Source organism: Nelumbo nucifera, chromosome 3 (assembly GCF_055504915.1).
Source record: "Nelumbo nucifera cultivar China Antique chromosome 3, China Antique-T2T, whole genome shotgun sequence".
In the NCBI taxonomy this organism is placed as follows: domain Eukaryota; kingdom Viridiplantae; phylum Streptophyta; class Magnoliopsida; order Proteales; family Nelumbonaceae; genus Nelumbo; species Nelumbo nucifera.
Window position 1 is genome coordinate 25,071,623 of NC_142651.1, and position 113,798 is coordinate 25,185,420.

The 113,798-nt window shown below is 38.8% G+C and overlaps 7 protein-coding genes across 16 annotated transcripts; 4 read left to right on the top strand and 3 right to left on the bottom strand.

Annotated features, from left to right (window-relative positions):
• Positions 1–3,386: 3,386 nt before the first annotated feature.
• On the top strand, positions 3,387–35,674 carry LOC104592071 (Protein phosphatase 2C family protein). Of its 5 annotated transcripts, none has more exons than XM_010251272.3 (12): positions 3,387–3,528; positions 3,954–4,475; positions 4,562–5,113; positions 5,896–6,004; positions 8,398–8,434; positions 21,367–21,411; positions 22,963–23,015; positions 24,781–24,942; positions 25,651–25,731; positions 27,767–27,856; positions 32,440–32,487; positions 35,145–35,674. In XM_010251272.3, exons 3-12 carry the CDS (start codon positions 4,692–4,694, stop codon positions 35,253–35,255), a joined length of 1,158 nt encoding a protein of 385 aa, XP_010249574.1. In that variant the 5' UTR covers positions 3,387–3,528; positions 3,954–4,475; positions 4,562–4,691; the 3' UTR covers positions 35,256–35,674. The 5 variants fall into 5 exon arrangements, with proteins under 5 accessions (XP_010249574.1, XP_088756814.1, XP_088756815.1 ...); XM_019199104.2 differs by having other exon boundaries at positions 3,408–3,528; positions 4,053–4,475; XM_088900688.1 differs by lacking the exon at positions 21,367–21,411.
• An 11,396-nt stretch (positions 35,675–47,070) lies between these two features.
• Positions 47,071–51,113, top strand: LOC104592197 (WAT1-related protein At3g18200). Its single transcript, XM_010251457.3, has 7 exons — positions 47,071–47,298; positions 47,396–47,458; positions 47,635–47,751; positions 47,845–48,094; positions 48,397–48,555; positions 48,664–48,815; positions 48,960–51,113. Exons 1-7 carry the CDS (start codon positions 47,105–47,107, stop codon positions 49,129–49,131), a joined length of 1,107 nt encoding a protein of 368 aa, XP_010249759.1. The 5' UTR covers positions 47,071–47,104; the 3' UTR covers positions 49,132–51,113.
• Positions 51,114–51,498: 385 nt separating this feature from the next.
• On the bottom strand, positions 51,499–63,358 carry GLA1 (Folylpolyglutamate synthetase family protein). 3 transcript variants are annotated; one of them, XM_088902050.1, is made up of 12 exons: positions 63,051–63,358; positions 62,822–62,939; positions 62,332–62,689; positions 61,471–61,568; positions 61,213–61,363; positions 59,626–59,688; positions 59,209–59,370; positions 56,515–56,706; positions 56,278–56,377; positions 55,784–55,924; positions 53,555–53,686; positions 51,499–52,016 (listed from the first exon to the last, which is right to left on the bottom strand). In XM_088902050.1, the coding sequence occupies exons 3-12, from the start codon at positions 62,614–62,616 to the stop codon at positions 51,664–51,666; spliced, it is 1,677 nt and encodes a 558-aa protein (XP_088758176.1). In that variant the 5' UTR covers positions 62,617–62,689; positions 62,822–62,939; positions 63,051–63,358; the 3' UTR covers positions 51,499–51,663. The 3 variants fall into 3 exon arrangements, with proteins under 3 accessions (XP_088758176.1, XP_010249972.1, XP_010249889.1); XM_010251670.3 differs by having other exon boundaries at positions 55,793–55,924; positions 62,822–62,946; positions 63,051–63,219; XM_010251587.3 differs by having other exon boundaries at positions 62,822–62,946; positions 63,051–63,219.
• A 2,334-nt stretch (positions 63,359–65,692) lies between these two features.
• Positions 65,693–68,694, bottom strand: LOC148801047 (uncharacterized). Its single transcript, XM_088900308.1, has 3 exons — positions 66,823–68,694; positions 65,999–66,694; positions 65,693–65,950 (listed from the first exon to the last, which is right to left on the bottom strand). Exons 1-3 carry the CDS (start codon positions 68,692–68,694, stop codon positions 65,693–65,695), a joined length of 2,826 nt encoding a protein of 941 aa, XP_088756434.1.
• Positions 68,695–83,986: 15,292 nt separating this feature from the next.
• On the top strand, positions 83,987–87,153 carry LOC104592399 (Ribosomal protein L3 family protein). Of its 4 annotated transcripts, XR_016084562.1 has the most exons (4): positions 83,988–84,682; positions 85,392–85,690; positions 86,664–86,715; positions 86,877–87,153. XR_016084562.1 is itself a non-coding variant. In XM_088902081.1 (3 exons), exons 1-2 carry the CDS (start codon positions 84,082–84,084, stop codon positions 85,679–85,681), a joined length of 891 nt encoding a protein of 296 aa, XP_088758207.1. In that variant the 5' UTR covers positions 83,988–84,081; the 3' UTR covers positions 85,682–85,690; positions 86,877–87,153. The 4 variants fall into 4 exon arrangements, 3 of the variants coding, with proteins under 3 accessions (XP_010250095.1, XP_088758207.1, XP_010250170.1); XM_088902081.1 differs by lacking the exon at positions 86,664–86,715; XM_010251868.3 differs by lacking the exons at positions 86,664–86,715; positions 86,877–87,153 and adding an exon at positions 85,817–85,897.
• Positions 87,154–88,018: 865 nt separating this feature from the next.
• Positions 88,019–91,428, bottom strand: LOC104592532 (WAT1-related protein At3g18200-like). Its single transcript, XM_010251990.3, has 7 exons — positions 91,118–91,428; positions 90,958–91,020; positions 90,724–90,840; positions 90,393–90,642; positions 89,135–89,293; positions 88,875–89,026; positions 88,019–88,773 (listed from the first exon to the last, which is right to left on the bottom strand). The coding sequence occupies exons 1-7, from the start codon at positions 91,279–91,281 to the stop codon at positions 88,608–88,610; spliced, it is 1,071 nt and encodes a 356-aa protein (XP_010250292.3). The 5' UTR covers positions 91,282–91,428; the 3' UTR covers positions 88,019–88,607.
• Positions 91,429–98,822: 7,394 nt separating this feature from the next.
• On the top strand, positions 98,823–107,377 carry LOC104592611 (fructose-bisphosphate aldolase 3, chloroplastic-like). The gene is made up of 6 exons (XM_010252076.3): positions 98,823–99,118; positions 104,312–104,581; positions 104,722–104,831; positions 105,155–105,245; positions 105,990–106,259; positions 106,780–107,377. Exons 1-6 carry the CDS (start codon positions 98,957–98,959, stop codon positions 107,056–107,058), a joined length of 1,182 nt encoding a protein of 393 aa, XP_010250378.1. The 5' UTR covers positions 98,823–98,956; the 3' UTR covers positions 107,059–107,377.
• The last annotated feature ends 6,421 nt before the right edge of the window (positions 107,378–113,798 follow it).

The following is a 113,798-nucleotide window of genomic DNA, read 5'->3' on the forward strand; positions in this document are numbered from 1 at the left end:
CCCAACTAGTTTAGGTCCATCGGGTCCGTCGAGTTGGACCCAACCCATTGACCACCCTACTTGTGTGCTCAGACAACACGTGTATCATATTATATCATCTTATTTATGGGCTATAATCAAATCAAATTCTGATCAAGTTAAGCAAAATCCAAACCTTTATATGATTATTAAAAATATACACCGAATCTATTCGGATTTGAATAAAATACTGTATTTTATTAAATACAATAATTAATAAAACATTGTTTATTTAATACAATACGGTTATTAATAAATACTACTAATTAAAATATTGTTAAATACTGGTAATTAACAATAAATAATGCCTAATAAATACTACTAATTAATATTAAATACTATTTAATAATAGGCATTGCTAATTAATAAATACCGTAATTAATGAATCATCACTAATTAAATTACTGTTATTTTTCCAAAAATTAATTAAAATTTACCTTTTTTTTCAAATTCCTTTTTCCCCTATACAATAATTTTCCTTTTGCAAGCCCTTGCAACACGCAGGGGCCCCTCTGCTAGTTATTATTATTATCATAAATTGCCACCTACAAAATATATCCACATTTGTTAATAAAAAAGGTAGGAATTGACGTAATTGCCATATCTATTACACACACACACACATATATATATATATATATATATATATATATATATATATATATATATATGCCTAAGTTAGTGTGGTTGAAAAACCCTGATTTTTAATACCAATTATATCCTTTAGTTATTTTGTTATTCCAACATGTCCCGATTCTAACACCTGTTTTTACAAACTCGATGCAAGTGAACAAATGTTCTCTATTTGCAACTTCATTCAACTTTTGTTATTTGGTGGGGGTAAGAAGCCATTGTTGACCATACACAAGAAAACCTTGTCTTTCTTCTCTTTGATTTGGAAATTCAACACTAAATTTTAGATTGGGTTTTATTCAATTCTCCAAGGTTTTCAACCTTGTAATGTCATTTATTCTTAGACAATGATTCATGCTATTTGATGGTTGCTTTAATAAATCAACATAAGTTTACCATAGTTTACTTTTCTTCTAACCATTAATAATAATTATTTTTATAGATTTTAGGTAACCACAAAAAAAGGGAAATTGGTTAAGAGTGGCATCTCCATCAATTCTATGTGAATTCAATGTTTCATTTGGATAAAATGTATTTGTATGTAATGATGTTGAATGCAATTTTATCATTGATTTGGTGCATGGATATTTCAATCTAATGCATGTGCAACCACCTTTATATGCATGTTATGAATTTAGATCTTAGGCCCCGTTTAGTTCACAAGAATAGGGGTCTAGAACCAGAATCAAAATGGACTATTCTGATTCCAACCCTTTGGTTGGGTGGAATCGAAATCACATTCCCATTCCTGTTGGAATGACATTCCTTGCCCCTCCCTTGGGAATGAAATCCCATTCTTGGTGATTTCAATTTTCATTCCCATTCATGTTTGAACCAAACTGACTATGGGAATAGACCATTCCGGTTCTGACTTTGAACCAAATGGACCCTTAGTGTTTTGTGAGGATGGTCTTTATCTCTGGTACTGTATAATTGTTTTAAGACTTAAATGGTATATAAACTTTCATACCAATGCACGGTCCATTTTACTAGTAATAATGTAAATGAATGAAGTGATGTGACACATATTGGGTATCTTGGGTTTGGCATAAATTATCCCATAATCAATTTCGGTTCAATACACTAGATGGAGTGGGGCCGGATCTAGTAGGCACGATATAGTGAGTCCGGGTCACCTGCCAAACAAAAGATATTCCAATCCTCTACCAACATGATTTTACATCACACATTTCATACCTAGACTTAATGTGCAGTGTTAGATCAAGTTGGTAGAGGGTTAGAATGTATTTTGTTGGCAGAAAATCTCAACTCCGAAATAGTAAGTATATACAATGAGCATTTGATCAATATTCTAACAACTATCAAAAAGTGGTTTATAGTCTTTTTCAAAGATAGGCTAGGGGCATTTTAAGGGACAGGTGTCAAAAAATTTTCTAAATACTTATTCAACGTGCTTACAAAGTTATTCCTACCTAATATGGACTGGATATGGAACAGGTTTCTAACTATGTTGAGACTTGATTGAGAGTCATTTGGGAACAAAAAGACTCCGGATCTCCCCCCCCCCCCAAACAGCTCCCCACAACGTCCCATAGCACATCCCATGTGTATTGGGAACATCTCCCGATGATAATACCAGGAATGGTGGTGTCATCATTGGGAGATATTCTCAAAACACGACGGGGATGCGTTGTGGGACGTTGTGGGGGGTTGATTCGGTCTCAACAAAAACCATTCGAATACATTTAGGACAAGTTGGATTTGTTGACCACAACATATTGCTAGTTAGCTACCTTCACCGAGCCGCACATCAGGATAACTTTGCATCACCGATATTTTCGATGTGCAGATTGGTGAGCATGGCTAGCAATGCATTGTAGGGGTGAGCAAAAAAAACCGAATTGATCGAAAACGAACCAAATAATCGATTAACCAAACTGGTCGGTTTGGTGTTTTTAAAAAATCGAAGGTGCCAGTTCAGTTTCGGTTCACCAATATAAAAAATCGGCAGTTAATCGAACCGACCGGTATACATGTTTTTCTATATATTTATGTATATTATATATATTTTATATATCATAAATTAATAAATATGCATTATATATTTATAATATATTATATATTATTTGTTATTTAAAATATAATATTATATATTTATAATTTTTTATTATATATTTTTTATAATAAATATTATAAAAACAAAAAAACCGAAAAACCAACAAACCAAACTGATTAATCAAACCGATCAACTAATTAACCGACTAGTTTCAATTTGTTCCGATTACTGATTTCCCAAAAACTGATGCTACATAAAAAACGATCACAGTTCGGTTACCCGAACCGTGAGCACCCTAATTATTGCATTGTGGTCAGCAGATTCGGATTCGTTTCTGTATGATGTTGGAACTAAGCGGAAAGAATTTCGTTGGAACGTGCGAGGAGATACGGACTCGCTGAGTGGGAATCGGAATCTGCTGCGTCGACAGCTATCGTATAACGGGCTACATAACTTGGCCTGTTACAACTGGATCTGCTTCTCACACAGGGCGCGCTCCGTAGTAAAAGGTTGATAGTTATAGTGGAGTCGGGATCTGCTCCTCACAAATGGGCGCCTCACAGGCACATCCACCATGCATGTAGGATGTGCGCGTGAGGAGTTTGTGAGGCGCCAGATGTAAGGGGCAGATCCGGTCTCGTTATAATGGGGTTATAACCATAGATATCACATCTGACGGAACAGAACCGAGACTCCATGACGTATCGATTGTATTCGACGCACCTGGAATTCCCGCTCTCCTTCCCCTAAATTGACCATTTGATCTATTCTTTTGAGCCCTCGAAGTCGAAGCACCAGAAACCGAAGCTTCCCCTCCTTTAGCTTCCATCTTCTAAGTATCTGATTATCTGAATGTAGAGGTTGGTCTGAATCGCTTCGTTCATTCATTTTTATTATTTTAGTGGTTTTCTGTTTTCTTTCAGCTTTAGCTCGTTTGGTTATCGTCTAATCTTTCCATACTGGTCTCGGTCATCATTTCTGAAGTTTTCCTCAATCTAATTTGAATTGTAGCAGACAATACGCACACATAACATCTGAACATTTATGACTACAAAAAGAGGAATTAAGATGATTTCCGGGGATGGTTTTTGGCTTATTTTTTTAGTGTAAAATATCGTACTCAGGAATATTTGGAATTCGATCTTATGATTCATCTTTATTTATATGTATTCCTGAACATCTCGTGTTAGATGTTAGTGCTCTTCAAAATTGTTTATTCTCGGAAACTGGTTAGTTTTTAATTTCTATAGTTGACGTTAAAATCCAAGGCCTTGTTTGTTTGCAGTGCTATTTAATTGCGTTGGTGTAAAAGTATGGGAATGCAAGTGGGTTCAGAGCAAATTCTGGGTTACTTTTGTTTTAGGATTCTTTGCGCTTGTTGCAGATGAAGTAAAAAGGAAGCGGAAGTTGCACTCCCATGCATTTGTACTAGTGTAAATGAATTCACACTGCAAACGAACGGAGCCTGAAGTACATATTGAGAATGGACGTTGGAGGGGAAAACCTCAATATGTAAGGGAGTGAAAACTTCGAAGGGGATGATGTCCCTCAAAGCAAGGTTGATTGCATTTCATGGAAAATTGTATGAATTAACATTGCTTCTGATGGCTGCTATGTGGATGGGTATGCCTTGGTGTGGTTTCGATGGTTGTACATATGAATGAGCATAGCTTCTGATTTTCCTCCCTTGGTTGTACAATAAGTTTTCAATTACCCCCACCAAAAAAGAAAAAAAAAACTAGAAAAGAGAAAGGATGGCAATACCTTCTTTGTGATCAGTATCCTTTAGAAAGGACTGTTGTACATTGTAAGTAACATTCATCCATCCTGCCTTTTCTGTCTGAAAATGGTCAGCCTCCTTTTCTCACGGCTCTATATTTTCATCCTTTCCAGGAACCCTTTTGTTGTCTTTTCTTGCAGTCACTTTTGCAATGAAAATTCATGATGTCATTGCAGAATCTCTAGTTACTTTCAGGAGGCTGATGTCTTGCAGTTGATAAGCACCACTTTTCAGTTGATCACAATGGATGAGAATTTAAGTGCCATGTCCCATCAAAAGCGTGAAGGCGACTTCAATGATGCAGATACGGTTGTGAAGAAGTCCAAAATCTGTGCCTTGAGCATAGAAGCTGTGGACAAGACAGAACAAATTGTAGATACTTCCTTAGCTGAAAACAATCAGCCGGTTTTATCTGAAGGTCAAAAAATTGACAATCGTGAACCCAAAGTATCAAAGGAAGGAGTAGGAGACAATCAACTGGGCAAGCAAAATGGTCCCTTGGAAGATAAGGTCTCATGTGATCCAGATTGTTCATTATCAGTGGTTAGTGAGTCGTTCTGCAAAATTGAAGCAGATGCTGCAGAGGATAAGGGTTCTAGGCACACTATGGAGGATGCATGGGTTGTACTGTCAGATGCAAGCTTAGAATTTCCTGGAAATTTAAGGTTTTCCTTTTATATTATTTGTTGTTGTTGTTTTTGTTTTTCTTCTCTTAGACATTATAAAATGGAAATTTTGTTTTCTAAAGTATTGAGCATGTTAGCTCTTGTACTACTACTCAATTTATAAGTTCCAAATGATCCTTAGTGTTGCCCCTTGTTCTCGATTCCTTCACCATTTGGTAACACTGAAGTGGCTGAACTGAATGATCCATTGTTTTGTCTTTTATTGAACAACTCATTAATGAGGCTGTAATCTCCTTAACGGCTGAATCTGAAGTTGTTTGACTGTCATACCATTTGAATATTTTATTATTTAGTTATTTTGCCCTCTAAAAGACAAAGCAATGAATTACTTAGTTCAGTTACTGTTATTAAACAGCCCCTTAGTTGGATGTGGTAACAAGTCTGTGTCGTGCTTGTCTTATCCTGACAGTCACAAGCTGGAATAAAGGAGGGTTGTGTCAGGTTGGCAGCCACATTAAAACTTTTTTGCTAGACTCTTATGAACATGGATCCTGAATTGTCATTTTTGTGCATGATGGAATGACAGAACAGGATTCTTGTAGCTGACCTAATATGGTTGGGGCAAAGCTTAGTTGAGTTTAGTTGAATATGTGGTAACAAGTCTGTTGAAATGATCAATCTGTATAAGACACTGGAATGAGCTCCCTGTAGCTGTCATAGCTTTGTGTTACTCTAGATGATTTCAACAACAGCCTCTGTTTTTTGCATTCTGAATTCAATCTTGTAATTTATCCTCTGGATTTATCTGTATTTATCGACAGATGTGCACATTTTGCAATTTATGATGGACATGGAGGTCGTTTGGCTGCTGAGTATGCACAGAATCATCTGCATAAAAATGTTCTTTCAGCGGGGTTACCACGTGAGTTGGTGTGTTTGCCTGGTCCAATTTTCTTAATGTTTTCTGAAATTGACAAGTAATTTCCAAATAAAAGTAAAATTACTATTTTATTTGATTGATATGGAATTTTATTAATATTGAAGAAGGAATGATATGCATACCAACAAGCATGTCCCTATTTGTTGGGCTAGTTGCTGCTACCCAACCTTCAATTGTCAGTTTGCATACATCATTGAGGTACAGTTCCTCAATACAATTGTGCCCTGTTGACCTCAAGTTTTTATAATGAGTCAGCCATGCTGTTGGCTGTTCTTTGTATCCATTATCCATTTGAAAGTTACTTCCAGCTCTCTTGACTATCGATTAATCTCTTTCATTACTTTCTGGCATTGCCAGGGCCCTTGATTGTAACTCCCTATCCAGCATATCATTGTTTTGGAGCCCCATTCCACTACTAAGTTTCTGATCCAAGAGTCTAAACCTCAATACTTGCAAAAAATAAAATTTCTTTCATGGTATTTCTTTGTTGTTCCTTGTTTATATTACCTTGCTGCAGTTGAGAACTCCAATAACTTGTTTAGCATATTAGTTGAAGCATACGATCTGCATGAAAAAAATTACTAAACAACAATTGTTGCCTCAATTTGGTCTTGCTTATATGTAACTGATTTTTCATCCCCAATTAATAAAAGTTTCTATTAGCAATAAAAGTAAATTGATTTTGACTATACTTGCAGGATGTACACATTTAGGAAATACAAATCCATAAAAAACATTTAGGAAATATGAAACTGAGTTCCATTGTCAAAAATCAGACATTACTGATAAAAAAAGATTGGACATCTTGCAGAATTAGGAACCGAAATTACATGAAGTTTCTGAAAATCAAATTTCTTAATACTTTCTAGTTTTTAAGAAGTTTATAAACTAGATGGCGTTCTTAGTCTAGGCTAAACAGTGTACCTGCAAAATTGGAAAATATCAAGAGAAAAAATTAGTGTTCTGCTGTTTGTCAATAAAAAGAATTATATACCAGGAGTTCCCTATTGAGAATAACAATCAATCCCAATACAGGTGGAAAATACATCCCTAGGTTTGTGTGTTGTACCAAATTGTCTTTCACCATTTTATCAACTTTTTATTGGTATTATCTCTTTATATGTTTTCATTGACTTTAACTATAGTTTCTGTTTGTATGCCAAAGGGAGGAATATATTACATGTCAATCTTTCTTGTTATTGAGATTGCTTGAATCTGGCTTACTTGAAGGGGTGATGGTGCTGATGGAGATGATTGGAATTGAAAATTGGGTGGAAATGACACAGAACGACATTTGGTGGGTCACAAAAAATATATAGACAACTTGCAATTTACCAAGGATTTTGAGAACTCTGGAACTTAGAGGTTCTCTTACCATAGTGAGGAAATGGTTAGAAGATTCTGATAGCAATTTTAGCATTAGAAATGAATCTGTTTGTGATAAATTTTACTCATAGGTTCTTCATACTCTGTTTTGCAAGATTATCAGCAACTGAGTTGGCAGATCTTGGGAACCAATAGAGTAAGAGGTTCATCATAGAAACCAAAAGATTCACTTCTCTAAAGGGTGATAGGCCTCCAAGGACCCAAAGATCCATCCAATATAATTTTGAGAGTCCCTTTGATGATAATGCTCTCATAATCCATGGAAAATGAGCTATTTGTACTGTTCTGATAGACCGATACATTTAATAGAAAATTTCAGTTACTGATAACAAAGTCCATGGAAAATGAGAATCCAAGACTTTGGAGAAAGAAGAGAAACTAATAACTCACAGAGTTACCAACTTCCACGGGTCCCCATTAAGTTAATAATACCTTGCTTTTGTTGCGTGTACTGGAGGCACCTCCAATCTGATAATGTTGGATGGGTTAATTGAATACTGTAGCTTCATGAGTGACTAGCTCTATTGCATGTCATTGGGTTACTGCTATTTTGAATGGGCCAATTGACTGTTTCATATTCAGAGTGGCTAGGTCTGTTGCATTTCATGGGGTATTGGGGTTTTGTTGTTATTTCTTTTAGAACACTGTTTCTCTATATTTCCTTTATCTACCTCTTTCTTGTTTACAAGAATTAAGTGTTGGTTTGTTGACTAGTTTCCCCCTCCGGTTGTCCTGATACTTTTTGTTTCATACATTTAACCGCTGATTATTGCTTACTGATAAAAAAACTGTTGATTATTGCTTACAGTACTTGTAACTCTAATTATGTTTTATTCTTTTTGTGCTGCACTTCCACTTTTGAGCAGTTCTTCATTAAGTGATCCTTTGTTTATTGATGTTTGTGTCTGCAATTTAGCCTTAAAACAATTTTGTCATGCATGTGCATTCCTAATTTCATTATTCATTTATACTGTTTCATGAATCATGGAAATGGCAGATGGACGTAAAATCTGCAAAAAAGGCTATCCTTGATGGTATGTTACAATCTTTCTATATTTCTTTATGCAAACAAATTTTCTTGAGCTTAAAACTGCTTAAATAAGTAACCTCATTGCTTGTTTGTTTTTGATCAGTAACATCTCCTTTTTGAGGTTTTTCGTAAGTTCATTTATATTAGATACAAATATTTTTAATATAATCCAATACTGATTAATTAGGAGATTCTGATATTTATATATTTCTGAAACTATCTCTTCCATTTTATTTGAAGTTTTAATCAATCAAATGCTGATTGCTTACGGAGAGAGATTTACAGATCACAAAATTAGCAATTTGAACTGATAAATGGATTGAGAGTAGCTAAATATGATGTCCAAAAAAGAAAAAAATAATACATAGTATGGAATAGAAGAGATATTTGGACATGTTGATTTCTGGTGCTGCATGATAGGCATCCTATTTCGCTTTCCCTTTTCTGTTTGACATAACATGCAATAAAAAAAGGCCATTACGCAATGTTGGTCCCTGCTATTTGGGGTCTTGGGAGGGGTGGATTGGGAATGGTCTCAACCTTTGGCATTTTCTTTTTTTGCACAAGGTGGTTGCCCTCTCCTTAACCCTCGTTCGCATGCATGTGAGCCCGAGATTTTACCATTACACCAAGTAATGGCCACTTCTCTCGTGTTATGCAATATGAATTAAAAAAAATCTTTTCCTAATACAAATCTCTAGGTTGGAAATTAAACATTTTTCATTTATTTATAACATTATCTGGAGTTATTCAGTGTATGATACATAGACAAGGAATTTCATTCTGTGTTTATATTATGTATATGAAAAAGGTTCCCTAATGGGTTTACATTAGAGCTTCCTTACATGACATACCCTTTTCTGCCATGTAGAGGGATCTTCTTGCAGATCCAGATAGTCTGTGAAATGGTGGACCCACTGGATTGGTCATGTATTTAATCTTGCCTTGATACTCAGACTTGTATTGGAGTTTCTCCCTACCATCAGTTGCTGTCCAATCTTAAAATATATTCATAAAACAGTGTTTCTCTTTTGGGCTCAAAAATTTTTCAATGAACCATGTCTGGGGAGAGGAACTTGTGGGGGAGGGAGACTCCTTTTGAGCTCTAATCTAACTTGCCACATGAAAGTTTCCTGGGTGGCTTAGATTTCACTAAGGCTATGTTTGGTTTGAAGGAAAAAGTGGGGAAAGGAAGGGAAAGGCAAGGAAACCTTTACAAACTTTGTATAGGTTTTCATTCCTTCCCCTTCCTTTCCCTACCTTTTCCTTCAAACCAAACATAACCTAAGTGATGGGACTAAGTAAACCTGCTCCCAAGCCAAATGTTTGTTAAGAAAGAAAACAAGAGGGTCCAAACATCTATACGGTTTCTACCGTAGAATAGCTGGGACAAAATCAGCATTTAGAGAACCATCTGATTTTAATACAATTACCTGGATGGCAGAGAAAACTCAGAAAAGTTTCTCTGTAAGTCAAATAGATGCTCTGCAAGCAATCCTTAGGTTAGATGGTTGAAAGTTGAAACTATCTGATTTTTCCTATTTGTGACATATTCAATATTTGGTCTTGATTGGGGGGCTCAGAACCATTGATGGACCAATGTTCCTATTACCAGTGATGCTTCATTGTTTTAGTTACATCTTCTGAATTTGGATGGAAGTCTCGATTCCCAATTCACTCTGAATTCTTAACAGCAAAGCCAAAGAACACCAACTATACTACTATGTTCACCCTCCCACAAGAAAAATGCCGAGTTAAATGTATCTTCAAAATACTGCTATTCCTTTTTCTATAAAAAACTGTCAGTAGAGTTGTCAATGGGTTGGATATGGTTCTGGGCAAGGTGGACCAGTCCTTAACTGATTATTAATCAGTTCTATAAGGTAGACCCAGAACCAAACTTTTTTTTTTTGGATCAGCAGAACCAAACCAATTCTTAATCATGATAATAGGGTCTGACCCAATTAAACTTGATATTCTATGATAATAACAACTTAGTACTTCATTTTTGATATTATATAACCTTAATAACAATGAAAGCAAATAATAAACTGTTTATACGTTGACAAAGCAAGTTTTTTAACAATAATTATCTTATATACTGTCTATGAAATTTACCCTTTAGACATAAAATATAATGAAAATTGGAAGAAAACCGGGGGACCTTTATATATTTTTGAGAAAACGTAAAGTATACTTGTATTAATCAACTGGTCCTTTGTACAACGAGAAACTGTACAAAAACTGCAACAAAAGGACCTCAGAAAAAGGCCATTCTCAAAAAAGTACAATCAGTTGTATCCTCTTTAAAACCTGTGTATAGACCTCAGCTTCCGAGGAGGCTTTCTGATCAAAAGTCCTGCTGTTCCTTTCAGCCCAATCTGCCCACAAAATAGCCAAAGGAATTGAGGACCAGCATAATTTCCCCTTCTTTGTCATTCCAGATATGTGCCAAGCCTCCAAGCATGTTCTAACCAAGGCTGGCATACTCCAGCTTACCTTTAAGTTCTTTTTTATTGATAAATGAGTAAGATTTTATTAAATCAGCAAATAAGAGTTACATGCAACCCATGGAAAGGCACGAGGTGTGACCTTTCCTTTAAGACTAGTTACAGAATTACAAGTACAAAAGAAATTACACAGAAGCCCAAAATAAAGTAGCCCAAAGAATCCCTTGTTTTGCAAGTGAATCAACCATTGAGTTTGCTGATCTGCTTACCGACTGAACTCTGATTGTCATATTCCTTGTTAGCCATTTTACCTTTTTGAGAAGATCTCTAAAACCCCAGATCACAGAGTCCAGATCCTTCAACCAACCCACTATCACCTGGGAGTCCCATTCGATAATCAGATGCTCTATGCCTAGCTGATTTGCGAGCTGGATTCCTTGTACAGCAGCAAGTAATTCGGCCCTTAAAGAGTCTCCCGCACCCGTAGGACCTGAGTGCAAAGATATAATGCTACTGTCTTTATTTCTCAGCACTCCTCCTATGCTAGAAGGTCCTGGATTACCTCGACTACTTCCATCAAAGTTCAGCTTAATAAACTCCTCCCCTGGTGGCATCCATTCAACCACATGTCTGTCCTTCCTGGTAGAAGTATTAGTCACTGCTAACCTGCTTCTCCATAGGTCATCGAAAGAGAATGCATCAAAGAGATTTAGAGTTTTCAGCCACTGAATTGCCCTTTCAGAATACATTCTTTAACTTCCGAAAAGCTCATTTCTTTTTCACAAAAAATTCTGGCGTTCCTTTCTTCCCAAACTGTCCACAACAAAGCTGCTCTTATGCACTTCCACGTAATTCTCCCTCTCTTTGTGTGCCATTCAAAAATAGATGGACTAAACAACAAGCTAGTATCAGATGGCAGGTTCCATCTACACTCAAACAACATAAAACTCCAATTCCATAAAGCTGTAGCAAAAAAGCAAGAGATCAGTAAGTGGTGACCGTCCTCATTTTGAGATTTACAAAGAACACACCGATTAGGGGAGAAGCTCCATTTTGGTCTCCTCTTTTGCAGGTTTTTCAAAGGTATTAATCTTACCATAATAAACTTCCCAACAAAAAACAACAATCTTTGGGGGAACGAGTCTAGCCCAGAATTTTTTAACTAGGAAATTCTGGGGTGTAGAAGAGGAGCAAGTGAAAAAGCCTTTCGGGTTAGGGGTCCAAATTCTTGTGTCAAGTTCTGAAACACATAGATTCGAGTGTAGAAGAGGAGCAAGTGAAAAAGCCTTTCGGGTTAGGGGTCCAAATTCTTGTTGAGGGGATCTAAACAAATAGACTCGAGTGAAGACAATAGTTCTGAAACACAAGCACTTTGATCATCATGTAACCCTCTATGGAAACCAAAATCCCAGTTTAGGGCCACAAAAGAAGTTGGGGAGGAAATAAAACTGGAAACCGACTCTTTCTTATAAAGGGAAAGAGTGTAAAGAGAGGGAAAAAGGTCTTCCAGAGGTTGGTTGCCTATCCAAATGTCTTCCCAAAAAAGAACATTGTTTCCAGAATTAACATCATACCTGGCCAAATTGAGAAAATGGGGAAGAATTCCGTGTATAGCCTTCCAGGGTGTTGCAAGAGTTGCCTGTCGAGATACCTTGGTATCCCAACCGTTCTACGAACAACCATGAATACTATTCACCACCTTGTGCCACAACCTCTCTCTCTCCAACGGCTATTTCCAAAGCCATTTCCCTAGTAGAGCTTCATTCTTAAGAACTAGGTTACCTAATCCTAATCCCCCTTCTTCCTTACTTCTGCTGACTATCTCCCACCTAATCAATTAATCCTTCTTCTCTTCCCTTGGCTCCCACAAGAAGTCCCTCATCACCTTTTCTAGCTTCTTAGCTTCCCTTGAGGGTATCCTGAACACCGAAAGAAAGTAAACCGGAAGACTGGCAAGTGTCACCCTAATCAAGGTCACTTTACCCCCTAACGAAAGGTAACTTTTCTTCCAAGAAGCCAACCTCTTTTCGAACTTTTTCAAGAAGCCAATCAGACGTGGAACACTCTAGACAACCTGCTACAACCTCTACCTCCCAAACTTCCAAATTGATTCCAATGACACAACTTTTGTCAAAGTTAATTGTCAGGTTTGAAGCAGACTCAAAGGATTTAATAAGATCTTTTAGGTTCCTCACTCTCCCCAAGTCTCCCCCTTCACAAAATGATAATATCATCAACAAACTGAAGAAGTGAAGATGAGTCACTGGGATATTATTCTTGCCTATCCCCCAACCACTAATCAGCCCTTCCCTATCTGCTTTAGAAATCATTCTACTGAACACATCTACCACAAGTGTGAACAAAAAGGGTGAAGGAGGATCTCCTTGCCTGAGCCCTTTACATGCTGGAAAAATCTTTGACCCCTCCATTAACTAGAACTGAAAATTGACAAGAGGTTATGCATCCACTCACCCACTTGCACCATCTATCCCCCAATCCACATTTTCTAAACACTTTTAATAGAAAATCCCAATCCATTGAGTCGTAGGCCTTCTCAATTTCTAGCTTACAAATAAAACCTTGATTGCCCGATCTCCTCATTTCCTCCACATATTCATTTGCTGTAAGGATGTGGTATATAATCTGCCTATCTTGTACAAAGGCTCCTTGGGCTTGAGCAATGAGAGACAGAAGGACATTTTTAATCCTTAAAGAAAGCACTTTTGCCACAATCTTATAGATGCTAGTCACCAAACTAATCAACTTGAAATCTTTAGGGTGTTTGGCATCTATTCTCTTTGGGATGAGAGCTAAGAAAGTGACGTTAACTCCGCGACTAATCACATGGTTGTTTTCAAACTCCCTAAACACCTCAAACAAATCTTCTTTGATAGTGTCCCAACGCTCTTGATAGAAAGCCATGGTAAAACCATCTGGTCCAGGAGCCTTTGACCTACCCATAGAGAAGACAACTTATCTTATCTCTTCCTCTTCAAAGTTTCTTTCCAGCCAACCCGCCTCAATGGCTGATAGACTTGGCCAATCTAGACCTTCCCACTCTCACTCGTCTCTCCAGGGGCCTACTCAAAATGGATTTGAAGTGAGTTGCAAAGCAGTTGGCTATATCCTCTTGGGACTCAATTTCCACTCCTTTGACCTCAATCTTGGCCACAAAATTTTTTTCTCCTTCTCCCATTGGCCGTAGTATGAAAGAACTTGGTATTCCCATCCCCTTCTTTGATCCATTTATGCCTAGATTTTGCCTCCAAGATATCTTCTTCCTCAACAAGACTTCTTCCAAATCTTTCTTCAACTTCCATCTCAATTCTCTTTCTTGTGCACTCATGGTCCTTTGATGTTCCTTTGAATCTAATCCTCAATTTGGGTTGACAATCTGGCTTTTAGCTCTTCTAATCTACCAAATTCCACCATGTTCCAATATTTTATTTTGGATCTCAGACTTTTTAATTTCTTGTGGAATCTAACCCCTTTCCATTTCACTCCCCTAATCTCTTCTCTCCACCACTCAACTTTATGCATAAAGTCCGGGTGTGTCAACTGCATGTTCTTGAACCTAAAGGGTTTAGGTCCAAGCCCAAAGGTCTCTTGGCCTAGCTCTATGGGACAATGATCTAAGGTAACTCTAGGTAGAGCTTTTGCCACCAAACCCCTCCAGTGTGCTTCCCAACTTTCATTGAAAAGGAATCTGTTTAGTTTTAAACAAGATGGATTCTCCTGGAAATTGGACCAAGTGAAGTTGGCCTGTAGCATAGGGAACTCCTTTAGATTACAACTATTGATAAATTCATTGAACCTCCTCATGCTAGTTGTGATAGATTGTTGGGGATTGTTTGACTCATTTAGAAACCTTATTACATTGAAATCTCCACCCCAGAACCAAGGGCCTTCCCATACTCCTTGAATTCCATAGAGCTCTTCCCATAGTTCATTCCGCTCTCTGTAATTATTCGGCCCATACACATCGGTTAACACCCATGTGAAACCATCTCCCACCATCCTGAACTTTAAGGATACAGAAAAATTACCTATCAGCTCCTCTAATGGTTCTACCACATCCTCTCTCCAGAGAGTAATTATCCCCCCAGAGGCTCCCCAAGAGGGAGTTAAGCACCAACTCACTCCTGTTGCTTTCCACATGCTTCTAACCCATCTTTTATCTAGATCTGCTAGTTTGGTTTCCTGTATCAATAAATTGTCGGGCCTTTCCTTCTTCAACAGATCTTTTTCTTGCACTTCCTAGACCCCTCACATTCCAGCTAATGGTCTTCATCAACTCGGTTGTAGAATGAGACTCTCCACACCATCCTTTTTCCTTCACTTTAGAGCCTTCCTCCTCTCTCCTCTTCCACTAAATTCTAAGTCCCCGTCTATGTCTGAAATTAGTCTTTCCACCTTGGACCTTTTCTTTTTCTTTTTGCTTTTGTTAATCGTTTCTTTTCCTGACATCACAGATTTACCTCTTCCTTTCTTCTCACAACAATTTCTCCCTAGGGGTTCTGTTTTTTTTTGGTGTTACCTCCAACAACTCCTCTGTCTGTTTATATTCTTCCAACAAAACACAAATTTTCTCCCAAATTCCCTCCACTTCCTCCACCTGTCTTTTTTTTAACAATGAAACTTCTTCCTCTGTTTCTAACCTCTTCCTTTCCACTTCTACTCCTTCACCTCCAGCTGTTCTCTCCAACTGTGATGCCAAGGTACCTGTTTTAGGTACAAAACTCCAATTAGTAACAAAACCTGAATGGACAAACATACCTGGCCTGATAGGAGAGGAATGGTCAAGAAGTTGTGTTGGGATATCAGTAATAGAATTCTGACCACAGTTCCTTCCCTCTGTTTTAAATTAATAATAAAACATAATGTATTATAACTTTAATATTTAAAAAATCAGAATAAATGTATTTCTATTTACTAGTGTGAAATAAATATATTAGAATTTATAATAAATCAGAACTAAAAATAAGAAAAGAAAATATCAGATAACCTTGTAAAAACATCAAAATGCATAATAAATCAGTAAATCGTCATTTACTAATGTGTTATTGATCTTAATTTCTTAGCTTTATATAATGGTTTGGAATAAGATAATAGTCTAGAAATATGTATTAATGCTTCTTTTATCGTTTTACAAAATATCTTTGCATATTTCCACATATTTCATAATATTTCCACAATGTCTCTAAGTTTTACAATATTTCCCCTCGACATTTCCGACATATGTCCTATATTTTGGTAAGCGACATTTCCATCGACATCGACATTTTAAACCTTGGTTCCAAATAGCTTTTGATGTGCACTTGGCACCAAGTAGTGGCCCCAAATAACTTGTGGGTAGAAGTCCTACTTTGCAGCCCAAAAGATCAGCCAACCTCTGAATGTTAGAAACTTCACCCACAGCAATCATTTCACTTTTTGCTAAGTTCGCCTTTAACCCAGAAACAATTTCAAACCAGAAAAGGAGATGCTTTAGATTAAACACTGTTCCTCCGAAACCTTGCAAAAAAATAGTGTCATCAGCATACTGAAAAACAGGAATGAAAGTACCATTTTGGCTCACTTCAAAACCCTCCCAACAGCTCCAACTCCACACCACCTTATCCACCAATTTGCTGAGGCCTTCTATTACTATTAAAAATAGGAGAGGGGATAAGGGATCCCCTTGTCTTAAACCTCTCAAACTTTTGAAATTGCCTCTAGCTACTCCATTAACAAGGACCGAGAATCTTGGAGTGGAGATGCAAACTTCTATCCAGTTTCTCTATTTTGAACCAGAGTGCATTCTATCCATCAAACAATCCAAAAAAGACCAATTAACATGGTCGTAAGCATTCTCTAAATCTATTTTACAGACCAAACCATTTCATCCATTTCTCTTTCTTGAATCAACTAACTCATTTGCTAGAGAACCACATCATGAATATGTTTGTTGTGAACAAAAGCTCCTTGGTATTTGGATATCAAGGAATCTATCACTTTCTTAACCGAGTGGCTAGAATCTTGGCCAAGATTTTGTACATACTTCCTGTATATATTATTAACTGTATAATTGGTTTGGGTCTTTTTTTTTGATAAGTGATAAGTGGAATTTCATTAAGATTAAGAAGGAACTATCAGCGGATACAGCATGGAAATTCCAAGTGGCATGAGCTGCACCTTCAAAAATAAAACAAAATTACAATTGAGCCCCAAATAAATTGTCCCTAAACAACCCGTGCTTAGCTAGAGAATCTGCCAGCCCATTAGCTGATCTCCTCTCCCGCTGAACTCTCACTGTTACGTTGGAGGTTAACCACTCGAATCTTCTCACCCCCCCTCCCCCAAAGAACCAGGCTACAATCTCTGACTCCTTCAGCCACCCAGTTACCAGTTTAGAGTCACCTTCTATCAGCAGATTCCCAAACTCCTCCCACTCCAATTGGGCCAGAAAATAATGCAACAAGCTGACCCTTTGCATTCCTAAAAACTCCTCCCACTCCAGAGGTTCCCAGATTACCAAAGCAACTGCCATCAAAGTTCAGCTTGATGAAGCCTTCTTCAGGGGGCTTCTAGTCTGCCATAGGCTTGTTCTTAACTGAGGAAGAATTAGCAACCCATCCCCAGTTTCTCCAAAGGTTATCAAAGGAGAAATGTGAGTGCAGATTCGAAGCTTTAACCCAGTTGATGGCCCTGTTCATAATGCAGTCCCAAACATTATCCACTTCCCTCTCTAAGTCATTAAAAATCCTATCATTTCTTTCCTCCCAAACTGTCCAAACCAGAGCAGCCCTAGCACATCTCCACAATACTCTCCCCCTTCTCTTAGGCCACCTGAAGGTAGATGGGTTGAATAGCCCAGCAATCTGCAGAGGCTTTGTCCACCTGCAACCAAAATGATCAAAGATCTTTCCTAAAATCCTACAACAAAAGGGCAGGGGATTAGTAGAGGGTAACAACTTTTTCCATTATCTTTGCAAAGAAACACCAGTTTGGTGAAATGCTAAGGTTAGGTCTTTTCTTTTGTAGGTTATCCAAGGTGTTTAACTTCCCAAGAGAGACTTCTCAACACAGGGCTCCCGCTTTAGGGGTAATGGGTTTGGGCTAGATTTCCTTGCAAAAAAGGGCTGAGGGTTAGGGATCAAGGTTCAAAGTATCGACACAGGCTGATACGCCGGTAGGGCGTATCGGTACTTTTTCTAAGGTTTTATTTATTTTTTTCGAAACCGGTTCAGAGGGGTCGGTTTAAGGCCCGACTATCCTCTGAACCAGCGTCTGACCTGATACAACCCCTGGAGGGGCGTATTGGGAAGCCATTGGCACGATACGTATTGGCCGATACGTATTGATACTTTGAACCTTGTTAGGGTCTTAGGGATAGAGCAAATGTAGGAGAAAAAAGAAGCACAGGAAAACCGAGTGGAGGGGTTAATATGAGTGTCAGGTAGAATGATCCATACAAACAACTTCAAGGGTTTTGAGAAGCAAAGCAACCTAAGGTCTCCACTAAAGCCCAAGTTCCAATTGATACTAGAAGAATGGGAGAAAGATACAAACCTCTGAATGGGTTCAGATTTAAAGAGGGATCAGGAATATAGGGAGGGAAAAAGGTCCTTGAGAGTGAAATTGCCGACCCAGATGTCCTCCTAGAATAACCCTAACTCTTTTTTTTTTTTGATCAGTAAAAGTAAATTTATTAATGAAAAGATATGAGAATTAGTACAGAGATTGGGTAGCCTCGGCTACCCCAAATGTCCAATAACATTCCACCCAATATTTGCCTTACAATCTTACAAAAGAGCCCAGAAACATTGTTCCCTGTAGCCCCTTGCTTTGCTAGCTGATCCGCAAGCCCATTTGCTACTCTTGGAGTCCACTGAACTATTAACTGGATGTCTTTTGTGATGTGCTTAATTTTCTTCATCTCATTTCTGAATATCCATGGAGTCTTTCCATCATGTTTTAGCCAGCTTATAATCACTTTGGAGTCGCCTTCAGCAACCAACTTTCTCACTCCTATTTCCCTGGCTTTTTGTATTCTGAAAACCATTGCTTTTAGTTCAGCTGTAATGGAGTCCTCCCACCCTATAGGGCTGGAAAAGAGCCCCACTACACTCCCTGTGTCATCTCTAATAACCCCATCAATTCCAGCAATGCCCGGGTACACACATCATACCTGATGAGGCTCAAGAAGTTGGGAAGAACCCCACTGATAGCCTTCCACGAAGGGTTCAATGTGGCTCATCGAGAAACACCAGCATCCCAACCATTACTTGCGCACCCATGAATACTTTCTACTACCTTATGCCAAAATCTCTCCCTCTCTAAAGGCCATCTCCACAACCATTTACCCAACAGTTCTACATTTCCTAAGATGCCTAATCCCAACCCCCCTTGTTCCTTACTTCGACAAACTACATCCCACCTCACCAAATGATCCTTTCTTCCTTTCCCCAGCTCCCATAAGAAATCCTTCAAAGTAGGACCTTTTTTTTTTTTTAAATATTTTGACCAGCTTGTATATGACCTTACCTGCTGAGGAACATCCTTCAAAGTTCTTGATAGAGAGATGAGAAACATCCTTCAATGTCCTTGATAAAAAAAGCTTTTTTTTTTTTTAATAATAAAAGAACCCTGCAAAGCCTGAAAGGGAAATAGAAATGCTGATCACATTTCCCTAATGAAAACGAAAGGTATGAAAAGATGGTCCACTGCTTCCTCATTTTCTTAACAAAGAAATGCATATTTGTCTAGGGCATGTGCCCCTATGGACGAAATGACAAGATGCTCTGTTATTAGAATTTTATAGATGGATGTTGTCCAAAGAAAAAAAAGGATATCCTACTTGTGAATTGGAAGGTGGTCTTCAAACCATCTCAGAGGGAAATACTTTAGGATGGAAAGCCGGAAAAAGATTTGACAGTGAACCTGCCATAGTGAGACAATTGTTCTTCACTAATGGCTCATTATCAAAGGTTTCCTGTCAAGTTATTGGCATGCCGGAAAGATAATTGAAACAGGATTATTAGTACCATTGTTAGTATAATATCAAACTAGAATTTCAAGAACATAATCACTACATGGATGTTGCAATCCTTGATAGTGATCCTAATCTGTTCCATTATGGGTTAGATGTCTCTTCATTAAATGGCTAAGCCATGCTTTTGGATGATTATTTTTATTGTTCTTTAAATGTTCTAGATGTTACTCATGCATTTGAAGTATTTTCCAAATCAGTGTTTTTTTTTTTTCCAAAAAAAATCCAAATCAGTATTGTCAAGTTCTTGTCTGGGTGCTCTACCAGGGTAAGGTGATTGACCTGTAACATGTTTTGTTTCACACTTGCCTGAGCTACTGGAGCTATAAAACAAGTAGGATTTCTCATAATCTCTTCCTAGGTGCCCAATTGGTGATGTCATTATGCTCTCCTGGATCACCAATGGGTCAACAGGTTTCATGTAACCTGCCAACCTTGCTAGTTGTAGTTCACAACTTCACATAAGGAAGTATTGCAGCAACATTTCCAACTTGGAATAAATTCTTTGAAATGAACAAAAGCTCCTAAATGTGTTTTGGTGACTAATTGTAGACATTGTCTTTTTTTATTATTATTTTTATTTTTGATGACAAGACACTCATCATATCTTTTTCTGATGGTAAAAAACCTAAAAAAATAGTAATATTTTTTAATTGGGAGGGGGAATTTTGATATTTTACTGGCTTGCAGCACATGGAGGTGTACTATATTGTGATGGAATTTAGAGTTTCTGCTAAATGTTATATCAACTGTCTTTTATGTATGAACGCACTTATGAACCTTGAGATGGCCAAATGCTGAGTTCTTTATCTTAGGGATTGGAAGAGCTTATCTTTAGTTCTTTACTTTGTTGTTCATCTCTACAAGTACCATTGATTCATATTAGCAAGATCTTATTAATTTGATTCGTTTGCCTTATGTAGAGCTTGATAGTTTACATGTTGGGTTTATTTGTATGACATTGCAACTTTTGAATTAGAACCCTCTTCTTTTTTTTTTTATTTTATTTTGATGAGTAACTGAAATTTTATGTTTTGTGGCAAAAGAATATTTGTATTTACAAATTGCCAAGCAGTTTGTTTTTGAATTAAACCCTCTTCCTTTTTTTTTCTTTATTTTGATGAGTAACTAGAATTTTATTTTTTTTCTGGGAAAAGAATATTTGTAATACCTTACCTTTAACCAAAATAGAAAATGTATTTACAAACTGCCAAGCAGCCTTATGTCCAGGTCACCATAGCTACCTGATTCTTGCATTTGTCACTTGATTTACAACTGTCCCCAGAATAGTTTAGTCCCATTAACCCCACTCTTAGCTAATGCATCTGATAGGCCATCTGCTAGAACCTTCTTTTTACCTATCAGCAGACGGAACCCTTGGCTTCATTCTTTTATATTAAAGTATTTTCTTCTGTGTCTTGGTGTTTATTGTTTGTTGATCCACTTAAACTTTAGGTTTTCGGAGAACTGATGAGTCTCTTCTTCAAGAAAGTTCTGCAGGTACTGTTACTATCACTTTTTTCCAAGGTAGTTACTTTTTGGATTGTTAAATGATCATTTATTCCAATTAGTCAATTTTTACATTGCACATTATCTTCTCTAAACATATCTGTTCTTGTACACTTCATTTGTGAGCAAAGTATCATTCTACTTTTTGTGAGCTAGATATATAATAAACATTTTAACACAACATTGGAGAAACCATGCTTTAATCTTGTATGAAGATCTCAATTGGCTGAAGTTATTTGTCATAGTAATTACTGTTAAAGGGAATCTGTTTGATCTACTGAACCTTAGAAAAGTTCCTCTTGTTATTTTAGGTACTATTCATGTAATGTGGGCTTAGCAGTTACTGGAATCATCAAGATTGGTTATATGGACTTTTATTTCAATTCATTTAGAAATATTTTGGGAATGGTACTTTCTGCTATTTTGGATACTAAGAATGATGTCCAATAAGTTATTGATTTCTCTTTTGATGTGGAGGGTAAGCATTTAAGTATGAAGAGGCAGGTGACAGGTCCACAGAAAAATAAAGAAATGGAAGTCACCACACCTCTGATTTCCATTACTTGGTTATTGGTTGTTTAATTTCTATTTTATTGGACATTCATCATTAAGCATTTGAACTTGCCACTGTCAAAGTGGTAAATTCATTACTGATGAGAAATCAGTTTTGGGGCATCTTTGTGGATCCTGTGATATGTAGCTTTTCATGAGCTCTTTTACTTGTAGTTTACATGCTGTGCTTCAGCTGTCATCTCCCTCAGATGGTCCTTCAAGATTAATTTTGGGGTGTTCTTGTTGGGGAATCTTGAAGGTTTGGACCATTAGGCATAAGGGTTAAGAGGTGGTTTCAGAGGCCATGGTGCAGGGAGATCATCTTGGTTTTCTCTGGTCCATTTGGTGACTTTGATTCCATTGGAGGAGAGATTCTGGCTTTGCTCCAGGATGTTTGGATGGAATTCTATTTTGGGCTTTGAGGGGGCAGGGGTGGAGGGGGGCTCTTATGTGGTTATTTGGTGGATTCTAGATGGAATTTACTGTTCATTGGTTGGAGAGTTGCCTTAAAGAGGCAAGAGCCTTGCTCTTAGAGGGAACATCTTGTTCAAACGAATCCCAAGGTCTGCCAACTCCATTGTTGACATTCTTGGTCTGCCAACTCTATTGCTGACAGTCTTGGTTGGGGAGTGGTTGGGAGGAGTGAGCTGGATGGAGGTATTGTATCCTCAGTTAGCATTATTAGTTATACATGACATTGTAGCCTTTTGGGGTCACTTTGTATGGGCTCCCTTCTTGAGGATGGTGATCTATATACCTGGATATCTGTACAAGGGTTCCATATTGTGTTGGATACTTCAATTTTTAGTATAGATTTCATATCTAATACTGTATCCAGTTGCATCCTTGCCATATCCAGCAACATTGATGGTGCTGCTTCTACTTTTCTATTCATCTTTGTGAAGTAAATTTATTGCTGCTGATAAAAAATGGACTTATCATTGGTTTTAATTAATCATTTCTTTTACCTTTTCATGTTAATCTTTTCAGGGGGGTGGCAAGATGGTGCTACAGCTGTGTGTGTTTGGGTTCTAGGACAAACAGTAAGTCTGCATCTATTCTTATTTGCACTATATATACTTGTATGGCCTTACCATACTAGTAAAATTGGTGTTAAGTTTTTATTTTTCTTTTTTTCTTGGTTGTATATAGAAGGTGATATGCTGTGTTATGGGGTTTTCTTTCTTTTTCCTATCCTTGTTTCCTTTTATTGTCAATTTATGTTATGAACCAGAAATGGAAGAAAAGTTAATATTCATTTGTATTTAAAGGCAAAAACTATGTCTGAGTATACAATAAAGAAAATGAGGGCTCACCCTAAAACAGAAAAAGTTATGAATGACAACAGTATTCCTGTCGTCTAAAAAGTTATAAATCAAATAACACAAACAGGAATGCTATGACCCATCTATTATAGGCATAAGGAAAAGTGATGATTCTAATCTCACTATTATCTAAAATAAAAGAAAATCACTGATGATATTTTTAACCTATTTTAATTCTGTAAATTAATGTTTGACACTCTTATGACAATTTTAAATCAGAAAATTACACCAAAAAACTATAGTTGACCAAAAGTACAAGAAGTCAAGAACACAAAATTATGCAACTGTTACCAATTTCTTCCCTGGGTTTCTTTTTTCATGTCAGCATCACCATATTTTTGTATGTACTCTCAAATGTTCCAACGTATAAAGTGGATATCATATGCTGTGGCATGGTGATTTCTTATCACCTCCTTTATGTACTCCTTTTTGTATTCTTAATAAAATTTTCTTTTTTGTTTTTTTTTATAAAAAAATGGATATGCTGTGAAATACATCAATGTAGCAACAAGTTTGGCACCATTATGAAACATATCATTCAGCTAAAAATTTCTTAGTAGGGAGTTGTTAGTTGTTACACCACCTCTAGACATTACTGTGATTCTTCGTTTTTCTATATCATTTTTCTTGTAGAGATTTTTATACTCATGCTTCAACCAGCTTTTGAGGTACCATTTTGTAATTGGTCTTTGCCACATTTCTTTGTTGTCAGTATTACAGTAATACATTTAAACAAGTATTTCCAATTTGTCATGTATGTGCTCCACTATGGTTAGGCCAATGATATCGAGGATATGTATGGTTAATTATTTCCAATTTGTCATGTATGTATGTATGTATGTATGTATGTTTTTTTGAGAATATAACTGCATGTATAGTTATTTTAGCTTATAATATATAAGGGCTATTGCCTAATTTTGGTCATAGTTATAGTCTTGGAAGAGGTGAACTGAATACAAACCTAATGTTCTGCATTTTCTTGCATAAGGTGGCTTCTCTCAGACCCGAACCTCCATATTTTTGATTATTAACTGAAACTCTATTAATTGAGAAGAAAGGATTATGTGCACATTGTTTTAGGGCTGCATAAACCACCACACCCTTACTCTTTGCCCTGATTGAACCTGCGGTTTAATATTTTACCATTGCACCAAGCAATGGCCCCTTCAGTTTATAATATATTGGATATAATTTGCAAGCCATTTTCTATATATTTACCCAAGTGAAAAGGTAATTACCTAGTTGCCCAGCTTCTTGCCTAGGTATTCTAGAGTACTCTAATACCTAGATTTTTGAGAACACTGCTTACCAAACTCATCCCGAAAATGGGAAAAAGAGCCGGAGAACATCCAAAAGTATTTATGTGACAAAACATACAAATATTTGTTAGTACATAGTGCCAATTTTTCTTATCCGATTTGTACCTTGTATTGCTTTTGCCCTATTTGTTATGAACTCTAACCTACAGATCCATGGTTACCAGGTTTTTATTGCTAATATTGGAGATGCAAAAGCAGTGGTAGCAAGATCACTTACTGCTGATACATTACAAAACCATTCAGACGGAGCAAGTCCATTGAAGGCTATTGTTTTGACAAGAGAACACAAAGCTATTTATCCACAGGAACGTGCTCGCATTCAGAAGGTTAAAATAGTCATATTTTTTTTGTTTTCATTTTCGTTTATATTTTCAACTATCAAACTTTTTCATGGAATTTTTTTCTTTGAATTGGTTGGTAGTAAAGTCATTTACATTGTTCTTAGGAGAAGTGCTCCGACACTTAACAAGGACCTTCCAATGTTAAATGGAATGGATAATGTTTAGATTCAATAACTAATCTATGCCAACATGATTAAAAAGAAAGTTCTTGGTCCAGCTTATGCTAAGAGTTACTTCCATACACAGCTAGAATTCAGAATCATTTGAGACTTCTGGTCTAAGCGTACTTTGTGATCTAGTGGCACAACAGCTGTCTGTCTTCACTGCCATTTTGCTTCTTTTTCTTCCAAGGTTTTCCTTCTATCTCTTATACATCTGGAAATATTAAACTCTTGACTGAGGATTCTTCATAAACCAACATTCTTATTACTTCACCAAGAAAATTAATTTTTCATCCAACTTTCACTGCAAGAAAGAAGGGTGAATTTTCCGTCCTTTCTCTCTGTCAATCATTCACAGATGGATGATTGGGTGGAAAGGTGCATTCTGTATAAACATTACTTTTTCCGTTTCAACATGCTTATGTCGTTTTGGTTTAGATAAGGTTGTTGTTTAAGCTCTTTTTCTCTTGTTTGAATCACTATGATTTGGCTTATCTGTTAAAGGCTGTTTCTGTGCTATTTGCTTTTATAGGCAGGTGGTTCTGTCAGCAATGGACGACTGCAGGGGCGCCTTGAAGTTTCTAGGGCTTTTGGAGATCGCCAGTTCAAGAAGGTTTTGTGTTCTTTCCTATCTTGATGGCCACATTTTTTTTCATGCAATACCATTTCTAAATCTGGTTAGTTTTGGATAAAAAGTCATGTTATGACACATAGGAGGAAAAAAAATCTCTACTGTTTATTTGAAAATAAACGACTTGAAGCCTTTTTTTTTTGTAAAGCTTAATTGAAGAGGGGAAATAAATTCAATGCCCATTTTCACTGTCGCACTTCTTTAGGTTTGGTTGGGTCATTCCTCTACTTTTGTTCCTCATAATGAATTGTAATTGTAGAAGGTTCTTATATACTCTAAGTTTTGAATATTTTGCTGGGAGGTGGCTCATAAGAAAATATATCTGTGAGATGTTACAAAATGAAGAGTGAGACATGGCTTCCCTCTCACCATGCTTGTCTATGCCTGGCAGAGGGAGACAGTGAATCATCTTTTCACCCATTCTTATATTTTGTCTCAAATCTGAAACCACTTTGGTACCCTGTCTGTTACTCGATTCCCTGGGTAACAGGATATGTAGCAATTCCTAAGGGGCTAAAAACTTTTAGTGCCAATGGTAAGGTTATGTGGAGATTTATCCTGCATGAGGTCAACTAGTAATATAGGAGAAAGGAGGGGGGGGGGGTATTTCATATATCCATGCAGTAATTGGTTAGATATCCAATGGGGTAGTCAATTGGGTGTAGACACTTGAGCTATTTAGAGGGATATGGTTAGCACAACAATGAGAGAATTAACCACAGTGATTAGATCTTCACCCCGCATACAGATAGTGTCTATTTGGACCCTTTCTAATGAGAGATAAAGTGAAGCTAAACTTTGGTTGATGTTCCGTCAGCAATCTAGGATCATCAAATTCAGGGATTGGAGTTCTTAGAACAGCTATTTGGGTTATTCTGGCACATTAATGTCTAGTCAGTACAGGGTATTTAGCAAAAGCCAAACTGTTATCATGGATAGACAGTGTGGTTGCTCTAGCACATTCTGGTTAGTCATTACATAGTATTTAGCAAAGGGCAAACTCTTAGCATTGGATAGACAGTCTCAGACTATCAGTATCCATAGAGGTTATCAGAGGATGGTAATTGAGGGAGACTCAGTGACTCACAGATCATGGTGGGTTGGATTGGATGAGGGATATAGACTATAGAGTCGAGCTTACCATAGAGACAATGTTACCAGATTAGATATGCTGGTCTTTGGCATCCAGAGTGAACCAGATCAGCCAATTCTCTAGCTGGCAGTCTCACATGAAGTGTCTTGAGAAGTTAACTTTATTTGCCTATATTTTTTTCCCCTGGTTGAGGGTATAATTTTTTTCATGTATTTCATACAGTATACCTAATTGAGGTCATGAATAGCCTCAGATTCCATTTTCTAGTGATCCTTGGGTTTTGTAATTGCATACTATAACTATATAATACATTAGTATAATATGTTTACACTCATGAGTAATAAATAGAAAACACCACAACCCTAAATTTTTCTGAGTATCACATTGTACCTCCTGTTATATTTGTATTTTGTAGTTAAAAACAGCTGGTGCAGGGTTCCCTCATGTGTCAGTAGATACACAAATGAACCTGTAATGAAATTTTGATTCATGTTTCTCTTCATTTGTCAACTGGCATGTGTATCTTTATAAGATGGCATGACTGCCATCTTTGTTGTACATAAGTTTCTGAATCTACATATTACAACATATTGAATATTGTTATACAAGGGAAGTATCTGTACTAGAGATATGGGTGCTATTGCAACCACAAGTTTTCATGCTTTTGGTTTTAAATTTTTAATACTATTGGCACGATTGACATCACTTGCATCCACTTATTACAACATATTAAATACTGTTATATGAGGGAAGGATCTGTGTTGCAGGCATGTGCTTTTTGCAATCACAGATTTTCATTCATTTTTTTTATTTATACTATAGGATATTAGCATGATTGACGCCAGTTTTGCATCTAAGTTTCTGAATCTGCTTCCTGTGTTATATTGGATATTGTTATATACAAGAGAGTGATCTGCATTGCAGGTGGGTGTTATTGCAACTCCAGATATTCACTCATTTGATATTACAGAAAGAGAACACTTCATTATTCTTGGATGCGATGGTCTGTGGGGGGTATGCTTTCTGCCAAATTTGTTAAGCCATATTCAAACATGTGATTACTTAATTTTTTTTTTGGAAAAAGGTAACGTAATATTTATTCAAAAACAGCACATACAAGCTGTGATCAGACCCAGAAAAGCAGACTGATCAACACAGCAATTACATACTCCACCAAGAACTAGAATGGAAAACAACAGACAAATTACAATTTCTAAACTCCTCAGAAACTGACACCCAAGAGATTAACTTGCCCACAGCTTTCTGAATTAAATCTTCTGGACTTAAGGCCTTATTACAGAAAAGCCTACTGTTCCTCTCAGACCAAATGGACCATAAGGAAGCACTAGGAATAGTCTTCCACACTAACTTCCTTTTCTTGTTAAGACCTTTGATGTTCCAGCAACACAGAAGCTCTTTTACCGATCTTGGCATAGTCCATCTTAAGTTCATGGAGCTGAAAAGTGGTTCCACAACTGAGAAGAGAACGGGCAGTGTGTGCACATATCGTCAGTAGATTCATAATTATTCCCACACAGGCTGCACGAAAGGTCCAAAATTTAAATGCCCCTTCTCACAAGGTTAGCTCTAGACAGACATTTGTTCAGAGCCATAATCCAGATCAGAAAGTTGGATTTAGATGGGCTAATAGGATTCCACACCTGAGAACATGGGAAATCAGTAGCACCCTTTCTACAAAGTTTGGAAGCCAAAGAATTGACAGAGAAAACACCATCTGGATTCCACTTCCAGTACCACTTATCTTCTGAGTAGAAATCGACCTTTTGATTCTGAAGAATAGTCAACATATTCGTTATCTCTTCAAGCTCCCAGTCAAAAAGATTCCTTCTAAAGGTAGGGGACCAAATAATTGAATCTCCAGACAAGCTGCAACACTCAGCAACAGAAGCCTCTTGGTTAGATGCACACTGAAAAAGGAGAGGAAAAGACTCAACAAGAGACCCATCCAAGCACCAAGGATCCTTCCAAAACTTGGTTCTACTACCATTGCCGACCTTAATTGAGATCCCATCAGCAAGAACAGAGAAGTTCTTCATTATCCCTTTCCATAGAGAGTTTCCCCAACTGGGAGGAGGATCCCTAGTTCTCCAGTTGCTCCACTCCACCCCATATTTACCGGCAATGAGAGATCTCCACCAAGCATCATTTTCAGCCGCAAACCTCCAAATCCATTTACAAATAGGGATGGCAATTTCCCCTATAAAACTGGGGCCCCACCCCACCCCGCCCCGAATGGGGCGGGTTTTCCCCGACCCTAAACAACGACAGGGTGAGGACGGGGAAAATAAATTTTCCTCGAACCGGGTACGGGGCAGGGGCGGGTTTTGTATATAATTCCCCAAACTTGCCCCGAACCTGAAGGTAAATTAGTATAATATGTCTAGGTTTAATTTTGATATTTAAAATATCTCTAAGTTTTCCCTAAATTTTTAAAATCCTAGGATCCCATAATTTTATTTTTGAATTATCCCTGAAGTATTATAATTCAATTCTAAAATACCCCCAAATTCCTATATCCTATTATAAATTGTCCATAAAATAGATATTTTTTAAGTAATTGCCTTGGAGCGGGGAAAATTCAGGGATTCCCCGTCCTCGATGGGGAATGGATGCCCCGTTGCCATTCCTACTTACAAAGAAGGGCAGAATTAAAAGTTTTCAACTTCCTTATGCCTAAACCACCTTCATCCTTAGGGAGACAGACTTGATCCCAACTAACAAGATGAATTTTTTTTCTCCTCTTCCCAACCCCTCCAGAGAAAATTCCTTTGAAGTTTTTCAAGCCTTCTTGCAACTTTATTTGGGATAGGGAAAAGGGAGAGAAAATAGGTAGGTAAATTGGATAATGTGCTCTTAATCAAAGTCACCCTACCCCTAAAAGAAAGATATTTTGCCTTCCAAGATGCCAATTTTCTCTCCATTCTTTCAATAACCGGGTCCCAACTTGAAGACAACCCACAACTCACCCCCAGAGGAAGATCCAAATATTTAACTGGAAGGGAATCAATCTGACAAGCCAAAATCTCTGCACAATCAACTAAGTTGGAAACCTGACCCACTGGAATGATTTGACTTTTATTCCAATTGACTTTAAGACCAAAGACCACCTTAAACCATGTTAAGATCCCAAGAACTAGGTCCACCTGAGAGGGAGAAGCATCCACAAAACATAATGTATCATTTGCAAATTGGAGAATGTTAACCTTCTCCCCCTCCGGAGCAATTGCAAAACCTTCCCATTCACCAAATTCAGCAGCCTTCTTACAAAATAGAGTGAGAATCTCCATTACACAGATAAAGAGTAATGGAGACAAGGGATCACCCTGTCTAAGACCCCTAGAACTATCAAAGAAGCCTGCAGACTGCCCATTAATCAAAACAGAAAATTTGGGAGAGGTGATACATACTTTAATCCAGTTCTTCCATTTCTGCCCAAAATTCATGTGCTGCAACACAAGATTATAACATCTCCAGTTGACATGATCATAAGCCTTTTCAATATCAAGTTTACAAATCAACCCTGGGGTACCCTCTCTTCTTCTTGAATGAGTCAACTCATTAGAAATAAGAACTAAATCAAGCATCTGTCTTCCCGGAACAAAGGCACTTTGATTGTTTGAGATAACACTACCTAAAACCCCTTTCATTCTCTCGGCATGGACTTTGGCTAAAATTTTATAGAAGCTATGCAGGAGACTGATCGACCTGAAATCTTTAATGTTCACTGCACCTTCAATCTTTGGAAAGGGTAATAAAAGTAGTGTTTAAACTCCTTTGCAATGAATCTCTCTCATAAAAGCCTTGGAAAACATTCAGAATATCTTGTTTCACAAAATCCCAGCATTTACTGTAGAAAAGATTGGTAAGACCATCTGGCCCCAGAGATTTATCATCAACCAACATCTTAATTGCTGCTTTTGTTTCCTCCTCCGTGAAGGGTCTTTCAATGAAGGTGGACTGAACTTCACTCAACTGTTTGAAGGGAAGGGACCTAGGAAATGGTCTGAAGATCCATGATTCTTTATAAAGATTTTTATAAAAACTGGTTGCCACTGTCTTCATTTCTGTCTCAGATTCCCCCACCCTTCCCTCCCCTTCCAACCTACTGATTACAGAAGCTATGGCTCTTGCATTTGCCATTTTATGGAAGAAATGTGTGTTTTTATCCCCCTCTTTTAGCCAAAAGCTCTTTGTCTCCATTTGATTTCCTCAGTCACGGCCAATTTATCATACTTCAACTTCGCCTGAGATCTTTTCAATTTGCACTCCTCTGATAGAGGACCCAATTCTTCTACTGAATCAATCTCCTTTACGGTACTCAAAAGAGCTTTCTTTTCCGTTTCTAAATTCATGCTTTTCTCCAATTTCCAGATTTTTAATCTTGCTTTAATGGCACCAAGTTTTTTTGCCAGAATGAATGAGTTGGTTCCCATTACCTGCAAATCTTTCCACACTGTCTTCAACAAGGGGATAAGGTTAACATCTTCAAACCAGGCATTCTCAAATTTAAATGGGTCTCTGGCTCTATCTCTGGAACCACAGACTAACTGAATTGGAATATGATATGAAACTGGCCTAGGAAGGGCAATCTGCTTAAAGTCAGAGAAGAGCTCTTCCCAATTAGAGGTAACCAAAAACCTATCCAGTCTCACAAGGGTGGGGATATCTTGATTATTGGTCCAAGTAAACTGACTACCATGGAGAGGTAAATCTATCAATTCAAACCTGTTGATGAAATCAGCAAACTGAGCCATTGCCCTAGATCTTCTCCCTCTGGAATTTTTCTCTTCAGCAGACAAAGTGACATTAAAATCACCACCAATAACCTAAGGATAAGGCAGATTTCTCCTCACCTCAGCCAGTTCCTCCCAGAACTCCTCCCAAAGATTTCGATCAGTAGGACCATATACATTTGTGACTTGACAAATATTTCCATATGCAAATTTAAGAACTAGGGAAACCGAAAAGTTTCCAATGTGAGAGGAGATCAAGCTACAAACAGAAGGATCCCACATACTCAACAGCCCCCTTGCACTCCCTACTGCCAATTTAGTCTTCCATTTGACCTCATCCTCCCCCCAGATGCTTCTAACTACTGCAGCTTCCACACTGTCCAGTTTGGTTTCTTGCAACAGAATAATCTTTGACCTCGACTTCTTCAGGGACTCACACAGTACAAGTCTTCTATCCGAACCCAAACCCCTTACATTCCAAGATAAAATTTTTATCTCCATTACAAATCACAGACACAAAGTACAAATTAACTTCTCAAACTCCGCCCCCCCCCCCACTGCTGCCTGCCTTGTCATTTAAACCCCATGTTAGCCTCATCATTTCTCTGCTTCTCTTGGAATTATTTCCCCCTTTCTTTGCTGCTACCTTCCCTCTCTCCAGGAGAATTCTTTGTTCAACTCCCTCCAGGAATTTGATTGTCTCCTCCTCCATCCCTCTATTGAAATCCCCAAATACTTACCCAAACCCAAAAGTTTTGACGATACCCAGGAAGAAGCACTAGAAATAACTGGAATTACTGTGATGAATCTTCTAATGATGTTAGAATTTGTTGCTCTGTACAGGTATTTGGACCAAGTGATGCTGTTGATTTTGTCCATAAATTGTTAAAGGTTGGTATATCTATGCATGCTCTATTTTGATTTTTTTAGGTAAATGTAAAGTATCGCATTAAGACTGTCAAAATGTACATCGTGTGACGTGTAGTGAGACCCTGCTCAATAAGTTACTGTGCAAGGGTAACTTTCACTCTGTACAAGGGTCCAACTATGATACTGGAAAAACTTGTAACCAATCAACTGGTATCATAAAAGTGGTAACCAATCATGTGTGAGATCTATCAAAATTCACCGGTGTGTGTGTGTGGGGGGGGGGTTGATTGGTCAAAACCCTTACTGTATCATGTCTTTCTGGCAGCATATTCCTTTATATGATTAGATACATAAAAAGTCTGAAACTCAAAAAAAGAAAAAAAAACAGAGTTGTTGGGAACATCTTTGAATTTACCTGCAAGGAAATTCTGCTCTGTAAGATCTTTAACACTATGCCTTTCTATTGCTTTGATTTTCAAAAATCCTTAAATTATCTGTGTCCATAAGGACCATACCGTAGTTAAAGGGATTATTCTCCCTACTATTTTCCCCTTTGTTGCTTAGTCCTTCCATTCTCTATTTTGTAAGGATTTCTTGGTAAAAATGTTTTCTTTGTTCTTGATCTTTAGTTTTTCTTTTATTTTTCTATGACTTCTATTATCAATAGAGCGGAAATCCTTAGTAATTGCTTCATTCTATAGCTTTTAACCAGAGATTTAGCTGCATTTAAATCAATGATACATTGATGCTAGTGATAGGATATGCTGAGGAAACAGGATACAAGTAATTAGTGAATGAGATATCACATCACTGTCATGGTATAACTGGGATATGGTGAGAAAATCTTAGGTATCATACAATACATGAATAAAAGTTTGATTGGTTCTTCTGTTAATCCAATAAAATATAATACATTTTAGAGCAATAATATTTCCACCACTGTTCCTAAACTAATAGTTATGTCATATACCGATGAATTTGTTCTCTATTTCTTCTTTTGCTTCTCAAGTGTTGGATTTTGCCCAATAACATTTTTTTTTCTTTTTTTGTTTTATTCCATTATTTGATTGTTTTTTCCTTCTTTTTCCTTTTTGAAAAGGTCAGCTGAAATAAGTTTAGTGTACTGTGACATACTGCTAAATATGTAATGATATTAATATAGTTTAACAACTTGGATTTCTATGTTCAAAATGTTGGTATTGGAGTATGTCTTGGTCATTTAGGAAATGAAGTCATATGGTGGAAGACAACACATGTCTTTGCTCTTTAATCTTGCTTAGGAGGTTGGCTATGATATTAAGATTGTAACAATTTAGGTTTTGATCTGGAGTTTGGCGAAATTACTATAGTGTTTAATGTTGTTGAGGTGAAAACAGAGCAGACCTTAAAGGTTCCTGACTCCGGCAACTTAGAAGAAGCCTAAGGGAGTACTCAAGTAGAACTTTGGGAGTTCATTTCTGCTGGATTTGGCACGGAAATCTTTTTCATGTAGTTTGGCAAGGAAATTTTGAGTCATGGGTACAGGACCCCTTACATGTAAGACCTATTGCTCATGCAATTTGGGATCCTCATTTTGGTCAACCGGCTGTGGAAGCCTTTACTCGAGGGGGTGCTCTCGGCCCAGTGAATATCGCTACATGTTAAAGTTTTACAAAAAAAAGAAAAAGAAAAAGGCAACTAGGTTTTGGTATTTATTCTGTGTACAGGTGGGATTTGTATTTGTTCAAGGACTTGATGTGATGTGGTTTGGGCCCATAGGAAGCTGTCTAGAATTTCTTGTGAAGTCTTAAAATGGATCTCAACCTTATTTTTACACTAAAGTTTGATTTCAAGATCCTGAATTTAGGTATTCATAAAAACTTATCCTTGCTGATGTCTTGGGAGTACTTATGGAAATCCTATGAGACGTTTCTTGCTGTTGATGTGGTACTTCACAAGAACAAACTATGCTTTTCTCTAATAATGAATACTTTGTTTTTACTAAGATAAACATTAATATTTCATCTATTTTATAGTACTAGCACTGTGTTGATAGTATTTTGTCCAACAGTAGATAACATGATACAACGATTGTCTGTGCTATCCTGTAAGCTTTCTGGTAGGTACATCTTTGGAATTGGGAAATCAGATTCCTGACACATTTGCCAACATATGCTTGTGCTGAAATAGAGCCTATGCTTTTCCTACATGGTGATGCATGAGGAACATAAATGTACTAGTTGTAAATCACACAAGTTTTTTACTGCATGAAATTGAGACTAGTTTTGCAGTTTAGCTTCATACAGAATATTGAATGCTAAAGCTGATAAAAAAAAAATACATTGAATGCTTAAGAAGGGCCAAAAACAGACTAATCCTCTAAACTGACATAATAAAGCCTAAGCTTTTTGTAGAACATATAGTGTAATGTTTTTAAGCTGCAAGTCTTTTAGTTGTTTCTACTGAGGGAAAATCTATGATACCGGAAAGACATGGTACCAGGAGCTTTGACCAATCAAAGTCCACCCGTGAATTTTGATAAATACCACCTGATTGGTTAATCTATTTATGATACCTGTCAGTTGGTCACAAAATTTTCATGTATCATATCTTTCCAATACCATAGTCGAACCTTTCTACTTAATAACTACATGAAGACTTTGAAGGTGCTCTTCCTAATTGTTGTAATGGTTTGGCAGGAGGGGTTACCTGTCACCACTGTGAGCCGTCGTCTTGTTAGAGAAGCCATCCGTGAGCGGCGGTGCAAGGACAATTGCACTGCAATCATCATTGTTTTCAGGCACAAGTGATTGGTACCACATCAATTCTATCATAGTGTTGAATTATCAGGTGCTGGTTTATCTGTGGAGTATGGTTTCTGTTCAGGGAAAGGGGTTGGTTCTGACATCTAACCACAGCTCCACTCTAGTCTGTACTAGTTTCACGAACAAATTTCTTAGGTGATTTATTATCCCGAGGTTGACTACTAAGGTGAGTTGATCAAGTTCACGCTCCAAGTTTATTTCAACATTGGCTATCTGAGAAAGTAATATCCGTTCTTAATTTTTTATTAAACAGTCATTAGTAGCAGGACAGTATGTAAAATGAATGTAACAATTTTCAAAACTCAATACTGTATTTTCTTGTTTAGGAAATCTTAGGAATTGGTAAATGGACTCTTAACTCTTCTGGGCTATGCTGTTTACATGGATTCAATCTTGAACAAAACTAATTTGCAAGTTCTATTGAAAGCAGTGGCTTTCTTTGTTTTGAGAAGCTTTTAAAAAAAGATGCTCATCTCTTGTTACATGTCTAAGTTGGAGAAGTGAAGCTTCTTATGAAATTACCAGGTGCTTCTTAGCTGCTGCAGGAACGGCTAATGGATTCTTCGTCCCCTTTTGCACAGGTTCTCACATAGGTTTATTGTTCTTGTATGACTCAGAACTGACTTATTCTCTGTGAAGTTGCTTCATTTAATATCTTGCTGTTCCGGGAGAATTTTAGCCTCAACTAGATTGTATCTTTTTGAGGGGATAGAAACTCATTAGATGGCTGAACTATCTTTTCCTCCCCACTTTAGCGGTCTTCTTTTTGAGCAGATTTTGCAAGGCCAATAGCCCTTGGCTCAGATGCCAAAGGCCACTTGCAGTTTTATCTGATTGTAAAATAAAGTTAGAATGCTTATTGCAGTAGCAACAAGGATTTGTACAAAGTAAAGAGATATCCAATAGAAACAGGGATCTGGATGAAGTAGAAGATACTGGTGGTGTTTGATAAAGCTGAACTGATCTCTGAAAAGCAAAAAAATCTAGTGTGGCTCTTGTGGGTGTGTGGCAAGGAAGATGCTGGGAGAATACATTACATGGTTTTTTCACTTTTTCTGTCATATTAAATTTTTTTAGGGTTGCTTTTAGAACAAAACATAAAACAATCTGTAGCAAGGGAGGAGACCACACCATTTCCAAGTGACAGGATTTGGACTAAAGCTGTACCTCTAAACTGGCCTTCTTTGTCTGGTCATTAGTGCTGGACAAGATCCTAACAAAGCAAAATCTAGTCAGAAGAGGGCTACAGGTGGCAGATTTGGATTGCCTCTATGCAATGGTAATGTGGAGTCTTCTGGTCACTTACTGATTCAATGAGAATTTACTCATTGGATCTGGTTAAGGATAGTAGGTGTGTTTGATGTAAAATGGTGCTTCCCAGCTAAAGTGAAGGGTCTCATTGATGCATGGCATCTAGAAGGTTTAAGTAGAGCTGGAAAGGTAGAATGGAGCATACTTCCTTCAGCAGTGTTATGGGCTGTATGGAGTGAAAGAAACAGGATACTGTTTAAAGGGATTCAGGCTTCAATGGAAGAAATCCTACGTAAAATTCTGGGGATGGCTCGTTCTTGGTTGGCAGTTCACCCTTTGTTTATAAATAGACATCCTAGTTCTTTCTTTTATTCAGATTTTCATTTTGTAAGGAAAAGTTGGTTGTTTTTTGGGTTTTGGGCTGTAGGGAGCAGATTGTATATCGTCTGTTCAGTTTCTCTTTGTGCAGGGGTTCTTTGTTGGTTTTTTGATTAATGAAATACTTTACATTACAGTTCAAGAAAAAAACATAAAACATATCTGTGTGGGTTGATAGATAGATGGAAGTCTGAACTGCTGCACCGAACAGTCTGGGATGTCTTAAGCCATTTTTTCAGACCTCAGACGTCCATTCAGTGGCTTATCAAAAAAAAAAGAAAAAAATGAAAAAACGTCCATGGTCCATTAAATGCAAACAAACGAGTCAGTGGAAGAAATCTTTGCTATTTGTAGGTTTAACAATTCTATTGCCTGAGGCATCCAATAGATCGTCAGGAAAAAAGACCGATGCCAATTTCAGTCGTGAAACTTGAATCTGATTCTGAAGACCAATCCAAGGCATATTCAATGTATCACAAATTAGATTCTTTTCCAGCTTCGTTAACCCTTGTACCATTTACTATTTTCACACCTTTTCTCTATATCTGATTTAATACGAATGTGTGGGCAAAAAATTGCTGGAATGCAATTTGTTTTACAGTTCTCATGTTTTGCACGGTTATTTTAAGCTTGATCACTTCAAACAGTATTAAGTAGTAACATTCTATTTCCTTTGGTGTTGGTGAAAAAACAGGCCTAATGTGTGTTAACTTATGATACATTCTTTTATTGTTTTGACCATCAAATCCATTGTTTCCGCCTTCTTTGTGTCACAACATTATTGGTTTGCATGTTATCAGTTAAGGATCTCACTGCCGTGTCATGTTATCAGGACTTAAACTGTTTCATCATTTGCTGATTTGTGAGGAATCAGTCTTACCAAATCGGTTTTTTGACACAATTTGGGTAATCAGCTGCCCTAAAAAATTGGATTTGCAAATTGATTCCTCCAATTAAACATCTTCGTAATTAGTGGGTTATGGGGTTAAGATAGCAGGGATGCATTGCAGATTTGAGCCCGTGGCACCTCATGGGTGGGGTAAGGTTCAAAATATCAATACACCCTGCTATGCCGGAAGGGGTGTTTTGGTACTTTAAAATTGTTTTTCTGTTCTTTTGGTTTTTTCTTCCAAAATTTCACAGGGGCCATTTTTATGTTGTTTAGTTATTAAAAAAGAGTTTTTAGAAATACCTTAAAATAGACACTCAATATTGATACTTTGAACCTTGGGGTGTGGTGCCAACTGATCACCTAGACTACATCTACATGGCCATTGGCCATTCAAGCTTCTATTCAGTTGGTTAATTTTATTCATATTGCACTTTAGACCTGGTTGTTAGATATGCAATTTCATTAGCACTGGTTCCCAAGTGTGGGAATGCAAATGAGTTAAGAGTGCAAATTCTGGTTTATTTTTCTATTAGATTTTATCTTATTTTGCTTGGTCTGAGGCAAAAAGCAAAATTAACCTGGAATTTGCACCCCCATGCATATGTACTAGTTCTATTGAATTTGCACTGCAGACAGACGAGTCCTTAACCATGATTTTATGTCCCCTGTACAGAACATAGTGGAGCATGATACACTACTTAAAATTTCCGACCCAGGAGATCTTTTTATGGCGAAAAGAAGGAAAACAAGCAAAATGTTAGGATCCAACTTAGAATGAAATGATTTTATTTTGGTTAACGTTTAAACTGCATGCATGCAGGTAAATTCACCATCCAAATAGAGCCAATGCTTCGCTAAGAACAGATAGAGACTTAAAAAGAATAGACGTAAATAAGGTCATTAGTGGTTTTGTAAGAAATGAGCCGAGCTGCATTTTTTCCTTTACCAGAAATAGCTCAGATCATTACATAACCTTGGATGGTTACAATTGAGTAATTGGAGTAACAATTGGATGCTTAATATCGTTGCACATTGGTAATGGGTCCCTAGAAAACCTAGTTAAGGATAGAGGTGTTCATAATATGGTCCAGACCGCCAAATTGAACCAAATCAAACTGAAGCTGGCAGTTTGATCTGGTCTGGTGTTAAAAACAGTCTAATCTGATCTCGGAAATTTTAAAAATTTCATTTGACAGTTTCAGTCTGATTTTTTGAATTCAAAATTCAAATCAGACCGTAAACTGAATTATTATATGTAATATTATATTATATTATTAAATAAATACTTATGTTGTATATAAGATTTGAACATATCACATAACTCTTTACATTATAAGATTAAATAAATATAATATGATTTCAAACCTGATTAACCATTAAATGCCTAATAATTAAAATTAGATAGCACTTGTTAAATCGAATTATATTTGTTATTTATGCAGGTATGTATGTTGTTTGGGCCTTTTAATTGGGTTAAGTCCAATAGAATAGACTAGACTGTGTTAGAAATCAGACTAGATGGTAATAAGACAGTGGTCTGATCTAGTTTTTACACTAAAATGGTTTGATCTCTTCTGAGAATTTCTCAAACCATTATTTTCTGGTTTGGTATAAGATTTTCTCCAAATCAGACTGGACTGGACTGGACTGTGAAGCAAAATAAACTACAACCCCAATTTAAAATAAACCAAAATGTTCAATTTCTCATTTATACTTCTATGCATTTGTACTAGTGCAAATGAAATTGCATTGCAAACAAACAAAGCCTCATGATTAGGATAAATTGAACCCGAATTCTATTTTCATCTTATCACACTTTGGCCTTAATATTATCCATCAAGTACACTTCTCATCTATTAAAACAAATAAATAAATAAAAAAATAAAAACCTTCAGTTCATTCATTAGTTTCTAATACTATCTGATGGTGCGCGATTTGATGTTCTCTAGTGGTTGACAACTTGGATGTCGAACTAGGTAGGTCGCTTGGTCGAGGTATAAAGAAAGAGAGAAAAGGTTAGAGTAACCGAGCTACTTTACCCAGTATGGGCACTCTGATGCTTAAGTTAGTGAATTGGAGTTTTCAGAAAGCTAGAAAGCTAGAGAGCTTGAGTGCTAAATTGTGTATACATTTCTTAGAAAATGGGGGCGCCTTTATATTGGCGTCGGTTGGCATGAGTTTCACGCATTGCGTCCGAGATCCTCAGGAGGACATGACTTACCGGTCGGAATTCCTCAGAGGTAGTTTCACATGCGGGCTAGGCTTCTGTGCCTTATCCGGTTGCCTCTTGAATGATCGGTGTAGGTGCTGACTTTCGGAGGACTTGGGAGTGATAAGATGCACGTAGAGGAGATCGGCGAGCACGTCTCGTAGGTCGCCACCTAGACCCCAGTTAGGTCATCCTTCGGGGGAGGTCGCTCCTCACACCTAGGTCCCTTGGACTAGTACTGACGAGGTACCATAGGTCGGCCTTGGATGAGGTGCCACTAGGCGCTTTCCCTAGGTGCTTCAGCTGTGTACGAAGTGTTCGAACTAGTTCCGGGGTGCACCTCCTTGACTTAGTGAGATCTGCAGCTGTTTGTGTGGCACTAAGGTGTCATGTGGCGTTCTTGTCATGCCACGTGTCACAATGTCATTGGAGGACCAAATCTCCCTTCATCAATTGCCCCTCAATCCCGAAACAAGGTCGGTTCAGCGAAGGGAGTAGCTCATTGTGGGTCCTTGGCCTGGAATGACTAGTTTAATCGGTTAGTAGGCATTGGTTTAGTTTGCTCCCCAAGTTTGAAGAGTCTAAGGGTTGAATGTAGCATTACGCAAGACTTCACCATCTTGATTATCGAGGCACAAGAGCGAACTCTTTTGCTCGAGGAAGAGCATAAAGGCCGACCTTAGTCACGAAGGCCATCTTCTCTTGGTTGATAAGATCCATCTAGATTTGGTTATAAATGCAGTATGCGTCCATGAAGCTCAATAGCTTAAACTCTGAGGTCGCATGTACTATGCAGTCTATCGTAGGGAGTGGGAAGCTATCCTTTGGGCAGACTCTATTGAGGTTAGTATAATTGATGCACATGCGCCACTTCTCGTTGGCCTTCTTCATAAGAACTAGATTGGAAATCCAACTCAGATATTCAACCTCCCTTACGAAGTCCGTCGCGAGGAGCTCCTTGACCTCCTCATCTATTATTCTCCACCTCTCCTGGGCGAAGTTCATTTTCCTTTGTTTTATCGGTCAGACTAAGGAATTTACATTCAGTCTATGGGTTATCACAGAGGGGTCTATGACAGGCATGTTGGCAATCGACCAAGCAAAAACATCTAGATTATTAATTAAAAAGCTTACCAATTCGGAGCGCAATGGTTCCTTGAGGCGTGCGCCAATCTGCACAGTCTTCGAGGGGTTGATACCTGAGACTGACACTAGGGCAGTGCCTTTCATCGAGAGAGCTCTTTCCTCATTGTTCTCCGGGGGCACCTCTAGGTTGACATTGACCTGCTTCCCTTTATGCTTCAATGTCGCAATGTAGCACTTCTGCGATTTGAGTTGGTCACCGCACACTACTCCTATCTCGTGGTCGGTTGGGAACTTCATGGCAAGGTAGTATGTCGATAACATTGCTTTGACAGCGTGCAATATTGGTCGGCTTAGAATGGCATTGTATGGTGATGCTGTTGCCAACACCAGAAAGTCGTGCCACAACCTTGTCTTGTTTGGCACGGTTCCTGCTGTCATGAATAGGTTGATCTGACCAAGAGCTCGGGTCACCCCGCTGTTGAAACCGACTAGGGGCACATCGGCTCGGGCCAGATCTTCCCTCCACAGTCCCATTTGCTTGAAAGCTCCAAGGAACAGGATGTCTGTCGAGCTGTCGGAATCAACAAGTACCCTTTTTACCTCGTAATCGTGGATCACGACCTTGACTACGAGGGCGTCATTATGAGGGTAATGGATCCCGCATGTATAGTCTTCATTGAAGTAGACCACTTCTTCTACTCTTTGTCGCTTTGGCGGGCTCTCCCCTTCATGGTTCGGCCCGTGAACTAATGTTGAACTAGCGGGGGCAGCGGAACTTGTCACCTCCGACTCTCCGGTGATCGTGTTAATTACGCTTTCTAGTGGGCTATCATATTGTTGCATTTGCAGATTGGTGCCGTTGCTGCACTGCATCAGCTTTTGGAGACGTTGGCCACCTACTCCTATGAGAGCCATAGGGGGCTCAACCTGTGGGGTTAGCTCCACAATCTATAGGTCATCAACCTGCATGGGAGCCTTGAAAGGCTTGACCTGTGAGGGCGACTCCATAGCCGCAGGAGCTGCAGAGGGCTCAACATGTAGAGGTGACCTCGCGATCAAGGCTGATAAGGCTTGTTCGGGATGGTCATTCTGATTCAGCTCCCTTACTAGGGTTCCTTTGATCTAGGCATTACTGCTATTGTCCCTGGTTGATGGAATTTTTTAATGCTTAGAGAACGGGTGATAACTTAGCTTTTGTGTAGCATGTTCCCATAGACGACACCAATTGATGGTGTGCGATCTAACACTCCCTGTTGACGGATAGCTCGGACACCACAATAGGTAGGTCGCTTGGTCGAGCTATAAAGAAAGAGAGAAAAGATCATAGTACCCGGGCAGCTTTACCTAGTGTGGGCACCCTGATGCTTAAATTAGCGAATTGGAGTTTTCAAAAAGCTAGAAAGCGAGAGAAAGTTAGAGAGCTTGAATGCTAAATTGCACGTGCCTTTCTTAGAAAATGGGGAGCCTTTATATAGGCTTCTGTACCTTATCCGGTTGCCTCCTAAACGATCGGTGTGGGTGCTGACTTCTGGAGGACCTGGGAGTGATAAGATGCACGTAGAGGAGATTGGCGAACACGTCTCGTAGGTCGCCACCTAGACCCAAGGTCCAAAATATCGATAGGGTTGTATCGGTAGTTTTCTTAGGTTTTACTTATTTTTTTCAAAACCGGTTCAAAGGGGTCGGTTTAAGGCCCAGCTACCCTCTGAACCAGTGGTTGACCCGATACAACCCCTAGAGGGGCGTATCGGGAAGCCATCGGCACGATACGTATCGACCGATACAGGCCGATACATATCGATACTTTGAACTTTGCGTGGACCCTAGTTAGGTCGATAAGTCCTTTGGGGGAGATCGCTCCTCATGCCGAGGTCCCTTGGACCTAGGGGTGATCATGGGCCAAACGCGGGCCAAGCTTTGCCTTCATAACAACGGGCTTAGTCTAGGCTTGGGACCGACCCGCATTATGAGCCTAAAAATATAAGCTCAAGCCCGGGTCGAGCTGGGCCAAGATCCTGGGCCTAATTATTGTATTTCAGTTCCAAAATTAAACAATTATACTTTTTTTCACTTATTGTCGTGGAGACTATAATAACCTGTAAGAAACTTTAAACTTAATATCGAGATAAAGCTTCTAACATATAGGAAATTAAATAATTATACCTTGTAATTTATAAATTTCAATTGGTCATTAGTATGCTGAAAATGATAATTTTAACAAAGCAATTATTCTATCAACAAAAAACCAACCTAGAACTTGTAATATCTATCAAAAAATAACCATCCATCATGTAATATCCACAAAAAAACTTTAAACATCTCTATAAGGGGCTCCATCTTCCATTCAACTCTTACAAATAAAAAGTGAAATAAAAAAGATATTAGCAAACTAAGAAAAAATAATTCAAATTAATGTAAAAAATGGTTTCAATTTTACCCAAAACTTTCAACCACTCTAAACTTTAGATTTAAAATTGGTGAGAGGGAGAGAGAGAGCTGAGAAAATTAGGGTTTATTATTTTTTATATTTCATTAAATACTAGATTAGAATTTGGTAAGATCTAAGACCGTAGGATTAAAATCTTTAATCTCCTACAAATCTCTATTAATCTCTGTTTAATATATAAAATATCAATTATCAAATATTTTTAAATAATATATATACATAAAGATGTATATATATTATTTATAAATATCTGGGTTGGACCTTAACAAAAGACTAGGCCCAAGCCCGGATTTTCTGGACCAGGCGGGACTGAAATAATCACCCCTACTTGAACCGGTACTGACGAGATACCACAAGTCACCCTGGACGAGGTGCCGCTAGCCGCTCTCCCTAGGTGCTCAAAGCCTCCTTGAATTAGTGAGATCGGTAGTTGTTCGTGTGGCGTTGAAGTATCATGCAACGTTCCTGTCATGCCATGTATCGCGATGTCATCGGAGGCAACTAAATAACTAATGATGAGACCAGTCTAGTGTAGACAATATAGCATTTCATCCAAATTTTCATTCAGCTCAACAACTTCAACCGCCAAACCCCTGATCATTAAATGTCTTATGTAGGTCAAGATTGGATGGTTGGGATTATTGTTTTATATGATTTTTGGGAATAATTTCCTAACAAAGTTGTTGCCAAATTATTGTCATATGTCGGCTGATCCTTCGAGTCCACAATCAGTTCTATGGCTTCCCCTTTTGAAAACATTAGCTTTGAGACAAACCCGTGTTTTGAAAATAATTACATTTTGCTCTGTCTCTCTCACACAGAGGGTATCTGTTTGTGAATAAATGATATATAAATAGTCATATACGAACAGGACTGATGGAATAATCTAAATGTTTCCAAATTGCAATTTTGTTAATTGTTAGTACATCTTCATGCACCAAGTTGTTGAAAGAAAGGTTCATGAACGAAGTTGGCCATGAACCATATGCACTCTTTATACAGGACTCCTGCCAGTCTATCTGATGTAACTCTAATCACGTCTTTCTTCTTCTAGTAGCCAACTTTTCCGCATTAAGTTATACAACTATACCCACCTCTAGTTCCTTTTCCCAATTGATCGTTATATATATATATATATATATATATATACGCATCTCGACATGAGCATTGATCTTCAGTCGGTGATGATGATGATAAGGTTCAAAACATTTATTAAATCAGAAAATAATTATGGGTCCATGAAGAGAGATAAATTGTCAAAAGGGTTTTTGATTTAATCACCATTTATTCGAAATTAAGTGGGGTTATGGGCTTATAGTTCATGACTTGTGTATCTGATGTCTACACTAAGGAGCGATTAGGGAATGATCTTAATTGAATATAAACTAGGGCATGTGGTATGTGGAAATAAAACAATTGCAATTTCTTAGGGTTAGATGAAGTGAGAAGGATATGATATTACCAGACAATGTAATCATGCAAATAATGTATTTCTCTCTACATGTGCCTTCAAAAGTTTAAGCCTTCTGGTTCACTTTAGAAAATCACAAACTGCCCAATTCATATGAAGGACCACATGCTATCTTGATTCCTTTTCTTCCATTCTGCTCCACCCATTCCCTACAACTAACATAATTTTAATTTCAGATGAACCACCTACTCTTAAATGGCTAATTTATTATTTCTGATCACAAGTCCCCGGCTTTTTAAATGACCCAGATGCCCTCATAAATTGGTGAGTACTAATGTTCATATATGAGTTTTATTTCTTTTTCTTTCTTTTTTTTTTCTTTCACCAGACTATTTCTCATTGTCCAGACCAGTTTTTTAGAAACTGAACTAGCCGAGCTGAGTAGGCCATCAGATTAGGTTAAATGGGACCATAAATCCCAGTTAATTTCATTTGGATATCAAATTAATGGTGTAGTTTTCTAGGCCATTCCAGCAGTTTTTTCAGGTTCAAATTGGCCGGTTAAGCAGATTTGGTTTGTGCAGATTTGTTTTAATGTATTGCTAAGTTGAATGCGTTTAAAACCAACCCGATGATTGAACCAGGGAAATCGGAAACTAGATAGGGTTAAGTTCTGGTCCTTCTGGACTTCTGGTTGGTTGTTTTTAAACAGTCTGACAGACAATCTAGGCCACTACTGAAACTGTTAAACAATGAATTACTTGCTAAAACCTAATATCACTTGCTTCATCCCAGAACCCAGATATAGTTCGTAATTATTTTATCTATATATGTGCTATGAATTGTGATATGAACTCTGGGCCACCAAATTTATTTCCTCATAGCTCCAAAATCAATCAGATAATCCTCACTATCTCATGAATCAATATATATGCCCTCTATTTTTCTTTCATTTCTTTCCATTGTCTCAGTTTCAAAGGGTCTCAAAAGAATACATAGCAGGTTGATGAGTTCAAATTAACTAGGCAAATCCCAAAAATAAGAAGGCTATATAATAGGTCATTTGAGGGATCTTTTTTTTTATACAAGGGAAAATTTTAGATTAATACCTTGTACTTTGGGTTTAGTGCTACTTTAGTCTCTGAACTTTAGAACATGACAATTTAGTACTAAAACTTCAAAACGTGCCAATCTAGTACCTGTCATGAACCAGTCTGTTAATCAGCTGTTAAGTGCCATTTGAAAAGACATAAATATCCTTCAAGTGTCATTTAATTCTCTTTATCAACCATCCAAACGTTGACAAAAAATGAACAGTCCCAAATCCTTGTTTCTTCTATTCAAGAAAGTTAGAATTACATCTTAGTGGACATTCTGGTGACCCCAACTTTCTTGAATAGAAGAGGCAAAGATTTTGGGTGGTTCATTTTTTGTCAACGTTTGAATGATTGATAAAGAGAATTATATGACACTTGAAGGGTATTTATGTCTTTTCAAATGGCACTTAACAAATGGTTAATGGCAGATACTAGATTAGCACTTATTAAAAATTTGAGTACTAAATTATCAAGTTTTAAAGTTTGGAGACCAAAATGGCACTAAACCCAAATTACAGCATATTATTAATCTAAAATTTTCCCTTTATATAAATATGTGACAAGGGACCCACATCACGAATTAAATAGAATGAAGGGATGGTGGGGACATAACTGATAATTAACCCCCATAACCAATAAATACAAAATATATATAGGGGGCTGGCCTTTCTCTAACGACCTGGCCAACATGCTCTAACTCAACCTTGTCTCCCGAACAAAATTCAATCGTCAAGTCAACGAGCAAATTGGAATAAAGATAAAACGAAGACAACAATCAAGTGATTGCATGCAGAGAAAGATTTACGTAAATGGCATAATGTATGTATAAATGCTTACGTTTATGCAAACACTTGTCAGGCTCTTGCCCACTGTATGACTCCACTCTACAAATATAATATTACAATTATCAGACCTTGCCCCCCTCATGCATCAATCCATACAAATTATTTGCAAATTTGTTCCTTCTCGCTTCTCCAACTATATAAATACGTTGCCTCTGCGACTGTAATCACTAAACAAATTAACTAAACAAACTGTGAAGGTGAAGTAGTAGAGGAAGAAATATGGGAAGAGAAAGTGCGAGCTCTGAGAAGATGAAGCTTCTCCTATCATTGCTCGCTCTTCAGTTTTGCTTTGCGGGTTTCCATATTGTTTCTAGGTTTGCACTCAACATGGGTGTCAGCAAAGTTGTTTACCCAGTTTATAGAAACATCATTGCACTGGTCTTATTGGGACCTTTTGCTTATTTCTTAGAGAAGTGAGTCCATTTTTTATGCTTTTTCATGCTCTAAAATATTTTATTTTTTTTTTGTTAATGGTGTTAAGATAGTAATATTGTTGATTGTGACATTCAGGAAAGAAAGACCGCCTCTTACTTTCTCATTGTTGGTTCAATTCTTCCTTCTTGCATTAGTCGGGTAAGTGGAATAAATTTGGCCTCTTTGATACTGCTAGAGTCTTCCACCTTGCTATCTGTCTTCATGTATTTTCTTTCTTTTTGTTTGTTCGAATGAGTTGTTATTAGTTAATTCATTGCTATTTTGTTGGGCAAGTGGAAACTGGTTCGTTTCTCATCTACTTTTTCTGCTTTCAGGATCACTGCTAATCAAGGCTTTTATTTCCTTGGTTTATATTACGCATCTCCAACTTTTGCATCTGCAATGCAGAACTCAGTTCCGGCAATTACTTTTGCCATGGCTTCAGTTATCAGGTAGTGGGTGCTCTTATACCAATCAATAATTTTATATTTTGTGATTGAAGATAGAATCTTCTCTCGACATCTCTCTCTCTCTCTCTCTGACAGGCTTGAGCAAGTTAATATTGCAAGGAGAGATGGGTTGGCAAAAGTGGTGGGAACCATTTTAAGTGTAGCAGGCGCCACCGTAATTACTCTCTACAAGGGTCCTCCCCTTCTGCACTTATCAGAGCACCCACTGGGAAATTCAATAGAAGAGAACACGTTTGTCGCTTCAAAGACTGTCCAGAACTGGACATTGGGTTGTCTTTACCTACTTGGGCACTGCTTATCGTGGTCTGGTTGGATGGTACTTCAGGTCAGCCACTAACTATCAATGTCCAGATCAAATTATTTAAGCTCCAGAATCTCAGGATTCATATAATAGGTAGTTGTATTTAGACAAAAATGTAGAGATATACTTTGACATGAAAAAATGGATGAACTCGGAATTCCCACTTGCATCTATTAAATCTACAGCTTAGCTTATCTTATTATCCCTGAACTCATCACCTTGTCTTCTTCTTTTCTTTAAGGTCTCAATATTTTTGTTGGGTAATGTTGGTTTTCTCTTCAATGATCATCTTCGCATCTTGACATTGAAATTTTGATCCTTTGCAGGCTCCAGTACTGAGAAAGTATCCGGCTAAGCTCTCACTAACTTCATTTACGTGCTTCTTCGGATTGATACAGTTCTTGGTAATAGCATCCCTTGTAGAAACAGACACTGATCGCTGGATAATCCATTCCAAGGAGGAGCTCTTAACCATCCTCTATGCTGTAATCCACTCAAGCTGATTTCTTCTTCATGAACTCATGTTTGCTAATTGTATTAAATTTTTATGATTTCATCATAATCCAACACATAGATCTTTCTTTTGTCCTTAGGGAGTTGTGTCATCCGGAATTGTCATTGCTCTTCAAACCTGGTGTATTCACAAAGGAGGACCTGTTTTCGTTGCTGTCTTCCAACCAGTGCAGACTGTCTTGGTCGCAATCATGGCATCCTTGATTCTTCGTGATCAATTATACTCTGGAGGGTATGTGACAAGAGAAAATTAATTACAAAAAAGAACTAATAATTTGCCAACACTGGTTGAGGTTGTAGAGATACTTCAAGCCTTTGAATGTACGTTCATCCAATTAATCTTCTATACTGTGATTTTTGTATTGTTGTTTTGCAGGATTATTGGGGCAATTCTCATCATGATTGGCCTGTACTCTGTTCTTTGGGGAAAAAACGAAGAGAAGAAAGTCATAGCACAAGAGAAGGAAGAGAGTCTGACAAAGCATCTCCTTCATGATGTGGAAGAGGCACTTAATAAAGAAGGTAAAATTGAAACTGGCCTTCCATGACAAACCCATTTCCCAACAGCCAATAGACAGTGATCAGCTGGGAGACAAGCCAAGATCTACGAAGAAGAAATTGTGTCCAATTGGTCTTAGATGAGCTCTGCAACTATGTAAATTTCCTTTTTTTTTCTTTATTTAGTATTAATATAGTACAGGTTGGCTTCTGCCTAAGTGCATTGAAGAGGCGCATCTCAATGAAGTTAGTTTTTAAGGTCCAGTGTGGTCCTATATGGCCAAGCTACATGAAGGATATGTATATTACTATTCCTGCTAATTAATTCCCTAGATCCACAGAAGGTATGGAGTTTGCCTAAAAACAATATTAGACCAAACAGCTAAGCCTTTGAAATCTGACTGGGTTACTTAAATTCAAGCATCATTGACGGATATTCTAATTTCTAACTGTCCCAATTAAATATGGTTGTCTGAGAAATTCAGAAAATTTTCATGGTTTTGATGTATTATAAATACTGTGCAGTTCTAGTAAAAAAAATTGGCTCCTTGAACTCGGAAATCAGGGAAGAGCCTTCTCCCTCTGTTGGGTTGGCTTGGTTTTGGCTTTTAGGGATTGGATCTATTCAAAAGCTTGATTGAACAAGAACAAGAACCTGGCAATTTTTTTAAATCAGGATCGAATGCTCCAAGTAAGTCGTTAGACACATGTTAATTGAGTAAACAATTGCTCTTGGTCAACCATCTGATCAATCAGATTAAACCACCCCAGATCCTTTCTGGGTATGGTTCTTGTAATTATAGAATATTCTATATAGTAGTTATGGTTAATATTTAAGCAGCACGAATAAGGGCGGCAAGGACCATCTGAAACTTCAACCAGTCTCCAAATAAAACTCCATCAACACCTTGCAAGAGTACACAGGTTTAACTCTCTCTCAATATGTAGTTAGTGACCGAGCTTTCTTCCTTCACAGAAAAGCCTAGGTTTCTTGTTCATGTGATCTCCGACCCGTTCCAAAGGGATATAACAATGGTCTCATTAGTGGTCAAAACTACAAATTTTCCACATAGAAAACCTGATTTAGATGTTGAACTGCTACAGTTTTTTAATTCCATAAGGAGTTTAGGACCCGTAATTTAAAGGATTTAGACCTACGCCTACCATTAAGTGGGTCCAACCATGTGTACATTAATTGGGACAAAAATCGGCTTTAGGCATAATTATATCATTGTGTTTGTTCCTCTCTCATATTTTTATATTAAAGCGGCTGGTATGCGCTGACATGACGCCACCACCAGCAGTTTAACCATGTGAAATGGGTCTCCTAGACAAATGAGACACCCAACTCTTATTATTCTTTTGTAAGCCTTGCTCTTTCTTAATGAGTTGTTGAAATTTAACTAAACAGAGGGATGCCAATGGGTCGGAATTCGGTATGAATTTGACTTAACCTGAATCCGACCCGACCGGACTAAATTAAATAGTGGTGAACCAGACCTGTCCTCTAGACATAAAGGATCTTAACTGATTCTGACCTGACACCATCTTGAACAGAACTCCAAATAATACCCCACATTGGCCTATTCTTAGTGTAGGGCTATGCCTATATTTATAATATCTGTCACCTGTTGTGCATTCATAGAGGTTTATGACAAATATAAATTATAGAACTGCTGAACTGCAGAATCTAATAGATTGTGGCGCCATGTCCCATAATATGAGGCATCTTAGTGGTCAAACCATCGAAGTAAAGAGGTTTGTTGGGCTATTTTAACCACACAAACAACTGTTTGTGAACTAACATCGTGATTATTTCGACTTGGCAGACCTAATGAGCATTGTGACATGACTAAAATCACATGTACAGAACAGGACAAGGAAGCAGAAGTTGATATTATCCAGAAGGTCCAAATATCCAAACTTGAAACACGAAATCTTTATCATACTTCATTTGGTTGGTCATATTCTAAATTCTTTCTTTCAGTTCAATCCCTCGGTTACCATTGCAATGTAACAGTAATACGTTTAATCCAGCAAATCCCCCCTCAATCCCCCCCCCCCCCCCGAGGGAAAATAACAAGTACTCAATCAGGATAAAAGTATGATCTCCTAAATCAGCATTTGTCCACCATTTTTTTCACAACCCTTGTTATTAGCAATGCTAACTATTGAACTTAGGCTAGAGGTTGATATATGAAAATAGTTCATGAGCTTAGCAGTTAGTATTGTCCAAATCAACGACTTTGAGGATCATGTAGACAATATAGGATATAATGATTCGTTTCCACCAGAAATATATATATATATATATATATATATATTCTTTTATTATTCCAAGTATAGAAAAATGTCATTCCTCCCTATCTAGATGCAACACACTAGCCATAGTGGATGGAAAGGACTACACATTTGTGGCCCTTGAAAAGATGTAAGTGCTGCAGTCTATCATTTTTTTTTAAATTTAGTTGTATAAATAAACTTTTATTAAAGAGCCAAAAAACAACAGTCTACTAATTTATAGACTACATTACATTGCCCATCAGCAGTACGGAAATGAATTAATATAGCAGGATGCAAATTCATCCATGGAGATGAGCTAATACCGATGATACAATATGCAAAGAGCCAGTTACTACTATGATACCTGGTCGATTCCCCTTTCTCCCTTTGAGAATCCCATTAGCAGTCTTCAAGGAGTCCTCTATGGAATCACCTATAGCCAATATAGTCTTTTGTTTCCATGCCCCTGCAGAGCAATCTGGTTCATCCTCAACAAATTTTGAATAGCTTCCAATTCCAATATCTGAAAATCCAATGCCCAGTTCCATGAACGCTTGGATCCATGTCTCTTTTAATAAAGAAGCTGAGGTCATCCTAGATTTGGCTCCAGCAATTTTCACTTGCGTAAGAATGACAGCTTCTGGTTGCATACCTTACGTTTAGAAAGACAAAATTTAGTCTTCTGTTCAAAAATAAATAGGACATGCTTCAGAAGAAAATGCAATGAGCATTGACCACAAGATGAATTGAATGTTGTGTTGTAATAAGATGTAAAAACTACAACATTCAACTTCTACTTGTATGATAAAAATTCTGTGCCAACAAAGAAAGAAACTCAGAACAGCATCAACTGTTTCATCAAGAATCAATGTTCAAGACCTATATTTCTCAAAAGTTCTAGTGTCTAAGTGCTCAAATCAGTCCTTAAAGCACATAATCTTGACAAAAGGCAAATTTAAAGTTGGCCATAATCTACAAAAGAAAACCTCCTAGGAGATTTTTCAACAGCAAAGTTATCAGTATCAAATAACTATTGGCTATCTTATAAATATATATTTTTTAAAATACTGATTTTTCCTCCTCACAAGGATAGGAATGGCAATTTCGTGGGAATTTTTGGGTACCCGACCCATTATCATCATCATCCGTGCCTTATCCCAACTATATGGGGCAGGCTACATGAATCCTGTTTCACCAATCCATTCTATTTAAATCCATATCCACTATTAAACTGTTAGTGCTTAAATTATTTCTTACTACTTCTACCCATGTCCTTTTTGGTCTATCCCAAGCTCTTCTAGCCCCTCCAATGTGTATCAAATTACATTTTCTAATTGGTACAATTGGTCTTCTATGCATGTGCCCAAACCAACTTAGTCTACTCTCTCTCTCTCTCTCTCATTTTACCACCTATTGGAGCTACTCCTAGGTTCCTACAAATAACTTCATTCCTAATCCTATCCTTTCTAGTTTTTCCATTCATCTATCTTAGCATTTGCATTTCTACCACACTCATTTTCTGGACATGTTTTTATCGACTGCCCAACACTCTGTTCCATACAACATAGCTGGCCTTACAATTGTTTTATAGAATTTTCTGTTTAATCTAAGTGGTACTCGCCTATCACATAAAATTGGGAGGAAAAGTTATATGTGTTTGGGACCAAGGGTGCTTAGGTGGATTTGGGAACGGGAATGGAAATTTTCGCGGGTACTCTATCAGTTGCCATCCCTACTCAGGGAGGAAGGATTTTTTTTTTTTGGGGGGGGGGGGAGGGAGGGGGGTAGTAGGGAGGAAAGGAAAACTTTATCCATAAAAAAAGGAGTAAAGAAAACTTAATTGTATTAGGTTAGCTCAATTGTATGATTATAGCCCTTCATATATCTTCAACAGAACCAATTTAAGTGTTGATCCTGATTCCTACTTGCCTCCCAATCTTCCATGTATATGAACAAATTTGTTCTTAGAGATAGTTGAAACATTCAAAGTCAGGAATTGCACGGTTAAATATTATGGTTTAAGTTTTCTATATGGCTACATGGTTTCTTATTTCTGTTATTCTAGTTGCCTGATTTCATATGGAAGGGAAAATGTTTAAAGTTGCCAATAAATCACCACTACCCAGAATGGAATCTATGATATCTAAATAGAACAAAATATATAGAAAAAATATAAAAGGGTGGCAACACCTGTAAGAAATTCTCTTGCAAAAGCTAAATGGTCTTTGTCACTTGCCATTGCTACCACAAGAACCGCTGGTGCATCTGGATATGTCATCTGAATGGTGTCTGCCAAACTTTTAGCAGATTCTTTCGTATGAGCTGCCAACAAAAAATAAAGTATCAAGCAGGACCACAAAGCAAAGTCTAGAAGAAACATCATGATCATGCAAGGGAGAAAAGTAATTAGGATACCAATGTCAAATATCAAATCAGATGACTTAACTATAAAAATAATCTAAGGTATTATGTTTGTGCCTTGAATTCTTTGTGGCGACCCGCTTCATGAATCCGCTTATGGACCCGACCCATATTCATCTTATAGATCCGAACTGACTACGAAGAGTCATGTATTTCGGGGGTTTTCTCTCTTGTATACAAAGGTCTGAGTCTCGTGAGAGAAGAGTGAGACATTGGGTGTATTTGGGGCTTAGGGTTTTCTGTGAGAGCACAACTCTGTATTTCTTCTCCATTACCTACTACATAGTGGATTTCTGTTCCTCCTTCACCCGTGGACGTAGGCTATAAGCCGAACCATGTAAATCTGTGTGTTCTCTGTGCTTGTTTTCTCTTTATCTCTGTTTTATTTTCATTTGAGTGCCATTTTGAATCTGTTTTCTTGGGTTTTTCTGCAACATAAGGTTTTCTACTATTTTTTGCAAGGGCCTAAAATCCAGGACTAACAATTTAGTTGGTTCATTAGTTCAGTGGCAGGCTAAGCCAGCCAACTGAATAATATCAGCAAACCATAAAATAAGCACTAGCCAAAAAATAGTTCCAGTTGTGACTTACTTTTCATGCTCTTCTTTTTGGGCTCCTACTCCCTCGGGTATCTTTTCATGCTCTTCTTTTTTCAAGGAATTAACCCATTCCCATTCGGCCCTTGATTTTCCTTTCCCGGTTTCGGAAGTTTGAGGTAGACAAATTCCTCCTAGAGTAGGTGCCTTTTGCTGGGAAGCAATCCTAGGAAAGTGTAACACTTGTGACTTACTCCAAAAGAAAAGGCCAAGTTGGTGTTTATCCCTGCATTGGTGTATCTTATGTAAGAAGAATGGTGAGAGTTGTTATCACTTATTAGTTTCCTGTCTTTTTGTATCAGAAATCTGGTGTTGGTTTTTCTCTCTTTTTGGTTACAGGTGGCCCACCCCCCCAAGTGTGCAAAGCTTGTTTAACTCTACTCCAGTGAGGGGTTTAAAAATGAGAGGTAAGATCTTGTGGAGATGTGTAAGAGCAGCTGTATGCTGGACAGTGGGAGGAAAGAAATCAACAAACTTTCCAGGAAAAAGAAAAGAACAAAGAAGCCATCATTGATTTAATCTATGTTAGGGTGGTTCATTGGGTCAAGTCTATGAAGCTATTTGAAGGGTTCTCAGCAGGAGATATCATTAGAAATTGGAAAGAAGTAGCCTGGTCCGCTCAGTTGATTAATTCCCCTGTTCCAACTTGGTCTCCTCCAACTTTGGGGTTCACTAAATTGAATTTTGATGGCAGAAGTGAAGGAAACCCAGGCCCTTCAGGTATAGGTGGAGTGTTCAGGGATGAAGAAGGTCGAATTATGGCCATGTTTTCAGGGCCTATAGGTTGGGGGTTCTCTGAGAGCTGAAATTTCAGCAGTATTAGGAGGAATAAAAAGAGCCAAACAGCTGAATATTAGGAAGCTTCTGGTGGAGGGTGATTCTAGATTGGTTATTAACTGGCTACAAAAGGAAGATGTTAGTTTGTGGAAGTTCTCTAATGAAAAAAGGAAAATTTACCAGCTCACTCAAGACATGCAAATTCAGTTTTAGTGGTCCAAGAGGAGTGCCAATTCTTTTGCAGACTATTTAGCCAAACAAGGGGTGGGAAGAGCTAGTTTCTTTTGGGCTGTGTTGTAATGTGATGTTTTACTTTTAGGGTGGGGTAAGAGTTTTTACCCCCTTTCCTGTTGTATCTTTTCCATCTTCTTTTATTAATAAAAGTTTCTGTTATTGATAAAAAAAATAGTTCCAGTTTGGTGAGTTTAGATGGTAAGCCAGATGGTTTAACAAGTTTTTAACTGTGCAATTAAAACCAATTCTGTTGTACATTAAGGGTCTGGGGTCTTGCACAAAAGTTTTAGTACTCATATAGGTAAATGGATTAATTGACAACCAGATAGTAACAAGCTAGGCATCAAATATTGGATAGTTTTGGACAATAGAAACAAGAAAAGAAAAATACTAAGTAGACCTCCATCAAGCAATATTGTAGCTCCATATATCCCAAGTGACTCAGATTCCTTGGACGCTAGAAATTGGCTTCTTCCAGGCAAAAATGTATGCTGTAAACCAGCATGAATCGATTCATCAGATATTCTCCACCCTAGAGCATACAGAGATGTGTTAGAACATGGTAGACTCAAGTATGTAAAACTCAAATTAACTATAACTTCAACTGATTCATTCCTCCTTGCATGTTAATGGCAACTAACTAGGTTATAAGGAGAGAATGTAAGAGGAGGATCCCCTTATATCTCCATGGACAGACAAAAAAAAAAGGAAGGCTAAGTGCCAAGGGCCTATTTCTCCTGCAGATCCAAATCCTTACCAAACAAGTTAAATCAGTGACCTTACTTTAGAAACAGAGAACTTTTTACTGGAACATAAAAGGCTTAATACAAACATGAAATTGTAAAAAAAAAAATACAAAAATAAAAAACAGATGAAAGTCCTGACCTTGATTACGCAGACAAAGTGCTGCACAAGTGGCAGTAACAGCATTCTGAAGTTGGTGAGTTCCAAGCATGTGTAGTCTCACATCATATAATTCAATAAACTGGATGAAAAGATTTATGACACTCTTAAACACTCTTAAGAAAAGACTAGACCCTAAATGGGTGGTGATATTCATGGCGAAAACTTCAATATCATGGCAAGTTAAGCTACCAATAAAATAATGCTTCAAGCACATACCAATTGCATATCCTTCTCAATTTGAACAACTATGTCACATAATTGACAAGGCTTTTCTTTGTTTATTTCAAAGCCTTTTATTCTGCTTAGATTTCCAGGATCAAATGCTGACACAACAGGTGAATCCATTGAAGATGCTTTATCACGAAGAATGCATTCGATGTGAGGGTTGAAAGGTCCACCTAGCACTAACTGAAAAGTTTAAACACCTAGCAATAGTCAATATAAATATTACACAATGAAGGAGATAAGAACATTGTAACATGATAATGACATATTGTGAGAGGGAAAATAAGAGACAAGTAGAATTTATGTGACTCTGAAACATATTTCCATGCATTAGGAATGATAAACATGGAATCTATCAGTGTACGAGGGGCTGTTCTAAATGAGTTGTATGATAGAATGGTCTCCTCCTTCAATGAGGCTATTAAACTTAATTTTGATGGGTGCTGTTTGGGAAATCCAGGGGATTCTGGTGTAGGGGTGTGTGGTTAGGGATGTTAAAGGCAACATTATTCTCAGCTATTCAGGGTCGGTTGGGCAAGGGAACTCCTTCAGAAGGCAGAATGGTACTTGAGTTTTTGGGCTCAGGCTTCTCCACAGTTCAAAGGGCTTAGTTTCGTATACCTTCGGTCCAATGAGGGGTGTGGCTTAAATTCTTTTTGGCTTTCTCTTGAGTATATATCTCTATACTCTTTTGTAAAGCAGGGTTTTTTTGCCCTTTTTACCACACATTAATAGAAATACAATTACACCATTTATCAAAAAAGAGCTGAGTTATTGGCTCTAATTCAAGGCCTAAAGCTTTTGAATATGCAAGGGATTGAGAAATGAGGAAGTGGAAGGGAATTGTCAAACCATTATCTGCTGGATGAAATCACAAGACCAAAGTCCTTGGAAAATCAGACCTCTAGTGAGACTGGCTCAAGCCCTAAGTGGATCTTTGAATTCCTCATTCAACTGGGTGCGTAGGAGTGCTAAAGTCTTGGCAGATTCTCTGGCAAGAGCTGGGATGGGGAGAGATGTTCTTGAATGGGTTTGCCCAGGGCTGGGCTGTAATCTGTAAGGGATGAATGTTTACTTTCAGTTTTTCCTTTTTCTTCTGATGTATGAGCCCCTATGGGGTGATCAATTATTCTATCCTTAATGAAACTTACTGTTAATTATCAAAAAAATGGAAAAGATTCTATGGTGAGGTCAGGTAGATATATCAGGATAACTTACCAATAACAAAGTTTACATATGGAACAGATGATGTGGTGGGAAATGACCATACCATATGTAGGTATACCCTGGAGGATACAACCCATGCATCATATACAAACAAGATTGGTAAATATTAACTTTACTTTCGCTTATTCCTGTTGATATATATCAAGAGGCCATTCTCAAATCCATGGTTCCATATCCAATCAACATCTAGTTATGAGCCCCCAAGGTTTGAATGTGACCCAGATCTAATTCAGTTCAAACACAGTAAAATGGATTGGGATTGAACCTTTTTCCATTAGATATGACCATCATACATGTTATCTTCACCTGATCTGGGATGTTTCTCATTTTCTCTATATCTATATGTATAACCATTTAAAATATGAAATGGATCAAATGGTTAGGATTATCTGAATGAGAAAATCTGCTTGGTATGATCCATTCATAATGTATGAATTTGCTGTATTCATGCATACTGCAATGCTTTCTTTTTTCTTTTTTCTTTTGTATATTTTCCTAAAAGAGGGGTGTTTTTTTTGAAATAATTTCCAATTTTTTTTAATAAGAAAACAAGAACAACATTGCTGAAAGCCGAATTATGTTTTTGCAAATATGGCAATTTCATAAAGTAATGGAAACCAACACAACCACATTGCCAGACACCCCCATAAAAGAGCAATGTGTCACTCCATGTATCCGGTCACACAAATAAATAAACAAGAACGTTAACATTTTTGAAGAGTTAAATATGAACAAAATTGCAAGCCTAACATAATCAGAAACTTGAGAGCCATGTTTTAAAATGCAACGGCATTCCACTATCTAGAGGCGTGAGGCGTAGTTCAGAATGTAAGGGGCATAAGCCTCCTTAAGAGGAGGGGGGGGGGGATGAGGAGAAAGAAGAGGAAGGTTGATCTCATTTTTTTTTATTTTTAATAAAAATCTTTTATATTAAGAAATATTGAAGATGCATAGCACTAGTTGAAAGGGGGGTCTTGTCGAAGCGGAGGTGAGCAAGCCGGAGCAGGGCTGGGGGGCAGCCCGGGGGCTTAGCCCCGGCCTACTTTCTTTCCCCTTATCTTTTCTTTCCTTCCCTTCCTTTTCCTTTTCTTTTCTTTCTTTTTCTCCGTTTTTTTCTTCTCTTTCTTTCTTTTTCTTTTCCTTCCCTTCCCTTTCTTTTCTTTTCCTTTCCTTTTTTTCTTTCTTTTTTCTTTTCTTTTTCTGTCTTTTTACATGAGGTGTGCACGAGGCGTACACCTCTAGCATGCCTCATGAAAAAAGCTAATGAGGCATACGCCTCAGAGGTGTCAACGACTTTGGTATACGCCTTAGGGCATTTTGGGGGCATCTTGCCTGGAGGCGCGCCTCTAGGTATACACCTCCCATGCCTTTTAAAACACTGCTTGAGAGTCCCAACATTTTAAGTAGGATGAAATTCAAATGAATGTGTTAAAGATATAATTGGTGAGACCACTTAACTGGGCAGCCATGTTTGATGATTCCTGATTTTGCCATTGCAATGCTTTCTAATGAACCTCCAAGTGCAGCTAAATGTTCTTCTCCAATTGTTGTTATAATGGCTGCAGCAAGCCCAGAGGAACAAAATACATTTGTTGCATCTCGTGCTCCCCCTAACCCAGCCTGTGGCAGAGAAAATAGTTTGTAAAAAGTTAAGCATTCCTTACTACAGTGTTGATTCACAGGTTGTTTTCACAAAGAAATAATCATTAGTGTAATGTCATGGTTAATGTATCATATGTATACTTAAAGCAAGGACATCACAAGTTCACAACAAGAGGGTCACACGATGAATCACAAGTCAAAGAGATGAAGCAAAGTTACTTGTATGAAGGAAGTATATCACACAGGGTAGGCAGGAGCATGAAAGTACTTAACCTCAACAACTGCAATATCAACTTTCTCTTGAGCAAATAGAGTAAATGCCAGAGCAGTGAAAACCTGCAAATTCTCTATAAGTAAGTGCAATGCAAGTAAAACAAATAATAGAATATATGAAAACTGTAAGGGGGCAATAAAAACATGCATAACAAAAGAAAAGGGAAAGGTCAAAAGAAAAGTATCTTGTTCTAAGTTAATTAATAAAATTTGCATGTTGCTGATAAAAAAAAAAAAAAGTCTCTTATTCTAACCAATGTTACATGGACACTTAAACGGATACTGTGCCCCATGTCAAATACATGTGGATGCCAACACCAACACGACACTTGAGGGGACTCACTCTTTTCTTTTTCACATCCGTAATATGTGACTAAAGAAACTCAAACTCTTATGGTAGATTTTTGGCATGAACTATAAACTTGTAATGTATGATATATTTGCATTTATTTATGCATCTATATTTGTTTTTCTATTTTTAACAATTATCCCTCATTATTTATATAATATAAATATATATTAAGAATGTAACTTGAAACAAAAGTGTAGCAGTCAAATCTCTATATTCTTTTTGGTGTGTGTGTGTGTGTGTGTGTTTGAGCTTGCCAAGTTTGATACTCTGTCACTATGTCAGATTCTCACACTGTATTGGTACCCATGTGACAAGATCTAACCAAATGAATGAATGTCAAAAGAGGAGACAGATAAAAGTTTTTAGTTAGCTTGAATCAGAAATAAGCCTTATGGATGAATCTGAACCAAGTCCATGGCTCCATGCTTGTCTGAAATGAGATAATACAGAATGGTAAAAAACTATTAACATGGTTGATTAGCTTAGTTCCATTCAATAAAGTATTTGAAAACCTAGGCTGTTAAGTTGTTTAGCAGAACCTATTTTTTGGGATTCTTTATGCAACCTTATTTGCTCTTGTATAACCTGTCTCTCAACTCTAAAATGAGAATGACAATTTTAGCTTGTGTTCATTTGTGTTTGTTTTATGTTTGGTCTATAACAATTAAATTTTAATTTTTTCCAACGTATAGTTATAGGCTCAAATCACCCATAGAGGCCATTTTGAGTAGTGTAGCACCATACTTATAACACCCTCCCCCCAAATTTGGTGGTAGTGGGATTCAAATCCCCTTCTCTGCTGGAACAAACCAGCTACATACCAACTGAGCCACCCCTCAGTTGGCAATTAAATTAAATTTTATTAAATAGATGTAAAAGAATAAAGATGATATTGTACAAGTGGCAATATGCCCAGTTCCCTTGATATTGGCCTAGCCCTTTCTAGCCACTTCTCTCATTTACTTATACAAAGTTCCATCTTGGGGAATCATTTTCTAATACAGCTGAGTATATTGAATGTTCTCTGTTGTCTCTTAGCAATAAAAAATACAGTATAGATGATGTATATGTTTCCACATCTCATAATTGATGAAACACTTCCTGAAACTGCTGGGGGAGGTAAGTCATTCAGCTTTGTTAGTATGAATTTCTCCCTTTTATCAAACAATACACAAAGACAAAATGACATGGAAATTTGACACTGATATACATTATTGTCTCTCACCAATCAATACCTCAAAATGGCTGATGGATCCATTTTCTAGCTCCATTGATTGGTCTAGAATCTCTTTAGCCCAATGGAAAACACTATTCAATGCCTTTGCTGAGACTGGGTCACTTTTTCTACCAACTGAAATGCGCTCCCTGATACTCCACAGATGTGGGCTGTATAAAGAATGAAAAATCTATGGTTTACATTATGAAAAAAGAATTACGATTTTCCTTTATAAGAAACTATATAAATTAAATGCACAATACCATTACTATCATACCTAGTATAACAACCAACAGAATATCCTTCTTCCCGTAACATGTTGGAAAGGAATGCAGCAGTTGATCCTTTTCCCTTAGTTCCAGCAATGTGCACAGCCTAACAATAATACATACTTGTGACTTATATATATATATATATATATCCATATCAATATACAAAAAGCTACAATAATGCATATATGGTTAATTTAGAAACACCATCATTAAAACCATGGACGTAAACTTTATAGAGAAGGAAACAGTAAACTACAACTGCAGACCTACAGGACAAAGGCTGGTTCAATTGGTTTTTCTGCAAAGTAAAAGCTCGAAAATTAGTAATAATGTTAAAGAGAATAGCGCTTGGAAATAATAAGATGTTCACTTATATTTCAAGGTCACAATTTAGTTTAAATGACCCATTTCATGGATAGATGATCATTACAACCAACTTAATTGCATTGTTATTTCTTTCTTCTCTTTTCCCTTCAACTAACTAATTGAGCTTCATACAACTGGTCAAACTTATTGGTAGAAATAGTAGAGTCAAGCATTAAGCATATGAACCTAGAGGATTACGTATCCCATAGCCAGTCATCATCTATAATTGATTCAGGGTCCAGCCCTTCATGAGAAAATGTTGTTTTCCAGAAGAAAATTATCTCAGTTCACCATAATTCAATGACTCAGTTGAACGGGGCAATTCATGTTACAAGGTTTCCAATGTTGCTCATTAGACATGAGACTAAGGCACAAGCTTAGATGCAAGTAGTTCAATGTAATCGTAATATTTACTTGCTTGGTTTGGTACTTCCCTCTCAACCAGAGTTCTAGTTAAAAATTCAAATTTATCAGAGGAAACATTAAACCAGAAGACACACCTTGAATTTGGACTGAGGATTTCCTAGTCGTTCCATCAACCGGTTCATTCTCCCGAGATCAAACCCGTCTTCTGAATCAGTTCCCGCCCCTTTGGGCACGCCAGATTTCTCATAATTTTTTAGGTTCTCCAAGTAATCTAAGAATTCCTTCAACTCCAAATCCTCAGAGTAGGTAGAAACCCCTCGCCTGAACCCCAATTTCTTCCATGCTCCAGTAGTCGCAGAAATTAGAGCTTTTCTTCTTGTAAAGTCGCTGCACCGATGGATAGCACTGAAAATTTTCATCTTCTTCTCTTTTTGCTTTAAAAATTCTCTCTTTACCAAAATTACGATGATGCTTTCTCCCAATCAATGGTTCCTGTTGGTTGGCACATTTTTCTAGTTAGTATTTAAACTAGCATACTTAGCATAGGTTCAATGAAAGAAGAGAAACTAGAATTTGATAGTGGTATGAACTACTGAATTCCACTTAAAGTTTTAGAATTTGTACCTTTCAGGCATTTCATCGAACATGTTATCCGCGTGTGGCACGTATCCAACCGACGGAAGACATGTCAAAGTGATAGAAGGCATCCTCAAACGTCGAGGACTCTGAAAGGAGAAATCCACTGTTCCCTACATAAGATCAGGTTTATTAATCAGATTCAGATTCTTGCTCAATTAACGGATATACGAATAGAATTCGAATTTAAATGAGATTAATACAATCTATTTACAACCTTTCAAATCCATGTGAATTTGGCTGAGTAATGAGTACGAGGTTACTTGTAAAAACAAGGGTAAATTACAGAGATTACTACTCCTTCCCGGGCAGTGGCAATCACCACTGAACTTTCATTTGCGACAAAGATTCCTAAACTTTGAAATTTAAATAAAAACCCCCTCCCTTTGAAGCTGGGTGCGGCAGAAGTTAATTTACTAAACTACCGATTTGAAAATTTTATCCCGATAAGTATCCTGTACTTTATGTTAAGTGTCAATTTAGTACTTGAGCTTTAAAACATAACAATATAGTTCATTTTGCGACGATTTAATACATAACGTTAACTCACCATTAAATATACACAAATGTCTTTTCAGTGTCATCTAATTTTCTTTATCAATCTTCTGTTAATAGGTGATACCATGAGTTCCTAAGCCTGTTCCCTTAGTCATGTCTATTAGCCCATCCTTTCCAACATTAACCACCTTTTAGTCAAGCACTCATTCCAGTTTCAAATGGAATGAAATGTAAATACTGGCCCCTTACATCCATTGAATTCCATCCGTTCTTGCCTGAATGTCACGGGGCTAATCGACGGGGCCCCGTGCGGCGCTCGATTGGGGTCGAGAAAGCCTATAAATGCAAGCAACAACACACAAAAGGAAACAAGAGTGCACACAAATTAGACAAAAGGCAACTTGTATTGCATTACTCAGTGGTAAGCACAAGCACACAGTACAGTGTCGAGGGGATCTCATGCTTAACCTTTACACGCTTACGAGCTCACTCGACTACCTACCTCCCCTCAAAGAGTACGTTAAGCTTTTGGGGGAGTGACAAAAGGATACATCAAAATACTGTAAATGCATACTACTATTTACATAATTGCCATTGGCATACCCCCCTTACAAAAAGAGTACAAGGACCCAACCCAAGACACTTAGATGGCGTGCTGATGGCGTGCCGATGGTGGCTGAACCGTCACAGTCTCCCCCATTCAATTTAATCTTCATCCTCGAAGATTCTTCCTCAGGTACTCGTCCAGCTTCACTGCGAACGGAAGGAGGTCTTCTGCAAGCTCCCAGGTGTCTTCTTCTACAGGTCCCTTCCACTTCACCAGGTACTCCCATTCTGATGTTTGGGAGGATTGGGACAACCTATGGTTGAGGATGGAGTCAAGGGATCAGTTCTTGGATGGTTGGTAGGATGGGTGTGGGCGTTGACTTTGGTTTCGGGAGGTGTCTTGGTTGTCGGCATGGTAGGGTTTAAGTTGGCTTACATGAAAGACAGGGTGTACTTTTAGCCATGAAGGTAATTTGAGTCTGTAGGCTGAAGCTCCTACTTTGACTAGGATTTCACAGGGTCCCTCATATTTTCTCACAAGCCCGGGGTGAACTCTTCGAAAGAACCTAAGGCAATGGGTATGGAGTTTTACTAAGGCCAGGTCACCTACTTGGAAGTTCTTGGGTCGTCTACCCAAATCGGCCCATTTCTTCATTCTTCTAGAGGCTTTCTCAAGGGAGGCTCGAGTGATGTCAAGGCATTCTTTCCATTCCCTGGTGAAAGTGAAGGCTCGAGGGCTTCTTCCTTGATGGTCGTTGACGATGCTGTGCGGACATCTTGGTAGTTGGCCGGTGATGACTTCAAAAGGACTTTGATTGGTGGAGGAGCTCTTCTGTGTGTTGACGGAGAACTGTGCAATGTCCAGCAATCGAACCCAATTCTTCTGTGTAGCTGATACAAAATGGCGGAGGTACTCTTCAAGGAGGGAGTTCATTCTCTCTGTCTGCCCATCTGACTCTGGATGGCTGCTGCTGGAGAAGTTCAAGTTCGAGCCAAGAAGCTTGAATAGCTCTGTCCAGAAAGCACTAGTGAATCGGGGATCCCGATCACTAACAATGTTTTATGGGACTCCCCAATATTTCACCACGTGCTTGAAGAAAAGGTATGCCGTGTCTTCAGCTGAAAGGTGCTTTGGTGCTGGGGTGAAAGTGGCATACTTGGAAAATCTATCAACAACAACAATGATGGATGTATAGTCTCCCACTTTAGGAAGACCGCTGATGAAGTCCATGGAAACACTCTCCCAAGGTTGTGAGGGAGTTGGAAGAGGTTGTAGGAGTCCAAGAGGCTTGGCACGCTTGGGCTTATCTTGCTGGAAAATCAAGCATGTCCTTGTGTATTCTCGAACATCTTGCTCCATATGAGGCCAATAGTAGGCATGTTGTAGAAGTGCCAAGGTACGCTGCCACCCAGGATGTCCTGCCCATAAGCTGTCATGACATTCACGTAGGAGAGTCTTCCTCAAGTCTTCAACTCTCGGTACAAATATCCGCCTTCCCTTTGACAAAAGAAGGCCTTCTTCAACCCAAAACCGCCTAGTCTTCCCTTCATGAGCCGCTGTCAATAGGCTTTGAGCAATGGGGTCCTTCTGGAGTCCTTCCTTGATGAGCTTAATGAGGTCCAGTCTGATTTGGCTTTGAGAGGGACCTTCACCTGTGGACAGTGCTGCAAGCTCGGCCTTCCTGCTAAGTGCATCAGCAACCCTGTTCATCAGCCCTGGCTTGTACTCTGGAGTCATGTCAAACTCCGCTAAGAAATCTTGCCATCGAGCTTGCTTAGGGCTCAGCTTCTTCTGAGACTGAAAGTAACTAGTAGCTATGTTGTCAGTCTTGACCACGAACTTGGAGCCAAGCAGGTAGTGTCGCCATGTGTGGAGGCAGCGATGGCTGTCATCTCCTTCTCTTGCACAGTGTACCTCCTCTCTGTATCATTCAATTTGCTGCTTTCAAAGGCGATGGGATGTCCTTCTTGCATCAAGACCCCGCCAATAGCAAAATCAGAAGCATCTATGTGTAGCTCATACGGCTTGCTTGGATCAGGCAAGTCGAGGGCAGGTTCTGTTGAGACAGCTCTCTTCAAATCATCAAAAGCTATTTGGCAACATTCACTCCAGGTTCACACATTAGTCTTCTTCAGTAAGTTGGTGAGGGCAGTGGCTTGTGCTGAGAATCCAGAGATAAATCTTCGATAGTAGTTCACGAGGCCAAGGAAGGAGCGAAGTTCAGTGACCCTAGTGGGCGGTGCCCAATCTTGAATGGCCTTGACTTTAGCTGGATCCATACTGATTGTGCCTGCTCGGATTATATGTCCGAGGAAAGCCACCTCTTCTGTGGCGAAAGAACATTTCTCCTTCTTAACAAATAGGTTGCTGTCCCGCAAGACCTGGAAAACAGTGCGGAGGTGGTCAACATGTTCCTCCAAGGTTCTACTGTAGATTACAATATCATCAATATACACAACAACAAATTGGTCTAGGTTGGGATGAAATATTCTGTTCATCAATGTACAAAAGGTGGTTGGAGCATTGGTGAGTCCAACAGGCATGACACGAAATTCAAAGGACCCATAACGGGTAACACAAGTTGTTTTGTGTTCATCTCCTTCGGCTATACGCACTTGATAGTACCTCGACCCCAGGTCTAGCTTGGTGAAGTACTTGGCCCTGCTGAGCTGGTCAAAGAGGTCAGCCACCAAAGGTATGGGATATTTGTTCTTAATGGTGAGTTTGTTGAGAGCTCGGTAGTCAATACAGAGCCGAAGAGATCCATCATGCTTCTTTTGAAACAGAACTGGTGCTCCAAAAGGGGCCTTAGAAGGCTGAATCAATCCAGCATCCAACAACTCATTCAACTATTTTTGTAGCTCGGCCAGCTCAGGAGGAGACATTCTGTATGGTGGGCGTGCCGGTGGTTTGGTTCCGGGCTCAACTCAATTTTGTGATCAACTTCTCTCCTTGGGGGAAGCTTCTTCGGCAATGTGGGAGGCATGACATCCTGGAATTCTTCTAGTGCCATTGTAATCGCTGGCGGGATATGCCCGGTTGGTGGATCAGGCAGGTCGGAGTCCACCAATGTGGCTAGGTAAGTGGTCTCTCCTTTCCGCACTCCATCCTCGAGTTGCAATGCTGAGAGCATCTTGGGGGTGGACGTGGTCTCTAGCACAACTGGAACCATGCAAGGAGCCTGATCTTCGAATATGCACACTTTGTTGAGGAAGGGCATGGGCACCGCCTTTACTTGAGTTAAGAAGTCCATGCCGAGAACAACCTGAAAATCATCCATGGGCATGACTGAGAGGTCTACCATCCCTTCCCAGTCACCAAGTTGCAAGACCACCCCATGAGCTACACCTTGTATGGGTTTGGCATTAGAGTTCACAGCCTTAAACCATCCGACTTCCTTGGTAGGTGCAAGTTCTACTCGGGATGCCTCCTCCATAGAGATAAAGTTGTGGGTAGCACTTGTATCCACCATGGCTCTTGTGGGCTTACCATTCAAGCGAATGTCTACATACATCAGTCCCTTCGGCTTGAACTTCGATGCTCCTTGCAGACTCATCTTCTTCTTCATTGCATTGAGTCTTCGTAGAGCCCCCATTCTTGTCTCCCCTGGTTCCTTCTCCTCCTCGCTATGCTCATCATCACTAAGCTTTGCAAGTAAGGCATTGAGCTTCCCCCGACTAGGACAATCCTTAGTCCAATGCTTTCCCTCACAGATGAAGCATGGTGTCGGAGGTGTTCTCTTCACAAACTGGCCACCCCTGTATCCAGAGTCTCCTTCGAGTCTCCTGTAGAACTTAAAAGTGTTGGGTTTACTTGGCCTAGAGTCTCCCTTGGGCGCGTAGTAAGGTTTCCTATCACCTCCTATCTTGCCTATGCTCTGATATGAGTTGGGTTTGGGGCCGTCTTTGCTTGGTCGCCTGTTGTCTACCAGTTGTTCAGCAACGGCCATGGCTGTGGCGAGGTCCTTCACACCTCGTCTCTGGAGTTCAAGCTCGGCCCATTGTTGTAGGCTGTCCATAAAGTTGAAGAGCAGGTCCTTGTCTGACATGTCCGTGATCTCGAGCGATAGTGCGGAGAACTCCTTCATGTACTCATGCAATGAACTCATGTGTTTTAGGTTCTTGAGTTTCCGACGGGCTTGGTACTCCACGTTCTCTGGATAGAACTGGCGCTTTATCTCGCTCTTGAACACGGACCAGGTATTAATGGAGCATAATCCTCGCTCTGCATCGGCACATCTCCTGCGCCACCATAACATAGCAACATCAGTAAGATACATAACAACAGTACACACCTTGGCCGCCTCCTTGACGAGTTCGGCGGTGGTGAAATATTGTTTCATTTGCCACAGGAAGTTGTCAAGCTCCCGGGCATCGCGGGTCCTTGCATATGAGGTAGGCTCGTGGACTTTGATCTTTGGAGGGGCTGGAGCAGCAGGTGTGCTGGCTGTACTGGCCATCAGCCTTTTCAGAAGGGTCACTTCGCCCTTCAAGTCTTCGAGTTGGATCTGTAGGCACTTCACCAGGTCTTCTAGTGGGTTGTTTGGCCTGTTGGAGCTGTCACCGGGCTGGTCCTCCAATCTTTCCACGACTGATGCTACGGTCTCAAGGTTGAGTTGAAGCTCGTCCACACGGTCACGAGTTTCGCCAACCACTGCTTCACAGCGCATGATGCGCTTGTCCATGGTTGCAAGCTTGTCAACTGACTTGTCACGCTTGCTATGCTTTGAGCTGACGCCTTTGTCTTTGGGAGAGCTACCTCTAGGCTCGTCCTCATCATAAACCCGTGAGATCCCTTCTTGGATCTCCTCTCGCATGTCACGATTCTTCATCGGGCTGGTGTTGTTGCGGGGCACGAAAGGGACTCGTTGGGCTTGACAACCGCTAGTGTCAACGAGGCTCTGATACCAAATGTCATGGGGCTAATCGACGGGGCCCCGTGCGGCGCTCGATTGGGGTCGAGAAAGCCTACAAATGCAAGCAACAACACATAAAAGGAAACAAGAGTGTACACAAATTAGACAAAAGGCAACTTGTATTGCATTAATCAGTGGTAAGCACAAGCACACAGTACAGTGTCGAGGGGATCTCGTGCTTAACCTTTACACGCTTATGAGCTCACTCGACTATCTACCTCCCCTCAAAGAGTACGTTAAGCTTTTGGGGGAGTGACAAAAGGATACATCAAAATACTGTACATACATACTACTATTTACATAATTGCCATTGGCATACCCCCCTTACAAAAAAAGTACAAGGACCCAACCCAAGACACTTAGATGGCGTGCTGATGGTGGCTGAACCGTCACATGAAGGCATGAATATCCCGATAAACCAAGAGAAGAACCATGAGGTCCTCTTTCAAGCTTGTTACTTCCTCTGCTTCCGTGGGTTGCAGCTGTCATGCCACTAGAATAGAATTTTTAGAGCTGAGTCTCTCTCTCTTTGTAATTTGCTAGTTGCTACCACTAACAGCTAGCTATTGGCCGGTTTCATTTAGAGAAATCTAACCCTTCTACTGGTTTGCTCTTATCACTCTACCAAGAAACTCCTAGTCCTCCACCCAATCAAATTTGCTTTCCTGAAAAGGTGAGGCTAACCAGAAGTGAAGAAAAAAAGAATAAGAATTGCATTAAATGCAATAAAAATGCCAACTTTTTTCTATTTTTTTAATAATTTTTATTGGGTGTAGAAAAATAAGAATTGCAGTAATGTGCCTTTGCCTCTGAAAGAAGAAAAAGGGAAACACAGAGAGAAACGGAGGAAGAGAGAGTTTGAGACATTCAAATCGTTAGTGGAGTAGTCGTTGTTGTTTTGAGGTGGGTTTGTTTTAATGGGCAACGTAACTTCTAGTGTTGCTGCAATATTCACATTTTTTTCCTCCAGACCCACCAACCTATGATGTGCGCAAAGAAGAAAATGGGAGGCTTCTATTGTCTGGGCTCTCGGCAGAGAAGAAAATGGGAGGCTTCTGTTGCTGCAAGATTCAATTTGAGTGGGTTCCTTTCCGGGACCCAGTTGCAGCTTGGGAAGCACCGAGGCTTATTGGGGAGGCATGTAGGAAACATGGCTTCTTTCTTTTTGTGAATCACGGAGTGAAAGCTCGACTCGTAGCCGATGCTCATCGCTACATGGATATGCTAGTAGCTTTACTGGCCGCTTCTCCTTCAAACTCCCCTGGAAAGAGACCCTCTCTTTCTGCTATTCAGCTCACCAACAACCACACAAAAACGTGGAAGAGTATTTCCTCAATGTCCTCGATGAAGGTTTCAGCGAATTTGGGTAAGAACAAACTCCTCTATTTTTTTTTTTTGAATATTTCTCAAACTTTGTTGCTTAATTAATTTCCGTACGTGTTTTCTTGCTCTCCTCTTCCGCAGTTCCTGTTCTGCCTCCGTCGTAGTTCGCTTTCTCTCTCTTCATTAGGAACGTCAAGCGTGGGCCGTGGTGGCGGTTACAACGGTGAATTGAGAACACCACCCCTCCCGCTGACCATGGTGGTGGCCAGCGGCGAGCCTTTTGGACCGTTTTATTTGATGAACAGTGTATTTTATTTTCAAGGTAATTTTGATATTTTCAAAAAGTCTTAAATGGCATATGAATTCACGTAGATTGACACATTTCGAAAGTTTAGGTACTAGATTGTTGCATTTTAAAGTTCAGGTACTAAATTGATACTCGACCTAACAAAATTGCAAAAAATAAAAAAAAAAGACTTTACAAAACCTGTAATTACAATAAATACAACATGCCACTATTCCCAAATTACAAGGTAGTGTTCTTTTTTTAAGATAAAACAACTATATTAGATAGGAAGAATATTTACTAAGGTAGAGATCCCATAAGGATAATCATTTAAGACGAAGAACGATTGAGAGTGTATTTTAGCCATTTGGAATACCTTATGGGCAGGACGGTTAAAGTTGCCATTTACATAACAAAATTGAACATTAGCAAAGTTCAAAAGTAAATTCTTGGTTCTAGACAAAAGTCATTGGCAGGACTAAGGAAGAACAACATTCTTCTTTAAAGCCTTCACTATTGGTTGAGCATCTGAACATATAATTATTTCATTATGATTCCAATTTCGGAGTTCTATTAAAGCCTGCATAATCACAAACAGTTCAGCTTGATCAACTGAGGTAGATTGAGTAATTTGGCCTCCAATAATCTTTAGGCAGGATAAATTCCTAGATAAGATTATAATACCAAAACTAAATAAGAAGTCTGAAATTTTCTCTCCATCAATAAAGATAATTAAATCAGCAGCATTAGAAATTAAGAGTTGCATTCTATGATCATAAGAGAATATATTAGATATTGTAGGTTCATTCGAGCAAACCAAAGTTTGTTGAACTGTTTGCTTAATGATAATGATGATTGTTTGTGGATATACTTGTCTATTCGTGATGCATTTTCAGACATACCAAAAATAATAGCATGCAATAGCAATCCAACCTAAAATCCTTAGAAAGAGTAGATTATCAGAAATTAGATTATATAGGTTATTTATACACAAGGTCCAAGATCCTTGGAATATGTTATTTAGACGTAAGTTTTAAGGGTTTCCAAATAGAATAGCCTAAGAAAATTGACAATCAGTGAAGGGATGAGATAAGGATTCAACATCATCATTATAGAGAATACAAAGTTTGTTGGAAAGTGATGGAGGGTGGTTTGGCCCGACCTCATCATAAGGGGACACGTGAACGTGACTCGACATAAGTGACAATTCAGCGTGACCAGCCTGCTGAGGTCCAACGTGGCAGCTCGCTACAAAACAACACTCCGTTACCCCGAGCTAAGATTCTCCCAAGACGAGAATATCCCGAGTTGAAGACACTTCGGGTTAAGCTCGTCAGCTTCCTAAGAACAAGCTCATTCCTAAGTTGCCTCGAAGACCTGCCTCAGGTAGGGGCACCTCGGCACATTACCAGCAGCTCGACACCAGGTAGCTCGGCACAAGGTAGCTCGTTATAGAGCAGCTCGGCGTATCACAAGAAGATTTCCTGCCTGACAACCATACCCGCCAGATCTGGACTACACCCACGTCTTTCGTTAGGCGGCGACGTGCCTGCCAACCCTGCAGGATCTCTTGTGGCAGGGTCGTACTCTACAACGGTTACCTGTGCCCATCAGCTCAACCCTAGCAATAACGGTCGCAGCAGAGAATCAGAGGCGGTTGTACCTGACCTGATAGGACATCAAATATATAAGGGCTCTGACCCCCAAGAGCAAAGGTGATTGCGCATCTTCATTCTTAGCCCTTATTTCTCTGCAACTCTCTCTCTCTCTCTCTCTCTCTCACTCTCTCTCTCAGTTCTCAGCTTTCAATCCAGCTTCACGAATTTGACTGTCGGAGTATCCCCACCGGGAGACCTCCCTCGGAATCCTTCACCATCTCCTTCTCAGGTATCTCGTCTGACGCCAGCTAGGAGCGCAGCCACTTCCAGCTAGGAGTGAATAGGTCGCGCATCATCAATTGGTGCCATTTGTGGGAAACCACTTCAAAAAGCCTCTCTCCACTAACAACTAGTTCCAGTCAAGTTTCCATGGCTTCCTCCAGCAATGCCGGACGCAACGCAGATGCAAACATTTCCAGGGAACGACCTCAGCTCCCTATAGTGTGTGTTGGACAGTTCACCCTGCCTCTCTCTGTGGATGGGGTCCCGATGCTGAATGCGCCTCAGATCACGACACCAGTGAGCGCTCCGCTCCTCTCCACGGTAGGCACCACCTTCACCGAACCCTCTCTTCCCCCAATAGCTGGACAGAACCAGCTTGAAGAACTGATGCATTACATGCGAGCCATACAATCTCAAGTGCAACAAGTCCAGCAACTCCAGCTGTATCAGCAGCAAGCACTACATCATGTCTACCAGTAGCAGTATCAACAACAATTCCCTCTGCTGCCTTTGAACCAACAGTCGGTTCCACCTCAATTTCCAGCCTCACAGCAGACAAAGCCCCGCCGTCGGAGTGAACACCCCTCTCACTGGGGAGAGACCTCCCAGACCCGGAATCTTTCTAGGAGTCAAGTCTCATCCCGCGGCAAGAGAGAGAATCCAGTTACTCCCAGCTCGCCGCGCGTGGCTAGGTCGAGAAATTCCCAGCCTGCCAGGCCCGCATCACCTCGACATTCAAAATTCGTGGTCCCGCTCGTTGAGAATAGGTTCGAAGTCTTGGCCGCGGATTCCTGACAAGGACCTTCAGCTCACAGCCACCGTCAGCAGTCCGAGCCACTCCCTACGAGAACTGTGCCTGACAACACCGAAGCCAGCAGCACCAATGCAGAGCCAGCGAAGAGGCAGCAGAGACACCGCCGAGCTTGCCAAATTGCAACCCACCTTTGGGCTGAAAAATGTCGGGGCTACATTTCAAAGACTTGTAAACCGAGTATTCGAGCCGTTAATCGGCAGGAAAATAGAATGATATGTAGACAACATGGTCGTCAAAACTCAAATTTCGAATGATTTAATAAAAGATCCACATTTTGTTTTTGAAATTTTGTGCAAGTTTAACATGAAACCAAATCCCAACAAGTGTGTCTTCGGTGTCACCCCGGGTAAATTCTTAGGTTACATTGTTAACCAACGTGGCATTGAGGCTAACCCTGACAAAATTAAAGCTATCTTAGATATGAGACCACCCCGGAAATTGAAGGAGGTTCAGAGGTTAAACGGCCGCATAGCCGCTCTGAGCCGCTTCATGTCTAAATCGACAGATCGCTGCCTGCCTTTCTTCAAGGCAATCAAATGAAGCACGGGCTTCGAGTGGACCGAAGAGTGCCAGCTCGCCTTTGACGAGCTCAAAAGGTACCTCGCAAACATCCCGGTTTTGATCCGACCCGAGGAGGGAGATATTTTGGAGTTGTACCTCTCTGCGAGTGATGAGGTCATCAGCTCGGTACTAATAAAAGAAGTAGATCGGGTCCAACGGCCCATCTACTATGTTAGCAACGTATTGCAGGGAGCAAAAATGAGGTATCCGGAGATCGAAAAGTTGGCGTACGTGCTAGTTGTTATAGCTCGGAAACCGACCGTACTTCCAAGCTCACACGAACGTCGTTCTCACCAATTAGCCTCTGAGGCAAGTTTTGCTCAAGCCCGAGGTCTCTGGTAGATTGACGAAGTGGACCATTGAACTCAGCAAGTACGACATCCAGTACAAGCCGCAAACTGCTATCAAGGCCCAAGCCTTAGTCGACTTTGTCGCGAAATGCACTTTCAGCACCGAAGTCCCTAGGTTGGACGAGCCCGAGCACCGTGAGGAAGCTCCAACCAATGTGGTCTCTTTCCTAGTTAGATCGAACCCGAGTTGGGATGAGGAGCCTTGGATCCTTCACGTGGATGGCTCGTCAAATCTGCAGGGCAATGGGGCTGGAATCGTTATGTACGGGCCAAGCGGTGTGAAACTGGAGTACGCGCTACACTTTGAGTTCGCAGTGTCCAACAATGAAGCAGAGTACGAGGCGTTGATAGCCGGGCTGGCTCTAGCAAACGAAATGAATGCTAAGCACGTCGTCATCTGCAGCGACTCCCAGCTCGTGGTAAACCAGGTTACCGGAGAATATGAAGCTCGCGAGCCAACCATGGTTGCCTACTTAGCCAAAGTAAAAGAGGCTCTACTCAACTTCCAGTCATATTTCATCAAACAGATCCCAAGATCTGAGAATGTTGAGGTCGCCTTATCCCGACTAGACAACACAAGCGATAACACCATGAGAACTGTGTATATAAAGAACCTGCCTCGACCTAGCACTCTCGGGGGGGGGGGGGGGGCGCAGAGGAGGTCGCTTCTGTCGTACAAGCAGAGCCGAGCTGGATTGATCCGCTCGCGAGCTACCTGCTACACGGGACCCTCCCTGCAGATCGTAATGCCGCCAAAGGGTAGAGCGTCAGGTAGTCAAATACGTCATGATAGACGGACGGTTGTACTAAAGATCCTACACGGTTCCTTATCTGCGCTGCTTGCGACCCTCTGAAGCTGAGCTCATGCTCTGCGACACTCATGAGGGCTTGTGCGGCGGACACTTGGGGGGCAGTGCCCTCGCCCAGAAAGCACTACGATAGGGATATTATTGGCCAACGTTGAAGGCATATGCGATTGAATTCGTCAGAAAGTGTGACAGATATCAAAAGCACGCCAACATCTACCACCAGTCTGCTGCCGACCTCAAGTACCTCACCAGCCCGTGGCCTTTCGCACAATGGGGGATTGATATACTCGGATCGTTTCCACCAACGACAGGACAAAGGAGGTTCTTAGTGGTAGCAGTTGATCATTTCACTAAGTGGGCGGAAGCCGAACCTCTCGCAACGATTACAACGCGAAATGTGCAGAACTTCTTCTGGAAGAATATAGTGTGCCGGTTCGGGCTACCCCAAGTACTCATCTCTGACAACGGCAAGCAATTCGAAGACATCAAATTCCAGAACTGGTGCAAAGATATGGAAATACAACAAAATTTCACCTCGGTGGCGCACCCTCAAGCGAACGGCCAAGCGGAGGTCACAAATAGTCATTTTCCGTGGACTGAAGGCATGCCTAGACCAAGCTAAGGGACTGTGGCCAGACGAGCTGCCCAGTGTACTATGGGCTTACCGAACTACGGTGAAGACCGCAACAGGTGAGACCCCCTTCAACCTCACTTACGGCACCGAGGCAGTGATTCCCGCCGAGATCGAGGTCCCCACGCTACGCTTAGAAACATACGATGATGAAGCAAATAAGGACGAGCTATGCTCCAACCTCGACCTACTTGACGAGGTACGGGACCTCACGTACATTAGGACCGAGGCCTACTAGCAGAGAGTAGCTCGGTACTATAATGCTAGGGTTAAGAACCGGAATATCCACGTTGGAGACCTGGTTCTTCGTAAAGTCATGGTACCTGAGCCCGATGTTGGTAAGCTCGGGCCAAATTGGGAAGGACCCTACCGAGTAAAGCGGGTAATCGGGGAAGGAGCGTATGAGCTCGAAACCCTAGAAGGGAAGTAGATACATTAGGCATGGAATATTGTCAACCTAAGGCAATATTACCTGTAATTTCCAAGGAGTGGACTATAAGTCGCTCCCCCAGCCTAAGGGCTAAAGTTGTGGAGTTAAAGAAAGAGCTCGGCACTATAAGACCCAGTCACCTCTTTGGCATGGGCGAACTCTAGGAGAGTGGACTATAAGTCGCTCCCCCAGCCCAAGGGCTAAAACGCCGAGCTAACAAAAGACCTCGACCCCATCTAAAGCCTAGTCGCCTCATCGGCATAGGCGAAGTGTTCTTAGTGCCTAAGGCGCAAGCAGCTCGGGTACGAACCCTATGATGCATAGCCCGCTCTGGCACACAGGTTGAACAGAAAACCAACATCAACCTAAGTACCCCAGGTGTAGACAGGTCGGGCATATACCTTACTATGTCGCTTACCCCGGTGTACATTATATCGCCGCTAAGTACTGGGAAACAGTTCGGGTATTTAGCTCGATAGCTTGATAGTTCGAGGTAAAATAACTACTTCGGCAAAAAAGGTAAATTACACAACACTTAGTGAAAAAAGTGTATTTTCATTACGAAGACATATTACAAAAAATATACAGAGTTCATTACAAAAGAGAGGAGAAAGGAAAAGTTGAGCTTGCAGGCTCAAAGAACAAGGGATTGTTCGAACTACTTGGAGGACTCGTCATTCTTGCTCGAAGCCTCCACAGAAGTGCCGGCTTGGTCGGTGGCCTCTTCCACGTCATCACCCTCTGGTTCAGAGTCCGGGTCTTCGGCGGCTTGCCGGGCTACCTCTCCCATGATTCGCGAGGTGGAGATGGCGCTTACGTCGAGCTGTGGGAACTCGTGCTTTATCAGCCACCTACTCAGCTTGAAGCATTTGTGGTAGGCCTCCACCAACACCCTGTCGAACTCCTCCGACTTGACGTAGTCTTGGACGGACTTGACCTTGGCCTCCTCCATAACGTTAAGAAGGATATCAGTTCTCTCCTTAACGTCGGCTTTGAGGTCTTCCACCTTGCGTAGCAGCTCCCTCTTCTTGCGCAGCCACTCTTCCTTCTCCGACATCAACGCTTGAATGTAGTTCTTTTGAGCTACGGCGTCGCTCTCCAACTGGTGAATCTGACCCCGAGCTTGCTTCAGGTCAGCGTGAGTTGCACGGGCTGAGTCTTCGACAGCTAGGGCTCGCTTCAGGTGCTGCTCGGACTGGTAGGTCAGGGCATGCACGACGGAGTTCACCTGCTAGGAATATAAGTTAGTACCAAAAAGAAAAGGGAGAAGAGAGAAGCAAAGTGGAACAAGACTTACCACCATGCAATGGGTAGCTGCTCGAACTCTGAGCTGAGCAGGCATTAGCTCGGCCCAGTTGGAGACCTCCTTGGCACAGACAGCCCCTTTGCTCTTCCGAAGGCTGTACTACGGGTTAGAACGGTCTGAGCTGACCCCTCGCTCCCCGAAGAGGTGACGGCTGTTTCAGGAGCGGGCTCGGCGGTCGTCTCAGGCTCCTGAGGTGGGGGAATCTCCGACTCCTCCAAGTTATTCACCGGAGGAGCCTCAACAGGTTGATCGGGCTCGGGAGTAGGAGCCCGTGGAGGTTCAACACGAGCTCTCTTGGCAGCCCGCTTCTTTCTCCCTTTCATTTTGTCAAAAAGCCTGCCCACTTCAAGTTGCTCCATGGGGCCTGCAGAACAGCTCGACATTAGCAAAGTTATCAAGAAATTATAGCTACCAAGGTAAAATACTAACTCTAAATAAGGTGACCTACCAGGACTTAGACCGGCCTGAGTGAGCTTGTTCTCGGCAATGAAGTCCTTATAGTTGAACAAGAGCTCCGCCCAAGACTGGAGCATCTCCCTTGTCTTCAGGTCCAGCCTAATACCGGAGTCCTGAATAGCCACTCTCCAATGAGTAGGGAAGGGCCACCCTGCAGGGTTGCGAACTACAAAGTAACCCTGCTTCCAGGCGGGGACTTTGCTAGGAAGCTTGTGCAAAAACTTATAGCCCGGGCGAGGAGACAGGTAGTAGACCCGCCTATGCTCGGGGAGAACGCTAGAAGCATTCTTCTTTATCGACAAAATTGATGAAAAAATATCAAGGTCAAGGGGAAGGGTGTAGTCAAAGCAGAGGGAAATTGTCCTGACCACATTCTGAATAGAGTTCGGGTGGAGTTGATCTATGGTGATGTTGAAGTATTTTAAGACTTCAGTGATCAGGGTATGAAGTGGAAGTCGGAGTCCGGCCACGAGTTATTCCTCAAAAAGTACAATCTCGTCGTGATTGTGTTCCCAGGGGAAGTTGCTCGACTGTAGGCATACTTCCTATGGAGGTTATACTGAGCTATCAGGGCCCTAAGTCTGTCTACGGTCATAGTAGAAGGGCCGAACTTGTCCGGTATTCGACCTCGGTGAGAGGTGGACGCCGGGTTACCTGAGGCCTCCCGCACCTCGTAAGTGGAGTGTGCCTCGGAGGCACCTACTTGAGCCGAGGTACCCACCTCGGGCTCGTCTAAAAGACTATCGAAGCTATGGTCTGACATAGCTACGAAACTAAGAATGAAGTGGGAATGAATTGAACTGAAAAGAAGTTGGAAATGAACTAAAAAGAAGCTAAGGGGACTCACCAAAGGAAAACAATCGAACTAGAGAGATTGACGAACTGGAGAACCCGAGCTGGAGGACTAATCCCGACCTCAAGACGAACACTGTTGAGCTTATGGAGGAGAAAATGACTCAGGTCCCCCTATTTATAACCGCTATGTCCGAGATTCAACGGTCGAGATCAAGATGATCTAACGGCTCTCAAGAAAACCGGTTGCATGACTCCCGAGGTGAAATCAGTTTAGCGCATTTTTTTGACATCCGCGGAGCCTATAGATCGCATGACATCCGCGCGTGAACTGTACGCGACCCGAGTTATCTTTGATTGAGCCAAGCAGCGAACTAGTCCAACCGACGAACTGTTTGACTGGGCGGCCTGAACCTTGGGCCAAATCCACCCGTCATGCTGTGAACTCCCCGCACTAAGTCAGGACCTCTGGCGCGGGGAGTGGGGGGCAATTGATGGAGGGTGGTTTGGCCTGAACTCATCATAAGGGGACACATGGATGTGACTCGACATAAGTGACAACTCAACGTGACCAGCCCGCTGAGGTCTAACGTGGCAGCTCGCTACAAAACAATACTCTGTTGCCTCGAGCTAAGATTCTCCCAAGACGATAATATCCCGAGCTAAAGACACTTCAGGTTAAGCTCGTCAGCTTCCTAAGAACGAGCTCATTCCTAAGCCGCCTCGAAGACCTGCCTCAGGTAGGGGCACCTCGACACATTACCAGGTAGCTTGGCACAAGGTAGCTCGTTACAGAGCAACTCGGCGTATCACAAGAAGATTTCCTGCCTAACAACCGTACCCGCCAGATCTGGACTACACCCACGTCTTTCGTCAGGCAGCGTCGTGCCTGCCAACCCTGTAGGATCTCTTGTGACAGGGCCGTACTCTGCAACGGTTACTTGCGCCCACCAGCTCAGCCCTGGCAATAACGACCACAACAGAGAATCAGAGGCGGTTGTACCTGACCTGACAGGACATCAAATATATAAGGGCTCCGACCCCCAAGAGCAAAGGTAATTGCGCATCTTCACTCTTAGCCCTTATTTCTCTACAACTCTCTCTCTCTCTCTCTCTCTCTCTCTCTCTCTCAGTTCTCAGCTTTCAAGCCAGCTTCACTAACTTGACCGTCGGAGTATCCCCACCGGGAGACCTCTCCGGGAATCCTTCACCATCTCCTTCTTAGGTATCTCGTCCGACGCCAGCTAGGAGCGCAACCACTTCCAGCTAGGAGTGAATAGGTTGCACATCATCAGGAAGGTTTGCAAAGAGTAAATCTTTTACTAGAATGAAAGCATTAATCACTCTCTAGAAAAATAATTGATATCATGGAGGAATAGAAAGTTTCAAAATTTTATATAAGCAAAACTTGAGATCATAGGAAATATTTGAAGGGAATGTTTTTTATTCTTCTTATATTCTTCTTTTACTGTATATTTACTTGACTTATGACTAGTCCAAACCCAGGAAATTTCATTATTTGAAGGAAAGATAGATGTTCTCAAAGTTTTTGAAGCTTCCTCAATTGAGTTAAGGAACCTGATGCACATAAAAAGAAGAATCCTCATTCACTAGATAACCACATTCTGAGGCAAGCTCGGTGATCTTTGGGCAAATAGATTTCCAGTAGATAGAACTTGAGGAAGGCATTGAATAGGGTATGAGGCTCTGATGTTTGAGGTGTTTGGATTTCTAAATCTGACCCCATAACTTATGTTGTTCATTCAGGTATGTCCATACAACTTTTTCGAGGATGGCATGATTTACTAGATTTAAGTTCTTAAAACCTAATCCTCTAAAGGCTTTGGGTAAGGTAAGTGTTTGCCAAGAACACCAACGGTAAGGATGTTTCTGTGAATTAGAAACCCCCCACCAGAAATCTCTAATTATTTTTTCCATGTTATCAATGGTTTTCTAAGGGAACTTTACCAAACTCATGGAGTGGAGAGGAATGGCTTGAAGAACAGACTAAATTAGAATTTTCTTTCCCGCTTGAGTAATTGTAAAGCCCTCAAATTGTTAAGTTTAGACCTGAGGTTTTCTAGTATATAATTCAATTTAGAGTACTTATTTCGGGACCAAAGAAGAGGAAGACCTAGGTATTCAGAATTTTTGTTAAGATGGCTTATTTGAAGTTGTCGTCTGATCATTCATTAATATCTTGGATGAATCATTCATTAATATCTTGGATGAATATTTTTATTGCAATATATACCAGATTTCTCAAAATTGATCAGTTGAACAGAAGTTGATTGGAACTTAAGAAAAAGTTGATTCAGATTGTCTATTTCCTCTCTATGAGCGCGGAGAAATAATATCACATCATCTACAAAAAATAAATGGGAAATTACAGGAGAGGAAGGGGTTAGTAGAATGCCTTGTAATTTCCCTTCCTGTTTCGCATATAAGATTAGGCAGGATAAACCCTCCATAGCTAAGATGAATAAATATGGAGACAAGGGATCTCCTTGATGAATTCCTCTAGAGGGACAAAAATGTCCTTCTAAAGTACCATTTATTAGGACCGAAAAAGAGTGTAGAAATACACTCTTTTATCACCTGATAAAAGTCTTCTGAAAACCCAAGGAGAGATAAGATTTTTAGGAGAAATCTCCACTCTAGGCGATCATAGGCTTTGGACATGTCTAACTTTAGTGCAATGTAGCCTATACTTCAATTTTTGTATTTTATGTAGTGGAGCTTCTCCTGAGTAATAATAGAATTGTCAGACATTCGATGACTTGGGACAAACGCTACCTGATTTGGGGCAATACACTTATCTAAAAGAGTACGGAGCCTAGAAACTATCAGCTTAGAAATTACTTTGTAAATGACATTACATAAACTAATAGGACAGTAGTCTTGAACTTTTGTACAATCCACTTTCTTAGGAATAAGACAGATAAAGGTATAGCCTTCACAGAAGTTTCTTATTTAGACAAAAATTCCCGGACTACTTGTACTATTTTTGGTCCATCATATCCCAACAATCCTTGAAAACGATAGATGACATTCTATCTAGTTCCGGAGATTTCAGACTTCCTATACTAAAAAAGGCTGATTTGACCTCGTCAACTGAAGGAATATTTAGAAGCATATTTTTCTCTTCCTCAGTAATTTCAGGATTAATTACTTATGGTAATTCCTCTATTTCTTGAGGTTCTTGAGACATATAGAGATCTAAGAAGTAATCTATAAAGATATGGGCTATGTCTTCATGGAAAGATTTCCAATTATTCTGATAATCTTTAATGCCATCAATATGATTCCTTTTCCTTCTAAAAAGGGTACTCCTATGAAAAAAAATTGTATTTTGTTACCCAAATGCAACCACATGTTGCGAGATTTTTGTCTCCAATAACTTTCAACTTGCCACATAGTTGTTTCATACTCCTTATACAAGCTATTCAAATTAGGTGAATCATCAGATTGTTTGGCCTGTATGATTTGCGCTTTTAATCTTTTTAATTTTTCTTTTGGCTCGACGAAAGAATTCCTCCTCCAATTGATTAAGTATTTCTTAATCTTATCCAATTTAAGGGTTAGCCTATAGGCTGTATAACCATTGATTTGTAAATTCCACCCCTCTTTCATAACATCTTTACAAGAACTATCAGCTAGCTACATTTCATAGAACCTAAAAGGTTTTGGTAGGTTTAGGATTTGAGGGTTTAGATTTAGGAGTGGATGGTGATATGAACCCCATCTAGAGCCTAAGGATAGAGATGCATTAGGAAAAAGATTTATTCGGTCTGGGGATACCGCAGCTCTATCTAGAGTTCATTGGATATGCCCCTTACTTCTCTTATTTGTCCCGGATATACCTCCTCCTTGTATATTTAATTCTAACATTTGATTAAGGATTAGGTTCCTGTATTGTCTAGAAATGAGAAAGAAAGACACAGATGTAGAAGTAGAAGGGTCTAAGGAATCTAAAGATGTTGCTTCATTAAAATCCCCTATTAATAAATAAGGAAGAGTAACAACTAGTAGCCAATCGTTTAGTTCTACCTAAAATTTATTTCTTTGACTTTTAATAGATGGACCATAGATAAAACCCAAAAGCCAGGAAATAGAATTTGAATGAATTTCTAGGAAGACATACCTTGAATGTGACAAAAAATCTAAAACTTCAATAGTAGCTTTCCAAAGAACCGCTAAACCACCCGCTCACCCTTCAGGGGGAATTATAAGAGTTAGGATAACGTAATTGGTTTGTTAATTTATCTATTTTATCATTAGGGATTTTTGTCTCACTTAAAAGTAAAAAATTTGGATTTAATCTATGGACAAAATCCTTTAGTCCTTGAACTGCCTTGGGCCGCTCGACCCCTCAATAGTTCCAACTCATGATGATCATTGATAAATGTGGGCCTGGTAAGGGCCAACGCCTCCGCCCATAGGAATAAAAAATAAAAGGAAAGTATAGAAAAAATTACACATGCTGAGTGTTGATCTTCAGAATCATGATCAAAGTCACGATACTCTGCATGAGCGATAGGAACAATTCGTTCAATAGGATATGTAGGCCCTAAAGATTATGGCCTATCATAAATTAGAAGAGTTGGGGTGGTATGGTCAATCTCCAGGCCTGACACAAGATCCAAACGTGGCCGTTTCCCTCTAGAAACTGAAGAGGGACATGGTTGATTATCTTATCAAACGGTTGAGAAGGGATTGAGAAGGGGTGGTATGGTCAACCATCCAAATCTTGTTAATTTTTTGTCAACATTTGAATGGTTGATAAAGAAAATTAGATGACATTTAAAGGGTATTTGTGTCTTTTTCAAATGCTACTTAACGGCTAGTTAATAGTAAGTACTAGATTGATACATTTTAAAAATTTGAGTACTGAATTGTCGCATTTTAAAATTTAGGGATCAAAGTGACATTTTTTATGTGCCAAAACGACACATAAAATATCGAAAATAAAGTTCCAAATTATTAATGTGAAGTATAATAGGGTCTAATTGAGTCAGACCCTACCTGCCGATTAATAATTGATTCGGCTCTGGGTCTATATTTTAAAACGGATCAACAATCAGTAGTCGAATTAAGACTGATCCACCCTGTCTCGAACCAGATCCGATATTCTTACCTGCCTTTCTTTGCCTTTCAGGTTCACTGCTAATTATGGGTTTTACCTCCTTGATTTATACTATCTCCAAATTTTACATTCAGCAATGCAAAATTCAGTGCCAATCTCCTTGGTTTATACTATGCATCTCCAACTTTTACATCAGCATTGCAAAATTCAGTGCCAACAATTACTTTTGCCCTGGTTTCAGCTCTGAGGTAACTGAGATGGGCTGGCAAAAGTGATAGGAAGGACATCTCCCTTGGATAATACTATAAATATAAAGAGGATGAAATGTTTTTGACGTGTGGCTGCCATAAACGTGGGCAGGAGATCCGGACTTAATTAATAGCTAAGAAATAGTAAGGATAAAATTCGTCAATTTTCTAAACTTTACGGGTAGTTTAAAAAATTTGCCCTTATCCTTACTCGTCGATCCTAAGAGGATAATATAACCATCTTTTCTCAACAATCACATCCTCTTCTTCTTCTTCTTCGAGGAGAGCAGCCAGAGAGCCACGGGCGTTGTACCAAATGGCGGTATATTTTGCTGGGCGTGGCCCGATTTCTAGCGTCTCTAGTGGAGAGTCTCTTAGTCACTGTTCGCCGGTATGCTCATTAGCCAGAGTCCCCACTCGGGTAACCCTTTGTAAGACAACCACTCCACAGTCCCTCCGTTCATCTTTCTTCTCTTCCCTCCCCAGACAACAACAAAAGACCCAGTTGGTTCGTAGGAGGATGCCACTTTCGGTAGTGATGAGCATCGAAGCGGGGATAGGAGTGATGGGTACGAAGCTTGGGATGATGAGTTACTTCGAGCCGGACGGGAAGGTGGTTCCGGTAACGGTGGTTGGGTTCAGGGAGGGTAACATTGTGACCCAGGTCAAGACAGAGACCACTGATGGCTACAGTGCTGTCCAGGTTGGGTACAGGAGGGTGAGGGATAAGAAGCTTACAAAGCCTGAATTGGGTCATCTCAATAAGGTTGGTACTATTCCCATGAGGCATCTTCAGGAATTCCGACTTACTTCCGTTGATGGGTTTGAGCCAAACCAGCGACTTGACTTGGAGGAAATCTTCAAGGAGGGTGATCTTGTTGATGTTTCCGGAAAATCGATTGGAAAGGGTTTCCAAGGTATGTTTCTATAACTTCTTTATTCCTTGTTTAGTCCGATTCATGTTTCAAACTTCAGTGAACCTGTTAGCCTATATAAGGTATCCACGGTTCCAGAATTCGGATTAACAGAGAAGGAAGAATTTTGGGACGAATTCTTCCCAACTTTCCAATGTTTTAGCAGGTCTTTTGCTTTAAGTGGTAAAATTAACTGTAACTTCAATAGAAACCCCATAATTTCTGATTAGGTTTGAACTTTTTAACTTCAATTTCAGCAAGATTTTATTTTGGGTGGAACTTGTTAGTTGTACATTCATTTCATTAACGCCAAACATTCGCTGTTGATCAGGGCAATAGCTTAAGGAAGCTTTTATTTAAAATTTATTAGGTTATAAATCTTTACTAATGAGCATTAATTCGTGAAATTAGTAATACCTGCAATTGAAATTGCATACTTGTTTAGTTGTACATTCATTTCACTAACCTCAAACATTCTCTGTTCATCAGGGCAATATCTTAAGGAAACTTCAATTTAAAACTTACTAGGTTTTAAATCTTTACTAATGAGGATAGTGTCAGCATCTATTATTAGAGTTATAACAATCTTGTCGAATTTATAGTTGCACATTCAGTTCACAGGCATGAACATCATGATACAGCTTCCTCTCAACCTTACTAAAGTCTTTCTTTTTTCCTATTTGTAATCTAATTTAATCTGATTTTGTTGCAGGTGGAATCAAAAGGCATAATTTCCGTAGGGGGCCAATGACCCATGGTTCCAAGAGCCACCGAGCCTTGGGATCAATTGGTGCTGGGACTACTCCTGGACATGTATATAAAGGTAAGAAGATGCCTGGGAGAATGGGGGGAACCAAAACAAAGATAAGGAAGCTGAAAATCGTCAAGATTGACAGTGAACTTCGGGTACTCATGATAAAGGGGGCTGTTCCGGGTAAACCAGGGAATCTGCTGCGCATTGCACCAGCAAAGATTGTTGGAAAGAACATACCCAAGAACTAACTCCAACATGTACCCTGTATTTTCTTTTGTTTTATTTTGGCTTTTATTTTATAGTTAGTTATGTCAATTTCATTGACCTTGTCTATTGTCTTCCTTTTCCTTTCATTAGCTTGATTTTATTCCTTGTGCCCTTAGGTAAAGAGTGGACTTGCAAGGCAGAAGAACTAGAATCAGTTTCCTCTCTTTTAAGAGCATTGCAAATGTGATTTCTCTTCACATTAGTTTTCTTCATCTTAATGGTAAAATAAGAAAGTCATACAACCCAATGGAATCAGCAAATGCAGGCTATTCTAGTGATTCTAGTGCGTAGCATATCTTCCAGGGATTTGGTTTTGGCATTTCTTAGTTGGTATATGAAAACTGTAAAGAGCAAGCAAGACAAACACTATCTGTCCAAATTGCATCATTGTTAAGGACATCATTGTAGCCATCTGAAATACAAGGGTTCTGATGTAATATTTTGATATACTTTCACTTAACATAATTCATACTTCACCTTTCAGGAAAAAAAAAACATTGTAGCCATTTGTACCCTTTGTTCAAAGGTGCATCAAAAAGTGAAGCTTTGGAATATTGTTCTCTTGTATGAATATCTGCAGTTCATCTTTCGATACTGTTTTATTTTAATCAAGAAGTGATACTTTTAAGCATGACTAAATTCATGAATCAATAAATGGACATGGAGTTGTTTCTTGAATCATCCATGGAATTAGACTTCCCGTACTAGATCTTAAATGTGTCTTTTGGAGAATCTCTTTGTAAGTTGAGTAGTTATTGTTGACAAATGCAGATGCAATTTATTTCTTGATGGTTTGAGTACCCTATGCCTTTTCTTTTTACCAGATTGAATTAGTACCATATTTTGCCACATCTTCTTTCTACATGATACCAAATTCAAACTGTGATTGTACTGTTTATATTCCTATTTTAAATTTTCTTGTTTATTTCTTGACATTCTTATGTTGACTCTTTGTTGAGGAAGATGGTCTTTCGGTGGAGCCTAGAAGGGGCTGTGCCCACTTGGCCATGAGCATGTAATAGAATATTCATTTATGCACTGAATTTACTTCTGCACCAATTTGTGGAAAACTTTCTTCAAACTTGAGAGGAATTTTCTGTTATTCTCCACAGTATACTTTTACAATTCTTTATGGTTTCTTGAATTGGGTACATGTTTGGATTTTTCTGAGTGCAGGGAATATTTATTGCAGTTTTGGGTTCAAGGGAAAAAGATAGCTCCAAAAAGATTCTAAGAGACATCTTGGAGTTTGGCTCAGAAAGATATTTTTTTTTCTTTTTGGGTACAGCTCAGTTTTGGCTTTTTGAAAATTCGTATAAAGGGACATACAGATGGTTTTTGGTATGCATGTTAATCATACTGTACACAATCTTTTTGTACATGAGATTTTGCTTTATCTTAATGAATATACTATATGTTTATCAAAAGAAAAGGATTCTAAAAGACATTCTATGAACCTTTGGTTTGAATTGATTCTGAATTTGTGAATATGAGTAATAATTTAAGACCATATTTAACTTAGGAGAGATCCTATGCCTGCTGTAACTGCTAGGGATGGGTGCATCCTTCTTGTCCACATATAATGCCTTAAAGAAGAAGGGATGTTCTACTCGGGCCAAGTTTTAAGGTGGTGACTTAAAAAGTCTCTCGACCTCCTTGATGAGTCCTGAGATCTCTTGGGGCCGTTGGGTCAACCAAGGTTGTTTTGTAACCATCTTTTAGATATTATCTGGTGTCTTGTTATCATGTGTAACTATATGGTCTTTGTTTACTGAAAATGCGATCTATTGAGCATTACAGCTGACTTCTTTGTGTTAGATCTTTAGTTCTGCATTAAATAGAGTCTTAAAAGTGCAGAGAAAATTGATGTTACTGTTTGAATATTTGCGATCCACATGATGTCATCATCATCTAGGCCTTGTCCTAACTATATGGGGTTGGTTACATGAATCTTGTTTAACCCAAGTCCTTTCCACACTGCCTCTAGCTCTTCTAACCCCTTCCACAACCCGTACACGTGAACAAACCATCTCAATTTGCTTTGTCTCATTTTATCACCTATTGGAGTTACTCATTGCCTCCTAGGTTCCTTCGTTCTACTTCATTTCTAGCTCTGGCCTTTCTACTTCTACTAATCATCCATCTAAACAATCACATTTTTGACAAACTCATTTTTTGGACATGTTTTTTTAACTTTCCAACACTCTGCTTGGTACAAAATAGCTGGCCTACAATTGCTTTATAAAATTTTCCTTTTAGCTAAGGTGGTATTTGCCTATGGCATAAGAGTTCAGGTGCACTTCTCCATTTTTGCCCATCCTGCTCTAATTCTATGGGCAACATCCTCCTCAATCTCTCCTTTGGTATGAATTAGTGAACCAAGGTTGTGGAAAAGGTCATATTGAGTTGAGCCATCTCTTGGTTTCCAATCCCACATGTGCCTGATTTGCACTCCCATTATTATTGAAGTTAGATTGCACATATTCTGTTTTAGCCCTACTTATTTTAAAAACTCGTGTTTCTAATGCAGTTGTCCATAAACCAAATGTGGATTTGGAATCCACATTGTATATCTTTATGTAGTTTGCGTGTCATGTTTTGCAAATTTGGGATTTACAAATAGAAATCTTTAGGTAATCTGCATGTCTTTTTATATTTCTTGTCAGCGAAAACTGCTATAGATAGTAAACTTTGCAGTGGCAAACATTTCCAAACTAACCCCAGATGGCATTTAACCCAGTGAGCTCATTTCATTTTACATGTCATAGAAACAAGCCTTGTTGTTGCTGATAAAAAAAGGTTATCACATTAAATGCAAGTAGGCCCAGATGTCTTGTTTGATATCACAGTAAAACCAACCCCAGATGGTTAGTTTTATTTTACTTTCCCCTCTCTTTTGAAGTTGTATCACGGAATGTTTGATACCACTTCACTTTCCTTGCGTGCATTTTTCTCATTCATGAGATGTCTTGTTAAAATCTCTTCGTTCCCTTGGTCTTTGAATTTCTTCTCTTCATTTCTCCCCCAAAGAACCGAGTAAAGTCCAATTATGATGAGGATTACCCCAATAATCCTGCAAGGCAACAAAGAGAAATATCACAGTAGAACTAAATTGGGTGAACCTTCTAAGCTCCAGAACTGCTACATTGTTATTAAATTGTCTTTGGTACATACCCTCCTGTATATAACTGATCACCAAGTATCAGACATGCCATAATTGCAACTAAAACCGTGGAAACTGGTTGGAAGACAGCAACAAAAATTGGGCCTCCTTTGTCAATACACCACATCTGAAGAGCATACACAACTGCAGTTGCTACAACACCCTAGAGTTGAGGAGAAAAAGAACAGAGTGGTTAGATTAGTCATCAAACTTCATATATTACATGCAAAGTTGATTAACTAAGATTTGGGTCACAAGTTCAGGGAATTACAGCATACAGGACGGTTAAAAGCTCCTCTCCAAAGTGGATTTTCCAGTGTTCTCCATCTGTTTCTGCAAAGGCTGCTATTACCAAGAATTGTAATAGCCCGAATAGACATGTAAAGGTAGTGATAGAAAGCTTAGCTGGATACTTCCTTACCACTGAAGCCTGTAAACAAATCGGATTAGGATGTCAAAGAAAAGATAAATAAGTTTCTAAACATGGTTTTGAACACTGGACTGGACCTGATGGTTGGACCGGTTGACCTGGGAACCAGTCAGGCAACCGATTTTACCCAAAAGACATTCCTGGGCCAAAAGCTGTTGATTTGGTCAGTGACCCGCTGATTCAAATGGTTGAACTGTTGATTCGTTGATCTGGACAATAGTTTTTGGCCATTTTTATTTTAATTAATTTTTAAATCAAAATGGACTGTCTGTTCAAACTGGATGGTCAGACCATTTGACCCAGAAACCAATGGTCAAAACGTTTGTTCCAAATATAGATATGATGCAACTGATACATGGCATATAATCGCAAATGAACGGCACATGATATGAGTGGGATGGGCCCTGTTGGCCGATACATGGCATATCGTATCTGTATTGCAAATGAACAGCACATGTCACTCACGGGTGGTCCATGGAATGGGCCTCTCGTATTATTGGGTATTAATGGACCTATTGTAGCAATTATGGCCACCAGGTCCACCACCAAAAGTTTCTGACCATCGAAGTAGGGAGAGAGTCGCATGTGGTCTGATGTGGCACATTATCTAAAATGGAACTACAATGGAAGCTCAATTCTATTAACAGGCTACCTCTAAAAATGGGTCCATTTGGAGGTTGACACATTATCTAAAACTTCTCTAGTCTTCTTGTTGGCAATGTTTCAACAGATAACTTAACCGCATTACCAATAGAGTTGGTGAATTCTCCTGAAATTCGTAGGAGATAAACAGCTAACTGTTCTAATCTGTCAATGCTAGCTTCATCCCTTATGTACCCCTAGGGTTCTCTTGGGCTATATTTGGTTTGATTGAAAATAAGAGAAACAGAAAGTTGAGGGTAAGTTCTTAACAAAATTTGGCAAATTCCTTGAAAACTTACCCTCAAGTTTCTGTCTCTTATTTTCTATCAATCCAAACACGGCCTAGATCACAAAAGGACAAAATATTTATTATTAAACACCTTATAAACCATGTATTAAGATAAAACCATGTTTACATAATTGATGTGGTCATAGTAATTACTAATTAGTGCCTGACCTGAAGTAAAATCCAAGCAGACCATGATAAGCAGTGCCCGATTAAGTAAATACAACCCAATGTCCAGTTTTTTACTCCAGTTGAATAGAGAAATATGCTTTCTACAGAGCTTCCCACCAGTGGTTGCTGTGAGAGGTTCAACAGAGGAGGGCCTTTGTAGAGTGTAATAATGGTCGCACCTCCTACACTCAAAATGGTTCCTATCACTTTTGCCAACCCATCTTTCCTTAAGACATTAATTGGCTCAATCCTGAGAGAGAGGAGAAAGAGAAAAACATATGATATGAGAGAGAGAGAGAGAGAGAGAGAGAGAGAGAGAGCCTTCAGTTACCTCAGAGCTGAAGCCAGGGCAAAAGTAATTGCTGGCACTGAATTTTGCATTGCTGATGTAAAAGTTGGAGATGTATAGTATAAACCAAGGAGGTAAAACCCTTGATTAGCAGTGACCCTGAAAGGTAAAGAAAGGCAAATGAGAATCTTTTCTTTCTCTCTCTCTCCCTCACGGACACACATACACACAATTAAATCAACTGAAAAGATTGAGCAAATTCATTTTCCCACTTACCCAAATAATGCAAGAAGAAATAATTGAACCAACAAAGAGAAAGTAAGAGGTGGCCTTTCTTCCCTGAAAATTAAAACCAACATTAATCTCTCTGTATTTACAGTAAAAAGAAATAAACTAATCAGTTATAACAAGATATATATGAAAGAATTTAACTGACTTTTCGAAGAAATAAGCAAAAGGTCCCAACAACATCACTGCAATGATGTTTCTGTAGACAGTGTAAACAATTTTGCTGACCCCCATGTCGAGTGCAACTCTGGAAACAATGTGAAATCCCGCAATACATAACTGAAGAACAAGTAATCCTACAAGTAGTTTCATCTTCTCAAACTGAATACTACTTGGTTTTCTCAAAACTTTCTCTCTTCACTTCAACTTCTGGGAGATCACAACTAGAGAAAGATATTCATACTGGGACGAGGTTTGATGCATGAGGCTGGCAAGAGTCAGACAAGTGTGTATATAATTGCAATTGTCTATAGTTAATTACTAACATAGATCTTCTTCTTCTTCATTATTATCTATGTTTTATCTTTATTCCATTTTGGTCGTTGACTTAGCCATGGAATCTTGTTAGGAGATAAGGATGAGTTCGACTTAATTTGGGCACATTGTGCAGGTCATTCTAGCTAGAGCTCTCAATGGGTTAGATCTGGTTCGAGACTGGGTGGACCAGTCCCAACTCGGTTACTGATCGGTTTTATAAAATAGACCCAGAACTAAATCAATTATTATTCGGGATAATCGGGTAGGGTCTGACCCAATTACACTTGACAGTAATAAATTGGAACTTCATTTTTGAAAATTTCATAAAAATACACTAAATAGTAATCTGTGTATATGTAATAAAACAAGTCTTTTTAATCAAAATTATCTTATATACTGTTTATGAGATTTTACTGATCTTAAGACAAAAAACTGATCCCAACCCGATTATTAATCAAGACATAAACAACAGAATCAGAATCAAGATTAGGGATGCAAACGGATTGGATTGGATTAAATTCAAATCAGGGTATTTGAATTTGATCTAACATTATTAAGAGCCGATCCAATCCGATCTGAAGACACAATCGTATCTCATAAGTATGGATTTGAATTAGAATCTGATGAAGAAATTGGATATTCGGATCTAATCCGATCTGATTTAAATTTCTTAAAAAATAAATCAATTATTAAAAGAATAAAATATAATAATTAAAAAAAAAACAATTAATATAATAAATTTATAAAAAATGCAATATAAATAATATATTTATTAATAAATAAATAACATATATATATATATATAGATATAGATATATATTAGATCGGGTTTAGGATTATCCGAATCCAACAAAATAGAATTGGAACGGATCAGAATCTGATCCATTTGCACCCCTATCCAAAATAACCGATTTAGTTGGTTTGGTTCTATTGGTTAGACCCGATCCATTGATAGCTCTAATTCTAGCCCCAGGTCATGTATTTAGTAGTATTTTGTTTCGGTTGGGGTTGGTGAGGAAGAAATACATTGATAACCATGAGCACTAAACCCAGGAAGAGATCTCAGTTCTGATGGCAGCCTCTTGCCTCCGCCTCCGCCCACTGAATGTTGCTTCTTACGTCCCAGAGAGGTCTTGTAGTCATTGGTTAAGCTTATGCAGACTTAGTTATCACCACTCTATTAACTACTTTTTTAAGTTGCTTTGGTGGCTTCTTTGTATGTATGCATGTAATTATATCAAACAGTGGGAGATTACTGGGTACTTCAAGCGACCTGATTCTTTGTTTAGGTTTTGAAACAAATTAAGATCCTTGTCAAGCCTTCCCTTGACACGTAGAAAATGAATATAATAGGAGAATATTGAAAATAGATCTATCCGCGTGGGTAAAGGTGTTCAAGTTCAGTGATCAAATCGAAAACCGAATCGTATCAAATCGAATAAGTCGATTCAAAATTTAAAATTTGACAATTTGACAAACAAAAATTTTCTTATATATGAAGTTAAAACGAACATTTGACAATTTTCAAAATTTAAAATTAAAAAATATATATTTTTTGCATTTAGGAAACCAATACCAATTTACCTCTTAATGTAATTATTGTACTTTTAGAGGTCAGGCGGCGAAGTAAACAAAAAAGGCGCTAAGTGATAAATTGGATTAGTTTTGATCAGGTTGAAGTTAACACGTGCCAAATATGAGCCATTTACATAGTAGCATTGAATAGGGGTGTCCATGAAAAACCGAAAAACCAAACCAAACCGAGAAAACCAAATCACAAAATGCAGTTCACCGAACCAGTCAATTCAGTTTTGGTTTGGAATTTTTGAAAAATCGAAGGACCGGTTTGGTTTTTGGTTAACCTATAAAAAAATCGACGGTTAACCGAACCGACCGGTATATACATTTATATGTATATTTTATATATATTTTTAATATACGTCAAATATTTTTTATGTATTTTATATAAATATATATTCATTATATATAAATATACTTATATTATATTTATAAGGATCTATTTACAAATATATTATATATTTTTAAAATATTTATAATATATTATATATAATTTATTATTTATAATATAATATTATATATATTTATATAATATATATTATAAATATAAAAATCCTTAAAACCAAAGAACTGAATCGGTCAAAAACCGAAACCAGCAGACTGATTAATCGGTGGTACCGATTCAATTTCGATTTGGTAAAATGAAAAAACCAATACCACCGTTTAAATTTACAAAAAGGGGACATGATTCAGTTAACCGATCCGTCAACACGCACTTGTTAATGTTTGAGACGGTGTATCATTTTATTTAGTCGAATTAATATCGAATTTGGGTTGAATGGAACCCATACCGAACCAAACCAATTGATATGTGAGATACTTGGGGCCATGGTCCATTAAGGAAGAAGCATACAGTTGGCGATAACAAACCATGATTGAGGAACCAATGCACTAGGCATCATATTTCTTAAGTCGTTGCAACCTGTGGTGTTGCAATCCAGCCCAAAGGGCCTGGCCCAACTGCCTGAGTCAGTTCCAGGCTATAGTCCTTATCATAGGTGCTAAGTCCGTCTTGGCCCATGATCACCCCTACTACAAATTATCATTCTATGTCATCATAACCATATGCATGTACATTATCAGTGATTTTTGAGCTTGTGTTTCCATGTATAAGGGATTTGTAGGATTATGAATCCATATCTTCTCCTCAAAGAGTGCTCTTATGCCGACTCCACAACACATCCAGATGTACACTGGGAACATCTTCCTATGTGACAACATATAAGTATGGAAGACATTCTTGGTGTGCTGCTGCAATGTATTATTAGGCATAGTTTTTAAAATTGAACCAGAGACCGAATCGGTCAGGGGTCCGGATACCGAGTCGAATGGTCAGTCCATTTTAAAAAAAATTAAAGAAACTGTCAAAACTGTTCGAATGGTTATCCGCCCAGTTCAGCAATTTATTAATCAAAATCAACGTTTTTTTTTTTTAATCTGATTTTTGGGGGAAACATAACTGATCACCTAACTGGTTCTCAGCTTTTTCGGTCCGACCATCTAGTCCGGTTTTGAAAATCATACTATTAAGTGAGTATGAGGAATGCTCTATGAGGAGCAGTTCTGATCTCTAGCATTACCCATCTAGTGAGATTGGCTTCCGTCAGGGCAAGCCCATGCCCACACTGTTCAAACCGCCTTTTGCAACCTTGTATTGGGAATATATCCCCTTAAAATAAAGCATATAAGGCAGGGAGATATTCTCAATTCAAGGTTGTAAAGACTGCTCGAATGAGCTGTGCCCTGACCGGAATATATTCCCTTAAAATAAAGCATATAAAGCAGGGAGATATTCTCAATTCAAGGCTGTAAAGGCTGCTCGAACGAGCTGTGCCCTGACCGAAGCCGAATTCCCATCTGGTTGCCTTGAAGCATCCAACTCATTCGAATAACCTCAGCAATCCGAGGATAAATGCAACCAAAACCAAAGATTGAAGGGTCAAGGCAGAAAAAAAGCTAGATATTTGAGGATATGTACCATGAGTTTTGATTCTTCAAATAAGGAAATATCATCTTACAATATATCTCATTCAATGTGCATATGTTAAAAGAAATTCTACCATACAGCAGCAGCAACAACAACAAATATGATCATTGTCCCACCATGAGAAGGTAGAGCAGGAGAGCTAATGGAAATAACATCTTAGGCTTTCGATGTAAGGAGATATCAAGGAAGCTGCAAGGAGAAAACATTGAAAAGGCCACGAGTGGTGATGTGTACAGCTAACTACTTGGAGGACCCATAACCAGCGTCAATAGCTAGAGCCTCCCCAACAGCCAATATAACTAAACTCTGGTTTTATGATAAAAGAAAAAGAAAATACAGATTGGGAAACACCTTAGTGTGCAACTTGGGTCAATTATCAGACTAACAACCAATATCATGGTTTTCAAAATCGGATCGGATTGGACGGTCGAATTGGAAAAATTAAGAACCGGTCAAGTGACCAATTTCGTTTTACCCAAAACCGTTATTTCCCCTAAAATCGTTGATTTAATCAGCAAAACACTGACCTGGGCGATCAAACCGTTCAACAGTTTGACTGGTTTTTATTATTTTAATTTTTTGTCGGAACAGGCTATCTGTTTGGTTTGAACAATCGAACCGTTCGACCCGAGAATCGAACTCCTGACCGATTCATTGTCTAGTTCGATTTTAAAAACCTTGGCCAATATAGCCATCCTTTGGTTTGGATAAGTTTTCTTTTAGACTTTTGGTTATGATAGATAATAGGGCTGTAAATAATAGTATCCCTCTATCTCAAGCGAATAATACAAAGGCCCATTCCTTTTTCTTTCATACATTTACCCAAGGTAAGTGCTTCTACTAGATAATATGCTATTTTATTTTCCAAATAAGTGAGATAATAACCATTTTATCCTTAAAAAGACAAAATTAGAAGGAACAATACTATCGTTAGACATTGGTGCCACCGGTTACCACTACTAGTGGTCTGGTTAAAGACTAGGGTTTAGATGAGAGAGAGCAAAGAGGATTTCGGATGATAGAGGGGAAGATGAATTTGTTCGTTTGAGTACCCGGTCAAAAGGGAGTAGATTTTCTTTGTTTTAAAGCTTTGAATACCCAGTTCAACCATGCAACTCGTCGTTAAGACAAGAATCCACTTAGTTTTTCTATTAAAGGTACAAGCCGACGTGTTTAAAAATTATTGGAGGGTGCACGCATCTTGTGGATAGAAGGGTCCACTGAATCCGAGCTTGAATTCCCATTAATTACTCATTTTTTGAGTTGCCGACATGGTAGTTTCTGGTTGGAGGGTTCACGCTTCCCATGAACCTATGGGTTTACAGGATGCGAACTCTTTTCCTCTACTGTCATTTATTAGCAACCTAGGTCTGGTCCCTTGTGGACAACCAAATGCCAACACCAAAGATTGGATGCAACCAATCACTGATCGAGTGGTGTACCAATCTGTTGGAAAAACAATCAGACAAAGCATACCACCTCTTCTGGGAAAAAAAGCTACTTACATCTTATGGTTATCTCTGGAAAAACAGAAATGAAAATTTTTAAAAATAAACTTTATAAACCTCTTGAGATAGTAAAAAATGCCCTTGCAAGTTTGAGAGACTACAAGAAAGCCTGAGAGAATAGAGAACTTAAACAAAAAGAAAAAACCATATAGGTAAAATGGACCCCTCCAAATTTATTAAAAAAAAAAAAATTACCCCAAGATAAATCTTAGTGCTTCTAGGAAAGCTGAGACTGTGCTTATGGATGCATAGCAAGGAATTTCAAAGAGGAGATCATAAAAGTAGAGGCAGGTCCAATAGGCAAAAACTCAATAATGGTTGCAGAGATGAGGGCTATTTTAAAAGCCCATCAAATGGCTCGGGAATTAGGATTGACAAATGTAATATTAATTAGGAGACTCCAAGACAACAATAGAGATGCTGAAGGGCTCGTATAAAGATGCATGCAAGTGTCGAATCATCAAAGACGGATGCATGAAGATCAAGTAGTGGGAGATAAATTAATGATACATCCAGGAGATCAACATTCATTAATTTATCTTCAAGTGCATATATAGGGAAGACGATAAAGCGACGGAATGATGAGTAGCGAACGATGGACATCCAGGAAATATCAACTCAGCCACCTTTAGTCCAAGGGAGCTGGACTATATCACCCTGATAGATGCCTTGGAAGTAGGGGTGTAAATGGATTGAATCTAAAAGAATCAGATAATATCTGAATTTGAATCCTATTAGAAAATTTGATTAATTACTTATTTTAGGTAAATAATAAATATATAAATAAATATTTTATTTATATAAAGTATATAAATATATAAATTATTTATATAATTTAATTATTATATATAAATATATAGAACATTTAAATATTTTATATATTATATATAGAAATTAAATAATTAGTCAAATTTGGATATTTATCGAATCAAATCCAATTAAACTATATTCAAATTCAAATACAATTAATTATCAATATGAGTAAGATATTCAAATTATCCAAATTCAATTTGATTATGTTGAATCTCGAATTAAAATCGGATTTTCAAACACCGTTGACACCCTGTATTTAGGAGTGTTTTTTCTCGTGTGTTTTAATCTCTCTATTGCATCAAAACAAATTTGAATTTGATCTTTGGTAGTTAGGATTCAATCTATTTATAATTTGATTGAATAAAAATATATATATATTGATTTTGAAGTGCTTATGTATATGATGTTTATATATGCTTAAAATTCATATTATATCTATTAGTAAACTTGGCTTCTGATAAGGGGTACAAGTTAAAGGGTGAACCTGAGAGTCTCAATATTTGACCAAAAAAGAAGAATTGCTTTATATCCAAATGAGAGTCTGAATCTCTTACCTACATAAACTCTGCTCATGTCTACCTACATTACATCATAGCTACACATAGAGAACATCTCATCCTCTTACATAATATTATACAAGGAGAGATGTTCTCATGGACAAAAAATCCGGAGTCTCCAAATGAAAGGCCCAAACTTCATCCTCTTCACAGATTGAGTTTAATTTCATTGACTGGTAGTTGAAGCTTGATACCTAGATCTAGAAAACATCACATAACCACTTAATTTCTGTTGATAGTGAATTAGAGTCTGTTATTAAGATAAGCTGACAAGGGGATTTTAACGAATTCATATCTGCACCCCGCAGAATGTGCGTAATAAACGTCATACAGTAATATCCCAATCGACTATTGCAAATAAACGTCCCACAAGTACATAAGATGTTCCAATGCATAATGCATGCTGATAACCTAAGATGTGCAAATTGAAATTTGTTTCTTACACAGTGTACTTCACACCGACCTTACTGACATATCTCCCGAATTCCGATGTATCGAGGACATATCCCATAAATAATAACACATAATTACGGGATATGTTCTAATACATGGTGGGATGTGACTGTGAAGTGCGCTATGTGAGGAACAGATCAGGTCCGGTCTCCAGATGTGCATGTGGGGCATTTGTGGGGTATGCAGATGTAAACTCCGTTTGGAAGGGTTGGATTAATCCTACCAACCCATGTCCTTCTTTCCTTGCCGTCAGTGCTTTACATTTATATGTACGAAATGACGACGTGTTCAGTCACGATAGGTTATTATAACCATTTACACACAGCGAGACGAGCAGCAGATCCTGGCGCATTTTGCTCACTTTGAATATTCGAGGTGGGACTATTTTGTAATTTCAACATTCTAGGATGTCCTATTCGCCTATTCCGAGCTCACAACGGACTATACGAAAAATTGGAGGGAGACATCTGGCTCTGTATATATAAAACGGAAGGGCAGGGTCGAAACAAGCGAACAGCCTTGGAGCAGTAGTAGACCTCGTCTTTCTGAAAGAGAAAATAAGGAAAGAAGAATAAATCTCGATCTGGGTTTCCAATTTGTTGGTGTTAACAGCCATGGCGTCTGCAGGTTTGGTGAAGCTGAAGACCTCGTCTTCGCAGTGGATCGGACAACAGCCCTTCAACCACCGCCCTGGACCATCCCTTCTCTCGGCTCCCCGCCGAGTTGCTCTCCCGATCCGAGCCGGTGCTTACACCGACGAACTCGTTCAAACCGCTGTTAGTAATAATTTTCCGCAACCTAGTTTTTTAAGATATTGTCTTCTTTTCGACAATTAAGCTTTATTGGTTTAGTTTCATAGTCATTCAGACTGTTAGTTTGAGATGAAACATCGTTAATTTGTATGGTTGGATCGTGATTTGATGCTTGTTTATCTGGTGGTTGATGGAAATTTGAATGCTTTTTAATTTATGGAGGCTGCTTTTGTAATATTCGATTGAGCCTTTCCTTTTTGTGGTTCTGTTTGGTTTCTCTTAACAAAAGTAGAGATGGAGTTGTTTTGATCAATTGATCCAGATCGTTATAGTTTGGTTTTTGCTTTTTGTTTCCTGTTACGTATTATATTCCAAAAGATTTGATATTTATCGGACTTGATTATAGTTATATTGATTTCAATATCTAACAGAGGCTTTTGTTCCGAGTCCTCCGTGTTGTTTATTTTCCCGTTTTTATGTTGCCATTCTATGTTTTCTAAAGCTCTATTTGAGAGCTGAAAGATTGAAAATTTAGGGATTTACCACAAGTTCAGACATTAGTATTGCCACTTTTATTTATTTATTTATTCTTTTCGGTTTGAATTTGTTTAGATTTTTTATTTGTTTTCCGCATTCCAATATGCGTAGGCTTTTTTTGAGGCTCAGTTTGGAAGGAGTACAAATAAAAATATGTAGAGTGCAAAACCTTGTATTTTGTATTATTTTATATGTATTTGCAATGTACATATTTGTATTTGTACTCTTTCCAAACTGAGCCTCAATGGTTCTTTGTTTGTATATGAATCATTACTAAAGCATTCTTATTCCTTTTGCCATGGGAACCTTTTGTTTTAACTTTCCAATTTGGCATTTGATTGTGTTGAATCTTCCGTACCCAAAACTATCAAATAATATCTAGAAAAAGAAAATGCTGGAGTAGGAAACTAATGATAATATCCAAATAACCACTGTTCTTTACGCTCAGTTTGGAGAGAGTACAAATAGAAATATGTACAGTATAAATACATGCAAAATAATACAAAGGGAAAATTTCTTAAACTACCCCTAAAGTTTAGGAAATTGACTAACTCTACCCTTACTGTTTCAATATTGTCCTAAAGTACCCTTACTGTTTCTGACAATTGTCTAAAACCTCCCCTACCATTAAACTTTCCATCATGCTCAATCACATGTGACATCACGTGACTGATTTTTTTTCAAAAATTCAAAAAATACCCTTTGAAATCGTTGAGGCGGCTTGGCGGTGGTTCTTCACTCTTGTCGGAAACAGAGCAGAACGACTTTTTTGAGTGTTTTGGCTGGCCACCATGGCCGCGGCATGCTGTCCATGGAGCTTCTTCATTGCTACAACCCGCCCATCAGACCATCAGATCTAGTCTATACCGGAACTGTACAGATTGGCAACCAGGGCGCTTCTACTCTAGGAAATGAACAAAACTAATTTTCTTCACTGTGTTTTCCATCCTCCCAAGAAAACCTACTTCCTCCGGTATCTGCCAAATATAGCAAAGCTTTCTCTATTTTTATAGAAATTTCAGCTTCAAGAATCCAATCGGCCTGAGCTGCAAATGTTGGACTTCTGAAACCGCTCAATCATTGTTCTGTTGTTAAGCTTTGTCTTTTCTTTTTCTCTCTGTTTTTTTGTTCTTCCTCTTAGTCTCTTCCTTTATGCCATCTCTTACACTCTCTGCTTACCCTTTCCACTACCATCCAGCTAACAAAAGAGTCTTTTGTAAAATCAAGAAATCTCTGAAAATCTCCATTACTAACAAGCAAGATTTGAGAGAATATGTTCCAAGTTAGGGGAATAGTGTGTAGGAGGAAAGAGGAGGGTGGGTTGGGACTGGGGAACTTAGTTTTGAAGAATAAAGCACTCATAGGAAAATGGTTGTGGAGATGGCCCTTAGAACAGGAGAGACTATGGCATGAGGTGATAGATAGTATACATGGCAGTTCGGGAAATGGATGGGATGCTAGTGTATAGCGTCGAGCCACATTGGCAACACCTTGGAAAGCAATTTAGAGTATTCTCCCTTTGTTCCTCAACTGTATTAGGTATGATGTCAATTCTGGTACTTTTGTTTTGTTCTGGGAAGACATCTGGTGCAATTCTATGAAGACCTTTGGGTTGGGGATTTACCTTTTATGGTTAAATTCCCGGACCTCTACTCTTTATCAAACCTTAAAAACAAACCTGTTGCTAGGGTTGGCATGCTTTTAGACTTTGGGTATATCTTGGGACTTTGGCTTCAAAATGGGGCTAAGGGAAAATGAATGCGAGTCCCTATTGCTTTTGTTATCAACTCTCAAGAAGGTCTACTTAGACCAAACTACAGATGATAGTAGGGTTTGGTCTCCAACTCCTGATGGGTTATTCTCTTGTGCCTCTTTCTTCGGTTTGCTCACTCACTCTGATCCTTTGGGGGTGAACCTCCCTCTGAGAGAAATCTGGTGTAAACCGATCCCTCCTAAAGTACAAGCTTTCTGTTGGGAAGTGTTCCTAGGGAAGGTAAACACTTGTGATGTGCTATAGAAAAGAAGGCTAAACAAATGCCTATCCCCTCATGTGTGTGTCCTTTGTAAGGATTGTGGTGAAACCCTACCCCATTTACTGTTATCCTGCTCTTTTGTTTCTTGTATTTGAGATTTTGTTTGTTCTCTCTTTGGATGCAGATGGGCTCCCTCATAGGATGTGGTAAGTCTATTCAGCCCCTCCTTCATGAGGTAGCAGAAGAAAAGAGGAAAGTGCCTATGGAAGGCAGCAAGAGCTGCTGTGGTATGGACTATATGGGAGGAAAGAAAACAAAGACTCTTCTCGGAAAAAAGTAAAACAAAGGAGGAAGTCATTGAAACAATAAAAATCAGAACTGCACATTGGGTGATGACCATGGAACTATTCAAGAACTTCTCCATGAATGACATTCTAAGAAACTGAACTGAAGTAGCACAAACAGGCGTACCCAAAGAAGATGTGAGAGCGGAATGGAAGCCACCTACAATGAACAAATTAAAACTAAACTTTGATGGGGGTTCCCTTGGTAACCCGAGAAGGGCAGGCATAGGGGGTGCGATAAGAAATCATCTAGGTGAAGTTGTGGCACTCTTCTCAGGACCAATAGGTATTGGTGACTCAATACAGGCTGAATCTTTGGCTCTACTTCAAGGCTTAAAGATGGCTGAGCAGATTGGAACAATTGAATCAGAAATAGAAGGAGACTCACTGCTGGTCATCTCTTGGCTAAACACATCATATCAGCACCTTGGAAGCTCAAATTTATCTATAGAGAAATTGACACAATTGCAGGGAGATTCAACTCTTAGTTTGCTTGGGTTAGAAGGACTACAAATGGGTTGGCGGATACCCTAGCAAAACAGGGGCAAATAGACTTACCTTGTACTGGGTTGAACTATAATTGTTTTGTATGTGTTTGTAGACTGGGTTATAGATTGGGTTAAGGCATTATTGCTACCTATATCTATTGTAATTCAATACTTCTCTTTTATTAATAAAAGTCTTTTTGCTTATCAAAGAACAAAAAAACTGCCCTTAAGGACAGTTTCCCTTCTCTCTATTCCCTTTCTTGCTACAAGGGTAAAACAATCTCTCACTTTCTTCCAACATCTGTTTCTCCATCATCTCTGAATTGGGATTTTGGGTTTCGTAGGGGCTTGAGGGATCATGAACTCTCTTGTGTTTCAGACCTTTTATCACTACTTGAAAGTGTTTTTCTGGACCCTTTAAGATCTGATGTAAGACTTTGGTCTCCTAATCCAAAAGGTTACTTCACGTATGCTTCCTTCTTTAAGTCCCTTTGTTCTCCCTCGGGACAAGTGGGTTTTTCAGCTAAGGAGATTTGGTCTAAACCTGTACCTCCTAAAATTATTATTTTCTGCTGGGAGGTGTTCTATGGGAATATCAACACTTCAGACATATTGCAGAAGATAAGGCCTTCTATGTGTTTGTCTCCTAATCAGTGTGTACTTTGCAGGGCTAATGGTGAGGATTGCTCTCACTTACTTTTAACTTGTTCTTTTTTTGTTGCTATTTGGGGTTGGATCTTTACTTTGTTTGGTTGCAGATAGAATTTGATCACAACCGTAGATCAGATCTTTGACCCTTCCTTCTTTGTTTAGCCCACAAAAATTGGTAAAACAATGTGGAGATGCATTAGAGCTGCTGCTTTGTGGACAATTTGGGAAGAAAGAAATGCGAGGATTTTCCAAGAGAATGAGAGAAATATTCAGAATGTAAAGGATTGCATTTTTTTTTTTGATCAATAACACCATCTTCATTAAATTAAAAGAAAAGAGAAGTAAAGGATTGCATTTTGACCAGGGCAATCCATTGGATTCCTTTAAAATATATTCCTTTGATGTCATTTGGAGGAACTGGATTGCTGTGGTTAGTAGCAGTAATAGGAAGAACAGGGTACCAGCTGTGTGGATGCCTCCTTCAGAAGATTGGACAAAGCTGAATTTTGATGGTAGCAGCCAAGGAAATCCGGATCCATCAGGGATAGGTGGGGTGCTGAGAGATAAAGATAGTAATATGTTAGCTTTATTCTCAGGCTCTGTGGGTATAGGAGACTCTATTAGAGCTGAGCTTCTAGCGGTAGTACAAGGTATTCAGATTGCAGACCAGTTAGGAGTTAAGGATTTGCTTATTGAAGGAGACTCCAAAGTCGTTGTGGGCTGGTTAAAAAATCCAGATTCAGTTATTTGGTGCTACAGGGATATTATGAGGAAAGCTAATTGGTTTTTAAGGAACATGATTGTAAATTATCAGTGGGTGGGTAGAACAGCTAATACCATAGCGAGCGGATGGGTTAGCTAAACAAGGGTATCAAGGGAACATTTTTTCTGGGCAGCTCTGTAAACTTTCTTTTACTAGTCTGAGGTAGTACTTTGTTGTTGTTGTGGAGAGGTACCAGCTCGTGCCTCTCCTATGGGCAGGCTGTATTGTAATATCATTCTGATTATAATGAATAAATTTTCAATCATTCATAAAAAAAAATGTTCCAAGTTAGGGAAACTAAATTATTGCTTATGGTGAGTTAAAAAAAGTCATTTGTAATCTTCCAAGAAAAAAACAAAAATAGAAATCCTCTATTCTAAATCACTTTTCTTTTTCTCTGTTTGTCTCTCAATCTTCGTACATTTTCTTGTGCTAATTGCCTCACCTTGCTTGTGTTCTAGAAATCTATTGCATCTCCTGGATGTGGTATCCTTGCCATTGATGAATCAAATGCAACTTGTGGGAAAAGGCTAGCATCAATAGGCTTGGACAACACAGAATCCAATCGACAGGCTTATAGACAGCTTTTGCTAACCACTCCTGGCCTGGGTGAATATATCTCTGGTGCTATTCTTTTTGAGGAAACACTCTACCAATCAACAACAGATGGAAAGAAGTTTGTGGATTGTTTGCGTGAGGAAAAAATTGTGCCTGGCATTAAAGTTGATAAGGTATTTTGCAGTAATATGCTATTAGCCCTTAGATGTTGTTCTTTTTCTTTTATCTTTTTATTTTTATTTGGGCGGTGGAAGTGCCTTCATATGCTAATTTGTACTGATGAGTTTGTATGTTATTCTGCTTTTGTTCCAAGGGTTTGGTTCCACTACCAGGATCAAACAACGAATCTTGGTGCCAAGGATTAGATGGATTGGCTTCAAGATCTGCTGAATACTACAAGCAAGGTGCTCGTTTTGCAAAATGGTGAGTCTCAGTGACCTATTGTGTTTGTTCATACGCTAAATAATGTTTGCCTGCAACCTCTTTGTAAATTCAGCTATGATACTCGGGTACCTGTACAAGGGTGCCATATCGAGTCAAATATTTCAACTTGTAGTGTAAATTTGGTCTCCAATACCATATTCATCTGTCCTTGCCATATCTGGGTATGACTAGAATCTAGTATGGTCAAAGTTCCACATTCATTTCTTTTTTATATATTTTTTGCTTCATCTTTATTATCTACTACATAAGAAGTTTGTGCTAAAAATTTTCCCCAACTCATGCATGTCTATCCAAATTGCCAGGCGGACAGTGGTTAGCATTCCTTGTGGCCCTTCTTCTTTAGCTGTGAAAGAAGCAGCATGGGGACTTGCACGCTATGCTGCTATTTCTCAGGTATGCATTAGCTTTAAAATGTCTATATCCATATAATAAGTTAAATGATAAATCCACGATAAACTCAATGACATACATTGCTTCTTTTGTACAGTTAAGATAAGCGATCTACTTTTTGGTCAAAGCTCTTTTTTGGGGTTGTTAGTAGATAAAACTTGCTAAATGAGGGTTGCAATAAATGACCGTCTGCAAAAATCAACCCCAAAGTCTAGAGGGAACAGCAATTAGAATTTCCCCATGTACATCTTAATACAATATTTCTAAGTGCTTTACAAGTCCCGTCAAAGCCTTGTAGTTTAAACACAATGCTGTGTATATTCCAGGGTATTGCATAGTGCTGGAGTTATGTGCTTTGGCTAGTCTTGTTTAATGATCAAAACAATAGTTGTTCTTCTTTTACTGACTGTGTATGAGTGTACGAGTGGTTTTTCAAATAATCGATCCTAAGATTGTTTTTGATTCTTTAGAGAATAAGTGAGAAGTCCTTGAGCAACGTTATAAAATGCTTAATGAATTCCCCACAAGTTTCCCTTTCTCAATTATTTTTTGAGGAACCAAACAGAGCCTAAAGGTTTATTCAGTCATGCAGAATGAAGTAGGTTTTGGACATTGTGTAAATTTAGAATCACCTGTAAGCATAAGACATTATTGTGCAAATTGTTGATTCCTTTATATCTATGACAATCGATCCTAAACCTTCTCTTGTCATTCTAATTTCTGTTGTTACTGTAATTTTTCATGCAGGACAATGGTCTTGTTCCAATAGTGGAACCTGAGATTCTCCTTGATGGTGACCACTCAATTGAGAGGACACTGGAGGTGGCAGAGTATGTATGGTCAGAGGTCTTCTACTACCTAACACAAAACAACGTAGTGTTTGAAGGAATCCTGCTGAAGCCCAGCATGGTAACCCCTGGTGCCGAGCATAAGGAAAAGGCTTCTCCAGAGACCATTGCTGAATATACACTCAAAATGCTCAAGAGAAGAGTACCTCCTGCAGTTCCTGGTATCATGGTATGTAGTGCATTTATGTTGCATTACCCCCTGTGGACTTCCCATTTCCCAATGCATGTATTCAGGACTTGTTCAGACTTGAAGACCCACGAATAAGTTTCCACCAGGGAGATCTGGTCGGAAAAATCAATTCCAACTGTTTTTCTTCTATTTTCTCTTGGTAATTCTAACAGCCAATTAGAATTAGTCAATTCTCAGAATGGTTCTATCCTTTTTAGGTAAGGATGGGAACTGCAAAAATACCCTTTGAGAGTTGAGACCCACCCATATTGCCCTTACTTGGAATCAAGTAGGACTCCGCTATGATCCAATCCATTGACAACCCAAGTTTTTTTGTTTTCTGTGTATGACCACCCTGTAAGTCATCTTTTGCAATATAAGGCAGTGATCGATCTTCAACGTTACGCTCCTATTCGTTTATATGCCATCCTATTTGCTTAAAAAAATCAGAAGAAAACTAGTAATTTCTGAGTTCGAAGGAAGTGACAAACAGTGAACATTGGTTTTCTTTAATGTGCAGTTCTTGTCAGGAGGACAATCTGAAGTCGAAGCAACATTGAATCTGAACGCAATGAACCAAAGCCCGAACCCATGGCACGTTTCATTCTCATACGCACGTGCACTGCAGAACAGTGTGCTGAAGACATGGAAAGGACGTCCAGAGAACGTAGAAGCTGCGCAGAAGGCCCTCTTGGTGCGTGCCAGAGCAAATTCTGTTGCTCAACTTGGAAAATACACTGGCGAAGACGAGAGTGACGAGGCCAAGAAAGGAATGTTTGTCAAAGGCTACACTTACTGATTCAGGGTTGATATTACAAGTCATGTCTTAGTGGCTATGAATGCTTAGAGGATTCACAAGGCTGTTTCTTTCTTTTCTTTTCCTTTTATTTATTTGCCCGCCATGTTGAATTAGTCGAATAATCACCAGTGAGAATCATAAGAACCCTTCTTTCAGATTTAACGGAGGACTTCTCATTAGTTGTGTAAGGATGTGAATGGAGGCTGTTCCAAAGGGGTGATCGAGTAACTTGTCCAGCTGTCCCAAAGAATGTATACTTTGAACCCGATATTCAACATTTCAACGTAATCTATTTTAGACAGGGTTTTTTATTGTCCAAGCCAACAACTTAATGTTATTTTGCTAGCTTGTTATGCCATGTTTGGTTCAACTCTTATGATTCCACATTCTTTCCAATATTAAAATTCTATAAAGGATAAAAAAATGGGTAGAAATGAGCATAATGATAAAATGTTTTTTTCTTTTTCAAAACATAAATTCTTTTTATGGCAAGGATGAGATTCATGAGAATAAATTTTGAACCCATTTAGTTATAAATTTCATTTTCATTCTTTTTTTTGTGGAAGCAATTGGTACCTATTTAAAACTAATAAAAAAGAAATTAGTTTGTTGAATTTAGTAAGCAGTTGTGTAAATGAAGAAAAGAGATTGAAACTTAAAAATAAAATTAATAACATGTAGAAGTACAAAATATCTAATAATTTTATCAAAATTGATAATAGTATATTCAATAAAGATAATATATTAATAAAGTCATAAAATATAGTAAAACATTATAAAATCGTGCCACGTATTGTTTATTTCCATTTTTCAAAGAAACTCTATGTTGGTGTCATAAACTGCCAACCAAGGTATCAAAAATACTTGGTATAGATTTTTATTGGCGGATGGCTTGTGGTATTTGTTAAAATATGTTTTCACAACAGACTATCGGCCATCCATTGGTAAAAATCTATGTTGGCGATTTTCGAGACTTAGGTCAGCGGTTTATGACTCATGGCAATAATTTTTATGCCAAACGCTCTCATGTGATTTCTTTTTTGCTCATTCTTGCCCAAAATGGAAAAGAACTAAAAGAAATAAGATTTACAACAACGAACAAAACATGGCCTTCCATTTAAATACTTGTTTTGGAGATGGACAGGAAGGGTCTTAAGAGACCAGTTACATTGTTTCAGCCTTTAATTGGCCAATTACTCTCTAGACTTTATATGCGGTTCAAAGGCAAGCTTCAATCCCCATCGATTTCATTACTATTGCTACCACGATTCTAGCATTTCCTTGCAATGCACTAATGCAAATATGCAATACTGGTATGTCAGCGATGGAAATAAATTCAAGGGTAAAAAAGACTTAAACGTACCCTAAATTTTCATAAATTGACTTAAATGTACCCCGAGTCTTTTAGAAAGGCTTAAATGCTTTGTTAGCTGACCCAATTGGACTTAAATATACCCTCCATCAATGAAAAGACACATTTTAAGTCATAGAATCGGAGGAGGAAGAAGAAGTAGAAGAAGGAATGTAGAATGGTGGAAGAAGAGAAGAGAAAAAATGACTAGTGGACTGGTTCGGTTAACACAGAGAGAGAGAGAGAGACCCTGTTGTTCACCACCCACATGAGTTTAAAAATAAAAGTCTTTTTAAGAAATTCAAGATAAGTTTAAGCCTTTTACCCTAATTTTAAAACACATTCCACATTTTTATTTTCATCAAGGATCTGTTCAAGTTTGGAGGTCTCAAGGTAGCTCTGCCACCATGGTCTTAGGAGATTGATCCATCCATATCAGATGACCTATCTAAGATCTAACCACTTATTAGAAAATCTTGACAGCTGTCCAACAAATTCCTAATTAGTCTATTAGACATGAAAGGAAATCCAAATTTGATCGTCACAGAACACTCCTCACACCAACCTCACAGCACTTGCAAGCTAGATAGCAGTATCAAGATGTTCCCAATGCATGGCTGTGAGAGCACAGCATATAATTACGTATATATCCTAAGGTGTGAGGAAACTACTTATATATACTTATTTCAAAATCTACTTATATATACCTTTTAGATTGCCCCATTGCCCCACATAACACAAATAGACCATCTGTGAAGAAAATGTTTACAGCCATTTCACATGTCCATTTAACTTTCATTTCCAATTTTTGCTCTCTCTCTCCTCCTGTTCACACCCCCCCCTATTTGCAAGTGAAAGGGAAATGGCATACCTAAGATATTAGATAATGGAATAAAGTTTTAGGAATTTTTACATGGGGCAAACAATGCAAATAAAGAGTGCTTCAACTGAGTGGTTTTGCAGTAGGAGAACAGGGGAAGGAAGAAGAAGAAGAGCGGAAGAAGGATAAGAAGAAGAAAAGCAAGAAAATGTTATTTTTTGAAAATTTAATAAACAGTTAAAGACACTTTGGTCCTTTAACTTTTATCTGTTAGACTTGCAATAAGAAACTGCCGTTATGTTGATAAATGTTCACACAGATTGCCCTGCTTTCCATTCTGTCTCCATAAAACTTACCGCTGGGTATTGTTGACATAAAATTCATGCTTGTATATCCAGTTATCCACAGCAGCCCTTCTCAACAAATATGTTTTGTCAACCAAGGTTCAAAGTATTGACACATATCGGCCCGTATCAGCTGATATGTATCGTTCTGGAACCCCTCCGATACGCCCCTATAGTGAGTGTATCAGGGGTCTGACCGGTTTAGGGGGTGGAGGAGCCCTAAACCGACCACCCCCCTGAAACAGTTTTGAAAAAAATAAAAAAGAGTTAAAAAAGGATATCTATTCGCCCGATATATTTTAGCCACCCAAAATTTTAAACAAGACATGTTTTAGGTCTCATCATGCTTCTCTTATTCCTTTGTTAAACCTTTAGAAAATCAGGCTAACAATGAGAAGCCACAGCTGCTTATTTACACAGTGGCCAAACATTTTTTTTTACGCCTCATAATGGCCAAACATTAGACAATGTGACAGAGATATTTAAACACAATTTCTACACAAGAACGTAATTCTTAAATATTAGAAAGACTGCTAGGTCAGTGAGTCAGTCGACATCCCCTGAACGACAGGAAAGATGAAGGAGAGAAGAGAAGGGAACATCCAACAAGGCATCAACCGAGCTTTTCTCAACACTAAGAAACAACTAGGAGAGGGTGGGGCGGTAATACAACATGAACGTTTTTGTTTTCATTTGTTTTTTGAAAATACCATATCAGAAAAAAAAGAAAAAAGTTCTTGAGCTATGCTTTTGTTTTGAAAAGTAAAATCTAGTTGGTTTGGTTTCAGAAAGTAATATATGAACGATACATGTTGATGCCATCAAAACGATGCTTTTTAAAATGAAAACACATTTCATAGTACCAATATTACATGCTTTGCGGAACATAATGTTAAATAACCAGATGAAAGCATGTACTCTAATGATCCTCGAGAGGAATTTCTGGGCACTTTTAACCTTAATTCTAAGTATTTCTCCAGGTTTTTCAGGATCATCTGGCATTGGGCACTTTTAACCTCAGTTGAATATCTGAGCTCCATTAGATGTTCTCCATGGTTAGGACTGGTCTAATCCTAGCAATAACTGAGATAAAAAAAGGGATAATATAAGTAATGCTAGGGGAATTTAATCTTAGATGCAGTCTTTGGCATGTCAGTTTAACATTTTAGAATTTATAGGTCATACTAACAAGTAAAGATATAAATGGGTCAGGCTTGTAAGGAAAAGCCAGAACTGACCCTATTATTGATGGAGTTTATTAGGCCTAAGCTGATAGGACTCAATTCTAACAGGCCTTGATTACCAAAAAAAAATTCTAACAGGCCTTTACCCTAGTAATTTCACAATGAATCTGCTAATTTTCTTGTTCTCTCTTCAAAAAACATTTATCTCCTATAAAATGACTACTTTAGACATTTTATGTGAAATTATTACAGTAAACAATGAGAAATATATATAAAATTTACAAGTAAATATACTATTACTTGTATATGTATTTCTATTTTTGGTTTGTCTTAATCAAGTTGGAACAAGTAAACCCAATTCAGCCCTATTAATGGGAACTCAAAATACAAACTCCAAACCAACCCTATTAATAAATCAGAACTAAAATATAGACACAGTGTTATCAAAAGATTGGCTAGTCAACCAACTAGTCAGTTGAGGGCTGGTTGAAGAACCCAGATTCAATCATTTGGGCTTATAGAGATGATCTGAAAAGGTTTAAATGGTTGGCTAGTAATATGAACATTAAAGTAGAGTGGGAAAGAAGATCAGCCAATGGATTGGCAGAGGTTTTAGCTAAACAAGGCGTTAACAGGGATCGTTCGTTTTGGACTCGGTTGTAATCTTTCTCAGTTTCTTGGGAGGATGCACCTTGACTACATGACTAACTAGTCAGTTGATACTCATGATGCAGTCACCATTATTAGCTAGGTTGGCAAGTCAACCACAAAATTGCTTCAAAGCTTAATTAGTTTTCTGTATCTCAAATTATGTTCATGTTGTTACATTAAATACTGTGACAGATGATGAATGGCTGATGTGGTATATGAAAGAAAAAAATGCATAAAATGTAAAAGAACAGTGCAGGAATTCTTTAAGTCTTTTCTAATCAGTAGTGTGCCGTACAGACTACAGAGTTGCCACAAACAAAGGCAAATTGAAAAGTCAAGGTTGCACTCTTTTTTTTGGAAAACAATGGTTGTGGAATTCCCTAACCTAGCTGTTCAGCCTACCTTTTTAATGTTTACAAAATAGACAATAGAGTGAAAAATAAACATTCAATATGATTCCTTTATTGCATAGTTCTACTCTGCACTGATTTATTTATGATATCACATCAATATCTTAAATTCAGAACATACCCTTTTTTCATTGACTCATCAATGTCGGGACCAACTTAGTCATGGCAACTAGACAATTAGAGAGGCCAAAACAAATATTTGTCACCTCCCCACATTGATAAAACTGTACAGATCCAGACCCTATGTAATAGGGTCAAATAGGTTGGGTTTGTTGGATTGACCTGCACCATTGACAGCCCTATGAGTTGGGAAGACTTCTAACAAAAACAGATAATGGAAAGTGGAGATCCATATTCTCATTGCAATTCTCTTATAATTGTTACATTGTGATTTGCACTTTCTGCAACCTGGGCTCCATGCTAGGCAAAGTGACTTGTAAAACTCACTGTGATAAGTGGTACTACTAACCAGACAAAGCTACAAAGTAATTAAACCAAAGGCAAATAAAGCACCTAAATTATAAAACAAACATGCTTCTGCAACCTGGGCTCCATTCTGGGTAAGCGACTTGTAAAACTCACTGTGATAAGTGGTACTACTAACCAGACAAAGCTACAAATTAAACCGAAGACAAATAAAGCACCTAAATTATAAAACAAATATGCTTCTGCAGACCATACAAATGTCCAGCAAGCCGAAGCAAAGTGTGTGTTTAAGATATATCAAATTCCACCAAGTATGCACATGGAACCTAGCCATACATATCCTCCAATTATATCTTTTAAGCCATCCATACTAACAATCTATCCTTCTCCCTCAAAGGGCAATTTTAGTAAATAGCCAAATATAGCACTTAGGCTCAGGGTCAAGTTGGTTATTTTTTCTTACACCCCACTCCCAGTGGAGCCCAGGTATGCACCCCCAAAATTAAAAGCCTTGAGTACAAGAAGAAAATCACCCATTTAATAAGATAAAAAAGGATAACAATAACAAAAACAGCCAGACTAATAGTACCATTTGTTACAGTAATCAAAACTCTTCAGGCACAGGTGGCAACCACAAATTGAACCAAGTATCCAAATATAAAGCTACATAATGAAAACATTGGGGCATGTTTGTCCTCTAAGGATCACGATATAGCAAACTGACCAACTAGAACCCAATTGACCACATAATACTGATCCAACCGTTCATGAAAACAAGAAGGAACATTAGAAATCTCTAATGTAAAGCCGCTGGTTTACTACAAGCCATAGAAAAATACTGCCCCCCTTTTCTTCCAAAATATTACCTAGTAAATAAGTTGAGTGAGAAGAACATAATACATCCAAAGTCCAAACTAGCCCCCAGTCCCCACTAAATTGCCTGAGAAGATCATAACTACAATACTACCATGACCACCATCTGGAAAGGATACAGAACACCTTTAAGAAAAATTGTGGTTTACACATGACTAAATGCAAACTTCAAAAATGAAGTTCAAAGTGGAAAGAAAGTTCCCAATATTGAAGCCAGCCCTCTTTTTACTCCCATAGTTTCTCCATCTACCTTGGTTTCCAATCAAAACCATCAATAAATTACAAGGAGAAAGGATGTCTTTGTTTGAAGACATAATATGCCAAAAGCTAGCAAACCATAACTGCATTAGATCACCATTCATGAGTCCAAAATTAACAAATTCACAAAGTTGTAAAATGTTATATAATATGCAACATTTGTACCTACCAGCGAGTGGTTACCCTTTTAAAGGCTAACATTCAATAAAAGCCTTCTAATAGAAAAACTGCAATAAAACCAGTAACCAAAACTAATTTTCTTAACCAACTTGACTATAATAACAAGTGACACTAAGATAGTAAGATGCAACACTTCATCATTATTAAAGATTAACTTATTACAAAGGACAAAATAAAACAAAAGTATACAAAGGCATCAATCCCATAAAAAAGGTACACTTTGCAAAGTGAAGCCTAAACAAG

Coding starts and splice junctions, on each gene's coding strand:
- LOC104592071 (XM_010251272.3), top strand. CDS start 4,692: ATGGATGAGAATTTAAGTGCCATGTCCCATCAAAAGCGTGAAGGCGAC. Junction 5,114..5,895: donor GAATTTCCTGGAAATTTAAG/GTTTTCCTTTTA, acceptor ATTTATCGACAG/ATGTGCACATTTTGCAATTT. Junction 32,488..35,144: donor TTGTCCATAAATTGTTAAAG/GTTGGTATATCT, acceptor ATGGTTTGGCAG/GAGGGGTTACCTGTCACCAC.
- LOC104592197 (XM_010251457.3), top strand. CDS start 47,105: ATGGGAAGAGAAAGTGCGAGCTCTGAGAAGATGAAGCTTCTCCTATCA. Junction 47,459..47,634: donor TTCCTTCTTGCATTAGTCGG/GTAAGTGGAATA, acceptor TTCTGCTTTCAG/GATCACTGCTAATCAAGGCT. Junction 48,816..48,959: donor GATCAATTATACTCTGGAGG/GTATGTGACAAG, acceptor GTTGTTTTGCAG/GATTATTGGGGCAATTCTCA.
- GLA1 (XM_088902050.1), bottom strand. CDS start 62,616: ATGAAAATTTTCAGTGCTATCCATCGGTGCAGCGACTTTACAAGAAGA. Junction 61,569..62,331: donor ATCCTCAGTCCAAATTCAAG/GTGTGTCTTCTG, acceptor TATTATTGTTAG/GCTGTGCACATTGCTGGAAC. Junction 56,707..59,208: donor TCATCAAACATGGCTGCCCA/GTTAAGTGGTCT, acceptor TAAACTTTTCAG/TTAGTGCTAGGTGGACCTTT.
- LOC148801047 (XM_088900308.1), bottom strand. CDS start 68,694: ATGCGAGAGGAGATCCAAGAAGGGATCTCACGGGTTTATGATGAGGAC. Junction 66,695..66,822: donor AGCTTCCCCCAAGGAGAGAA/GTTGATCACAAA, acceptor GGATTGATTCAG/CCTTCTAAGGCCCCTTTTGG. Junction 65,951..65,998: donor ACTTACTGAAGAAGACTAAT/GTGTGAACCTGG, acceptor GATGATTTGAAG/AGAGCTGTCTCAACAGAACC.
- LOC104592399 (XM_010251793.3), top strand. CDS start 84,082: ATGGCGGTATATTTTGCTGGGCGTGGCCCGATTTCTAGCGTCTCTAGT. Junction 84,683..85,391: donor GATTGGAAAGGGTTTCCAAG/GTATGTTTCTAT, acceptor ATTTTGTTGCAG/GTGGAATCAAAAGGCATAAT.
- LOC104592532 (XM_010251990.3), bottom strand. CDS start 91,281: ATGAAACTACTTGTAGGATTACTTGTTCTTCAGTTATGTATTGCGGGA. Junction 90,841..90,957: donor TTTCTTCTTGCATTATTTGG/GTAAGTGGGAAA, acceptor TTTACCTTTCAG/GGTCACTGCTAATCAAGGGT. Junction 89,027..89,134: donor TTTTAACCGTCCTGTATGCT/GTAATTCCCTGA, acceptor CCTCAACTCTAG/GGTGTTGTAGCAACTGCAGT.
- LOC104592611 (XM_010252076.3), top strand. CDS start 98,957: ATGGCGTCTGCAGGTTTGGTGAAGCTGAAGACCTCGTCTTCGCAGTGG. Junction 104,832..105,154: donor GGTGCTCGTTTTGCAAAATG/GTGAGTCTCAGT, acceptor CCAAATTGCCAG/GCGGACAGTGGTTAGCATTC. Junction 106,260..106,779: donor CTGCAGTTCCTGGTATCATG/GTATGTAGTGCA, acceptor TTTAATGTGCAG/TTCTTGTCAGGAGGACAATC.